Genomic DNA, 117,500 nt, shown 5'->3' on the forward strand with positions numbered 1-117,500 from the left:
TACAGGTAGGAGGATCTGACGCTGTATTTTATTCTATCGACCTTTTGCTACCGATAATATAATACAGGTAGGAGGATCTGACGCTGTATTTTATTCTATCGACCTTTTTGCTACCGATAATATAATACAGGTAGGAGGATCTGACGCTGTATTTTAATCCTATCGACCTTTTGCTACCGATAATATAATACAGGTAGGAGGATCTGACGCTGTATTTTATTCTATCGACCTTTTTGCTACCGATAATATAATACAGGTAGGAGGATCTGACACTGTATTTTATTCTATCGACCTTTTGCTACCGATAATATAATACAGGTAGGAGGATCTGACACTGTATTTTATTCTATCGACCTTTTGCTACCGATAATATAATACAGGTAGGAGGATCTGACACTGTATTTTATTCTATCGACCTTTTTGCTACCGATAATATAATACAGGTAGGAGGATCTGACACTGTATTTTAGCCTATCGACCTTTTTGCTACCGATAATATAATACAGGTAGGAGGATCTGACGCTGTATTTTATTCTATCGACCTTTTTGCTACCGATAATATAATACAGGTAGGAGGATCTGACACTGTATTTTAGCCTATCGATATGTGCTACCGATAATATCACAGAATATTCGCGGTATTATTTTTCGACACGGTAGCACATTTCGATAGATACGATCTATAAATATACGCTACGGTAGGACGTCTCGACGAAGTAGGACAAATCGATAGAACACCGGCGGGGGTCTTGCGGGAGACCCTTCCCCCCATCGTTTCAGTCTTATTGTGCAGTTATTTGATTATATTTAGTTCTATCTTCTCTACACCCTTTCCTGTCTTGATCATTTAATCAGATTAATCGTAATCAGCCTGGACGTCTGACATTTTAAACCATTTTAAAAATCGAGTGACCGAAGGCACGCGCACCGCTGAAGCGCCCACATTAATTATCTGCATCATCCTACACGCGTGTCTCATGCATATGCATGAATACGCCGCTCACCAGCGAGGGCGACGGTTTGTATCTGCTTCCTTCATCAGCGGCAGGTCAGTATATGATGCGCTAATCTGAGCACGCAATACTGACCGTGAGTCTGGAACACAGAACCTTCTCGACTTGATTTGGGGTTAAAGTCATTTGATTAATATCCATTCAAAACGGCTATTCAGCACAACCTATTCGTTTTCACGAGATATTTCTGAGGAGATTAGAAGATAATCAGCTTGCATAAGGCAAGGAGAAGATGAAGGAAAATATATGAGATGTTACATTTAGTTGTTCAGTCTTTCGTCTTAAATATGTTTTTTTCCTGACACTAAAAAAATAATAACTTGGCCGGTTTGGCTGGAACTCAAATACATAAGAGCGGCCTTCTGCAGAGTATTACACACCAATGAAAGCAAATCTGGACGGAAAGCAAAATATTCATCCTATAAATAAAGCAAACTTGTTTAAAAAGACAGTAAAGTACCACATGTACATGTCTCACTGTACCACTTTATAAGGTCGTCAGTATTTAGAAAGAGCAGAAAAATGAAACGGCTCGAGTTAAATGTGCTTTTAGCGCTGCTTCATTGTGTTGAACTTGAATGGGTGTATTTCTATGACATATCTGATGAGATGCACAGATAAGTCAACATTCAAACCACTTACATTTACAGTCAACTTGGCTTCTGAAACTGAAGGTGTGGAGAAACACCCCTGCAGCTTTCCTCCTCAAAAGAATGGAAGCTGTAACAAAGGCAGAGAAGACACACTAAAGGGCCTTTCTCTTAAATATATGCCGTATTGCTTTGGGCTGTTTTCTGACACTGAACATTTTAAAGGTGCACTTAGTGGCCGTTCGGCCTAAAATCGGCCTCACTTTATAGGGTCCTGCGTGTTTAGAAAGATCAGAAGAATGAAAAGCCAGAAGTAAATGTACATCCCGAGTTTGAATGTATTTAATGACCCCATTCACTTCATCCTATCAGTTTTAAACGTCCTGTGTCTTCAGGTACTGCCTATCAGATCACTTCAACAATGAAAGACCACCCCAAACACCAAGGATCACATCCGAGTCTGAAAAAGAAAGTTTACTTTTGACGTACATCAGCCTGTATATAACGCTATTTCTCCTTTATTTAGTTCAAAACGTGCTCACCGTCTCAAACTCTCTGCCAGTCTCACCCAGGAGCCACTGCAGTGAAATGAGGGAAATAAGTCATTATTGAAAAGGCATAAATATTGAGACACAGAAATAAACCTGTTATTTTTCTCCATATTCACAGACAATGTCAGATCAAGAGATATAAGGCGAGGAAACAAAACACATCACAGAACATCTTTCAGTTTCAGGATGTCTCATAAGGGTAATTTTCACTTAGATAGTGTTCACTTGTGAGGGTTCTGGGCATGAAGCATATCATAGGCCTCCTATGAAATGGGCTGACAGAAGAAATTGCATTATTAACTGATAAGGTCATTTCATGACTTTACTTTAAAGGGCCCATGTCTTACCATTTCTCTTGTATTTTTCCCCCCTCAGCTCCAGCTTGGTACGTAAGACCACTGACCTGTGGCCTGTGTGGACAGAACGGTGTTGACAGTGTTCATGTGCCACATGCAACTTTTATTTAAAAAGACATTGAGAAAAATTGGGTTTACCGTGATATGGGCTCTTTACAATAACACTTTCACTTTTTGAGTGCTTGTAAAACTTTGTGATTTGAAGATGAAGATTTGTGTTCAGCGTTTTGGGTTATGGTTTGTTTTCTGGACCCCTTTTACAAAGATGTTTAACTTCAGTGTCCCATAATGGTTCATTAAAGGGGGAATCAACATGCTGTAAATACATTCGGTAACACTTCACTGTTGTCCCACACATCAGTGTGAATGAGCAGTGTAGATGAACTAAGTCCTGTTGTTTATTACAGAGTCTGCAGGCTCAGGTGTGCGTCAGGTACTAATCACCTGTGTGTCTAAGATCTGGAGGACCCTCGTTAACCTCTTCAGCTGCACTCCTGGAGGTCTGTGTCACAGTCTAACATTAAAACACGTTACATTACACAAGTTCCTTAAAAAGAAAACAAAGCAACTCAGCTACGTGTGTTGCTTGATGCAGGTCGGTGTTTATATCTGTGGTCATTTCAAATCAGTCAAACAGCAGTTCTTATGTAACCTCCCTCAGGTATTCTTGTATTGTGAATCAAGCATGGTTTAATGTTTTGAAGTAAACTTGCTTTGTGTACCTTTCTAAACCAGTTACTCTGGTTAGCTGGAGTAATCGCTGAACTGAGCAAGCGTGGCATGGTTTGCAAAGTACCGAGATGCAGTGTAAAGCACTGAAATATGAAGCTTAAGAAATATGAAGATTGACAGTAAATCTTAAAGTAAATGTAGTTATCAAACATGCATTATTTCAGCGCATAAATATCAAGACATTACACAACACAAATAACAGCAGCAGTTCTTCTCTTTTATAGGCTGTGTTGGACTCTCAGTGGAGGAGACCGAGCCAGTGGAGCCCCAAAGCTCAGTGCAGCCCTTTATCTGTTCATGCAGCAGATACTCCAAGACTGCAACTGTGTAAAATATGTGTTTTATTAAAATATATCTTCTGTAAATAGCCTGTTTTTTTAGTTATCTCTTAAAACAAGTTCACTGTGCCACTGTTTAATTTCTTAGCTAACACAAAGTCTATAATATCAAACTATTCTATACTATAGTCTGCATGCCAGAAAAAAAAGATATATATATAAATCATGGCTTAATAATAATAATAATAATAATAATCTTACGCAACAACAAAACAAAAGCAATAATAATGCACCTTTGCGTATATTGCACTTTAGTTCTTTACACATCAATACGAGTAAAACACTGGCGAGATAAAACACAGCGGTCTAAAGGACACACAGATAAAAACTCTCTAGGCATATGCAAGCCAAACAAACATGTTTTAATCTGGTTTTAAACACAACTCTACAGTCTGTAGGCTACCAACCAAACTGCAAGTGATTGTGTGTTGAACCTGCCTCAGCTGAGGCAGACCACTCAGACGGGCTGTAACGCCCCAAAAGATCATCAAAAAGGAAATCAACTACCTACTTTAATCTACAGACACATCCCGGGCATGTCCTGCCTGCACTATGCCTCACCGCCACTTCTCACCTTCACAATGTCCTGCACAACCAATATAAACAAACAGACAGGGTCCAAAAGTCACAGGGTCCCAGCTGTAAGAACCTCTTTTGCATGTTTGTTTATTTAGTAGAAGGTTCTCATTTGAAGCACATTTGCAGCAGTGTAGATGCCTTCAGCTCCTGCTGCTGCCTACAGTCATATACAGGCTACTGTTTACCCAGCAATTTTACCATAATCTACAGCACTCACACTGTACTGTACTGTGTTTCTAGCTGATTACTGCATTTGTGCTGTTTTCTCTGGCAGCATTTCTAATGTACAGCTCACATGTGCTTTAGTGTGAACCTACAACTGTCTGCAGACTCTCAATTTTCCAGCTTTGAGATTTTAAATTACGCGGTGCAAAACGTGAAAGTATATACAAACAGGGCAACTCCAGGGAGCTTTTAATGCCTAAACATTCACGTATGGTCAAGAGAACCATCATGACACAACAGCACAGCACTGTTTCTCAATCACATCATCATCTGAGCATCACATTACAGCGGCTGCACTTCTCTTATTAAGACCACAAAGACCCGTTTTGCCAAACTGCACCGCTGAAGGAAACAGCAGATCATATTAGTCGTTTTCAGCGCAGCGTTTTCTAAAATATTCACCTCCTTCTGCCTGAAGTGGGTCTTATGCTCAAAGCGTTGGACAGGGGTGCTTGCTTCGTTGCAATGACCGCGGCAGCCACACTGACCAGTCGCGAAGAAGATGAGACACCGCTGTCTACAGATTAGACTGAGAGTCGGACACCATGACCTGTTTGGTTTAACTGTGATGATCTACCCTAAAGATATTCACGTGCTCGAGCGAACGCTCTGAAGAAAAATGAAATCAATAAATGAAATAAAATGAAATGAAATGAAATGAAAAGGCGCTGGAACGAAAAATCAAGAGAGCGCATCTAACCCTCTCCTTAAACCTCCTCCTTAGGCACTGATATAATGCCAAAGAGAGAGAGAGAGAATGATTCTTATCATTATTATTTTTGCGCTTTTTAAGTTCATAATAAGATCTAATAAGTTCATCTGCTCACTGGTGTAACAGGCCTCGTCATACTACCAGACCGCGAATATGACGATAAAGATTAGATGTGGATTAAAAACGAACTAAAAAGACTCATCAGTCGCTTTTTCAGCTCTAAACTCTTTTACACACTCGTAGCTCTTGAACACGTCACATGTGAAACCCGTGTAACTTTTCTGTGGGAACTGTTTAGCGCGCATGATGCACCAGATAAAAGGGCCAGTGAGGATTTCATGGGCTGGTTCCTGTAACGGCACTGTATTGTGTCAGTTTTACTCATTATATATATATATATATAAATATGTGTGTGCGCGTGCATGTACAGTACTGCGTGAAGGTTTTAGGCATCTAAGCTCATTTTTAAACAATTGACCTCAGCAGTGAGTTCATCACAATATACATTAGAATAAAGTTATATATTCATAATTCAAATAAACATAAAAACAATAAAAAGTAACAAGAATTTCTTGGGTCCATATTTCTCCTTGACACCTTCCCAGCCGCCACAGAGAGTCGTTAATATCATCAATGACATCATGAGCTCAATTAACTGAAGCACTGATTGGTCAAACCAGGAGCTGCTTTTTAACTACATATAATACTGTAATACTGGGCTTCCTCGAGGAGCGGCCTGGAAATGGTGAAACACACTAACATCCAGAAAATCACTATTTATTATTTATATGATTTTATATAATAATAGAATAATAATAATAATAATAATAATAATAATAATAATAATAAGTATATATATATTATACTTACAGTTAATATTCTATTAATATATTGGGTGCCTAAGACTTTCGTAAAGCACTGTATACATACATTATATATATATATATATATATATATATATATATATATATATATATATATATATATATATATATATATATATTTTTTTTTTTTTTTTTTTTTTTTTTTTTTATATAAGTTTATATACCTGTATAACTACACACGCACACACACACGCACGCATATGTGGCTGCTATCGGAACAAAACTCTCCTCCAAAATCAACTTTACAGAAGAAAAAAACACTTTTAGTAAGAGAACTAGACTTTTTCAAATTTGTGCGGTTTATTTTGCTCCTTTCATCATGAGATGTAAACTCAGTGTAAAGAGAAACGGGCGTTTTCAAATTACGTCAAAAACTGAAAAATGACGAAATGATGAAAAACGAGCTTTTGTTCCGACAGCAGTGACACACACACACACACACACACACACACACAGCTGAACTGATCGTCAGAGCAGAAGGGAAAGTGAAAACGTGAATCATTTTTGTAAACATTGATCAGCGAATGAGAGAAAACGGCGCGTAGCGTCACGAGTGAAAACTGTTCCGCGTGTGAAAGACGCGTGGGAGGAAAAATGCCCGAAACGTGTGAAAACGCCGTGTGACGTGTACTAAACCCACGAGCCGGACTCATTTAAAAAGTGATGTTTTCTTGTAAGAATCTTGTAGCTATGAGAGAGAAACTGAAGCGAGGACTAAAGCCCACCCAGGACTTAATGGGCCTCATTAATCATTCTGGGTCCGCGCGCTCGTCACCCCTCCTCTCAAACAGCGCTCGTGGACTTTCATAACGAGAGGTGTGAGCGACAGACAGACAGACAGACAGACACACACACACACACACACACACAGTGACGGACTACAGCAGAAGCGTGTTAATAGTGGATTCACCATAAACATGAAAACAACCAACATCAACAGACCACCGGAGTCGGCTAACAGCAGACAGGGGAAGGCACCAGTCACATAAAGTAATATTTACGAAAGTATTTATTAATAAGCACATTTTTAAATTTCCTCTCCTTCCACAGTTTAATCACATTTCTTTCAGCAAGACTGAAAACAAACCAAGACAAACAAGTTAAGAAACTAAATAATTTAAGAGATCAGAATATTGCACTAAAATGTAATAATACAAAATTATTAAAAGAATAAAAAGATCCTTTTACTAATAAGCTAAACTCAGCAGGTGGCAGACCTCATATCTTACAGGCCTCCTCCAGTGTTTACCGCTCTCAGAAGTAAAAGTTCGTAGGAATTTAAAGTTCTGATGTCCCAGGAAAAGAAGCTACAGCTGAAGGGAAATTCCACCGATTCTTCAAAAGGTTCAGTGGCTGAGATGTAAACAGAGCCATTCAGAGAAATTCTGAATAATCGATGGGATTCCTCTCTAAACCTGTCTGTCCAGCTTTTAATGCAACTGTACCCTCTACCAGACAGCAGGAGACTGAACCCATGACCTACCCTGACCAGGGTAGGAAGGATCCATGGTTATTTTCTTGGCTCAGCTGAGGCCCATGGAGCAGGAGAAGTCTTCCAGAGAGGGCAGCCAATGATTTTTGAGCAGTGTTAATGACTTTCTGTAGAGCTCTTCTACCAGCTACTGAGCAGCCAACACACCACACTGTGGTGCAGTACGCCACTACGCTCTCTATTGTGAAGCTGTCGAAGGCCACCAGCAGCTCCTCCCCAGTTCCAGCGAAGTACTCTGAGAAAGTACAGTCACTGTTGGGCCTTTTTAACCACCACCGCAGCGTTACCAAACCAAGATTCTGTACCTCATATCTGTACACTGACTCAACTACTACAGTTTGTGGAGTCCAACCACAATAGCACCTTCTAGGAATTTACTATTGGTGGTGGTGGAGTGGATGGGAGTGCAGTCATAGGTGTACAGAGAATACAGAAGTGGGACTCAGCCCACAGCCCTGTGGAGAGCCAGTGCTGAGCATGTGAGTAGAGGAGTGGGGGCTGATTCTGTCTGTGGGTGATTTGCAAGTAAACCACATTTACCTGGGCACAAATGAGAGGGGCAAGCCTAAGACAGACAGCTTGTCGACTAGTATATTGGTGACAACTGTATTAAAGGCAGAGCTGTAGTCAACAAAAAGCATCTTTACATGGTTGCACTTGTTTTCCAGCTGGCTCAGTGCAGTATGGAGTGCTGTAGGGATGGTATCCTCTGTAGATCTGTTTGCTCTATACAAAACATTTCATGACTACTGATGTCAATGTGACTGGGCTGTAGACAGTTACACTGTTGATGGGTGGTTCTTTTCGGACAGTGATAGTAGCCGACTTCAGATAAGATGTTTGTGTGTAAGATGGTCTTCAATTTTTCTCTTTTAGGCCACTTTTGCAACTAATGCCTCTCAAGTCTGTTCTTGCCATGCTACACAGAGCCCCCCATCCTGAAGACAGTGACTGTACTTCGTTAGTCATCCAGGGCTTTTGATCAGGAGGATACACCCGGATGTGTATATTGACTGTTATGTAATCAGTGCAGTTTTTTATCTGAAACAGTTATAAACTGATGAGAGATGGTCTGACAGATGTGGAAGGGGGTACTGCTCTACACACATGCTTTAAGTCAGAATAAACATGATCAAGAACAAGAGATGCAGCACCTACTGTTGTATTGAAGTATAACAGAGTGGAATTAGAAATGAGCCAGTGAGGAAATGTATTTAATTTCACTTATGGTAGTAAACATACTTTCAGTGAAGAAAAACAAGAAACTTAGAAAATAATCTCAGTTTTAGTAGATGAACAAAGTATTTTATATCTGACATAAAAGGTTCTAAGAATTATACTCACTTAAAAAAAAAGGCATTTCATGGTGTCAGAGGAAAAAAAATACAACATGACTGGAGGGAAAAAGACTAAACTGATAATATAAAGTAGGAAAGAAATTCAAAGAATTGATTTCATGATCATGTTATAAAAAAAGGCAAAAGTTACAAAAAAGTGTTAGATTGCATTTCATAATATGTGTGTATTTAACCATCTAGGCACACCTACCTTGTCACTACACTCATTGTCCATTGGATCAGCTCCACTTACCATGTAGTTGCACTTTGTAGGTTCATAATTACAGACTGTAGTCGATCCGTTTCTCTGCATACTTTGTTAGCCTTTCTTTACTTCACTGATCAATGTTCAGGATGACCACAGGTACCACTGCTGAGTAGGTATTATTTGGGTGGTGGATCATTCTCAGCTCTGCAGTGACACAGTAATATGTGAGTTTTCTGCACAGAATGGATCAGACACAGAAGTGCTGCAGGAGTTTAAACACCTCAGTGTCACTGCTGGACTGAGAACCAAAAATATCCAGCCTAAAGTGTCCTGTGGGCAGCATCCTATAACCACTGATGAAGGCCTAGAGGATGAACAATACAAATTGTGCAGCAACAGATGAGCTGCCATCTCTGACTTTAGATCTACAAATTGAACCAACAAGACGTGTCTAACAGATTGAACTGTGAGTGGACGATGTTTTAAAGCTCCAGCAACGATGCTGTGTCTGATCCACTTATACTCACCAACATACCACTGTCATGTCAATTTCTTTGCTGTGCTGAGAATGATCCATCCAAACCACACCTGCTCAGTGGTGGTCCTGACCATTGCTGAACATGGTAAAGGGGGCCAACAAATTATGGAGACAAACAGATGGACTACAGTCTGTGACAGTACAACTATAAAGTGCACCTATATGGTAAATGGACCTGATAAAATGCACAAAAAGTGCAGATACAAGGTAGCCGGACCTAATAATAAATGACTAGGAGCAGATCAAAAATTACAAATGACCTCACTAAGGTTACCAGCACACACCCAACACAGACACTGAAATGCTGGCTGTTTGAGAATGTTTAAGAAAAAAATGTGTTATACAGGCTTATAAGATGATCTCAATGTCATAAGCAATCTTCTGTATCCTGGGCCCTGTCCTATGACCTAAATCACTGAAATCCTTCTCTTTGCTAGTATGAATCTGAGAGACCTGTGAATGGAATGACAGTGGGCTCTCTTTTCCTTCCCCATCAACAAAAGGGGAACAATCTTCATCTGAATGAAGGTGCTCATGCTTTCTCTTCTTTTGGATGGCATTTGGCTCCTTTTTAATTATAGTTTTCAGGCTTAGATTTGGTAAGGTCTCTACTGCAGGTTCTGCCTTAGGCACTGATTCAGGTTCCTGAAGCTCCCGAGGATCAATCAGATTTTCCATGTTGTGCTGCTTCAGAACTCTGATAATGCCGCCAATGTTCCCCAGCTGGTGCTCCTGGCAGAAGAGCACCCCACACACTGAACAGCGGTACATCTCCTCCTTGTCGTGGATGAGCTGGTGGCGTTTCAGATTGTGATGGGTGGTGAAGGCACGCTCACAGCGGTTACAGGGGAAAGGCCTCTCTCCTGTGTGGACACGCTGATGCTCCGCGTGGTGGCTACGGCTCAGGAAGCGCTTGCCACAGATGGCGCAAGGGAATGGCCGGTCACAATCATGGAACTGCACGTGTTTGGCCAGCTGGGCCAGAGAGAAGCATCTTTCACCACAGATAGTGCATCCAAACTCACTATGCCCAGATAACAAGTCTGGAGACAGCATAAGGGGCTGCACAGCAGATTTCTTTGGAAGCTGGCCAGCATCTGGTTTGTCAGCCGTGGCTTTACGTGCGCTTACCTCATCCTTGCCTTCAGCAACACTTTCTACCTCCACTGACTCAGCTTCTGACATCATCTCAGATACAGAAGCTGGAAAGAGGGAAAAAGAAAAATGACTCAGTGTTCAATAAATTCAGAGGCATTTCATTTATGCAGTACATTTTACTTAATTTCTGGAATTCATTATGACAATCAGCTAAGAATTTCATGTTTTGAGCTATCCAAACCACCAGTGTTGGCTTTCCTTTGACTATGCACAGCTTACAAGGCTTGTGAAAACTGAGCCATTTAAAAAAGAAAGTAACCTTAATCTAAAAACAGCAAGAAAACCAGTTCACAACTTCTCTCAGACCTCCCTCTTATGGTCAGTAAGATGCAAAGTGTTGCATAGGTGTTCCTATGTTGTCTGAGAACATTAAGCCTAAACATTAATGCAGTATGAGAAACACACACACACAAAAAAAAGTTCAAATCTTCAAAACGGTGCACTGAAATTAGAAACTGTATCCCTGATATGGCCCTTGGTTTCTTTCAAGCGTCTCTAGCACCAACATTCATCCTAAAGATTGCTAAAATTAACATATTTTTCCATCATTGAGCTGTGTGTATAAAACGTATTCTGTGGAAATCACTGAAGTCACACATATATTAGTTTAATCAACCACTTGGTGGCTATAATATGACATCATTTTGAAGTATATTACCTACTCACACAGAGCTAACCAGGATAAACCACACGGCTATTTGCTATTTACTTTGGGTTAACAACTTGTCACATTTGACCAACTCTCGTTTCAGTAACCATATTTCATTTGATATCGACAGAAGTATTTGGACACACCTCTCAATCATTGAATTCAAGTGTTTCATTCAGGCTTATTGCCACAGGTGTATAAAACCAAGCACCTAGCTATGCAGTCTGCCTTTACAAATATGTGTGAAAGAATGGGTCGTTCTAAAGAGCTCACTGAATTTGAGCATGGTACTGTGGTAAGACGCCACTGTTGCAACAAGTCAGCTCGCAGAATGATCACGATCAACTGTGAGTGGTATTAATGAAAAGTGGAAGCATTTAGAAACACGGCAACTCGGCCACAAAGTGGAAGACCACCTAAAGTTACAGGGTGGGGTCGCCAAGGGCAGGAACAAACTGCATAGAAGTCCCCAATGCTCTGCTGACTCAATAACTTCAGAGTACAAACCTCCACTGGCTTTAACATCAGCACAAAAACTGGGAGCTGGGAAACTTCATGGTCTGGGTTTCCATATCTGAGCAGCTGCATGCAGGCCTTTCACCACCAAGCACAATATCGAATGGAGTAGTGTAAAGCACCACCACTGGACTCTGGAGCAGTGGAAACATATTGCTTGGAGTGACTAATCAGGCTTCTAAATACGGCAGACTGATACATAAGTCTGTGTTTAACGCATGGCAGGAGAATGTTACCTGCCTGACTGAATTATGGCAGCTGGAAAGCCCATGTAGCTCAAACAACATAGAATTGAACTGTGCCTTGCATCAATTTTACCTGACTTTCTAGCAACTTTCACACTTAGCCCCATCTATAGGGTTAACTGTAATGTTTGCACTCTCTCTACTTTCAGCTGAACTGATTTGTATGAATAATTTTTTTTAATAAAAAAAAAAATATATATTTTCACAATAACTGAGTAAAACCCAAAATGTGTTAGGCTGTGTCCCACTCTCCCCTACACAGGACACCATCCATACAACAGACCTTGAGTTGGATTTCTGTCTTTTACATTTTGTTACTTATTTGGATCACTGATATACTACAAAACAAAAACAACACAGCACTGATGCAGGACACCATGTATACATTACCAGAATGTGCAGTAGCTCCCATTCATGTTTGAGCATTAAGAGCAAATTTCCTTCCCTATGAAGTCTAAGTGCTGTGATCACTGAGCCCCGTTTGAGTCTCACCCTCGCCCACTATGATGGATGCCACTCCTGCATTACACAGGTGACACACAGCAGAGGTGGAGGAGGCGACAGGGAGGAGGAGCGGATTATTCAGTCAGAACACACACGCCCTCGGCAGGTCAGCCGCAGGGAGCTAATCGACTAACCATGCAAGGTTTCAGCCGTTTGAGCATCATGAACACGGTGTGCGAGGAAATGCTCTGTCTGGCTATAAACTGCTGTGTAGCCTTTAGCATGCTAGGTTAACGAGCCAACAGTCATTTAGCATATGAAGAAGTTTGTAACTTAAAGCTCAGCAAACTGAATGTTATGGTTTTGAAACATTAAGCATTTTGCAGCAGTTTATTGCTATGGCTTATAAACAGCTTTATCCACCATTATTTTCGTAGCTGAAAAGGGCAACGCCTCATCCAGCACTCTTCACTTGAGCTAGCTAGTTAATAAAGTAAGGGAACAGCCCCCCCAGATGGCGGGGGGATTCCCCCCAGAGGAAAGGGACTGCAGGCTTGTTAAAACAGGTACTGAAACGGGGGTTTGGTTCTTGTTTTGCTACTGGCGGTCTATTTGAGAACTTTCACTGGACTGAGCCAAACCAATGAAACTAGATCTCTTCAGATGCAACGGATTTTACCACGTAAATACCGAAGGAAATCACAAAGCACCTGAAAAAAGTGTCGCGTTATATTCCCGATTAATCCACGCCAAGAAATAAAAATAAAACATAATAATACATAAATTTTAAAAAGTCAAACTGAGAAACTCCGCGAAAGAAAAGACTACAAAACCTACCAACCAGAGCAGCCAGACAGGGCTGAGCCAGCTTCTCATTCGAACTTTCCCGGTCTACCTTAAAGGGTGCCGCACGTAACGTAACTCCTGCACTATTTAAGGTGGAACGAGGGGCCAGAATGCAACTAACTACTGCACCATTTAAGGTGGAACGAAGGGTCAGCGTGTTACTGCTGAACTATTTAAGATGGAACGAATGGCCAGGGTGTAACTACTGCACCATTTAAGGTGGAACGGGAAAATTCGAACAAGAAGCTGACTTCGGTTTGGTATGAATCTGACGGAACTCAAAGAACGTCCAGGACACAAAACATGCAAATTAAAACACTGTTTTGCAGTATTTTGTGTCATTGTGGTGTTACTTTAACACAAAAGCCGCCACATGGTCCGTGTCCATTTTCGACGAGCATTAAATTCTTCCTGTCCCTTGAAAAACGGCCACCTCAGACATTTCACGTTAAACTCACTCACGCCAACGGCCCAGACCTACAACGCATACTGGCTCTTAAATCGCCGGCTTCTTATCTCAAACTTTCCGACCCACTTTAAATAGAAATGTCGAGTAAAAAAGCCAACTTGAGCTTCGTATCAGTGTTAGCTAGCTAACCTAGCAGCCCTATTACCGCAGCCTGTGCGGTTGCTATGGCAGCGTGTAGCTACAAAAAAGCCCAAATCCAGTTCGTCTTTAACTCACCGTCCCAGCGCAGAGGTCCGAGGCGGAGGCGGCGGCGGCAGCGGCGGCTTTTCTCTCCACTCTCTCACAGTTTCATCTACAAAACCACCCCAAACCTCACAGACAGCAGACACGCGCGTTACTCGCGGACTCGATCTGCTTTTAGGGTTTGTTTTTACGTTTTATGCCTGACCTGCTGTCGGTGGCTGGGCCGCTCTGCTCGCCGGACGGAGAGAAACTGAAGAGGCGACCAGGAAAAAACAAACTTCCCCGCGAATGAATGAACTCCTCACACTCGCGACGCGGAAACGGCGCCTGAGGCCACAGCCCAAACAATGTGGGCAGCAATCTGCCGTCTTTATTGTCTAAATAAAAGATTGTACTTTTTGGGGGGAACTCAAGTCGAGCGGCCCACACGACCTCACTCCAGCCCCCGGCTTCTGCCTTCCACAGTGCCTCACCGGAAGTGAGCTGCTTGGGCAGGATAGGACCACAGAGAGCAGCTCTCTGCTCACTTCCACTCACCGGGAGACCCTAAACACCCCCGCTGGGCCTGCATGCTCTCAAAACATTGCACCAACGGGCCCAGCAGAGCCCCACGTATTTGTTCTAGTAATGCAACCCAGTTTCGTTTGGGATGCAGATTCTCTGAAAACTAGCCGAGACATTGGCTCCACATTACTGACCAGACTAAGTACATACAATGGATATGCAGCGGGGCAGCGTCAGCGCACAGGACAACACACCGCTGTCTCGGCTAATTTGCTCTTTTGCTTGATAAAAAAGTCCTTAAAGTTAACAATAAAGACGGCAGCATTCAGTTGTATCTTTAAACTTTCTGAAAGCCTTACCGGCGAAGAGTCACTAGTTATTAGTCTCACTTGTTTCACTCAGTACATTTTCTCGCTGTGAAGTTGTAAACAAACAAAACAGTTGTTAGCAGTAGATCCCATCACTGGTTAGCTGTGTTGACTTCTGCTGGCAATCGTTTGTTTCTTGAAGAAAACCACCTGGCTAGCATTAATACAACACGGCAAAATGCAACAACGGCAAAGTAGCCCAGATTGCTCAAAATATAAGAGGTAAACGGTTCCTTCTGAACCACTTTATTCATGTTTCAGACTAAAACTGTCTGCAAACGTTCATAACACGTAAGCCTGAACTTAATAACATTGCAAAATAAGGTCACCACAAACCCTCAGGGTGTGCCAAGTTAGTGAGTTCCCTGACTATAGCTCTCTGAACAGGCCGCTCCATGGAAGATCACTCCATTCTGCTCTAGCTCTCTGAGCAGGCCTCTCCACGGAAGATCACTCCATTCTGCTCTAGCTCTCTGAACAGGCCGCTCCACGGAAGATCACTCCATTCTGCTCTAGCTCTCTGAACAGGCTGCTCCATGGAAGATCACTCCATTCTGCTCTAGCTCTCTGAACAGGCCTCTCCACAGAAGATCACTCCATTCTGCTCTAGGTCTCTGAACAGGCCTCTTCCTGGAAGATCGCTCCATTCTGCTCTAGCTCTCTGAACAGGCCGCTCCACGGAAGATCACTCCATTCTGCTCTAACTCTGAACAGGCCGCTCCACGGAAGATCACTCCATCTGCTCTAGCTCTCTGAACAGGCCGCTCCACGGAAGATCACTCCATTCTGCTCTAACTCTGAACAGGCCGCTCCACGGAAGATCACTCCATCTGCTCTAGCTCTCTGAGCAGGCCTCTCCACGGAAGATCACTCCATTCTGCTCTAGCTCTCTGAACAAGCCTCTTCCTGGAAGATCGCTCCATTCTGCTCTAGCTCTCTGAACAGGCCGCTCCACGGAAGATCACTCCATTCTGCTCTAACTCTGAACAGGCCGCTCCACGGAAGATCACTCCATCTGCTCTAGCTCTCTGAGCAGGCCTCTCCACGGAAGATCACTCCATTCTGCTCTAGCTCTCTGAACAAGCCTCTTCCCGGAAGATCGCTCCATTCTGCTCTAGCTCTCTGAACAGGCCTCTCCACGGAAGATCGCTCCATTCTGCTCTAGCTCTCTGAACAGGCCTCTCCACAGAAGATCACTCCATTCTGCTCTAGCTCTCTGAACAGGCCTCTCCACAGAAGATCACTCCATTCTGCTCTAGCTCTCTGAACAGGCCTCTCCACAGAAGATCGCTGCATTCTGCTCTAGTTCTCTGAACAGGCCTCTCCACGGAAGATCGCTCCATTCTGCTCTATGTCTCTGAGCAGGCCTCTCCACAAAAGATCGCTCCATTCTGCTCTATGTCTCTGAGCAGGCCTCTCCACAAAAGATCGCTCCATTCTGCTCTATGTCTCTGAGCAGGCCGCTCCACGGAAGATCACTCCATTCTGCTCTATGTCTCTGAGCAGGCCTCTCCACAAAAGATCACGCCATTCTGCTCTAGCTCTCTGAACAGGCCTCTCCACAGAAGATCATTCCATTCTGCTCTAGCTCTCTGAACAAGCCTCTTCCCGGAAGACCGCTCCATTCTGCTCTAGTTCTCTGAACAGGCCTCTTCTTGGAAGACCGCTCCATTCTGCTCTAGCTATATAAATTGTAAATAGAAGAGCTGCACATGTGCAGGCAAAGAGCCGCATGTGGCTCGCGAGCTGTGGGTTGGCCACCCCTGAAGTAGAGTGAGAGGGGCGCTGTAGGCAATGAAAACAGAGTGCAAAAGAAGAAAATACAGTGAGCAAATGGCAAAAAGTCACCCACACAAGAAGTAAAGCTTTTTGGATGAACTGTGTTTAAGGCACAAGTACAGTCAAATTTATGTACATTCAAACTCTAAAAATTACCAGACTAATCACATCTTCACATCCGTTACTCTCACTTAAATACATACCTGCTGCGTCTTTACTGTGTCAGCACATATGGCACAGAAAGCAGCAGCAGTAGCAAACTGCTCTGTGTTTGTTCATCTGTGTCACCTAGTAACAGGGGAATGCGTGAATTTGCGCAAGTTCAGTGAGTACGAGTCACTTCAGAACCAACTTTAAAGCTCAGTAGTGTGTGATCCCAAATATTTCAGTTGCCCCCAAAAAATTGTAGAACCAGTCAGATAGTGAGATGCCCAGTTTTAGGACTTCAGAAGTTGTGTAGTGAACCATCCAAGGCTTAAACCTCTTTCACTTGCAAGGAAATCAATCATTTACTTTGTAAAAAGCTGACACCATGTGCTTAAATTTAAATCTAGTGCATAAATTTAAATCTGCTGGAGAGCAGGTTAGGCCTAAGTTGAGCACAAGACTCTTTACATGCTGTCATGATTTGTTGTCACCAATCAGGAGAAGAAGCAGATTGAGAGAGCTACAGTTGGACAAGCAAAGGACCCATTTTGGTAACAAAGCACATAAAAAAATAAAACTACAGTGGCACTGACAGCTCAATGCACTGCAACTTGAGAAAACATGTAAACAGACAAAAAACAAACAAATTAAGAAAACATCAAAGCATCTGCAAATTCAGATCTTGTAATGTGTTGTGTTGTCTGAATCTGCTAGGTGCTGCGCATGTGCTGTCAAATTCATGAAGACGTTTTCTTAATTTGCTTGTGTTTTGCCGGAAGCAGTCTGGCTGCCACGTCTGACTCCTGACTGAGGAGGGGACATCGTTCTCAAGCAGATCAATGCACAAAATCCCATACAGCTCACTAATGATGGTGCTAAAGACTGGTTGGTTACTGTGGCTGTGCTACAATTAAACTGTGTTGCAAGTTCTATGTGGCTGCAATTAAGTTCAAGTTTAATTAAGGTCAGGAACAACTAATCAACTAGTGGCATAATTTGGACAATCCAATCAGAATGATACTGTAACTCAAACCTTTGATCATATCAGTCCAGTTCTATCATCACTTCACTGGCTGCCTATTAAATTCTGTATTAATTATACATTTATTTTTATTGACGTATAAAGCCCTACATGGGCTCGCTCCTGAGTACCTGCAAGACCTTATTTCCTATTATGAGCCACCACAATTACTCAGATCCCAGAATGCTGGCTTATTAATAGTTTCTAGAATTCAGAAGGCTGCAGCTGGGGGAAGAGCTTTTTCTTATAAAGCCCCCAAACTCTGGAATCATCTTCCAGAAAATGCTCGGGACTTCAAATCTTGAAATCTAGGCTGAAAACTCACTTGTTCAGTTTAGCTTTTGGTAGTTAATGTTCCCCCTTAGATAAAGGCGGCAGATCCAGGGGTCCATGGACACAGGGAATTATAGTAAACTGAGACGCTGGTGCTGTTGTCCTGCTGCTCAAACACGGTCACTCAGGTTTGTGGACGGTGGAGCGGAGGGATGTCAAACTGTTTCAGAGTGCTCTCGTGTCTGTGTGTCCTTCTGGTTCTCTCCTTTTAGTTAAGCTGTCATAGTCAGATCTGCCGGAGTCGTTAGCCACACTCTGGTAATGTTCACATTCCCTGTTTTACATACACCCAAGCAGAACAAAACTAATTCCATCTCCCTGCCTTTTTCCGAGTAAACAACCGCCCATCTGTCCGGCTGGACACTGATGGATGACTGTCGAGCCCTCCTGCTACCTGCCTCAGATCAGTTTCCCACGTCCCAGCTACCGCCACCTGCCTTGGACTAGCTGCCCACCCTACACTGAAGTTTTCATAGACTCCTAGCTATTACTACTACTACTACTACTATTACTAATATTAGCAGTATAATAACTTTGTAAATAGTTTGACCAGAGGAGGATGGGTCCCCCCTTGTGAGCCTTGGTTCCTCCCAAGGTTTCTTCCTCAGCTCTGAGGGAGTATTTCCTTGCCAATGTCGCCCCTGGCTTGCCCAGTGGGGGGTTTTACATTTCATGTTCAAACTTTGTCTTTACTGGAATTCTGTGAAGCTGCGTTGTGACAACATCGTTTGTAAAAAACGCTACAAATAAATTTGATTTGATTTGATAAAAAGAAGTGCTTCCAAAAAAAGTATAGTAGCACCACTGGGTAGTCCAGACAAAATCTGGATATGATTGGAGGAAATCTGAATGAAGGAAAAGTTTCTTTCTGTTTCTCCAATAGTTTTTTTTCCCTAATGTCTCATTCTCTTCTTTCAGCCTGTTGTTCTCTACCATAAGCACCACAAGACTTTTTGAAGTCGTAGGAGCCTGTGCAGTTGCAATGTCAGCATTGTGTAATCTATCTGTTCCTTCATACTCACCACTGACCTGGAAAGACTTCCCCTCGTTCCATGCGAATCGCGTTGGCCCAGCAGCTTTGCCATTGGGGAAATGCCAACTGCAAACCCTCGAGTTGTAGTTTGGGGTGAAGTTTTCACGACTGTACAAAAAAAAAAAAAAAAAAAAAATCATCACAAGTTCAGTTATTTATTAGTCACGTGCCCAACAATTACAGTGAAGTAGTCACTGGCAAACTCTTAAATCTTAGGCTACCTTCAACAACACTGAAGCGACATGTATAAAAAAAAACAAACAAAAAAAAACAGAACAAAACGGTATTACATGGCAGGAGGTGTACGGTAAGTTGTGCATGAATGTATTTGCTTTTTTAGCAGAGAAACTATTTGTATTTATGCTGCTAAGCATGCAGAGGCATAAATCATTACTGATTAACTGACTGTTCATACTCTTCAGCTCGACTGCACCACAAACGTCCTTTTATTTCATGATCATTTAGGCTGAATCACAAATAGCTCCCTACTCCCTATGAAGTGCACTATGTAGGTCTTACACAGGCACCCAAACAGTATCTGTCTATATGTCTAGGGCAACAAAGAGCCATTAGAGATTCAGTCACATGTGCACAATTCCCTAGAGTGCACAATTTCTGTGCAGAAATCCAAATTTCATCTCTCACAATGCACTATGTAGGGAGTAAGGAGCCATTTGGCACTCAGCCATACCCAGCAAACATTGTCAAAAAGTGTTATGTTGCCTGAGCACAACTGTCACAACACTGTCACAACCCAATTACTAAGTAACACTGTCATGTGTTATTATCACTACCTGTTCACAAAAGTATGGAACTTATGGAGATTCTAGCCGGTTCTGCAAACGTACTAAGAACGCTGTCAGATAACGTTGCCATAACTTTCTGAGGAATTACAGTTTAATGCTGCGATAGCGTTGTGCACCAAAACAGTAGAACCACACAATCCTATCCGGCCCGCGGAAGCATTTTAATTTGCTATTAGTATTAGCCCATTTCACAGTGTGCTGCACTACAGTCCTCAGCATGCACTGCAACGTAATATGCTCCCACTCTCCTATCCCAACCACAGCCTATGTGGTTACACCTCAATTCCACACAATTCTATGCAATTCCACACCAGTCATATTACCAAAAATGTAGTACCTTAGCTCAACAGCTCAGACATCAGGGCCTAAGTCTTACTGAACTCACAGCAAAGAAGGATATCAGGTGTCTAGTTCAAGCAAATAGGTAGGTTTAAAAGAATCGAGCTCCTGTGGACGTTTAACTTTTTAATATTTCAAGAGTCCATGTAATATTTCATGTTCTACTACAAGCGCCTGCATCTGACTGTTGAAGTTTTTCCATATTTTGAATAAACAGCGGCCAGTTCGTGTCACAACATTCATTAAAAGTGATTTTTTTCTGTCCCACAGATTCTGTGAGATTTTTTTACAGGGCTCTTTTACTGGTTGGGTTCGAGACCCCTGCAGTAGCCTTTCCCAACGCAGGCCTGTTTCCTGGGAGAGAGTTTAAGGGTTTGGGGAAACTGCCTCGCCTGCCCTCCCGCAGCTTCGTCACAACGCTGTCTACGTTCTTACAAGGTTGCTACAACGTTGTCGCAACCTTGTTGTTTATTAACGTTTTATAACGTGTTAATACTATCTGTCTGCACTTCCATGGAATCCCATACGCAGCATACATTGCCACTACGTTGTCACAATGTTGTCAGGTAACGTCGCTACAACGTTCTACGGAATTACGTCAACGTTACCCGTTTGGCTGGGCTCCATTAACTGGGCAGCAAAGCAAAAGCGCCCACAGGCGAAACACGAAGCTGTGCGCTCAAGAAAAGCCCACGTCCTTTATCGAGGGGCCCCTTTGCCTCCTGCCGGTCGCCGCTGAAGTTAGAGAGGCGCGCTACCCGTCTTCGCCTGTCTTCACCCGTCTTCACCCGTCCGAGGACGTTACCTCACCTTATCAACTGCAGCCATCTCGCCCGCTCCGTCTCGTCGCTGGGAAAGCGGTGGAACGAGAGCCGAAGACTTTTCTTGGACTCGAACCTGTTATAACAGTGAGGGACACAGCACTGCGGCATGGCGCACAGACGGCAGGCTCGGTTCGCGCGGCGGAGCATTGGACCCGGACGTGACGCAACGGATGGCCGCCACGTCACGTCTTAACGTTCGTTCTTCGAAAAGACGGTTCTTCAGGGGTTCTTTAGTGAAGAAAATGGTTCTACATCAAACCACGAACCCACAAAGAACGCTTTTCATGCTTAAACTTTTTGTAAATGGTTCTGCATAGCACCAAACAGGGTTCTTCTGTTGTCACAAACTTGACATCATAACAAAAGCAGAACCCTTTTTGGTGCTGTATAGAACCATATATAACATTTTTCATCAATATGAACCATTTCACCATGCAAAGAACCATTTAACATGCAGAGGGTTCTGTGAGGGTTCATGGTTCTATACAGAGCCATGTTCTTCACTAAACGACTCTTGAAGAGCCGTCTGATTAAGAGTGTAGTCTGTATAAATACACGGAAACATGGTACTGTTATCATACCAAAGCAGAGCGTGATCTGACCGCTGTCCTTCCACATGACTTCGAGATGCTGTGATCCCCAGTTTTGTCCATCTGCAGAACTGGGTTCCATATAACACCTAAAAGGGTTCATAGCGCCAATCAGGTGCTGTTCTTATTACAAGATTTATATTGTCACAGTAGAAGAATATTTTCCAGTGCTATATGGGACATTTCAAAAAGGTTCTTTATATAGAACCATCTATAGTACATTCTCCTTCAGTCTGAGGAACGTTTTCACGATGGAACGAACCCTCGAATCGTGCAAAGGGTTTTTTTTGAGTGTTCATGGTTCTGTATAGAGCCACTTTCCTTAATAAAGTGCCCTTGAAAATCTATGATTTCTAAGGGAGCACTTCATGCTTTGAGAGAGTTATTGATCTTCTACTAAGAGCTGCAGTCGTGGGCTGGAGGTTAGGGAACCAGCCTCGAGACCGGAAGGTCGCCGGTTCGATCCCCAGAGCCGACAGCACATGACTGAAGTGTCCTTGAGCAAGACACCTAACCCCCAACTGCTCCCCGGGCGCTGCGGATTGGGCTGCCCACCGCTCCGGGCAAGTGTGCTCACTGCCCCCTAGTGTGTGTGTGCTCACTAGAGTGTATGTGGTGTTTCACTTCACAGATGGGTTAAATGTGGAGGTGAAATTTCCCAGGTTGTGGGACTAATAAGGGTCACTTAATCTAATCTAATTAATCTAAAGAAGACCGTTTACTGTCAATAAAAATGCCCATATGGTCTGAAAGAGGCGTCTCCAAACGGTCAAATATCAACCAGAGGCCTATGTAAGATGTTTACAGCCATCCTTACTACTCAAAGTAAATGCTCTGACTACACAGTTTAAAAAGAAGTTTTTAAGTAGAACATCAACGTTTCCATGTGGCGACATTGGAACCGCAGTCTGTAGCCTTAGAACCCTGGCATGTTCATGTCTTTTATACAGTTGGTGGTTTTATTATATACATTTTTATCTAAATTTAAAAAAGCATATATGCATGTGTATATTTAATATTTATATTTATTGTGTTTGTTTATTATACAAATCAAGAAGTAGTGCCCTGCCAGCTATTTTTACTGGAAAATTGATTCAGAAACATGTCAACAGAATCCATATCCATATCCACAAAACAGGATAGCTTTGAAACTGAAATACCAACCCCCAGATTTACTCGCGGAAAGGAAGGAGCGGTGTAACCTACAGTACACACCATCACCAAACCAGCAGGGAGAAACAGAGCGCGAAAACTAGGAAGCAGCGCATTAGCTGCAGCTAATCTTTTCCTTCCACTCTCACTCGTCCCTTTTCACACCGCCGTGATGTTTGAAGGCTCTATGAAAAATTAATGCATCCACCAACCAGCAAGAGACCCCCGCCCTCTCACTCACACGGCTCTCAATTCTAGAAAGGAGGACCATGAGACGAGTTCTGATCGCCAATAGAGCCGTTTAAGTACATTAGATTAAATCATAGACACAAATAAGCCGCTTGATGAGGATGATGATGAGCATCAAGATGATGATGAGGACGATGATGATGATAAAGATGATGGGGATGAGGATGATGATGATGAGGATAAAGATGATGACAGGGATGAGGATGAGGAAGATGATGATGATAGGGATGAGGATGATGATGAGGATGCTGACAGGGATGAGGAGGATGATGATTACTTTGATACACTCATATATGACTGCCACACGTTAAGAAAACAAGCTGCTATTAATCAAATTGAACCATTTTGAAAATGTCTTTGAAAGAACATATTACAATGACAAATTATGAAATTTACTATTACTACTAATTACTATTACAAATATGAAAATCTTCAACGCTGAACTCATTTGAACCGGCTCCATATTAATCCCCTTGGTTTGTTTCACTAACACCCTGCTTAACTGGAAACGCTATCTATGAAAAAATCTATGTTTGCCTTTCATCACAAAACACCTTTAAGGGCTATGATTAAATCTCTTTAAGCAACAAAACCGAATACACAGCTAGAGAAAGTGAAGTGGCCCTTTTAGGCGTGGTCCCTGACTGAAATGAGCAGAAAGGAACAACCAGGGGAAAAATCCAGTGGTGGACAGTAACTAAGTAAATGTAATTAGTTACTGTACTTAAGTAGTTTTTTCATGTATCTGTACTTTACTTAAATATTTCCATTCTGGGTGATTTTTTCCTTTCACTCCACAACATTTCAGAGTCTAATATCTGACTTTTTCCTCCACTACATTCTGAGAAATCTGTTGTTCCTTTTGGTTTCTGTGTGGATAAAAACGTAACATGTCAAAACAAAAGAAGCTCAAAGTCAGAGCACCAATCAGGGCACAGCGGTCACTTTGCTCTGAGCTTGTTTTGACCTGTTGGTCATACCGACCCAGTGCAGCACACAGTTCATGATGAACTAACCTAGTTAGTTAATAGACCACAATATAGAAATATGTCACATTTAGAGTCTGCGGTTTTCCTCCGCCGCTGTTCGAGCCAGTAAAGGCCGCCGTCTTCAGCCTTCAGGAGTTAAAAGGGAACTCCACGTTCTTTCAAAATGTCTGCGTAGTTCAGCAGTTGAGATGTAAACGGAGTCACTCGGGGTGCTTTAGCGTGAAATGGTTCACTGTAGAGAAACTTACCAACACAAATACAGCCACTTTATTTACTACACAAACCACCAGTGAAACCACACGCAGAGGTGTGATGTATAACTAATAGATGAACAGATGAAAAGTAACTGATTACAATCCGTTTTAGGTCAAATCCTTATCACGAATCTATCCTGAAACAGTGTGTCAGGCGTCAGGCTGAGTACTGATAAGCATTTAATGTGGGCTACTGAGAGGCATCAAACTCTTCAGAGGCCTGTTTTCACCACTGTGAGCATCTCTGACTCTAAAGCACTCCGAATACGACTCTGTTTATATCTTAACCATTTACTTATGTAGTTACATTTTTACAAAGTCGGTGGACTTTAGCTTAACTAACGTCAGCTAGCCGAGGTAGCTAACGCTACATAGCTAGCTAATGTTAGCAGAGTGGTGGTTCCTGTGCTGAAAACAGAGGAAAAACATTCAATATTTCTTCTCTGGATCTTCTCCTGCCTGAGTCAGGGCTGCACGCAACATATGAAGAGTTCATAAAAAAACAGATATTTGAATGGATTTCCATAAACAATGTTTTTATTGTGAATTCCAGGTAATACCGATCAAACTGCTATTGGGTTGTTTTTCATCCATCCATCCATCCATTTTCTAAGCCGCATCTCCGTCAGGGTCACGGGGGGGAGTCTTCGGGGAGTCTTCGGGCAGTCTTCGGGCAGAAGGCAGGATACACCCTGGACAGGCCGCCAGTCCATCGCAGGGCAGACACACAGACAGTCACTCACACCTAGGGACAATTTAGCACGTCCAATTGGCCTGACTGCATGGACTGTGGGAGGAAACCGGAGAACCTGGAGGAAACCCACGCAGACACAGGGAGAACATGCAAACTCCACACAGAGAGGACCCCGGTCACCCGGCCGGGGAATCGAACCCAGGCCCTCCTTGCTGTGAGGCGACAGCGCTACCCACCACGCCACCGTGCCGCCCTTGGGTTGTTTTGATTAAGTAAAAATAACTCAATAAAAGACAGCAAAAGCAGAAAATGCCAATGGTCGTTCATTGTTTCAGAGATAAACAGATGATGGCGTAGTGTGTTACGGTAATGTTTGAGACTGTGGTCCCAGCTCTCTTCAGGTCGTTGACCAGGTCCTCCCATGTAGTTCTGGGCTGATTCCTGGCCTTTCTCAGAATCATCCTTACCCCACGAGGTGAGATCTTGCATGGAGCCCCAGACCGAGGAAGATTGACAGTCATCTTCTGTTTCTTCCGTTTTCTAATAATAGCGCCAACGGTTGTTGCCTTCTCACCAAACTGCTTGCCTACTGTCCTGTAGCCCATCCCAGCCTTGTGTAGGTCTACAATTTTGTCCCTGTTGTCCTTAGACAGCTCTTTGGTCATGGTGGAGAGGTTGGAGTGAGATTGATTGTGTGGACAGGTGTCTTTTATACAGGTAACGAGTTCAAACAGGTGCAATTAATACAGGTAATGAGTGCAGAAGAGGAGGGCTTCTTAAAGAAAAGCTAACAGGTCTGTGAGAGCCAGAATTCTTGCTGGTTTGTAGGTGATCAAATACTTATTTCATGCAATAAAATTATTTGCAAATGAATTATTTAAAAATCATACATTGTGATTTTCTGGATTTTTTTTTTGTTTCTGTCTCTCACAGGTCAAATGTACCCACAGTAAAAGTTACAGACCTCTCCATTCTTTGTAGGTGGGAAAACTTGCAAAATCGGCAGCGTATCAAATACCTATTTTCCCCACTGTACATACTGCACTGTAAAACAGGAGCAATGGGCCAAATAACATCTGTCTGAGGGCCAGACTTTGGACACCCCTGTTCTAAATAATATGATATTGGAGCTTCTTGTGGTGCATTTAGGCCAAAAGACCTGTGATGCAGTCATTACAGCACATCTCTGTATTCAAGATATGAACAAACTTGTTTTGTTATAAATAAAATGTGTTTCTAACGCATCTGTTTTTGGAGTGTAACACATACACACACGAAAGCTTCTTCAGCTTGGTCTACTGAAGTGGAATTAACTGCATGATGTAAAGTCATTAATGTTTTTTTTTGCTAGCTCTCCGAGCTTGTATTTGATTTACCATTCTTCTGAAATTTCCAAATAATAGTTTTGATTGATTGATAGACCTTAAGATTGATAAACCTGAAATGCTACTGACCCCCTTTTAAAATAGCACTGACGTTCTGGCAGAGCCGTATTAAGTTAGGAGTTAGGAGTGCGAGTGAATGAGCAACTCAGACAGCTCAGGAACTGTGGACTTTCCACAGCCGCAGCCCAGAACACATGAGGTGCCAGCACATTTTCTCTGTGGGAAGTGAATCATTTCTCATCATTCTAAGTTGATAACTACCGCTGAGAAAGGCATTTTCTCTTCTTTTAAAAACCAGAAACTGTTTTTTGAGCGTAGGCTCCAGCACCCCCTCACAACCCTGAGGGAGAAGCTTAGAAAATGTGTGTGTATGTGGGTGTGTGTGTGTGTGTGTGTGTGTGTGTGTGTGTGTGTGTGTGTGTTCCTCAACATGTAATGGAAGTTAGTGTAAAAGGATAATGCAAGAAATATTTTTGGAGCATTTCTATATCATTCATCATGAAATTTCAACACAATGCAAAGAGAAAGTGATAACAGATTATGTTGGAGTAAAAGGTTGTGTAAAAAAAAAAGAAAGAAAAATGGCAAAAATTGAGATGCAAGGTGTTTGCGAGTCATCGACTTACACTTTAAATAAGAATTTACTTTTTAATCTGATACATTCTACCTCATAAATGGGCAAAGTAGCTTAAACCTATACCTGTACCTAAGTCTACAGGCTCTATTGTACCCTTTTGGTCTAAAACTCCCAAAGTCAGAGTAAAACTAAACACAAAGCATTATAGACAAAACAGAACAGAATGAAATAAATCACAACAAAGGAATCAGTAACTAAATGCCAGTGACAAAAATATAACAGAGTTACTAACTCTAGTAGTGGTGGGTCATTCTCAGCACTGCAGTAACACTGATGTGGTGGTGGCCTGTTAGTGTGTGTTACACTGCTATGAGTGGATCAGACACAGCAATGCTGCTGGAGTTTTTAAACACCGTATCCACTCACTGTCCACTCTATTAGACACTCCTACCTTGTTGATCCACCACTGACCACATCAGTGTCATTGCAGTGCTGAGAACGACCCACCATCCAGATAATACCTGCTCTGTGGTGGTCCCTATGACTAAGACTATGAACAAAGATGTGTGCATTTACAATGTCCAAAAAGGGAATTTGTTTAAATTTGACATACAGCAGCCAGTGAAGTAAGAATAGTCAGTTTGAGCTCATGATCATCGAGCTAGAAAACAGAATGTCAAAAAGCAGTTGCAAGAACGTAAACAGTCCAGTGTTACAGAAAGGACCCATTTAAGCATTTAAAGTGTATTTGCTTTCCTGCAGGTGCTCGTTGAAACCCGAGGTCAGTTGGGTTTAGTATGATAAAACATCATAGCTATATTACAATATTCCCTTTGGCACAGTATGAAGAACATTTCAGAGCAGTGTATAAGGAGTAGAACATTCCTGAACACTGCAACGGGGGCAGGTCATTCTCCTCTATTCTCCCAGCAAACAAACAAACCAAGACAATGTATGGGTTTGCTGGCGTTTGTTCTCAACTGGACTGATGTGTTAACGCTTGATCAACAGTGAAGAGAGAAGGGTCATTCCTACGGGATAAGTAGGAATCTCTCTGTAGATCTCTCTGACCTTAACCATCACTTTTCATTTAAGTCCATTCTGGGTTACAACCAACAATCCACACATCCCAAACATCACATCATTAGCAGTTTGTTTTCAGAGACTTATAAGATGATCTCATAGTGATGGCATAAGGGATCTTCTGTATCCTGGGCCCTGTCCTAGGAATTAAATCACTGAAATCCTTCTCTTTGCTTGTACGAATCTGAGTGACCTTTGAATGGAATGACAGCCGGCTATCTTTTCCTTCCCTTCCAGGAAAAGGGGAACGGTCTTCAACCAAATGAAAATGTTTTGTCTTTTTATTTCTGTGCTTTGGCTCCTTTTTGCTTTTCAGGCTGAGATTTGGTAAGGTCTCTACTGCAGGTTCTGCCTCAGGCACTGATTCAGGTTCCTGAAGCTCCCGAGGATCAATCAGATCTTCCATGTTGTGCTGCTTCAGAACTCTGATAATGCCGCCAATGTTCCCCAGCTGGTGCTCCTGGCAGAAGAGCACCCCACACACTGAACAGCGGTACATCTCCTCCTTGTCGTGGATGAGCTGGTGGCGTTTCAGATTGTGATGGGTGGTGAAGGCACGCTCACAGCGGTTACAGGGGAACGGCCTCTCTCCTGTGTGGACACGCTGATGCTCCGCGTTGATTATATATTTAAAATACAACAATACAATTTTTTACAATTTTATGACAACTGGCTAGGAAAAAAATGATACAGACAAAAAGATTTTATGCTGTGAACTGCCTGAAGCAAGACGGGCGTTCCTTCAGACTATGCACAGCTAATGAGGATTCAACAATGGTGGAATTTTAAAACATTTAATGTGAAAAGCAACAGAGCTTAATACTAAAACCACAATAGATTTCTCCGATTTTACCAGCCATAAAGTCTGTTTCATGCCAACTTAACAAAACAGTAATCCAAAGACAAAGCGGTTACTTATACATTTAGCAAATTTAATCTATAAGATACACCTTGTTAAAGAATTTATTTTACAGACTGCAAGGTCTAAATACTAATTCATGCAGTTTTTATTAAAACGAATTGCAATGTCTGTATGTAACCAGTTCTGCAGTAAAATATTCCCCAACCTCAACTTGCATCACACTCTGCACTCTATACTTTGCTCTACTCAGTATCTAGGGGTAAACCCAAAACATTACTCCAATACCACACCAATTTAAAGCATGAAAAACCCTGTTACTGTTGTATATAAGATGTAACCAAATGAAGAATTGCCAGTTGAACTTCATTGGCTGCCATTGCAAGCTGTATTAAGCTCATGTGTACTGATAGTATCAAGGGACTGAAACATTAGCTTGGTTTGTGTCCAGCCTTTTGTGGTCTATTTAATTGAATAAATGCACATCTTTTGCTAGATTGTCTTCATTTTTAGCACTGTGTGGGCAATGCTTTCTTCCCCCACTGCATTTTGAGTGGTTTTGTTTTGTTTTGTTTTAGGCACCTGCTGCAACAATATTCTTTTTTTCAAATCATCATTTTATAATTAATATTTTCAGTGGAGAGAAAAAGTGTTTAATGTAAAATGATTGCTTTGTCTTTATGGAGTTTTGTTCTATTGGAAATGAAACAGTGTTCCTACAGTAAAACCGCTGGGTTGTTTTTTCTACCCCAATGTTGGGTTATTTCCACAGTGGCAGAAAACTTTTAGGTAGCTTGTGGGGAGTCCCGCCACTGGGTTAGTGACTGTGTTACAATAACAACCCAGCCAAAGAGTTACTTTTCAAATAATGACAGCGCTGGTAAGAACAGAGTGGAGTAACTCTTCACTCAGTGAAGTAGCCCTACTGAGGAGTAGAGGTCGTAAAGGTGGATGACATCAAATATCTTGGGTCAACCATCCAGAGACAGTGTAGAAAAGAGGTGAGGAAGAGGGTGCAGGCAGGATGGAGTGGGTGGAGACGGGTGTCAGGGCTGATGTGTGACAGAAGGATAGCAGCAAGAGTGAAAGGGAAGGTTTACAAGACAGCAGTGCTTCCTGCTATGATGTATGGTTTGGAGACTGTGGCTCTGTCTAAAAGACAGGAGGCTGAGCTGGAGGTGGCGGAGATGAAGATGCTGAGATTTTCGTTGGGAGTGACAAGGCTGGACAAGATTAGAAATGAGCAGATCAGAGGGACAGTGAAGGTGGAGCAGTTTGGAGATAAAGCCAGAGAGGCCAGGTTGAGATGGTTTGGACATGTGTTGAGGAGGAATAGTGGATATATTGGGCAAAGAATGTTGGAGATGGAGCTGCCGGGTAGAAGGAGAAGAGGTAGACCTCAGAGAAGGTTTATGGATGTAGTGAAGGTGGACATGGAGATGGTTGGTGTAAAAGTAGAGGAGGCAGTGGATAGGGCAAGATGGAGGCAGATGATCCGCTGTGGCGACCCCTAAAGGGAGCAGCCGAAAGAAGAAGAAGAATTAAGAATCTTACCTGTATTAAGAAGCAGAAAATAAATATTAAAATAAATAGAAAAAAAAAGAAAATGGAAAAAGAAGCAAACAAAAATATTAGTGATACAACAAAACAGTTAAAATGGACATAGTGATAGTTCAAAGTAACGTTAGCTAGGAATGTGGTTAGGTACATAGTGGATGACTGCCAGTGAGGTGTCAGTGAGGCAGCAGAATGTCCACTTAGCACTACCCCATTATGAAACATGACACACAGGGAGGGTAGACACTTCTAATTAGGGATGCACTGATATTAGTTTTTTCAGACCCAGTATGGGCATATATTTTTCAGTACTCACTGATACAGAGTTATAGTTATTGGTGTATATGAATGTCCCTAAAAATGAATTAATTAAATTCTAGCTGATTTTAAATTAAGTGAATTAGCTAGCTATGCTGCATTAGTTACCTTGGATCAAGTAGCGCTGTAGTGGAGAGGAGCGGGCAGAAAAACGCTTCAGTACAGCTGTAAATAAAGTACAAGTCATAGTTCTGCTCCTCACATCTCTCTTTATACAACAGTCTCTGTAGCACAGCGACAGCAGAATCCATATCCGAGGAGCTCGCATTTAGAGTTTGACGTTTTGTTGGGAGTCTTTTGTTTGGGTTGAGCTGTAGCTGAATGTCCTCTAAAGCCAAACACACACGGTGTGATTTCAGAAATCGTCTTCTTTGGTGACTCACACTGAACTTGATTAGACTATCATGTACAGAAATAGCCAAAAGCAGCCTCCACAGAGCTCTTTCTCTATGGACAACTTCAAATAAAGCTGTTTCATTCAAAATAACATGCTGCACACCGAGTACTGAGCAAACATGCTGGGAGCAGCTCGGCTAACGCTGCGCACTGAAGCTAAAAGCAGGCAGTAGGACAACACAGGACAACATCTCTAAATAACATTTTACAAAAAGAATTACGATCCTAACATTTATGCCTCGTTATCATATTCAGTCATTCTCCTGTCAAGTGCATCGCTGGGTTCCAGACCAGCAAGTTCATAGAGCTCACTTTGCACCAAAGTTCCAGAAAAAAAATGGGCGATATATCCACTTTTAAGGGGACTTCATTCACAAATGTACACAAATACTTTTTCAGATAAATCTGGATACAATATAGAATCTAGGTATAAAACTTGTGATTGTTGGTTTTCAGTTGTAGCGCCTCTTCTGTTGATTTTATTATGAAATCTAAGCCTCGCCTGAATTTTTTATCGGTTGAATTTATTAAGTCTCTTACGTGCCTTAGAAATAATAATAAAGAAAAAAAAGCGATGTTTACTATTAGGTATTTTTCTTTATCTTGGTGATTTTCTGATTTGCTGTGTTAGTCGGTTAACACATCCTCTACAGAGAACAAACTGAAAACTGTCATTATTAGTGCGTAATTAGTTAAGAGTTTAACGTATTGGTAAAAAGTATAAATAGTGCTGCCCAGTACTGCAGTGGCTTTGTCGATCTGTTTAGGAGGAGGTGAATTAACCAGAGAAGTCTGAGGCAGCAGCTGCTGCTTCTTCCCTCCACTCTTTCTCTCTCTCTCTCTCACACACACACACACATACACCCACACTCCCTCTCTATCACACTCCCTCTCTCTCTCTCACTCCCCCTCTCTATCACACACACACAATCCCTCCCTCTCTCTCTCTCTCTCTCTCTCTCTCTCTCTCTCTCTCTCTCTATATATATATATATATATATATATATATATATATGCTATATATAGAGACATAGAGATGCGCTTTATTTGTGAAGCCTGTCTGTTTTGTTTTTGAGGTTTTTACAGCCTCAGCTGTTGTTAGTGGTCGTTTATTCTACTCGCTCAATAGACGAAGAGAAACAGAAGAGGTGAATAGAACAAACACACAAACAAAAAAACTTTATCACGAGAGAATGAACTCACACTCGAGACGCTCACAACGCGGCAGGAAACAGCAGAGAGAGAGAGAAAATAACAGCGTCTGTAACTACAGAAAAAAAAACTTGCAACAAGGCTATGTGCTTGAATTTACTGATTAAAACAATATTTTTTAAGAAAACAAACAAAAACACTCACACAACTCACTCCAGAGACTAAGACCTTCCAGTTCAGTGGTCACCCTCAGTCCTGAGACTGGACAGTTTGGTTGTGAGAGGTGTTCATGTTCTCTGCTGTCCACTAAACATGAAGTTTCTGAACCTGCACGTCTGCATGAATGGCTCCTACAATATTACATCATTTTCAGATTAGTTACATAATAATAATAATACACACAGCTTTTTAACACAAAGCATATACACTGATTTGCATTATTATATCTAAAAAGAACAAATTGAGTGAACAAAAGTCAGTGAAGTATAAGATTTACATGTTACAAAGGTGTATATGTAGGCATGATATTATTCATATTATACCACCATATATTGCATACCTTTTATACAGCAGCCCAGTGTCGAAGACGGAAATAACCCATTCCCATGCCCATACCACTGTCCCAGTCCTGTTTCAAAATCCCCATACCCCTACCAATGAACCTGCCCTGTCTCCCCATCCCCATACAACTACCACTAAACCTGCCCTGTCTCAAAATCCCCATACCCCTACCACTAAACTTGCCCTGTTTCAAAATCCCCATACCCCTACCAATGAACCTGCCCTGTCTCCCCATCCCCATACAACTACCACTAAACCTGCCCTGTCTCAAAATCCCCATACCCCTACCAATGAAATCCTTTTTAGCGTTATTTTTCCACACAATTCATTCAAATAAACGTTCACAACCTTTTGTGTGATTTTGTTTTTTTATTTTTATTAATGTAGATACACACATGACATCATACTTGCAGTTTTAGGTTAGCGAGTGTCCATTTCACAGCTTTCAAGGGATAAGCATGCTAACGTCAACTAATTTTGAAGCCTGTATGCAGGACATTGTGTGCAAAATCCCCATACCCCTACCAATGACCCGGCTCTGTCTAAAAATTCCTATACCCCTTCCACTAAACCTGCCCTGTCTCAAAATCCCCTTACCCCTACCAATGACCTGGCCCTGTCTCAAAATCCCCATACCCCTACCAATGACCTGGCCCTGTCTCAAAATCCCCATACCCCTACCAATGACCTGGCCCTGTCTCAAAATCCCCATACCCCTACCAATGACCTGGCCCTTTCTCAAAACCTACATTTACATTTATTCTACATTTATTGTAGATTCACTGAGTGACTAGCACTGGCACTGGTAAGCTGTAGTGACTGCTGGCTGGAATTAGGCAACATTTTTTTGGTTGATATCAGAGTTCTGCAGGAATGCAGTAACGTCTGCTCTACTTTTGCCATTAATATAATCAGAATAGCTATTTTACTATTAGCTACTATTACTATTTAACTGTCATTTGTCTTTTGTAAGAGTGAGGCAAAGAAAAATAATGAAGACAAACTGAAATTCATAAAGGCTTCAAATTCATTTTAAAATGTAATATTTTTGTGATGTACTTTGACATTTAATATAATTTATGAAACAAATACACAGACTAAAGTATGACTTAACATAAGTTATACATTCTATAAAACCTATAGATGATACACTGATGCAAGATTGACCAGGGGGCCTTCCTACCCCAAGTAGTGTGGCTTCTTTCCCTTTACCAGCGTTTTATTGACTGCTGTTGCAGTTTATTTGCCTTAACCAATTGTAGGTTTATGCATCTGCATCCTGTACATGCTAAACTCAGACACACATACAGTTTGCAGTAAATGGACATTCTTTAAGGGGCATTTTCCCACTTTTTTCCTTGCAGGCAAGGCCAACCTGATGCCTGCTTTAGTGACAGTAACACCTTTTGGTGGCCTTTTCTCCATATTGTACACAGCTTTCATACAATGAAGTCCACACGTTCAGCATCACTATATACAGCTGTTTATTTTCTCAAAAACATTTCAATTACTACATACAATGCACAAAATAAATGTGTAATGGAGCGACTTTCAGGAAGATAGTAGAGACATTAGGACAGAACAGACAAGGACAAAAATGAGGGAAATATGGCAATTCTACATGATTCGAGCATGAATATCTTTACAATGTTACGCCTAAGCCAGGCAGGCTAAGCCAACTTGGAATTTGAAGTGAGTTCTACATGTGAGTGTTTCGTTTCTCTCTATGTGAAGTATCAAATACAATAAGTGCTTCTCTTGAGATTCTAGACATATAAGAAATGAGATTGCATGTGCACGTATGTGAGTTAGGTATATTTTTGGAAAGCCATGAATGGTCCACTAAAATCCACATCACCCACATCACTGGTCCAGGTGCGACTGAGTATTCAGGTTTCCCCTCAAGCTAGTTTAGAAATCCTAGAAGCTGCTCTGATTGGTTTGCTGATGATCAGTATAGAAACTCCAGAGTGGAGTTAGGCCTGACTGAAAAAATCCAGAGCCTTCTCAAACTGTGTTTTAGAATCTTCCAAAACTCTCAGTCTCGAAAATCTTTCTAACTCTGTACATGGAGTCCAGATCATTTCAGTGAGGCAGTAGGCACAAATCTACTGTTTGTTAAACTGTACATATGCTGATGCGGAAAGTTCTGGGGGGGAAACCTGAAAAATCAAGAGTCCACCTGGAGCTCCAGTAAAACAGTCTCAGACAGAACTTAACTGGGTCAGGCTCAGCACAATGAGGTACTGAATCGAAAATCTGCTCCTGCCAAAGCATGGTGGCTAACTACTGCTGTCCATCTCTTTAACTTCGTGTATGTGACCACGTTACGAAAATGCTACAAGAGTGTTACAAAAATATATGGTTTGCTTCCGTCTTTGTATGTTTTTCTTTAGCCTGAGTCACAAATTCATGATTAGATCTACACACATAAAGTCTTCACATTGCATATTTATTTGACCTTCACTGGATGAATGCATGTCTTAATTCTCTTAATGCCAACATGAACATGACAGTGACAAAAGCCTCAACATTTCTAGATATTACTGACTATTCCACTGAAAAAGAATAATAAAACACCATGCTCAGCTTTTACCTGAGAGAATGCACATGCAACTGTACAATATACAGTATACGTATATGTAAATAGATATATAGATATATAGAAATGTGTTATGTACCAGATAGGCTTAATGCGCACTGCTTCCGAGTAAAAGGTTAATGTAACAGACTGAAAGTAAGGCAGCTGACTCCAGGACGTTCTCTCCACCTGTCTGTCTGAGACGAGTGCGTGGATCTACAGCTTTCCCCTCGTGAGCTTTCCCCGAGTTTGGCTTTGGACCATTACAGTTCCTTTCAGTCTGTATATTGTCTGGACTCCAAAACCAGAACAAACTAATCTAGACTCATCCAAGACTGAATAACTCTCAGCCATTCGGACTTGGTCAGCTCTAGAATTCTCAACTTGCATTATAGAACTTTCTAGAGCATTCTAGAGCTTTCCACCACTGGCTGTGAATTCTGCCTCCAGCATCGTTGGGGTTATTCTCACGAACACCAGATCCCCTGGGATCCTACTTGAAAAAAATAAAACAGCTAAAACTTAAATATTCTTTTTCAGATATACAAACAACGACACCTGGTGGATTAATTAAATTAAATATTAATACATGAATCAAATACATTCATTTCCAATAGTTATAGCAACATTTTCCAATTTAACCCGTTAACACTCCAGACTTATTACATAATAAGACTTTTTATTCATTAACTACAGGGACTTTAATGCAAACTAATGGAGCTTTTCTTACTTTTTAGAAGTGTGTAATAAAACTGGTAAAGTGTTAAATGACCTAATTCTCATTATTGTAACACATTAATATTTAAGTTGGTTTTTTTTCTTTGTCATAGTCTGTATACTGCTGTTGGACTAAGCATTTTAAGCTACTTACTGATATATTTAATCTCAATACCGCACCACATAGTCAGCTATTATAGTTTTGCTTTTTCACTTATGCCACATAACATATTGCAGTTTTGGTTCATTTTCTTAGTGGAAAAAACGCAAGACAAATCAGAGCGCCTGCAGACAGCTTCATTGGTTTTACTGGAATGAAGAGGAAATGATGCATCATATTTTTATACGAGCGAACCAGTTCTGTGAGACTCTTCAAACTTCTGGTCTGTCCTGACAGCTGACCAGACGAAAGCTCATTGGCAGTATAAGACATCTTGGCCCCGCCTCACACAATCTCCGACTGTCTGTCACACGCAGGAGCATGTGTATCAACTGTGGCGATCCTTTTTTAATGGATTACAGCTTGTCATTTCTGCGCTCTGGTACCTGCTGTCCAGTAATGCTCTGCATTAATGCAGTGTTGGCATTCTTTCGTGAAGTATCTTTCTGGCCTAAGAGTTTAAAAGGAAAGGATTAAAGTAAAGACATAAAACAGTCAAAAGTAGTAAAGCAACATAGACAATTTTTTTTCTAATAAAAAATAAAAAGAACTGTTGGGCACACTGCGGTAATGGGTATTCGGGTTAAAAGTGGCAAAAACTTTACAACTGAAAATCCTTTTCTGTACTTTACAGAGCTCCAATTGATCTACAAATACTGTTTTTATGCATGATAACTATGACACTATATTTACGGACATGGTTTGAGGTTGTTTCATGAGAATGACCCATTGACACTAGATTGGTTCAGTCTCGGATGTGGAATGAAGGCTAATAAATGCATATTTGGCAGAACCACTTAGACTTGGGCTGCACTTCTGCATTAAAACTAAACAGCTTAACCCTGACACTCTCCCAAAATAAGGCTTTGGGTTTTAGGCACACAGAGGTACTGTAACTGAGCTAGCATGTGGATGAATGAATGAATCTTGCAAAACACTGACTCTTTTCCCAGTCAGGTGCAGATTCAATCTGACGAAATATAATAATAATAATAATAATAATAATAATACAATTCCTATGACAGATGAGACCCATAAAAACGAACAGATTCCAGGCAAGACTGCTGGTGGATGGTATATGATTGTGTGTGTGTGTGTGTTTGTGTGTGTGAGCATGTGTAAACCAGTTTGTGAGGAGGTAGCAGAGGAGGATTGAAGCAGCAAGGAAGCCTCCAGACAGGAAGCCAGCAATGCCTAGACAACTGAATGAACCTGGATAGACAACTTAGCTCATTTGTCATCCACCAACAAGACGAGAAAATGAATAATGAAATACAATCAGACTGAGTTTGGTTGACTTGAGGTGCGAGTCCACAATAGGTTTGAAACATCCTTTTTTGGGGCCTTTTTGTTCTTTTGCCTGACTGCATAATTGAAGGTAGAGGGCAATGTCTGTCTTATATAACAGAGAAAGCAATGATCAGAGAGAAAGAGAGAACAGAGAGAAGGACAGAAGAGCAGCAGCTGTCTGTGCAGCAGGAGATTCAAAGCAAGCTCTCAGACCCTTCACCAAAAAGCTACAATGCAACACCAAAGACACTTTACACGAATGTAGCCTACTGCTCACGAACCAAGTGAAGCATGTCAGACGCACCTCCACAACAGAAAGACACAGTCTGCAAAATGTACCTCGATTAGCACAGTATGGAATTATCCAACTTGGTTATCAATGCTTTGCTAGTTGGCAACAGAGCAAGCTAATACTGGCAGAAAATAGCTTTTAGTCTAGTGGGACATCTCACCAGGCTAAAGGGCTACCAAAATGCAACCAACACTGTTTGCACAGTCACACTGCACATAGCATGTAAAGATATGGGGTTTAGCCGCCTGGCAAGAGACAGAGCACCCTCTAAACTACAGGCTTATTATGCAGATGTCTTGAGGTAAATAGTCCAGCATTTGAGTTGGAGGAATAAATAAGAGAAAGAATTAGTTTATCTGTGTGTTTGTGTGTGTTTTCCTTTTAAATAAAAAAAAAAAAAACCTGATGAAACACAATTGCGTACTGAATACATGTGCGGATGGGAGAGGTAGTTCATTTTGGTTAACAACGGCACCTGTCGGTGTGTGTCTCCTTACACAATCAGCTTACAGAGTCATACGAGGTCCTGCTCTGCTTATCTGCTCCTACAAAATAACCACCCATGAGCTTGAAGCCCAGGCCAACATATTTCGACCAAACCTAGCCAGCTGGGCCTGCCTGAATGACAATTCTAGAACTTGAACCCAACCAAGTCTAGATTTCTTTGCTAACAAGGTTTGGAGCACATGCCCCCACTCAACCTAAGAATGTGGCCAGGGCGGGGCTAGTCTGTAGCTTTGTTCTTTGCTAGGTGTATTCAAAGAAGATTAGGGATTTAAATGATTAACCGTTAACAGACAAATAATAAACTGTTCGTCCAGTGCTATTTCCGATGCTATTCCTTTTCCAATCAACAACAGTTTCTATCTGAATAGTTTATCACTCAAGTGGAGGAACAGTTTTGAGTTGTGCGCACGAGGGCGCAATAGGCAGCTGGTTTTGCGAGATAGGCCTACCAAAAGATGAAGCTCATACCTAAAAAAAAAAACCCAAAAACTAAAAAAAACAGTGGTGTTCGGGACCACTTTTCAAGGGGACGACAGCAACTACAATGTACAATATGTAAAGCAAACAGCCATGAGACAGACCATTTTAAATATGTTCTCACAGAGAAAGTGTGATGTATGGCGGTGTGAGGAAATCACACGGATGTGTAAAAGTACAGACAAGGACGTGGTGGACAGCGGCGGCTTTCGAGAGCTACTGAGGTATGCTGAGCCAAAGCTAACTTTGGTCGTGGCATTTATGGTCATTCTAACCAGATAAGTATGACTTTAGAAAGTTAGAACACAGAACTTTCAGTAGCCCAATTCTACCTTTTAGTATTTGCAAACAGTTAAGAACATAGGGCTGTTCCACCAATCAGTACTGCGGTTCCAGGGTCCAATGAAGGAACCCTTTTGAACATCTCAATGCACTGATAAAGACTTTAGCTAATACGCGCACTCATAAATGCACGTGTCAAGCATTTTACAGTAGCTTTGAACTACTGCTTCAGCCATTCAGTCTTCAGTCATTAGATTTTAGATCTGCCGCAATCAGTTTTAAGGTTACGTCCTTGCTTTTAGGTGTGCCGGTTAACGGTTAATCACAGACTAACCGACAGTTGGTTATCGGTTAAAAGATGCCAAAAATCGCATCTCCAAAAAGATTATGATGTTATCCTGATAAGCCCAGCAAAATGTACAGTTGTGCTGAAATCCCAAAGCCAAACCTTCGTGAATTTTAGCTGCTCTTTTCCTAGCCCCACCTTGCTCATATTATAACCAACCTTGATATCGCACAGATGTAGAAGCAATTCATTCAGAACAAACAATAACCCTTTTTCGCTAGCTAACAATTCAGAAATGAATAGCATACAAAATGTCTTCCTCGGCATCACAAAGAATTTTCCCCATCTCGAAATACTGATGCACTGATAAAAAGGGACCTCTGTGCTAGAAGCCCTACTCTGTTTTCAATTCCTGGTACCTCACCACTGACCTGGCTGCAGCCAAAATGCAATGAAACCAAATTCAGGGAACCTTTCTGTGCCAAATACATTTGGGTCCTTCTTTAGTGAGCTTGGCTGAACTCTTCCTTCTGAAACCATGGTGGAGATAGTCCTGATAAATGTGTAGGAGTGTATGTGTGTGTGTGTGTGTGTGTGTGTTTGTCCATACTTGAAACTGTTTTTGTTTCCCTTGTTGATTTTCTAGAGTTATCCAGTTGCACTGAGTTGGCTGTTCCAAGTTGAAGTTCTTATAAGGCTACGGAGGCAATGACGCTGACCTGGGTCTGAAGAGGGGAAATAGGTTTTGTAGAGACAACTGCCATCTCTGTGTATCCTTTCACAGCTGTGGATGACAAAGCTTATGCTCCTTAGCTATTAGAAATAATCCAAAAGAAGCTAAACATAGCTAGTATAATATACACAGTAACTGTAGATTAATCCAAGGTCCACTAGGTGGAGCATGACATCCCATGTCAGGTAAGCCAGCAAGAGAGCAAGCAACTTGACTGTCAGTGTCCATCTCTCCACAATCAAGCCCCCTTCACAACCGCGTGGGTCACCTGTGGACATTCGTGCAGACGTGTATGTCTGTTCCTCCAACTTCTTGTATGGTCGCAGAACATTCTAGCTCTTTCTAGCTTTTCTAACCTTTGAAGCTTTTTTCTTGTTGTTTTTTCACACAAAGAGATTTCAAACAGGAGCTCAAAAAAACATTGCAGCTCTGTCCTCTAGCAGCCAGACGCCATCTGTCCGTCCTCCGACTTCCGTTCTTCCACAGCCATTTAAAGCTTTGTAGAGTCTCGCACTTGAGGCTACAGTATTACAAAGTATTGGCATAACAGGAGGCGTAATGATGTAACTATAGATATATGAGGGATCTCTTCCGTTGATTGGATTGTTTGAGGCAGCGTTATGGTCAGAACAGAAACAACATGTGTTCAGTGATGTTTCTGCTTCTTCCCCAGTCATAAAGTTCTAGCAAGGCTTTGCACAGCAGCAAGAGTCTGGTTTGAGATGTCTCATTGATTTGCAAAAAGAAGCGAGGAGAAAAAGTTTCAGATGCACCGATGCAGGACATCTGGAACACAATATCCAAATCATACAAAACTATATCATAATAAAGATAATAATAAAGTAATATTAAATGATCAATTCGCACCTAATATCATGGATAGATAAAAGTTGTCAAAGCTTATTGTCACCTCAGAGAAAAGAGACCAAACCATCAGGGGAAAAAAAAAAAAAAAAATCATATTTGCATATTTCTCCCAAGCTTCTTTTGAACTGATTAGTTATCTTAGTACTTGCCTACGTTGTTGTTTTTCATTAGACTTAATATGTACAGAAATAATAAAAGTGGTATTTACAATGTACGACCACAAGAGAGCAGCACAAAACTGGAATTAATTTATGTAACTGCCTGCTCCACATCTCATAAATTACTGTGAATTCGTCGGTTTGCTGCACCAATAATACATTATTCCTTTGTTATATCCTAATACTGACAGTCTATGGTGGGCAGCACAAAATGTACCATGTGAGATTGGAACAGGATATTGTGCAAAAGTTAGAAACTGCCCCTCATTTATTTACTCTCCAGCCAAAATGGCCATTAAGCACAAGGTTTTCATTTTTAGGAGATATTTCTGAGGATATTAGATATAAGATAATCCATTTGGAGAAAGTCAAAAGGAAAAATAAGTGAAAAAAAAAACAGGTGTTTCCAAAACTAAGATTAAAAATATATATATATGAAAATGTATTAAAACATATATATAAAAATCACAAAAGAATGGACTGACCACCCAACAAATGTGTTCTGGATTAATTGGATTGAGATGAGCAGAAAATACAATCAACTTCTATGACTTTGGAGATGGGGAAACATATCCCTGCAAATTTCTTTGAAAAACTAAGAGCAAGTCTTCTGAAAAGAATGGAGGTTGTAATAAAGGCAAAGAGTGGACACGTTAAATACTAAAAATAACGTAATATAATTAGTCGTTAATGATTCTTTTTCCCTCTGAAATGCTGACAAATGTAGTTGTCCTTAATTGCCATTTTGACTGGAAATGACTGGTGGTCTCTGACTTTTGCACAGGACAGTATACTGGCAAAAAGGAGTGATTCTGCCTCATTCAGAAGCAAAACCTCTGATATCCACATCTTATCAGTTTTAGCTATCAGTAGCAAGATATATACTGATTTATGAAACATGGCAGCTATATGATCTTTTGGCACTTTTGCACCTATCAATACAGATTGATATTCTAGAATTAGATGTAAAAACTGGGCCTTTTCCAACCGTAATAGATCCTACACTTGTCATTAGAAGTAATTAAAATGAGCCTGTTAGACCAGGCTTAGTGTTAGCGTATTCAATTTCAGGTCTTGGGATTCAGTCACATTCTTGTTGGCTCACTCTCTTGTGGTCATTAAATAGCCTATCTATACAGACATCAAAAATAGAAAGCCCCCTTGCACTTCATTCAGTGTGTGTGTGTGTGTGTGCACGTCTGTTAGTGTCCTTTCGTATTACACACAAACACATCTCTACACATCTCACCATACGCGCACACACACACATGCATACACGCACACACACGCACGCACATGCACACACACGCACACACACACACACGCACGCACACACACACACACACACACACACACACACACTCACACGCACACACACCACGCACACACACACACGCACACACACACACAAGCACAAACTAAAAGGGGCTTGCTAATCCTATTTTACAACAGAGGATAACCCAGCCATATGCTTAAGTTTTAGTAGAAACCATCTCTCTTAAAATATAGATATTAGCTATATTTATAGTTCTATTCTTATATTTATAAGTACATTCTTTTTTAATATTCCCTTTAGCTTAGAAAAGGGAATTCTAAAAGCATGCCCACGACCCTTCTCTGGACTTACATACATAATCGCCCTCCCTCCCCTCACGCACGCTAACACGCCAACACACACACTCACCCACAAACATACCCACCCACCCCTACAGCCCCCAGTAATCATTCTCCATCTCCTGATACACCGGTGCCCTGTACAGGGCCTCTGCTCCTGGATGTGTGTGTGGCGTCCCGGGTGATGCTGATGCTGTGGCAAGGGGCTGGGCGCGGGACTGCGAGGGTTTGCTCCGGGCGCTAGGAGACCTCGCTCCCGAAAACCTCGAGCACGAGTGGTGTGAGCTGCATGCTGTGCTCGGGCTGGAAGGAGAGCAAGCGGTACTGCTTGGAGTGCTCCTCGTTTAGGCTGCGCAGGTCTGCCAGCTTCTGGATCATCTTAGCATAGAGCAGCCGACCGCCGGGGTGATTGATGCGGATGTAGGCCTGAAGAGCCTCGCAGAGGCGGTCCTGCAGGGACTCGATTCGGGCATGGTCCTGAACACCCTGCCGGTCTGAGAGAGCGAGAGCGAGAGAGACCCCAGGTAAGAAAGATGTAAGAGAGAAGGAGAAGGAAAGAGAGACACAAAGACAAAAAGAAAGAACAAAAGAGAAAGAATGAGAGCAGTGAGAAGGAAGTAATAAAGGCGAAAAAGAGAAATGGTGAGAGAGAGCGCAACCAGGTGAGAAAAAGAGAGAAAGAAAAGGAGAATTGAGAGAGAGAGAGAGAGAGAGAGAGAGAGAGAGAGAGAAGAGAGAGAGAGAGAGAGAGAGAGAGCGAGAGAGAGAGCAAGTGAGGCATCAAAGGTTTTTGTGCAAATGCATTAAAATCACCCCGATGAGCTGGTGTGGAATTATTCATTTCCTCGGAAACACACATCAACACACCTGGAGACATGAGACAGATGGCCATGAGCAGCACATGTTCCTCTTCATGCAGGTTGAGCTTTTTCAGTCCTACTTGAAACTTCACCAGTGGCTCCAGCAGGTCTAGAGTATGACCAGCTGTTGGGAGATAAAACCACCCTTCATTTACTTACTTTTTAAAAACTAAAGTTTTCAAAACTGAACTTCACCCCAGGAGCCGTATAACAGAAACGTCCTATCTCTCTATCGATGTAACGGGTCAAAATAAGATGTGTCCTCAGATCAATGAGCAGATGCATTTTTAAATTTCTAGTATGCGGTATTTGCTGTGTGTACAGTATCTCACCCTTGGTCACATCATTGATGCAGTATTTGAAGTCAGGCCCTCCACAACTCCAGCTCATATCCTCCAAACTGAAGGACTGATTAGAGCGCAGCATAATGATCTCTATAGCGCTGGACTTCAGTAGAGCTATCTGATCCTCTGCAGTCAGCTCCCTGAGAGAAAGACAGACAGAAAACAACACACCATTAAGCTGGGAAGCTTAATGCATCATCACTTGTTTATTAAGAAAATCTTTCCAAAACGGTCACTGCGAATGAAAGACAATTGTGTAATTAAGAACCAAGACAGAACAAGTGAAATGAATACAAGCTGTGCAATCTGATGAAAGATGTTTTCTGTTCTTCATGTCCCACTGGGCCACTTACACAGTACTGGGAACGAATTAATTATGTGGCAGACACTCTTCCAGCAGCTTCTAAAAACTCCACTCACCTGCCGACCATAAACTGACACCCATGAGTCACACTGCTCAGTGATGAACACACCTACACACTGAGCGCACTCAATACAGACAAAAAACTAGATTTTGCAATTATATTGTTACATAGTGCAACTGTGATTTCAGCCTGTTATACATAAAATGCATGGGTGAATCAATAATGTAGTTATTGGTTAAAGAATGGCCTGTGTTTTTGGCCAAAATGAATTGTCTTGACCTATATGAATACTGTGATTGGTCAGGATGCTCAACACATTCATTACTTAGAGGCTCACTTGCACACTGCGGTCTTCTGTGATATCAGGTAGCCCTTCAGTTTAAGCTATAAGTGTCACAACGGTAGAAAACAAGAAGGAACCCAATGCTACAATAATATTCAAATATATAAATATATATATATATATATAAAATATATGCCGTATGTGTTACTACGTATGCTGCAGTTTTACAGTGACAAGTGTAAAGTTTAGGCGAGCAATGGTGTCAGACATCTCAGCCTAGGAGAAGGTCTAAAGCGATGTTCTCTCATGAAGTTGGTCTCACCCATTACAAATCAAAACAAGACTGATTCTACTGCGCGTTCTTAATCATTTTGGTAGTTAATCTAATGTTTAAAGCCTTCTGTACACCTCCTGAAAACCTAACAAACGGGAAAAAAATAACAATGAAATAGTAGTAACGTTACTTCCAGTAGTAACATTAGTTCCTTACTTCTCGGTGCCACCCAGCCATTGTATGGATCTGGATAATAACTGTAAATAATGGATTTCCTCAAGGAGAGCTTTGGAAATGGCTAATGGAGCAATGCCTTGAATGGGGTCCAATTTGGGTGATGAGTTGTGTCATGATGATTTAACATTTACAGATAAAGTGAAGGTAAAAGACATTTCAACCATAAAGGGTTCTTCATAACAATCTAAGTGCAGGTTTCAGATTAAACTTCAAGTCTAAAACACTTAGAAACACTTTTTTCCTGTCCAAACGCATTGTAACTACACTTTACCTTAAAATATCATTGAAGTATTTCAAAATCGCTTTTTATATCATTTTATGTTGCATTTTTTGCACTTGTATGAATTCATTTTATCTCATGTTCTTCAAACATCCTTTTGTCATGAGTCATCCATGTTGTGGAAAAGTACATTTTAGCATCCCACAATTCATTTAACCCTATTACCTGAACACATTCACCCCTATGAAATATCTGTAACATCTGAAAGCCAGGAGAGGAATTTGATTGGTCTGATTTTTCTGTTCTTTAGTTATTTTCAATGATATTGTGATGCTGACTGACAAGGCCACTTTGGAATGATTATAAACGTAGGAGCGAGTGCATCTTAAGCGCAAGTGTGCGCCTGTGTCCTCTGAACATTAATAAATGTCTCAGAAATCCATGTGCTTTCACATCATCTTAAACGAGCGGATGTTGATAAGAGAACTGGTGTGTGTGTATGTGAGTGGACGGGGGGTGTTTTACGTCAATCTTGTTTTTCCTCTCCACAGGGACAGGATGTACAGAACCTTCTATGGTTACCCAGACAACTGGATACTTTAGCAACGCAACCCACCCACATAACCTTTTCTGAATTATTTTGTATTTAGTTTCTGCTCTATTTGAATATCCATATTTGTCTGTAGGTGGCACTAATGCGGTGAAATTAGACAAACATGTTGTCCTCTTCTTTCCTATTAATGATCAAAAGACATCTGGTTCCAACACAAGCCGGCTCACACTGGTCACAACACCACCAACCAATCCTGAGGCGGCCCAGGGGTCAGTCTATTTCTCATTCTCTCTCACAAACATGCACCACTCTTATGAGCTAAAGCCCTTGAACTTGCGCTCGTTACTCAGATCTGAATTTCAAGACTTTTTATTTAGTAACTGCTAGGGATTATTCAGTAATTACATTACTAAATTATATTATTCTGTATCCACTATGAATTATTTGGTAACTACTATACACTTTTCACTATCTACTATGAATTATTCAGTATCTACAATGATTTTTTGGTAACTGCAATAAACTCCACCATACTATAAATTACTGAGTATCTACTATAAATTATTAAGTGCTACTATGAACTATTCAGCAGCTATTAGGAATTATTAATGTTGATGATGACATAGAGTGACTACTATTAATTATTCAATATCTACTATGAATTATTCAGTAACGTCTACGGGCTACAGGCCACGGCACACCAGATATGTCAGCTCCAGAGACAGTGACACCAGTCAGCATCTTACTACTATATTAAACCACTGAACACAAATCCATGGTAAGCAATGCAGCTCACAATTTACACTGAGAAATGCAGCCAATCTAATGTCTTCATGACATGCACTCACAAGCTAAGTGTTTCCAACTAATGTTGCCCATACTAGCCCAGTTGCTCTTACATGGAACACAGCGAGTTTGTTAGCTGATGCTAAAAGTTGATAAATACAGTAAATGACATTATTCCATATGTATGTATGTATAAATACAGCATAAAATGAGCTTTGACCTTGTCGTCTATTGGTGCATTCTAGCAACACTTGCTGTGTGCTTTAGCTGCGCTTTTTACTGCCTGCTACCTGCCACTCTGCTGGCATGCTGCATCTCTTATCCAGTGTACAGCAGTTCCTTTTGAAATCTGAAGCCATTTACCTGAATGAAATATAATGACCCTAATTCTCCACTTATTCTCCTACTCAAATGAGCTATAATGATGCTTGTTTGTTTTCTATCAAAAGCAGAGAACAGATTCAATATTTGCCTGAAATACTCCTTTCAGATGTGTTGTTTATGGAAATTAGACATGAGCAGGCACTGACAAAAAAGAGATAAGGAGTGCAGACATATTAGTGCAGTTTTCCAATTTTCACCTTTAAAAAGATCCCCACTGGTTAGTTTAAAAAAAAAAAAAGATCTTGCTGGCTATGTGACTCTACACAATCACACCTCTTTTTTGACACAAGTGCAAGTAGATCAAATAGAGAAATAGGCAGACAAAAACAGGTTGACCCCACACCTGAAGCCAGGGATCATCTTAGCAAAGCCGATGACTTTCTGAATGCTGTAGCTGACCAGGTCAGCCAGGTGGGGCAGCATTGAGAGCCGGGAGGGGTCCTCCTCGTTGGAGTCTGGACTGCCTGTACCTTCCTGATACATCGACAACAGGCTGCTGAAGTTCAGTTTAGTGTCCACAGACTCTACACAATGGGAGAGAGAGAGAGAGAGAGAGAGAGATAGAGAGAGAGAAATGCATGATAGTATGGGCAGCCCTTCAATTCATATGTAACTACCCTAATACAGTTGCACACAACAATCTTTATAAATCAATGCTCAATCAATTATTGGCACCCCTAGTAATTCTTAAGAGAATGAAATGTAACTGAAGCATATTTCCATTAATATTTTATGTTTTGTAGTTCACCTGAGCGATTAGGAACACTTAAATGGTCAGCCATGACTTCCTGATTCACTGCAGAATATATACGAGATAAAACATAGACCAGATTCCCTCGGTCATCCATCACTATGAGAAACACCAGAGAAAACAGCAACATCAGTGCAACATCAGTGACAAAAGGCTGGTGAGCTGCACAAATCAGGAAATTGCTACAAGAAAACAGCTAAACGGTTCAAAGTGCCCATTTTTCACTATCATGCCAACAATTAAGAAGTGGGAAGAGGACTATTGTCCATACTGACCCCATCTACAGTAAAATAGGGTTCAAGTAGACAAAAATATCACCAAGCATCACAGATGGAGAACTGCAGACACTAGATAGGTCCTGGGGTCCCAAACCACAAACACTACCTATATAACAACAAGTTGTTTGGGGGAGGGGGGGGGGGGGGGTGTCAGAAGAAAATCTCTGCTGTCAAGGACCTCTGCTTTCACTGCGACCATGTTCTATGGTGAGACGATGGTCAGAAAAATTTTGGTCAGACCAAAACATAGATTTTTGGCAGCAACCACCAGAGGTGAGTTTAACATGGACACAAAGATAGCCATAAGTACCCAATCTCCAATGGTAAGTATCGTGATGGATCTGTGATGTTGTGGGGATGTTTTTCTTCCAAAGGCACTGGACAGGAAATAAAATCAAAACCTGAATGCCTCAGCCAGGGAGTTTAAACTGGGCCATAGTATGGATCTTCCAGCAAGAAAACGACCCAAAGCACGTCTGAAAGTCATCACAAAAAATTGTTCACTGACCCGAGAATTAAGAATTGTCATGGCCAACCCAGCCCAATGTCCTAAACCCTATAGAAAGCCTGTGGGATTAACTGAAAAGGAGAGTCCACATGCATGGACCTAGAATATGAAGGATCTGGAGAAGTCCTGTATGGAGGAATGGTCTCAGATCCGTTGCCATTGTATTCTCCAGTCTCATTAAGCATTATAAAAGAAGATTCAGAACTGTTATCTTTGCAAAAGGAGATGGCACCAATTATTAAATGAAGGGGTGCCAATAATTGTGGCACACACAGATTTGAGAGCAATATTTATTTCCTGATAAGATTCATTTTTTTCTCCAATCATTGTACATCCAAAAAAGGTTGAATTTTTGTTAATATTTTCAATGAAAGATCAAAAAGATAAATCAAATCAAGAATGTTTTTTTCCAGTCTGTGTTGCTCATGTTTACCAGGGGTGCCAATATTTGTGGAGGTCACTGTAAAAGTAATGTATATTAAAATAGTGACTCAGACCCCAGGGCAGAAAAACATCAAGTTTTTGCCTAAAAGGGAGGTTCTTCCTGCCCTGTGCATGTATGTACCTATGTGTACGCATATATGAACGTGTTCATGTACAAGAACAGATTTTTCATGTCAGTCTTCGTTTTCTTAACATACAGCATAAGGATACATAACACTGCTTTAGGTCAAAGCAGTTCACACACTGTCAACTGCTTGCAGACAGTTCTTGAAATTCAACTTCATGTCTGTATGTGGGTGTGCCTGAGTGAGTGTGAGTTACCTGGTGAGAGACAAAAAGTTACCTGGTGAGTGGTTAAAGGAGTCTGAAGATGCATCTGAGAGGGAGTGAAGGGAGGCAGCACGGCTTGCACTGCGTGTCACCGGACCCTCTCTCACTGGGGGCTGTGAGCGTGCACACACGCGCACACACACACACACACACACACACACACACACACACACACACACACACACACACACACACACACACACACACACACACACACACACACACGCGAGCATTAGTGCTTCACAGTATTAACAGAACACAAAAGTAGCACTTTCAGAGAGTTAGTAAGGAATCAATTAACTTCTGCACAACTGGCTGAATCAAAGTCCAACTCTAGGGACGTCCCAATCCATTTCTTTTGCCATCCAATCTGATTTGAGCTCTTTTACACTGAGTTTAAGTCAATTTAATCAAATTAAGAGTACTTTTATACTGAGCATCTAAGAAACTACGAAAAACAGTATTACAGAAACATCCCAACTAGACAAAACGTCCTAAATACTGCCCTTTAGGACAACCTCAGTGGTGTCCTAAATTCTGTTTTAACGTGTTCTGTCATCTTTAGGCAGCTGCGACAGTCAGCATAGCAAGTTGCTACATTTATTTATACTGCAAAACGCTGGTTTCACAAGTGATTTTTTTCCCCTTGAGATTCAAAAATCCCAGCTGTTTCCTCTTTTTACTTGGGTGTTCATGTTCAGGAAAACTGATCAAACAAAATATGACACTGAAGACAGTGAATACAGGGAGTGTGTTGTGTGCGTATGCTACTGCGTCTGCACATATCATTAATATATTATAGTAACTTGGTGTTTCTAACATGTAACGGCCGATACCCATCTGAATACTTTCATAGTAAGTACTGGCTGATTCTGATACAGTCTTGTTTTGCAGAAACACATTCTTTAAATTTTTGTCTTTTCTTGCCATTGAGGAAAAAAAACAAAAAAACAAAACGAAACAAAAAAACAAACAAACAAAAAAAAACCTGAAGTCTGGGCCTGAACTTATATCTTTTAAACGCTAAATTTACAAAGTGTCTAACATTGGCTTATGCTATAAACCGATTATTCAATCTTTTGATTTGGTGACAAGCTACTTCTGAATGATGCAACAAAATCATTTCAATGTGCACTGTGGTGTAAAATTCTTGACTGTTATCATTTATATTCTCTGTGGGCTTTTAATATGAAATAACCATTTAATAGTGCAGTACAGGAGAACTGGACTGAGCTTAATACGGCCAATTTCTGATTCATTAAAATATGGCTGGACTGGCTCTGAGCCTAGATTGAGACATTCTTAGCCAAAGCTGTTCCTACACACTCACTCTGCAGTTTAACAAATGCAATCCTTCCTCGACATCTATTTAAAAATAAAATTCTAAATTTTAAAACTGCGAATTAAGAGTTTTCAAGCAAATCCCCAGCGGAATAAACATGTTTTTTTTAAATGCACACTGACTCTGAATCTGGAGAAGTCCGAGTAGGAGTCGTCATAGGTTTTGTGGTGCGCCTCCACCAGCGTGCTGATGATCTGAGTTTGCTCTTCTGTGAGGCGCGGCTTCTGCGCCTCCCGTGCGGCCTCCTCCTCCTTGCGCTTCTGAATAAGCTCCTTCTTCCTTTGTACCTCCTCGTCAGTCAAAATAACTACAGAAAAAAAAAGAGATTTTACATGTGGACATATAAACAGACAAAGCAGAGCTGAGGCAGAGATGAACAGACACTGACAGAGACAGAGAGGAAGGAAACATTTATTATGCACTGCTGTGCAGCTTGCAGTGCATCAGTAATGCCACATACGTGCATCATTTGGCTCTTGTACAACCCAAGGCTTCCGTATCCTGTCTTATTTGTCATTGGATACTGTACATAGAGCAGATTTCATTCAAGCTCTTAAACCTTACTGAAAGGTGACTGAGTCGCCTTTGTTTAGTACTCTTGGGTCACACTTTGGATGGTCCCCTGAAGAAAATCTACAGATATTTAAATTATAATTTAATATTAATAATTACATGAACTTAATTATCAACAATACTGAAGTTAACTTTAGAAGTAGGTGTAGTCACACTTTTTGCGTTTAATGGCTATTTAGATGAATGTTAAACTTCTCTTTTTTTTTATTCGGCATGATACTATTTCCCCTCTGCATTGTACTATGGACCAAAAGAAATGGTATAAAATTACTAGAGGAAGAGGTTGCTGTATTAAGTGATGGTATGTAAAACTGCATTAACATTTAAAAACATGCTACATGAAGTTAAATGTTAACAATGTTTTTTTTCCTTCTATAAACGGTCCATTTTGTAGATAAGAGGGATACAATCGTTACGATAGCAACAGCACGTGGTGCCAATATGCATTTGAGCCAAACTGTTCAAAACGTGCAGCTGTAGGCTTAATCCGAGCATCATATGTGTATTTAGAGACTATTGTTTCAGCTCAAATTAAAGTTTTTTGGCAAGCCAAGTCTTTCAAATGTAATCAGTAACAGCTCATAGTATCTGATCCTAGATAAGATTCTGGATGAATGAAGATGAGAGAAGTGCTGAGTATGTGAGATATCTGATCTGGGAGCAGCCTTACTGCTGGTAGACGGCATGTTTTTGTGTGCGTATGTGTGTGCGTGTGGGCAGCAGACGTCTCCCAGCGTGGGAAGAGTGGAGCAGCCTGCCAACTGTGCCACAGAGACAGTGAGATGACCCTGTGCCATAAGGAGAGCGAGGGAGAGAGTGTGTGTGTCCTCAGTAGTGGTCTGGTGCTGAATGAGCCAGAACTAATGCCACACAACACACTCATTCACTGCTCTCTCTGATCTGTAATGATTTGATAAGATATTGGCCCTTATCTTACGCTGTTCATTCACACTACTATTCACATTTAGCGCTATTATTCAAACGTAATTACACCATTGCACATTTAAAGGGTAATTCCAACTGAAAACTAGCATTAAATGTTATTTGTCATGTTATGTAATAACATGTAGTGCAGTTTTCATCCATCACTAGGCCTCTGGGGTCGTGTCATTTTGTAGTCAGCACCTCACCCATATTAATGTCAGGAATTCAAGGTCTAAGCAGGTTACTCTATGAGAAAAATGAATGGCGCTACAAAAACTGTCTGTATTGGCCTTGCGGTAAACAAAGTTTGTCCTGTGTCCATTTCCCCCAAATCTACTCAAATTCAACAATATTATAAGCCAACACTGACTACTCAAACTGCAGGCTAAAACTGCCATAGCACATTAATACATCTGGAAAAGCTTGAGTGGGGTATTCTGGTGAAGCTGCCATTACGCAGCAATGTTAGGTTGCATGTAGCAATATTCCCATTTAGGGGGATAAAACCTCATAATTCAGAGGATCCAGGGACGTTCTGAGGAAAAAGGTACAAGGTTTGGTACACTTGTTTACCACAGGCCATGATAGCATTATTATTATTTTTTTCTTTCAGAAAACACAAACAGCATTTCATTAGCAATAGTTAGATTTTGAATTTTGGACAGAGCACCTCTTTAATTAAACAATGATATTAAGTGATGATTCACATTTACATTTGATTTATAGTCTGTACAAAAAAAATCTGTGGTATCGACTGAAATCTTTGTTTTTGCACTTTCAACAGTGTTTCATACACGTGTGTACCCAGTGACAAGTGGGAGGAAACTATATATCACACCATGCTATGGTTATCGTGAGCAGTTAAATCCTGTCGTTTGCCTTTAAATAAACCACAACAGACAAGACTTTGGTTTAAACTCGAAAAAAAAATCTCTGTAAACATGGTTTAGTTTGTAGCTGTAGTTAAAGTGTGAAACACCCTCTTCTACTTGGGGGACTCCAGTGCTGTCTGGCTCACGATAGCAGCACTGATGCTAGCTTCAATGGCAACACACTGTTGGGTTCAGCATTTCCTCTGTGAAACTGCTCTTCTCTCGTTTGGTAATGTGCTTCTTCACACATTCATTGTGATCTTACACAACTCCTCTTTGGTCTGCGGTTTGAGAAATGACTGACAAGTATCTCTTTCCACTCTGTACTGCATGTAAATCACATAACAGTGTTTCTTGGAACAGCTCTAGAGGTGTGAAAATACATCAATCTGAATGTGCAAATTTACCTCCATTGATCTTGGACTGTCAGAATCATTTCTAATTGTTTATAAAAGTACTTAAGGATGCCATCATTTTTATTTATTTATTTATTTTATTTTATTTTATTTTATTCATCATCTCCTTTTCATACAGATACATAAAGAAAAGCTTGGCGCACTCTTTTCATTGTCTATATTCAGCCTTTGTTTAAAAGTGTGAACATTTCCTTCAGTGCTTTTAAAAATAATTCTGAATAATACCAAAATAATCGAAAGGTGGTAAAATCTGTTTAGCAAGCTCTTCTTAAGCTCCGTTTAGTTGAAGTGAATACTGACTGTAAAAGCAGATTTTTCCCCCCACGTATAATCTGATATGGGTCTGATCATTGCTTTGTAGTCTAAACACACGGAATCCGATCTTTTCCTTTCCACTCTGGTTCATGTTTGTATGCTGGTCGGCAAACGATTATGACTGAGTAACTAAACATCGGTTAGCAAAAAAAACGGGCATGGAAAACAAATGTGATTTGAGCATGACGGCCTGCTTTGTAAACGAAAGTTTTGGTTGTTTTCTAAACATTAAAAACCAAATCACTGCGGTGGCCATAAACATGTCAGAGACGTAAACTCAGAGTAATTGAGGTTGGCACACTTAAGCTGTTGTCTATTTATGTCTTGATCGGTAAACAGACACTTCCCGCAACCACTCACAGATATGTATCTTGTTACTGTGAGAGAACTGAAGATACTAGACAGGCTGGTTTGGGTTAACTCGGGTGAGCTTTGTTTTCGGAAAAGCTGCGGAGAATCTCGGACTGTGACGGCCTGAGCTGAACCACTGCTGAACAGGTGCTAACAGCATCTGTTAATGAAAAAGCAAAAGAAAACCTACACGGAACCACAGGTAAACAGAAAAACTATGCCTGACCACAGGTAAATAAGCATGCGGTGCTCGTGAAGTGCTCATGTAGGTACAGCACAATTATACCTTGCTCTTATGGGGGAACTGTGAAAACAGTGGTCAGAGGAGGGTTCCTGTCACTTTCCAAAGATCTTAGGGCAGCTACAGTTCAAAAAATAAACAATACAGAGAAAGCGGCGCTCCTAATAGCTGTGCAAAACCTGGCAGACCATCAAAACTGTCACGATCAGATAAACAGTACCTTAAGCTTCCATCTTTGAGAAAGGGGAGAAAATCAAACTCACACTTGTTTCAGATCTGATCCACAACCATCCTTCCACTATGTAAATTCAGGACTATGAGTAGCTGTTAAGAAGCCCTCACTGAGAAAAGGAAATGAATAAAAAAAAAAAAAAGTAAAAAATCTGCAAATCAAACAAGCAGATGGTGTCCTCAGAAGAATGGACTGACCACCCCAGAGCCCAGACCTCAACATGTAGAAAATATTACTAATAATACATAATAAAGGGCTCTTTGATACAGTTTTAGAGGCGTTAAAATGCATCTATTTGAAAGTGGAAACATACATCCACTGATTTTGGAACAGCACAATTGATTAAAATATTTTACAATAATATTCAATAAGATAAATATATTTTTGTTCAAAATCTCATTTTCATACAAATAAATAAATGAAAGAATAAACAGCATACCGTTTTTAACTGTTCACATTTTATTACTGTTTATAAACCATACTGTAAATTAATCATTCCTTCACTCAAACCTGCATATTTCATGTACTTTTAAAAATAATTATATCAAAATATGATTATGGTAAAATGTTATGATGTACTGAATCACTTCCTAAAGAATGGTAATTAAATTGTTGTGAGGTCAGAGATTTACACCCCCAATATCTTCAAATTACACGCCGTTCAGCTTCTTAAGCTCTATCCGATGTTCACAATAGCAGGAGCACGAATGCCAAAAAGTGTAGCTCAGGAAATTAATCAGTTAAGGCTAATTAAATCACAACATCCAAAAGCAGCCACACCCTAGAACCCAGAGCATGACGAAAGGCACTCTGGAGAAGTCTTCTCACTTCAGCAGAGGAATCGGATACAACAGAACATTCCGTTTCCTTTGAGATTCCACACTTTCGGGGTTTCAGAACCCCCATTAAGAACCACTGCCTTAATTACAAAGACATTCTTCTTCGTCACCTCTGGTCACACAAACATTTCCTGCACCTTAACAGCTCTCAGCTTTTAGCTCTGACCTCCTGTCCCTGAATGACTGCGGCGGCGAGACAAAGAGGCCCTTTGCTGCTGCAGTCGGATCAGTTTTGTCTTAAAAAGAGCTCGGAGCAGGAGGGGTTGTTTTAGGCTTGTGACTGCTTTAGCAAGCCATGCTGCTACCCTCCTGCCAGTGAATGAAAATCTGGGTCGGTCTATTGTGTAACTAAACTGGAGAAAAAAGCCACTGTTGGACATTTTAATGCCAGGCTCCACCTGCTCATTATTACAGTTGCCAGTGGCTATGTTTCCATAAATTTCCGCATATTTTCAAGTGATAAAATGAAACTGTGCTGCTAATAAATACATAACTACATTGTTGTTATTTTTTCCCCTTACACTGAATGAAAAACAAAAATCTCTCCCACACTCTGGACTGATATCATCTCTCTCTGTGTCAATATCTCCTCTCTCTGTCGACAGCGATATCGCTCTAAAACACATTATTATAGAGTACTTTCAATGATAAGAGTGGGCTTTGCAAATACAAGACATTTTGATGCTATATTACAAATACCACCTTTATTAGAAAAATTAAAATGTGTTTTCCATATATGTCAGCTATTAAATGATGAATTCAATTATTTTTTAAAAAACTTCTTATATGCAAAATTATTTAAAAGGTATATACAACACCTGAAAGTATAAACACCATCTGAAAGTATTTCAACATAAAAAAATAGATGAATTAAATATATAGATAACATAAAATATAGATAATACATCAATGTTTTTTTAAGAACACTTCAAAAATGAGGCATTCTAGATGTGACAGTTATTAAAAGTTAATTCTCAGTGTTATACAGCTTTCTCAGTTAGAATCATCTACACATATAGAAAAAAAACATAGCAAACGTAATTTTAATTTTTTTTTTTATAGCATTAAAAAAAAAAATCTATTCCAGCAGCCTAGATTTTAAAAGAAGCATGCTTATTGGCTCACTGATGCCAGATTACTTAAGTAAAGAAATGTGGTAGTGAAAGACTTTTTCTGATACTCTCTGGTATTTTTAGTAAATTGGTCATTTTCATGAATATACTGAATTTAAACACTTATTCCTGCAAAAGACAGTAAATGTAATTGGAACTGCATTGTTTTTCTTCTCAATAACTTTACCACTAGTTTTTTTTGCAAGATTTCAAATTATCAACAACTGAACCACTCAAGTAAAAAGACCCAAACATTGTGTTGATATTCAACATAACTATCTCTTTACTGACAGCACTGACAAACATTTCCAAATGAATGTAAAAACATTTTTTGCTTAAAATCCCTCAGACAAATACCTGTCTTTTGTCCACTCCAGCCCCGCCCTGTGACCCATCTTGTCATATTTTATGTACACACACACACACACACACACACACACACACTCAACGGCCACTATATTAGGTAGTAAAAGGTTGGACCCCCTTTTGCCTTCAGAACTGCCTTAATTCTTCGTGGCAGACTTTCAACAAGGTGTTGGAAACGTTCCTCAGAGATTTTGGTTGGTTATTTGAGTTCCTGTTGCCTTTCTATCATCTCAAAACAGTCTTCCCATTCTCCTCTGACCTCTCACATCAACAAGGCATTTTCAACCACAAGAAATAATCCAGCCGTTCACTGGATATTTCCTTTTTTTCGGACCGTTCTCTGTAAACCCTAGAGATGGTTGTGTGTGAAAATCCCAGTAGATCAGCAGTTTCTGAAATACTCAGACCAGCCCGTCTGGCACCAACAACCACGCCACGTTCAAAGTCCCTTAAATCCTCTTTCTTCCCCCGTTCTGATGCTCGGTCTGCACTTCAGCCAGTTGTCTTGACCACCTCTACATGCCTAAATGCACTGAGTTGCGGCCATGTGATTGGCTGATTAGCTATTTGTGCTAGAAAAAAATTATATATATATATGCCCTGTGTTTTCAGTCCAGCTTTGCAAAGTCTAGAGAATCTAGAGAAATATAGAGAATCCTCTGGTTTTCTAGCTCCTCGGATTGTATTTTCTAGGCTATCTTGGTTCTGACCTCAGCCTGCATGTTTTTGAACTTTGTTTTGTATCTGCCTACGTTGACTTTCCCTGCCTGCTCTCTGACCCCTGCTATGGATTATGTTTGTGCTTTGAGGAAATGTTCTAAAAACTCACTCTTACACCAAACTGCCTCTAGCACCACACCTTTGTTCCTTTAACCTTCTACCTTTGCAACGGGTCAATCCACTGAATAATTAATGAATACGCATCTGAACCAGAAGCCTGAAAACTTATTGTCTTTTACCAATTCTAAGACTCAAACTGCTATTCTGCACATAAAAAGTGAAGTTTAAAAACCAGCTTTTTGGGTTAGAAACACATTGAGCACTACATTTTGCTGAAGGTTTACTGAGGAAAAAGAATTTCTGTCTTTTATATGATACAAGATAAGGAACTGTGCTTAATATGACCAAGGTCATGAACTAACAAGATACAAAAAAGGTCCAGTTTGATTTCAGGTTGACTTGAATGACAGCCTGGTTTATCTTAGTGAAAACCATAATTATGATAACTCTAAAACAGTGACTTACACTCCTTCATCATCCCTATGTCAACGCAGCGCTTGAGACGGCAGGCCTGGCAGTGTCTGCGGTTGTCTTTGGTGATGGTACAGCTGCCATTAAAGGGGCAGGTGAAACTGGCCTTGCGCTTCATACTGCGCCTGTGTAGAGAAGAGAGACAACTCAGTACAGAAGAGAAGGAAAACAGTATATAATCATAGTGTAAAGTAGTGATGTTATGTTATTTTTCTGTACAAAGAATTGTACTCAAAGCATGATTTTGAGATGTTAATCAGTGCAATCCAGTTCAAGAACAGGGTCAATTCTACAGACCAAAGTAGTTCTGCAAGAACTACTCCAAGACCATGACAATGAAACAATAACCGTGCTGGGATTTGTGCGATATACCATCGTACAATAGTGCCCTCGGCCTATTTCCGAAAAAACGTAGTATCGTCTCTTTGCTGCACTGTGTCCCCACACCGCTTTCCCACTTTGTCGCCTGCTGATCCTCTTAATCAGTATCAGCTAACTCAACTCAGGATGGCAAGTAATGTGGTAACACCACAGAGAGGCCTGCTTAAACAGGGGGAAAAAACATGCTTAAGAAAGGCTTTTGCTCAGAAACTTGGAAGCTAACTGTCTTCCTGTGGTAGGAATTGGTTATGGCTTGGTAGGTTTTGCTATAGCTTTAATAAAACATATTTTCACAGCCTATAAAGCACTTCTTGATAAAATACCTCATGGACAGCACACAGCAAACTTTATGCTTGTATCACGTGATGGATGGCGGAAGGGACGTGTGATCAAAGCTTTTTTTATCACAAGCTGGATGCCACTGTAAGCACAAAGTACTCTCACGGCCTTTCTCCCTCGTGTTGATAACGGAGTCCTCTCAATTCTAAACAAACAATTGTGATTCCCATTTAATTAAGAATTATGCAACCCTCTTATGAGCAATTTTGCCATGATGATAACTCTTACATTTATTTATTCATATAGAAATGTACACAACTGTCAATTTTATTAAACAGTGCCTTATATGGAATGCATACATCATTGTAGAGTTGTGACAATTACTGAAATTCAATTAGCTGATAAAAAAAAAAAAAAAAACAAGAAAAAAACTAACATATTTCATTAAAATGAAAGATCATATGTCTTAACTGAAAATATTCCGGTAAGTTTCACTCCTGCCACAGCTGTTATACAAAAGTCTTTTTCCAGGCGATCTGTCTGAATTGAGCTCAGACAAGCAGATCAAATATGCACCAAATATATGCCACACTTGAAACCTTTTTCTCTGTAAACTCTCTCTGCTCTGGACCAGTCGAGGCCAAGAGCCGCGGTGACAAGGAACGGGTGGGTGAAGCTTGGCAAAGGAGGAAGATTATTTAAAATGGACTGAAATGCTCACATGGCTTAGCCACTCAGCTACACCCATCCTAAAACACACACACACACACACACACACACACACACACACAGGGCCACCCCAAAACACACGCGTGCGTACACTTGCTCTCACACACACACTCATAGCCGCAACCACCTCAAGCCCACCCTCCTGTCCTTTTAATAGTCATAAACACAAACATTTATTTCATGTGCAGTCACGTAGAATGGGCTCTGAAAGAGCTTAGGAAAACAGACACTGCCTCCCTGGCATACTGTGCCCATTCACACCCAGAGCTTAACTACACAGCGCACTCACTCACTCAATACACACACACACGCATGTACATACACTCACAGTGAAAGACAGACATACTTAGTGTTTAATTCACATACTTTGAGTGGCAAACTGCGATTATTAGGTCTAGGCTTTCAGTTCGGGCGCTAAATGTCAAAAATACCTGTGATAATGGGATCACTATGGGATTCCAGAAGTACATTACCACCAAGCTAATGGTGGGTTACAGGCATCTGAAGCTTGTAAAAAAGACATTCCAGGTTTTATTTGATGTTTGTAACATACCATTTTAGTTTTACAAATTTAACAGTAACTCATTCAGTAAAGAGCTCAGGCAAGTGATCGGAGATCTCTGTCCATGTATCTTGTGTCATTATTGATTCATATATAAATATCTTCACCCCTACAAAGTGAAATCATCTTAATAATCAACTCACTAAACAATACAGACACACCCACTTTTAACAAGAGGATGGGGTCCCTTTCTGAGCCTGGCTCGCGAGTTTTTTTTCCAGGAAATGTGATTTGGGGAGTCTTTCTCGCCATTGTTGCTCATTTGGCTTGCTTATACAGGGGCTTGGGATGTCAGATTTCTTCTGTTGTTTCTGCAGTGTGTGACCGCATGATGGCCCTTGAAGGTTGTTGTTATGTACACCATTGTTTTAGTATTTTCTATTTTTCCAGGAAAAAGCTATTTAGAGTGTTCCTGCCGAGGGCTGCTGTTGAGGTGAAAAAACCCTGTTGTGTCCAGGAGCAGAAGGAGCCTTGGTGGAGCCATCTATGGTCATGAAAACAGGACAAGATGCAAATATGACTTTGCCTATATTAATTAATGTTGTCCAATGATCTTTTATAAAGTCATTAGAACTCATTCTTTTTAAATGGTTCTGATTTTAATATAATAAGAAACCATACATTAGATAACATTTGATTTACACCATTTTTTTCAAATAAGTACAGAGAGAAATGTCTGCAGCTATAGGTCTGCTTCACTTGTAGTTTCACTTTCAGAACCTGTTTGTCTATTAAAACTCGCTTTATCTGTTTCATTTTATTTTATTTTCATTTTTTTGGGTGTGCCTTTAATGAAAATGTAATAGTTTTTAAAATTTTAAATCCTGGCTTGTGGTCCTTTATTGCGCTTTGGGTTTACATTCTTACAGACATAAGTTGTTTTCTAGATTTTTACATTTTTTACTTTAGCTATTTGCTTCCAAGTTCACTCAAGTTGTGGAAATTAACCAACAGTACTGCTACCAACTGTCACTGACATATCTAGAACTTCCAAAATACCTAAAGTAAACTTTTTCCCCTCACAAAATTGGCCTTCCGCATTAATGTGTAATGGGCTGCTTCCACTGTCAGTTCCTAATTATATCACTGGTGATTTTGACAAATTAGGCCTTCATTTCAGCTTCTGAAGTCCTAACCAATGGGAGAGGTAGCTTGGCTATATCTACCTAGATACTAAACCTAAGTGTATAATCTTCCATCAGGCATATCAAGAATTTGACCCTCTTTGTTTCCAACTAAAACCTGACATTTTTTTACATCCAAGAAATCATTTGGCCTTCTCAGAAGCCTCACCAAGCCCTGAGGGTTCCTGACAGCATATTTTACACTTTCCTCTCAACATCCATTACCACAAGTAAGTCTTTAGGGACTAAATAGAACAAAATGATACATGAGCAAATGTTTTGTTCGAGGGAAAACAGGCACAAAGCTTATGTCAGTAATAACCACAGTGCACAAAAACCAGTTTTAAAAAAAAACACCTCTGAGATTCAACACAGCTTCAAAGCTATTAGTGGTAATTGCTTAAAAATTAATATTCAGTTGCTTTAAGTTCCGTGCCTCATGGTGATTGTCTAGCAGATATATAGTGTCTAGATTAATTAAAACCCTCAGTGATTGCAGTCTGGAAATGTAATTCATTTTCAAGGAGGATAAAGAAATTGACACTTGGTTGACAATTTGTTGTTCAACACATCACCAAAATACGGATTAATGCGCAATTAAACTGGAATAAGGCTGTTTACTCAATGGACCATCTCATCACCCATGAGAGGAAAAAAAAAACTTATTTTAACTGTTCTCCACTGCAAATAACCTCATTTCAGCATTGATGTCTCCACAAAATTGTATTGTATTTTTCAAAAATGTATTTTTCAAGGACTTATCATCCAATTGCAAATAAAACCCTAAAAAAACCCTAACTATTCCATTACGCTGCCGAACTGGTGCAAGTATGACTCACTTTTTCACCACATCTAAATGTGTGTGTGGCCAGTGCTGAATCACAGCAGATCTGACTGGTCTCTGGGTTTATTTTTCATGCCATTCAACCCAAAAAATGTTCGGCCTGATGGCGATTCCAAGCTAGCACACTGAGTAATGTTATACTTGGAATTCAATTTAAAAAACAAATGCAAGGTGAAGGTAAAATTGCAAAAAAAAAAAAAAAAAATCATGAGCAGACTGCGTACACTGTGACTATGTTGAGGAGCAGTCAATAGCCCCCCTTCCAGCGTTACTGACCACATTTGGGTCAATTATCAGTGCCGCCCTGCAACCCACGTGGGATGAAAGCCTGATCACACAGCAGACAAGAGCTGAAATCACACCGTAATGAAAGCAGCATGGTGTCTGTGAAACAGCCTGACATACTTCTCATTCCTTCCCTCCTTTCTCCCTTCTTTTCTCCCCATCCCATCTTCCTGTGCGTAAACACAACTCCAGATGCTAGTCCAAAAGAGGCACTCCGAAAGGGACGATATTGGCAATCAAGAGCCGCTAGCTACTTAGGCAGAGCCAAAATGAATTGAATAAAATATAAGTGGTGCTGTAATGTAAGCGTTAATCAATAATGCTCTGTTTTTGCTTTCATACTGAGGCTACCGTGCAAAAGTCAGAAATCACCCTTCATGCACATCACTTCAGGTCAAAAGAGCCATTATATACACACACAAGTTCTTCATTTTTAGGTGTCAGAAAAACATATATCTTTAACAAAACTTACACAGAAGCTTCAACAACTAAATATAATACATTTTTAGCATTTAGTTTGTCCGCACTTTGCCTTTATTACAACCCCAATTCCAATGAAGTTGGGACGTTGTGTAAAACATAAATAAAAACAGAATACGATGATTTGCAAATCCTTTTCAACCTATATTCAACTGAATACACTACAAAGACAAGATATTTAATGTTCAAACGAATAAACTTTGAAATTTGAAAACTTGAATTTGATGCCTGTAACACGTTTCAAAGAAGTTGGGACAGGGGCGTGTTTACCACTGTGTTACATCACCTTTCCTTTTAACAACACTCAATAAGCGTTTGGGAACTGAGGACACTAATTGTTGAAGCTTTGTAGGTGGAATTCTTTCCCATTCTTGCTTGATGTACAACTTCAGCTGCTCAACAGTCCGGGGTCTCCGTTGTCATATTCATAATGTTTCATAATGCGCCACACATTTTCAATGGGAGACGGGTCTGGACTGCAGGCAGGCCAGTCTAGTACCCACACTCTTTTACTACGAAGCCACGCTGTTGTAACACGTGCAGAATGTGGCTTGGCATTGTCTTGCTGAAATAAGCAGGACGTCCCTGAAAAAGACGTTGCTTGGATGGCAGCAGATGTTGCTCCAAAACCTGTATGTACCTTTCAGCATTAATGGTGCCTTCACAGATGTGCAGGTTACCCCTGCCATGGGCACTAACACACTCCCACACCATCAGAGAAGCTGGCTTTTGAACTTTGCGCTGGTAACAATCTGGACAGTCCTTTTCCTCTTTGGCCCGGAGGACACGACGTCCATGATTTCCAAAAACAATCTGAAATGTGGACTCGTCAGACCACAGGACACTTTTCCACTTTGCGTCAGTCCATCTCAGATGAGCTCAGGCCCAGAGAAGCCGGCGGCGTTTCTGGGTGTTGTTGATATGTGGCTTTCGCTTTGCATGGCAGAGTTTTAACTTGCACTTGTAGATGGAGCAACAAACTGCGTTCACTGACAGTGGTTTTCTGAAGTGTTCCTGAGCCCATGTGGGAATATCCGTTACGGAATGATGTCGGCTTTTAATGTAGTGCCGCCTGAGGGATCGAAGGTCACGAGCATTCAATGTTGGTTGTCTGCCTTGCCGCTTACTTGCAGAGATTTCTCCAGATTCTCTGAATCTTTTGATGATATTATGGACTTTAGATGATGAAATCCCTAAATTCCTTGCAATTGCATGTTGAGAAATGTTCTTCTTAAACTGTTGGACTATTTGCTCACGCAGTTGTTCACGCAGTGGTGAACCTCGCCCCGTCCTTGCTTGTGAATGACTGAGCCTTTCAGGGATGCTCCCTTTATACCCAATCATGACACTCACCTGTTTCAAATTAACCGGTTCACCTGTGGAATGTTCCAAACAGGTGTTTTTTGAGCATTCCTCAACTTTCCCAGTTTTCCTTTTGTTCCCAGTTTTCAACTTTTCCTTTTGTTGCCCCTGTCCCAACTTCTTTGGAATGTACTGCAGGCATCAAATTCAAAATGAGTGAATATTTGCAAAAAACAATAAAGTTTATCCGTTTGAACATTAAATATCTTGTATTTGTAGTGTATTCAATTGACTATAGGTTGAAAAGGATTTGCAAATCATCGTATTCTGTTTTCATTTACGTTTTAACACAACGTCCCAATTTCATTGGAATTGGGGTTGTACATCTCCCTTTCTTTTCAGAAGACTTGCTTTCAGTTTCAAATAAATCTGCAGCTCAGTCCTAGACGTTGGTTGCATTTCTGCTATTCATGATAAGGTCTGGATTATGGGGAGCCCATTTTCCTGAAAGCATCAAAACCTTCTTTGTTATAGATTTTTATCTAATTATTGTTTCATAACAGCAACACATCCTTTCAGACCAATATGGTTCTCTCAATGGAAGGATGGAGTAAAACACCTGTGATTTTTTCAGATCTGCAGCAAGAATGAAGCTTGTTTTTTCTCTTAAATCTCAAAGATGAAGATTTAAAAGGTTTTGAGAAATCCTAATCTGAAGGTGACAGTTTTGGTGGTCTTGCAGAGAAGTCCCAATCTATCTATGTCTTTTAATAATTTTATGAACTTCAGTTTTGGAAACTAATCTTAAAAACTCCTTGCACATTGAAAATGCTTGTCTCAAATAGTTTTAAAAAGACAAAAAGCTTACAAAAAACTACAAAAACTCATCTTTCAACAATTTTTTAATCAACAAGTGAAATCACATACCCCATTTTGCATCTCCTAAAAACTCTGAATGTTAAAAATTAACTCAAAACACACTAAACATTACAGTTTTTTTCCTGTCCTGTAGTTTGGGAGGTTGTCTAAGGACAACGATGATATTCATAAGTGCATGGCTTGCTGTCCAGTGTGCATTATGTAAGTGCTGGCACACTCTCAGTACTGCTACAAAACAAGAGACACTCCTAACAAGCTGCAGAGATTGCTTCTCCTGTTGAGCATTCAATCTGGTGCAAATTTCAGAAACTCTGCCTTTTTAAAAATATGCACTGAATTGTTTGGATTTGAGAGCCTAAATGTGGTGCAGACCACATGACTGAGTAACCACTAGCCTGTAAGAGTATATGATCAAGCATGGAGAGGGGGACCCTGTCATGGAAGGCACATGACACAGCTGGATTTCAACCTGGAATGTAAGGCTGTCACAAGTAATCAATTAAACTTAAGCATCAAATAAACTTGCATTTCACTGCCCTTTAAAGATTTGGAATCACTGTTCAAAGGTGTGAAATCGCGGTTTTCAACAATATAAAGCCGATCTGCATGAAGACAAGTGTATAGAGTGATTTCAATATGCGAGCCTTGTGCAACTTCATAGGTTAAGTAGAACACTAGGAAGCCTGTGAAGAAAAATTAGGAAAATTTTTAGATGTGTACAGAACAATGAACAGAGCTGTAGAAGATTCCACTATAGCTGAAAATGCTGTAGAACACTGAACATTTAGTTACAACAAAATTAACATCCAGAATTCATCAAGTTTCAGAATAGGAGATCAAATCTCAAGGAAGATAATGACAAATATTGATGCATATAGATACTTACAGTTTACTGTGTAATAAATTAAAAATCATTTGGTTTGTAATATTTAAATCCACCATGTAAAATTTGTAACTGCATAAAAAATAACAAAAATAGTTAATATAGCAACTGATTACAAGCTTATGAGTGCTAGTGTGTATTTTTTCAAGCAAAAATCTTTTTAAAGGCCCAGTTTATCTTTCTCCAGTAAAGCATTTTGGAATATTTGAAAGACTTTGCAGAGTTAGTTATTGTTTAGTTATGTTTTTGTTGTTTGTCATTACTTTTAAAAACTCTGACTACTTGATTAAATAAAGACAAAAGAACACAGATTTCCCAATTGAAAATATTTCTGATAGTGACCGCTCTACTGCAGTGCAAACGGAGGTATACTTTTACAGAACGAACCACTCAGGAGCTGCTCAATTTATGAAGCAGAGCCCAAAACTTTAACATTGTCCATATTATGATAACATAATACCACAGTATTGTAAGTGTGGTAAACAATAATTGAGTTTTATTTGTTTTACCTGAAGAAGCCCTTGCAGCCCTCGCAGGTCATGGCATTGAAGTGAAATCCGGTGGCCTTGTCCCCACAGACGCCACAGATCCGGGGAGCATTCCGGTCAAACTCATCTGGACCCTGTGCAGATGTGCTCACTGCCATGGCTTCCATTACTGTGAGGGAGGGGAGAAAAAAAAGAAAAAGAAAAAGAAAAGAGAGAGAGAGAGAGAGAGAGAGAGAGAGAGAGAGAGAGAGAGAGAGAGAGAGAGAGATGAGCACAACGTAACTTTAATTCAACTGATTTGTTGATAAAGCTAAATTCAGTGCGGTCAGACATGAACAGGAAACAAATGCAGAAGCTTGCAAAAGTGAGCACTTGCCACTCTACAAACAAATGATACAAATCTACCAAGGTACCACAAAGACAGAAAAAACCTAAAGAGTGCTAAAGAGCAGGCTTGTTATTCTCCTGACAAAAATCAGATATCGCTCGACATGAGATGCTGCTAACCTTTTCATTCTTTGGTTGATTTGTTTAGACTGAATTGATGAAACATGGCTAATAATCAATCAATTTGCAGGCAGAAACCTCCATGAAAATGCATTGACTTTCTGCCATTCCAATAAAGATCCCACAGAGACACACGGATACATGATCACATTATTTGGAGAACAATGGACATGGCTCCAAACGGTTTCTGTGCAAATGCACCCTTAAGATCGAAAAGGCACTTGGGAAAAGGGGTCACGTACAGTCGGAAGACCCACGAGGAAGTGGAAATGGGAGGAGGATTAACACAAAAAACAAATGAAGGAGAGGAAGGATGAGAGTTACTGTATTACTGTTCAAAGGTTCAGCTGATGATGAGGGGGTGTAAAGGGGCATAGAGTGGGGGGCCCACTCTGTATTGTATTTTAATTTATTCAACTTAACTCGACTATATTATCTTCCGCTCCATTCATTTCGTTCCATTCTGTCATTTTGTATTTCAGTTTATACAACAGTTAGTTCCAGCCAGGCAAGCTGATTGGTTGAGAGGGGTTTTAACGGTGCTGTTATTTCGTCAGAACATCAACACTCTATTACTCCGCTGAGACGCCGTTGCTAAGCAACAACTTTGATAGTAGACGGTCAAGCTATTTGAAAGTTTTTGCTTCTTATTTTGCGCACAGACAGAAAATTGATACTTTGAAGATCACACTTGACTGACAGCCGATTTGGTCAGACTCTGAAGATGAGACGACAGTAAATTCCCAAACTATCAGTTGGTCTGTGAGGAGCTGGAGAACGAACTGCCGGCTGAGCAGCGAGTGGGTGGAGCTCGTTACTCTGACGTAGCAACAAGCTGCTTGTTAAGCATCTATAATTTGGCGGAAGGAACCACGAACATTAAAACATATTAAATGACACGTTCACGGCCCAGTTTATTCATTTCTTACTTTATTTAACTGTTGATGACACACTCCCTCTCGTGCTCTGTTGCTTAATTATTTCATTTTATTTTGTCATATTCCATTCTACTCCACTCTGTTCCACATTCAATTTCTTTCCACTCTTCTATTCCATTCATTCCATTCCATCATGTTGTATTCCACTGTCTTCTATTCTATTCCGTCATATTCTATTCCACACCACTCTGTTCGATTTCATTCTATTCTAATCTCATGTACTCAACTCTGTTACATCCTATTCTACTCTAGTCCATTCCATTTTTCTTCTCCCTGCTCTAATTCATTATATTGTACTCCAGTTTATTTAATTCCATTCCAATCTGTTCACCTCCATTCCGCTTAACAACATTCCTTCCATTCTGTCATTTTGAATTCCATTTCGTCATATTCTGTTCCACTTCACTCTATTCCATTCCATTCTGTATTATTCCATTCCAAACTAACCTACTTGATTCTGTCCTATTCTACTCTACTCCGTTCCATTTTACTTCGCCCTACTCCATTATACTCTACTCCATTTTATTTAATTTCATTCCAATCTCTTTTAATCATTCCACTCAACACCATTCCATTATATTCTGCTCTCTTCCATTTTTCTCAACTCCATTCCAGTTTCTTTTGTTATATTCCGTTCTATTCCACTCCATTACATTTTATTCCATTACACTCCGATCAAATTCTGTTCTAACCCATTTTTTTATTATTATTATTATTCAATTCCATTCTGTTCTGCTCTGTTTCTTTGCTCACTACTTCATTCCACGTCATCTGTTCTATTCTATTGTTGGCTGACTAGTCCCATCCTAATTATCATAAACCACAGCTGTAAAAGCACCATGAGCGCATTTATAAAACAACTTCCACACAGAAATTTGCACTTTTAATATGCAATACCATGGATACCGTGTGTGTGTGTTTTGTCCATGCACAATTACCATTTTTGCGTATGCATGCTGCCTATCACTTGTGCGCGTCCAGGCCATCAGAAAAACAGCCACCATCCGTAGGAATAATTAATACAGGCGGTCTGCTCCAGCTCTGCTCAGGGCCCACTCTCTGGCACAGCGGTGAATAATGTAACGGCAGCTAATAGGTCAGTCACATGTGCTTTGGATGTACACGAGAGAAATGCGATGGCGCAAAAGAGATACTGAAACAGAGCAGGAGTGAGTAATAGAGAAATCTGGAAAGTAGCGGTAAGCAGCCGCTATGGGCCTGGTATCCATGAATAGTGACGCTGAGAGCAATAGCTACAGCTGCAGTAATGGAAGGTGCTGTGCCGGGGAGGCGTGAGCTTCCTGGAAGCAATCAGGTTGTTTTCCACACAAGGGGTCAGCGCAGCTCACAGAGCTAAGCTTGCGTTAGCTGCTGGAACACACTCATGTATGCATACGCTTACACAGAGAGAGACGGACAGAGAGACAGACAGAGAGACAGAGAGAGAGACAGAGAGAGAGACAGAAAGAGAGACAGAAAGAGAGACAGAAAGAGAGACACACACACACACACACACACACACACACACACACACACACACACACACACACACACTTCATGTGCCTACACACTCATCTGGTTAAGACCAGACTGAGCCTCTGTTTACTGAAACATCATTTCAGAAAGCTTCAATTTTTTTTTTCAATCAGACTTACAGGAAGAGTTTTCTTTCCTTTTTAACTTGTGGTGTAAATTCAATCCAAATAAAAAGCCTCAGGATTCCTGTCTATTTTAATGCAACTTCAGAAAGTACCAGCACAAGCAAAATGTAAAATAAAATAAAAAGAAATGGCCAGGAAATACAAGCTATTAATCCTTCATGCATAAAGAAGGGTAGTCACAGGAAAATAAGTGAAAAATACTGTAAAATAAGTGACCACACAACTGTCCCCATCAGACAGTCCTTAAAGCTTTCATCTTTGTGAGACAGGAGAAAATAAAGCTACACTCTTAATTCAGATCTGACAAAAAGTTTGTTCATCCATTAGCAACACCGTATTAACCATGTGGGGAACCATGGAAACAATGTAGCAAACCCCTAGAAACCATCTGGCATACCATAGCAGCCACCTAGCAACCACTTGGGACACCGTAACAACCACCTAACAACCAACTGGGACACCATAACAAATAGTTATCAACACTTCAGCAACTACCTAAAATGTCAGGGTATTCGTTTGGCAACTGCTTAAGCTGCTCAATCACTTTGTATTTTCTTCAGGAAACACAGTTTTCAGACCTTTTTTTTTCTATACATTCAGGAAATTCCCAAGATTTTATTTTCTCTGCTACACAGTATGTGAGCTTTTATGACTCCCCTGCTTGCTTCATCAGCATCAGTAAATTACATTAATAAAAGGAATGTATTTCAAACGCATTGAAGACAGACAGCTCATTAGTCAGTATTTACAACAGGCAACATACAAATCTGGACATCGCTAATAAATGTTCTCTAGTAGTTTTATAGATGATTTTGATAGCTTAAGTAATTGCCTATACCGGCATGCAGTTAAAGAGTCTTTCTTGTTCTCCTTTTTTCAAAATGATGTTACATTTATCACATTATGAGAGTGTTGCATAGCTGGTGGCATGTGGTATGTCACGTTTTAGTGCATGGCAGGGGACACCACAGCTTCCTGAACTACTACATTTAGAATAGGAGAGGACAATAAATCACAATACATGACATTTTCATGGCACATGATGCACAACATAATACTGTTTTTATGATGTTTGATAAGGTAAAACCTACAAAATGAAACAGCTCTGCTATCTTTAAAAAAATGCTACATTTTAAGTCATTTCAAATTCAATATTTCACATAAATGTTCACTACGTCCACATAACCAGATCATTTCTGCACTCTATTATGCAGGGCTGAACTCACAAACTCCAAACAATAGGAAGAAACGTTAAATAACTACATCACATGGGAGCTCAGTCTGAATCTCTTTATAATGAACGATAAATTTTCTCAGTGTTTTAGAAATACTTATAATTTCCCTGGTATTCTCAGAAAGGTCATATTGGCCACCAAGTTACCAATTATCTGCCACTAATTGTCATGGTCAGTCTGTTTTTGGGTCCTCCTTAGTTCTCCATGTAACTAGAGTGCCCTCCACAAATACTGGCACTCCCGGTAATCACGAGCAAAATGAGCTGTAAAATATTTTTAATTATCCTTTTCATCTTTCATTCAAAATATTAGGCAAGTGCACCTATGACGTCAGAATGTCTCCCGAACCACGAACAGCACCTATATAACCACACATTGTTTGTGTGTGTGTGTGTGTGGGGGGGGGTGTTTTATGGTCATATGAGACCAAAAAATGAGCTTTTGTCAACAGAAGAGTACCTCATCCCCAAAAGGCCCTGGACAGTCTATTTGGATACATGGTATCACAGACTCCATCAAGTACCAGCAGATATTAAATGAATACCTGACTGCCTCAGCTAGGAAGCTTAAACTAGACCACATTTTGAATCGTCCAGCAGGACAATGACCCAAAGCACACCTCAAAATCATCACAAAAAATGGTTCACTTGCCACAGAATTAAGGTTTTGCTATGGCCACCCCCAGTTACAAATGCTAAACGAGTCGATAACAACAGTGCTAAACTGTTTAGTTTCTCAACCGTGTCGGCTTTTAGCACGAACAGCAAATATTAGCTGGCTCGGTAGGTCAGTGATGGATCACACCGCATTACTGCCATCAGTCCTCAATGTCAGATCATATGACAGTATTCAAACACCAGCTAGCAGACGACCGGGTTTCTCTATTCTATTGTAGTAGTTTGAGGGGTGAGCTGCAATACATCTGACGCTTGCTTTGTAAAAGTATTAACTGCACTGTAAATCTCTCACACCACAGGTATGTTTCAACTGAAATCAGTGCTTTTGTGTCGTGTTTGATCTACAGTATCATTTCACCATGCTGTCCGAGTGACGGAGCACTGCTTCAAGTTAGCAAACTGCTAAAACCAGCTAGCCTGGAATGATCGCTCTCTCTCCCACTCTCCAATGCCTCACAGCTTCCTCAGTTTACTTTCGTTTAAATCAGGGCTGTAATTGACACGAACCCACTTCTTTCTTTGGGGCAGTCGTGGGCTGGAGGTTAGGGATCTGGCCCTGTGACCGGAAGGTTGCTGGTTCAATCCCCAGTGCCGACAGTCCATGACTGAGGTGTCCTTGAGCAAGACACCTAACCCCCAACTGCTCCCCGGGCGCCGTGGATAGGGCTGCCCACCGCTCCGGGCAAGTGTGCTCACTGCCCCCTAGTGTGTGTGTTCACTAGTGTGTATGTGGTGCTTCACTTCACGGATGGGTTAAATGCGGAGGTGGAATTTCCCCGGTTGTGGGATCAAAAAAAAAGTATCACTTTCTTTCAATTTCGTTGCTTGTAAATGCACTGATACTTAAATATGACTAAGCGCTGTAACACAGCGTTGGAGTTGTGAGGAGCAGATGTGATTTAACGCTGCTTAAGCTCGTTAGGATGTACAGAAAGAGGCAAGTTTGCTGTAGGACAGTACAGTAACACTACTGATCTAGTCACTCACACTTGGTCGCTCCACTCAAACAGGGAATATATAACTCCACGTTTCAGACGTTGCAAAATTTTTCGACCCATTTTTTACTCATCATCCCCTCCCTCTCTATTCATATAGAGGGGGGTCCCTCACCTGGTGACAGACTAGTAGTGTCGATTTCCTTGCAGCAGAAAGGAGAAGACTCTCGAATGCCACCAGGGCTTTCGCTAGAACATGGAAGTGTTAGAATGGCGTATTATATCGAACGTATATTGAACCTTTTTTATCGCTCTATCGAGGAAAAGTTATATCATGATAATTATTGTTATCGTTTTATGACCCAGCCCTAAGGAGAAGACTGAGAGCTATTATTTTTGCAAAGGGAGGCTCAACAAAGTATTAAATAAAGAGGAGCCAATGACTGCGGCACACACAGATTTGTGAAAAAATGTATTATATTTATTATAAAGACCTAGTTTTTAATTTATTCACCATACACCTTCAAATAAAAGGTACATTTTTGTTAATACTTTGAATGAAATATCAAAAGCATTAGCAATAAAGAATGTTTTTTACAGCCTGTTTTGCTCATGTTTACTATGGGTACCAATATTTGTGAAGGGTACTGTAAATGTAAAGGACCAAGTGGAGTCACATTAACTGAATAACTAGAGATCACATGAGAAACAGACAGGAGACCCACTCAGCAAGCTTATAACCACAACTCCCACACCCTCAAACTCATCAGGACACCAAAAGATCAGCATCTTCCTTAAGAAGCATAGATTAAGCAGATTAGGTACTTGCTGCCACTTTATCTGCTGCTGCACAACTTAAAAGCCCTTCTACCCCATCCCTCAATGGATAGGGACCACCATAGGACCACAATTGATGAAATTATATATAGAGGGTGAATCACTCTCCGCAAAGCAATGACACCAACATAGTAGTGACATGTTAGGCACTATTGTGTGTAGACCTATATTAGGCTCCAGCATTGTTGGAGTTTTTAAACAATTTAGAGGCTTATGTGACCGGATTCATTTGAAAGCATTCTGCTGTTCTTTCCACTTCACAGCATGCCACGTTTACCTACATAACCCACAGCGATAGGACAGATATTATGTCTACAGTGAAATATTTTGAATGCTAAGCAGATGACGCACCAGACGCTTCTGTAGCAAAAAATTACTGAACAAAGCAAAAAGGCCTTCAGGAAAGTGCCATATTGTGTGAGGACTCCTACACTGTGCCTCTAAGCACCTTTTATCATAGTAACTCGATAATAAGGGTGGAAAAAAGAAAGGAAGCGCACAAAAGCAAACCTTGAGTCGCATTCACAAAGTACCACCGGACCAAAAGTGCTGATCTGAGATCAGATTTCCTTCTGTGTACTGGGGGGGGGTCTGGGCTGACAGGTAGGTTGTACACCATGTGCTCCTAGCATTAGCATAATCATTATTCAGGCTGGTTTAGTGTTTCCAAAGATGTTGTATAATTTAATTTGTAAGGATGGGATCTGACTGGCTTGATCATATACAATAAAGCGTCTATGTAACTATGTCATACCAAACTACCAAAGACATCACATCTGCGTTACTTGACAAGCTCTCAATAATAATCAATAACAGTAAGAAAATGTCACACAGGAATGTCTTAATAGTGAGTACTGACCATCCATTCTACAATTAAACTGTAAAAACTATGCAAACTATAGATTCTGACTGGATTAAACATCAATCATTCTTACTTTGAGGCTATAAAAACGAAGAAGACTATAGATTCAGACCGAATTAAAATCGCCCAAATCGTTCTTAATGTGAGGCTGTAAAAACTAAGCAGACCACAGATTCTGACTGGATTAAAATCATTCAACCACTCTAAAATTATTATGGCGAGGCCTTAAAACTATACAGATTGTAAAGTCATATTAGATTAAATTCACATCACCATTACTACAGCCAGACGGTAAAAACTACAGAACCTGCAGATTCATACTAGAATAAAAATCACTACAAAACTTTTGCTGTCAGACTGTACAAACTTTGCACAGTGTAGATTCATGCTGGATTAAAATCACTCCACAATTTGTACTGTCAGGCTGTAAATAAAACCAACAGACTGCAGATCAATACCAGATTAAAATCACAGATCTCATCAGTTACCATTTACATTACACTTCTTCCCCAGGTAAAACTAACTCAACTAAAATTCATTAAAGATGATTCAAAAGTAACAATGCATTCTGGGCCACTGGATGCTTTGAAACTGCACAATCAAAGTGTCGACATATAAATAATAATAGCAAATATAAGGATAAACATGGCTGTTTTGATTCTTCTAGTGCTCTTTTCCATGTGACTTCCCTGAGTTCAGTCACATGAAACCCAAGTCTCAAAACATCTGTTGAAAAGTTCATATTAGGACCATATCCAAGGCCAAGATGTCAGCCTCCATTCTTTTCCTTCATAACTGTCTCCAGTTACATTTTAATGTTACTATGCTACATGTTATTATGTGGTAAAACTGGGGGAAATGATCATGAGACAGAAGTCTTTGTGAAGTACTCTATGCTTCTGCTTCCCAGGCTAAAGAAAGCATGTTTTTAAAGACCGTTCATTTCATCATTATACAAATGCAGTAATGATAAAGACCATCAATTCAATCACAGAAATGGATTCTTTCCTCCCTCCCACACTCGAGCCATTTCAACACACGGTCATGCTTCTCAGATGAAGATTACAAGATTGAAGAGCACAAACAAAAACTGAAAATTTAAGGATCTAAATAGAACCAAGAGACAAAAACAAACCCCACATTTCTGTTCCTGAAACCAGCACAGTCCCCTCAGCCAGCGTTTAATGAATGGCCAAAACACAAAGTACAAGCCAATCAGATGTTTCTCATAATATCTTTACATATTAACACAGTGATTGCTATATTGGCATTATGAATATTCTCTGCTCTATTCAAAGCTGAGAGTGTAATACATGTTTATATGTTTATTTAAAGCATGTGGAAAACTTGTGTTCTAAAAATTTGGTTTTGTATTACAGCTCCTTCTGCGCATCACTAATTCAGGAAAAATGATAAGAGTCTGCAACTTGATGTGATAAGAGTCTCCAACACTGCTTTGTGTTCTAGAGCAGTCAAAAACGAAGTGAATGACGTTGGTCTGATGTATGTAATACGGGGCATGTTAGTGAACATTGTTCCTTTTTCACAGTTAATTTGACAGCCTCACACATGCACCTTCATATGACTACTGCCTGAGCTGCTGCTTTTGTGATCACAAATAAGGAAAGTCTATACCTTCTGGTGCTCTGACCAGCACAGTGAACCACATGTACACGTGCACACACACACACACACACACACACACACACACACACACACACACACACACACATACCATCATTTATTTAGTCAATATTACTGCAGCTTCTTGTAAACAAAGCTTTTGGAAAAACACTGACAAAAATTGTAGGGCTGGACTGAACAAGATTTTATAGGCTTTGAGTGCTTGTTGATATTTCCGAATGAGTACTCGGACACTCCTCCTCAAAATCTCCCGTGAAAACAATAATAATAAACAAAGATGTGTGTGAACTGAAACTTATGTTCATCAAAATGAAGAGCAATCCTATTTTTTCCACCTGTGTGTGTGTGTGAGGTACAAACTGTAGCTAAATGACAAATCACTCCCTCTCACTTCTGATAGTGCTCTAAACTTCACAGACAACAGTCATTTATCTAAATCTGATAATATCGTTGGTGCAGTAGTTGCAGAGCAGCTCTTGTGCTGTAATGGTGTGTGGAGGAGTCTCTTCTCTGATTCAGCGGTTTAATTGCAAAAAATTTACACCCCCACCTAAAGCAGCTGCGTGACAGAGCAGTACTCAGATAAAGATCACCAAACTTACATTGAGATAATCTAGCAAAATTATTCATGTGATACCAACTTCTGAATTTTGCACAGAGCACTTTTCTTATTGTTTGATTAATCAAAGTACTTATAAACATGCATTTTGAGACTCATTGTGCTTTGAGGTGTAGTGTCACATGGAGTGAAATTATAATATTAGGAATACCTTTTATACCTAAAGGTTGTTGCTTTTCATGTAGCACACTGAGACTGATTAAACCGCATTCAAGTCTACTTAGATGCTTAAACTAAAAGAGAAACCTTTTAAAAGTATTTTAAAAATAATACCTCTTTCCAAAAACATAATAATTCACAATAATTCACATACAAAAAAGCTGTGAAAAAACATTTGGGAAAACTTGGAATATTTAGGAGGAAATGGCAATGAGTTCAGATGAACTGTCAAAAATTGCTCTGGGCACAACATTAGCTACGCTATGGTTTCATCAAGCTATTTCAAATGTAATAAAATTGCATCTTTCCGCCACTATAAATGTAAGCCAGTCAGCAGACTCAGAGGTAACATACTGCCTCTGAGACACTGCAAAGCACAAATAACAGTAGGCCTAATGCTAGAAAAACCTGGGAAGGGGGGGACAGGACAACCAGAGTGTCTGTGAAAAGGGGAGGGGGGAAAGTTTCCAAATGTAAGACTTGGCCTAGATCTGCACTGAGCGACTATGAACTTTGGACCTTGTTTTCGGTGCTGGCTGGAAATGAATAGGCCGCCGTGTAGCTGGCAGCCTGACAAAAAAGTAGAGAGATAGAGAGAGAGAGAGAGAGAGAGAGAGAGAGAGAGAGAGAGAGAGAGAGAGAGAGAGAGAGAGAGAGAGAGAGAGAGAGAAAAGGAGAGGTGGAAAGAAAAAAAAAAGAAAAAAAAAAGAGCTGCTTTGCGGTTTAATGTGGTATGGGGGGCCTCTCTATCCCTCCGGAGAGGCCTGAGCAGGGAGGGAGGGTGGCAGAACAGCAGAACACACAAACACACACATGCTGAGCTTGTCTCTACACTTCGGTGGGGAATCGTGTTTGCTGTATGTTTCTAGTGCTTTCCGGAGTTGTAGCGCGGCAGACACTTCTGATGAGCCTATTCATTTTGTAAGCATGCAGATGACATACGGTCTTGTGGCTCAGCAGGGAAAAGTGGTTTGAGCGACAAAAGCGATCGGCAGTCGTGCAGCTCTGTCAGATCAACTTCCAGCACGATACTAATGAGCAGAGTGGCTGATCAAAACAGATGCCTCAGTAAGCCTGAGCTCGCTGTAAAATAGACGTCAATGTCTGTCAGAAATCGCCTGAAGCTTCGGAAGGAAAAAGAGCATTACAGCCTCTGTTACATAGTCGTGTCGAGGGAGGAGAACATCAGAGAGGATCGATTTATTAAATGAAACTTGATCTACTGCTGACTTCCTACCTGCTATTTAAGTGGGAATAGTAACAGTAATAGTAATAATAGACTGTAATAAGTATGCATATTACAAAGACACCAAAATACTTAAATCAGACAAAAATAAAGAGACGTATGCACGTTCACACACAGTCGCATGCAAACCCTTGGTCATAGGACACATTTTGTTGAATGAATAGAACTTATTAGTCATTTAGAAAACAATACAGAAATACACAGAAATTATGCACGGGAAAAATGAAATGTGGCATTCGTAGGAAATCATCAAAATGTGCAACTTGGCCAGGGATGTCAAACTGTTTTGCATGCAGCTGTACATATAAAAACTGAGTAAAAATACAATGCAGGTGTCCATTAAGCTCTCTGTGTTAGTTTAACAGGATAATTTAATATATGGTTGATGTCTTGCAAAAATCTTGCATCTTCATTCTTGTCTTTTTTTTTTTTTTTTTTACTTTTTATGAATAACTTGAAAACACCAGCTGCCCTTTACACTGTGTTAATATACCATAATGGACCAAGAGAAATTGCACATTACCTTTTATTACCAGTTAATTACGGTTCCGACTTCTTGTGTAAAGTTACCGTTTCAGAGTTACGACGGTTTGTTTCTGACAGTGACACCATGCATTACTGTATGTGTTACTATCACAAAATGTCACTTAAATCTATTGAGCCATTATAGTTTAATCAATTAGTTTTTTGTGTCAAATAAATTCTTTTTAGGAACTACACAAAAATATAAATAGAACACAATTATAACCACATACAATTATAACCACATCATAACAATACACTCTTTTGGATATCATCATTTTGTTATATTGTAATAATTGTCTCAGGTATCATGAGTGGAAACTCGGTACCGTGGCACCTGACTGAGAAGACATACCATAAAACATACAACACACAGGCTTAGGAGTAAACCAACCTGATCAGTCCCAGCTGAAATTCAGCAAGAAGCTCCTTTTATGATCCTCAATGATGGATCGCAACTTTACCCTGAACCTTGGCCACCTTTTATCTGTCCACTATGACACTCACAAGGCTTAAAAATCAACTAAGAGCTGATGGTATAGGCACATACGTTAGAACTTGGTGAAGGCTGAGAAGCTTTCCCGTGGGAATGATTGACTAGGCACTGATTTCCCAGATGAGTCCGTGAGAGTTCATGAGAACAGAAATCTGCGCCTAATAGAAAGTTCTTAAAGGGGATACATATTTTTTCAGGCCTACAACCCAGTTAATTTAGTGGTGAATCCCTTTATAAATATCGCTGTGTCTGAGAGGAAACTTCTGACATCCAGAAGTAGTCTATGTCTCTCTAATGGCTACTTCAATTCACATTAAGCTAGCTGATCGAATACAAGGACGATTTTTAGACAGTGACAAAAGACATAAATGGGAAAACGAAGACTAACAAGCAATTATAGCTTCAGGGAGAAACATACAATGGCGTAAGACCTACATTAGGTGGAAAGTGAGCACTCGAAGACTTTCAAAATATGTCAAATGTAATTTACTGTAAGTACAAATAATTCTAACAGATGTAAGGCCTACAAAATTTTGTGTAATTGCACATCTTCCCTCTTACTCTATCATCTTATGATGATATTCACTAAGACTAGATTCAACAGAAGCAGAAGAACATAGCCAGAACGTCTACAAAGTTGTCCTTCAACATTCACTTCAGTAGGTGATAACAGAGCCTCCTCGTAACGGGCCTGTCGTGTGTTCACTCTCTACCACGTAGTCACTGCATGGTTCCAGACATTAAATTACAGTAACCATACCCAGCTCTTTGCAGCATGCCAGAGCACTTGCTCAAGGAACGGTCATGACCTTCCAAATAGCCAGAGACAGCAGATGAGCTACTCGATCTTACATGTGTCTTTCCGGTCCAGCTATGTGACAGAGTGGCCACACCATTATCATAACTCAACATTAGTGAATGAGTTGTGAGAAGCTGAAAATGTGAGCGTGTGTGTATATCTTTGCTGTCAGAACAAAACCTCATATCTCCATTTTTGTCATTTTTCAGTTTTTGACATAATTTGAAAGTATCCATGGATCTATATATATTTTATGTCAATTTCATGATGAATGGACCAACAGAAATGACCCTAAATCACTTTAAAAAATGTCTGGTTCCATTGACTTACATTAAAAGTAATGCATGTTTTTTCCTTCTCCTGTAAAGTTACTATTTTGGAGATACGAGGTTTTCTTCTGACAACATCGATATATTATAACTTTTACTTAACGGTCATCTTCACTGGAAATTTAATAAATGAATAAATAATGGTTTCTGTTTTCGTACATAATGCTGTAAGCATAAAGGAACATATTCAAAATAAATATTACTGGGAATTAATAACAGTCTAAACTAAGGCATTTTAGATAGTATGTTGACTTGAACCGTTACTATGAGAGAACACATTAAACGCACAGCTGCATTAACACTTTTAATGTACATTTTGAAATTTATTTGAACAGAACTGATGTTTTATGAAACATTCATGAAAACATGTAATGCATTTTATGCAACTCTTGAATGAAAACTAAGATGAGGGGCTAAAGAGAGGGGTCTGGTTTACAGCACTGATGTCCAGTACCGTGTAAAATCCATACAGACTCTACAGCCAAGTACAACAATGGCAATGTTAATTTGGAGCCAGCTCAACTGGAAAAAACAGGAAACACGAAAAGAAGCAATCCAAAAAGAAAAAAAAAAAAAAAAAAAAAAAAAAAAACACAACACACAAAAAAGAAAAACAGTGAAACACTAAAGCACTGACAAAAAGCCTTGCACTCAAACAGCCACTTGGACATAGCACTTAATAATAAAATAAAATAATAATAAAAAAAAAAACCCTGATGATTTCACAAAAATGCATTTTTTTTCCAAACAGGTCATCCTAACACTCACATTTATTTCCTGAGGAAAAACCAACATCAACATTACATTTTACGGTGATCGTTATGCTTACTGAGTTGCAGTTTTTCAGCTGAGGAAGTTCATACAGTAACACTTCAGAGTGAACTTGGCTGATCTGCCTGCTGGGCCAGAACTCATAAAGAAGCTCAGATTAAGTGTGTGGATCTAGGATCAGATTCCTGCCTTGTTTATTTTGGTATTTATTTAACCTCTATCATTTTACCAGGAAACCCCGCTGAGGCCAACGGTCCACTTTCACAAGGGAGATGAGGCTCTTTAGTCACAAGCACTGCATCCAGACTGGTGCTTTTTACACCAGGATGCTTTGAATGCCAGCCCAGACCGCGGCTTGGTTCTGTGTATCGTCTTAAATCCACATCCAGGAATCAATGCTAACCACCGCAGAGTTAATCCTCATGATTATAGGTGTTAGATAGTATTTCATTCACACAATGATCCTTTCAAAAGACGTACTTAGCAGAGAGATGGCTAAATGGAAGCAATGCAGCACCAGCATTGATCCAGAGGAGGTCAGCCTAAACAAGGAAAGGTCGTTTCATCCTTTTTGGACTGGTAAGCACTGCACAGACACGGATGTGTCCAAACACACACATAACTGGTCAGTTCCCAAGCATCTTGTTGATGTACCAATCACTGACATTCTGGTGTCACCAGCCTTGTCTAGTTCTCTCATTTTTTTTCTTTCTGTAACTTCTCTCTCTGCTGACCTCTTTTTACTCCTCAATCTCTTGCTCATAACACCAGCACATTGGTTGCGTTGTCTTCACATGTGCTACGCAGGCATGTATGATGATGATGATGATGATGTATCTGTGTATGAGCTTGCCAAGCATTTGTCCACTAGAACTGAATACATCATCCTTTAAATTCCAGAGGACAGATTCAGTTACTCTGAGTTATGGCTGCCCTGCCCCATCAAACACCAGTTCTCACCCAACAATATTGCTAGTGTTATTTCCCAGTGACCCATTGGCTTTTTACAATCATCCATAAAACGGGTGCATGACACACAATTTGCATCAGAATACTTTGTTTTTTTGAGAACTAGTCAGAAAGAACAAAGTGCACAGCAGAAAAATAGCAGTAGCGACACATATTGTAAAGACTATGATACAAGTACAATGATTTACACATACACATATACACACACACACACACACACACACTTGTATATAGCCAGGAGGAAACTCTCGATATCTAAAAAGAACACTGGAGCAAGACTAAAGTTTGCTAATAATGTGCCAACAATGTGCTATGGACAGTTGTTTAGCCACAGTACCAGAAGCCATGTTTGGAGAAAACCAAAGACAGCATTTGATCAGAAGAGCCAAATGCAAAATGGAAAAGCATGGAGGTGAACATGTTATAATTTGGGGCTGCTTTGGGCCAACTTGCAATCACAGAGCTGACTATAAATTCTCTTTCACATCAGAGAGTGCTTGGAGAGAATGTAAGTCAATCTGGAAAAAAAAAGCTGAAGAAGTGTATTTTCCAATAGGATAATGTTCACAAACAAGCAAGTAAATCCACCAAGGATGGGCTCTTAATGAAGAAATGGAGGGTCATGGACTGGCCGAGCCAAAGCCCAGATCTGAATCTGAATGGCATTGCTGTGGAACTGACTGCAAATGCAAGAAATCCCTCAAACATTTCTTAGTTGAAATGATTCTGCATGGAGGAATTGGCAAAAATGTAGATAGTTATAGGAAATGTCTACATAAACATTATTTCTGCCAAAGGGAGGCAGAAGCCAGGGGTGTACTTGCTTTTCATACCAAGTATCTATACATACTGTTTAGAGACATTCAGTGTTTATAGAAATACCTGATGCAATGTTTTGAACTCCAGTTTTGGAAACTCCCGTTTTCCTCCTAATTTTCCTTGGGTTATCTACTATCTTCTGAAAAATAATGGTTAGTTCATGATCATTTGAATGAAAAGGAAATAAAATAAGGGTAAATCTCTAAATTTTGCACAGTACTGTTTACTCAAATATAAAGCAAAAAGTTCACTGTTCTAGAAGGTGTTCATGATACCATGAAATTCTCAAGAAAGTTTGTCGTAATGTAGCAATAACAATCATACTGTCCACCCTTAATCATCTATACCTCCGTTAAGCTTTATTACAACAGAGAAAACAAAAACCCATCAGCCATCACACAAAAAAAACCTGAGAAAGCATGGAGATTCTTTTCCTTGAGCTCAGCCTGGTACCAGTGCTTTATGTCAACTACAGGCTGAGCCCTAAATTATTCAAATCCTATAGCCAAGTCTTTTCTACCCGCTTTACACGCCAGCGGTGCAGCTGCACGCATAGAGTTTAAAGCTAAACTCTGTGGGGGACGGAACACCAAAAGGCTTAAAAGCATGTAGAAAAACAGTGAAAGTCTGTTAATTAATTCAGACTTAACATATAGGCCTACTCCAAGTTCACCCACACCACAGGGCAAATAATGCACATACACGAAAGCACTGTTGCATGTAGCATCGTTATATAAAGCCTGCTTATCATATGGTTAAATAAAATGGATCAAAACACTTCATTTTAACTCGACACGGCATCAGAGAACACAAGGAATATCAGCTCCAATTCATCAACAGGATGATGAGCTTGCAGATTCACTTTATGGCTGTCTGTACTAAACGTTATCAGAGTTAGAGAAAGTCTAGAATCAGCTACTGCTACTTATGTCCTAAATAATTTCACTGCAAGGAAGGAGACCCTCAGATCTGATCACTTTTTATGGCCCCTCTCACCGAGAACTGGCTATAAGCTGGAAAAGTCCACATGACATTGGAATGTTCTAGTTAACACACCGAGCACATGCCAGAGGGAGACCTCACATAGCTTTTGTGTATGTTACAAAAATGGAGTTCACACCACCTGATCCAAAAAAAAAAAAAAAAAAAAAAAAAAAAAAAAAACCAGCCTGGGAAATCAGCACTACTGCAAACTGCACTCGCCTCGTTATAAAAATCCTACTCTAAAACAGCAAATTCACCTTCACTGGAGCGAGAGATTCGAAGTATCATCCTGTTGTACGCTGTTCTATCCTTTCAGTATTGGATGTCAGTGAACTGTGCTGGCAGTTGGAGGTGGATGGAGCGTCGGCAACCTATTTAAATGTAATTTCCAGTTAAAATGGCTATTAAATACATCTTTTTTCTGGAGATATTCCTGAGAACATTAGATAAAAAAATATAATTCTACTGCATTTCCAAAACTGGAGAATTATTAAAAGAGAAAACCTGGGACTCCTAACAATTGTGTAAGACCTGGTACAGAGCCTGAAAATGTCACCATCAGACAAACAGTATTTAATAGGTTTCATCTTTGAGAGGGCAGAAAATCAAGCTCCACTCTGGCTTCAGATCTGAGAAGACACAGATCTGAGAAGTGTTTGTCCATGCTTCCACTGTGAGAAGACAACTCAGCACTATGGGTCTGAAAGGATGTCAAGAACCTGTTACTAAGAAAAGGAAATAGACAAAAATAAAGAAAATTGGCAAATCAAAACAAAGAAGCTGCTGGTATTCCTAACACATTTGGGATTAATTGGATCATGAGAAGCAAAACATGCATTTTTTTCAGGCTCCTGAAAAAAAAGAATGAAAGCTGTAATAAAGGCACAGAGCAAACACAAAATTCTTAGTTGTTGAGGTGTTGGTGTAGTTTTCTGTTGAGATATGCATTTTCTGCTTTTTCTTGACGCTGAAAATGCCGCACCCAGTGGCTGTTTTGAACGGAAACTAAATAAAAGAAGGGTGGTCTCTTACTGCAAAGTCAATGCAGATGAATGTCTCCATCACACCACTCTGCTCTTGGCCCATCATGGCTGTATTTCTGGTTTTAAAAACATTAAAGCATTAATAGCTTGTGTCATGCACATTGCGTGTGCCTTCACCCATGATACAGCACATTAAGGCAAATGTAAGAGCTCTTTCAATTAATCAGCAACTCACTGGCATGAGAAAGACATTAACCCGCTGCCAACATCAACAAATTAGCCTGCTGATACAAATGCAGCTTCATGTGGGAGACAGTGTTGCTGCACATTATGGATGTTGAAGGGGTGCTGAGTAGCTACTAAACCCGCCACTTCGCTCAGAATCAGCCCTACAAAAACAAAGATAAGCTGACTTGAAAGGCCTTGAGGAAAACAGCCAAGGGCAGTGTGCGACCCAAAGGCCACTAGACCAGTTTAGAGGCCAGCGCTCACACAGTCCTCAGCCTGTCCTGTGTTGACAGAAATATGCAAAACAGATAGAGTATCATCTAATGAGAGAATATATGTGTCAACTGAAAACGTAAGCATTAAGTGGCAACACAGACTGCTCTGGAGGCAACAATGACTTTGGAGTTGTATTTTGGCTAATAAGATCAGACCAAAGGCAAAACACACGCAGAGATTCATGAGTGCAGCCACAGTTTGCAGACAAGTTTCTATTAGTGTGCTTTTTTGTTATACACACACACACACACACACACACGATACATAGTGTTTTTGTTAAACCCATCTTCTGTTGTTATGGCAACTGTCAATTCAGCCCACACTAATTGATATTTTTTCCAGTGAACAGCAGAACTTAAGAGTCCTGCCTCTGCGTGTGTGAGACACCATGGAAGATACTGCTTAAGAACAGAGAAAATTACAAAAGGTTAACGGTCAGCACCGTAAGACGAGAAAAGAGAACATAATGCACACACTTCTGAGGGCTGTGAAGCTCCTGTCAGCTCATAACAAGAAACATTTCTAGGAAATAATGAGCTAAAGATAAGGGAATCTGCACTGATCTGAGTTATTTCAACATACCCAGAATGTCAACAGCTCTCATCTAATTCTTTACCGTACATATGCACCACAGAAAAACATACGTTCCTAGTTGAGTTCTCTGTACGTCTTGAGCTGTGTAATAACCCAAAGACATTTATGATACTTGACTACATCAAATACAGTAATAATAAACATAAAGAGAACATTTCTGTACGTTGAACTGTCCTCTGTACTGTTTTTGCCACTTTGAAATAACTAGTTTTCATATAGCAGTAAAATGGTGTACTGAAAATTCGGATCTCATTAAGCTGTAGCACACTCAACCTGCACTATCCATCATTATATTCTTCTCTGCATAGAAAACTGTAAAAGAAGTTTGCTTCCAGTCAAGTCCCTTATTGAATTTATCTATTTTTATATAAACTGTCTTAAGACTCTTCACACCTCGTAACACGGAACTCCCAAGCCATACATTTCACTCTGGACTCACTCCAAACACACAACTTTCCTTGCATTACTTGATGCAATACAGGCACTCAAGGTATTCAACATACTGAATTCTAAAGTCCACATATAAGAAAAACCGTAGAATGTATTAGAACATGAAAAATTGCAGAACGTTCTGCCACACCGCTAATAAAATGGGAATAACTGCCCAATGACCAATTTCACAGCAAGGGCTCAGTCCACAGCCTAGCAATTCCATGAAAAGGAGCATAATGTAATAGACAAAATTCAGCTGCAGGACTGCAGCATAAATAAACAGAACTGCTGCCTGAAAAGTATCAGAAGTGCATATGAACAGAGCAACGGCATTAAACTTAATAGAGCAAATGCTCGGGAACATAGAGTACTGCCCAGGCAAGAGCTACAGGCCACAAGACTGCAGGATCTGTGAACTGAAGATGTCCTCTCCTAGACTTCAAAGCTGGACAGCCATAATTTACTGCTGAAGCCTTCCGCCTTCAACATAACCAACTGACCACAAGTATTCCATTAACTTAATTTTAAATACAGGGCTTATATAGGTACTCGTTTTTCCAGCTCTCTAAAAAAGAAGTTATCAGTCTAACACCAAGTCTCTAAAACAGAGAAACAACATATCATTTGGAAAAAACACACGTAAACAGAAAGTCTGTTTGTTTATTCTGACAGGGTTTTCTACATAGCTGTTTAAGGAATCAGGAAGCAGTAGTTTCTTATTATCTTATTCCTTTGCATTTGATGCATTTTGCTACATTTACAATTGAAACACATACACACACAGTATATATAGTATATATAGTATATCTAATTAGTTGCAGAATATTAAAAAAAAAAACAAACAAAAAAAAAAAAAATCAAAGAAAAGTTAGGCAAAATGACAAAATGATTCTGTACTATTTCTAAGCCACTATTTACATTTTAGCAAATCTATGACACTGTTCAGGTCAGATTTTAAATTTCATCTCTCCTACTAAAACATCAGATGACTCTCGGGAGGATTTGACCTACTCACCAGAGACTTTTGTCACATTTAGTGATCAGAGTCATGCCAGCTCGAGTGCAAATTCTCATCAAAGCAAAAGCGGACAAAAAGACATTTAGGTAAATCTTTAAAAGTTTCTACTTTTCATTCTGCTTTATGCTGATAACATCATTACTAATGAAAACCCTCATATTAAATTAGAAAATAGTGTAAAACAGAAGCATTTTCTCTGATGGTTTTACTCACACACACACACACACACACACACACACACACACACACACACACACACACACACACACACACACACGCCAGTTAGTCAGTCCTATTCAAAAATATCTCAAACAATCTTCTGGTATGGGCTCTCCAGCTCAATAGTTTGGCTGAATATTAAAAAGTACCTAATGTGTTATGTAAGAAAATATGCAATATGGCCTGCAAGACAGACATTTGCATAGCTTTTTAAATAAGGAATTAATAACATAAAAAGGACAATAAATTGTGCAAACTAGGGGCTACCACTGCAGTCTTTGCTAAATCATGGCAACATATTGGTCGTAAATGTTGCTACAAGACCTTGTGAAAACCGACCTCAAATGTCTGATTAGTGTGAAAGCCCTGTTTGTGACTGCTACTACATCTGTTGCAGAGTGTTATCCTTATCTTGGCCTGCTCATTTGGTCTCTTTCCTGGTCATTCTAGAAGCGTTACTGCCAGCTCTGGAATGTTGGCCTTTTGCAGAACTTTTGCTTGAGTTTCTTTTCTACAAACTTCTGGAAACAGACAGAGTTGAACAAGAGAAACAAAAGCATTAACTTGATCAAAAACAGATGCCCACTTGTTACTTAAATTGCTCGCCCCTGCCTAGAAATCAAAGACAAACAGTGTGTATTCACAGACACATTCAATTATACCAAGTGATTTACTGATACACCTTTACACAGCTTCCAATCTAAGAGTCCACCACTGCCTTGCAGCAGTAATAGTAATTACTATGCATTGACAGTAGTGACAAAGAGGTGGTTTTTGCTGTCTAGACAGGGCTACACAAGATAGTATATCTTCGGTCTGAATGAGAGAAGAGAGAGAAAGAGAGAGGGAGAGGAGAGAGAGGAGAGCGAAAGGAGAGAGAGAGAGAACCAGCCTGACTGGTTACGTCGTCACAAAGAGAGGATTTTAAGCCCGATTCGAACAGTAGAGGCATTAAAAAATGTAAGGCTTGCCGGTTGTTTTAAATCAGCTAAATCAACAGGGTTTAATTCAATCTGCCACTACAAATCCATATCAAAACCACTTTGCAAACAAAACATTTACTTAACTATTACACAACAGAGTAGCGCTGGCAAAAGCCTTCGTGTCATGCCGAGAGAAAAATGATCATACAATGATGTTATTATAACAGTGATGGATGAGTTAATGATGCTGTTTGGGTACCGGCACTGGACTGCACAGGGACGTCTATGGCACAAAATGAAAAGCAACTTCTGGTGATAGGGCTGCACAATTAATCCTATTTTTTGTGTCATCGCAATAGGAGTTTTGGATGAACACTAAGACCAATGACAAAACATATTAGGCTAGCAGCACCAGAGTAAGCTGACTGGCGGGAATGCAGTGTTTAAATTTTATGGCTGTGGTAAGTGCTCCTGAGCTGAGCTACCCTTGATCTCCCGCACGCAGAGCGAGTGACTTAACCACTCTGCTAAGAAACCAACTACAAAAGTACACAAACAAAAGCTTACACTCAATATTCTCGCGCACACTAGGAGCTATAAAAGAAGAAAAAAATCAACTTCCAATCAACTGAGTGGAAGTTTAGACTGAAAGAATTAGCACAGCCGTTGTTCTTTTTTTCCAGGTACTAAGGTACTTTAGTGAGCAGTTTGATCCAAATGTATCCCAAACCCTGCATCTACATTTGTTTATTCGTTTGCTTGTTTGCTTATTTACTGCTTAAAAAACACAAAATGGAAATTTAAGTGTATGAATACTGATATGAGTAAGCTCAACATTTAATTAATTGACTGATTTTACTTTTTTTATTTTATTATAGGCCAATGATTCATTAAGGCCATGTGTTCAATTATTTTTCGACTTCTGACCTTAGGATGTTGTTGTCATGTTTAGACAACACTCTGCTATGAAGCCATCTACACAAACGGAAGCTTACACTAATAACATTCTCTGGCTCACTAGGAGCTATAAAAGAAAAAAAAAACTGACTGAAAGTTTTAGACTGGAAGAATCAGACAGCCACTGTTCATTTCTTTAATAAGGTTTCATCTAAATGTAGCCTAAACCCTGCAAGCATCTAAGTTTGATTATTTATTTACCGCTTTGCAAAGACAAAATGGAAATTTAAGAGTATGAACACCGAAGTGATTAAGCTTGCCTATTTATTTATTTAATTACAGGCCAAAGACTCATTAAGGCCAAATGTTCAATTACTCTCCACTTATGACCTTAGGAAGTTGTGGTCATGTTTAAACAGTGCCCTGTGTGAGGTAGTGTGGGGAATTTACTCATTCTTGCCTCGAATCTCTGGCTCAAGAAGTTATGTCACCACCGTAACACGTTCCATATGAGGTACTTATTACAGCAGAATAATACCAGCTAATGACTGTTATCTAACATCACGCTCATCAAGTGCTGAAGTTCTAAGGCCATCATTACTAATGAGAAACAGCTTACTGAAACAAATGAAAACAAAAGTGAAAAACAGTTTCACAACAAATGATGCACAGCTTGCTCCTGCAGTTGCTTAGCAGACATAAAATCACTCGATATTTCATTACAGCTGTTACAGAATAAGCTCAAGTGAAGAAAACTAGCCTGTTTGGTGCAAAGAGTTTACCTCTTATACTCATGCCAAAAAGCCATTTCTTCCTTTTAATCTGCTTGTCACCTTAAATAGCAATATTTCCTAATACTATTGTCGCATTTGTTTAGACAAGTGACAATCAAAATGCTAAGAACTCAGATTTTTAGTTTGTCACCAACTACTATTTCCAGTAAACATGCCAACAGTGATCTACAATCAAAGTTGACTTGTTTTTTGGTCATGCACATAGTCTCACACACACACACACACACACACACACACACACACACACACACACACACACACACACACATTATTCTATGAGTAGATTTTAATGATTTAGAACAAAGACAAAGTCTCTCAAATTGTCATCAACCACACAAAAGATAAAGCAGGATTAAAAGACTAAATGACAGGACAGAGTGTTGCCCACTGAATCCACACACTTGTGTGTGCACAGAGTGCTTAGTTGATTTACGACACATCAAAATACGTCTTGAAGACTGCTCCCAAAGTGTGATCAATGTCAACAAGAGCTAAGAGTGTATGGGTGAATGTAGCAGCTATGACAAACTTAGCCTGGCCCAGCTAACCCAGAGAAGCAGCTGTCTGTGGGAGGTGAGGGTGCTTGTGTGCTTGTGTGTGTATATATATGTGTGCGTGTGAGAAAGTGTTTGTGTTGTGGTTTGGCTGCCCAGCTGTTAGTTCCGAATGCCATTACCTCACTAGTGTTTGTTTTATTTCCCCCCTGCCTCTCTCTTTCAGTCTCTCTCCCTCTCTCCCTCTCTTTCTCTCTCTCTCTCTCTCTCTCTCTCTCTCTCTCTCTCTCTCACACACACAAACAAAATGTCAGGGTCATATATAAGTCACGTATTATGGAAACGTACTCATATGTAACATTAATATCGCTTGTGTATGTAAGGAGCAATATGTAATAATAATAATAACACATATTTCAATATTATTTTAGTAGTTTTTACTGACAATTATATATATGGGAGATGCATCAATGTGTTTTTTTTTTCTGACTGAGAACAAGTATATTTTTTAGTACTTGCCGATACAGATTCCAATACCATAATCATAACCTATTTAGAATTAAGTAGCTGTTCGTGTAAATGAGTGCAACGTACCTTAACAGTTAAATCATTAACTGTTAACGTGGATTGAGTATGTTGCAGGGGAGACGAATGGGTATCGTTCCATGTCAGACAAGCACTTGTGTACAGCTGTAAGTAATGTACATTTCATAGTTTTGATCCCAGCTCCTCATGTGTCTATTCAAACGGCAGTCCCGCTAGCACAGTGAAAGCACAAGTCACACCAGAGGCTTATACATCAGAAGAGCTCACGTTTCTAGTTGTTAAGAGACTTCAGTTCCTCAAGTGTTGACTTTTTTTCACCTCCCTTTTGTTAGCCTATGTGTCTCCACCCATACTGGGGAAGTGGACTGGAAATTAAACATATGCAGGGGTGGTCTTTGATGTTTGTATGTAACAATAAAATTTCTCATATGTATTATACATGCATAAATATTTACATATAAAAATAATACAGTCACCACATCCACACCTTAACCTCAGCTGCCTTTAAAACTCTTTTAGTTTTAAAAACGACAGAGTCAAGAGCTGTTTGTTGGCCCTCCCACTCTTCCCTTCCTTCCTCTCTCCTGCGTACTCTCTCTCTCTCTCTGGAGACAGTGTGTGCAGTCTCAGACAACAGAGGGAAAGCACGCTGCTGCCCAGATCGCTAATGAAGAACTCTTACACACGCCGCCAAGACGCCACGCTGCCAACACACACACACACAGAAAGAGAAAGAGAGAAAGAGAGAGAGAGAGAGGAGAGAGAGGAGAGAGAGAGAGAGAGAGAGAGAGAGAGAGAGAGAGAGGAGAGAGAGAGACTGAAAATGGCATCTACCCCTCCCCCACATACCTGCTGGCAGTGTCATTCAAAACAACCTGTTCTACTACAAAAATGGCATTTAATTACACACAATATGGCAAAGGAAACCACATAAATTAAGTGTCGTAATTTATACAGATCTAACAGCCTTTGCTCAAAGGAAATACCTTTGGCTGACAGTATCATGAACATAAAACGGTATCGCTCTGTAATGTTACAGTGACAACTGATCTCCTCCTGTGTGTGGATGGCAGCAGCACACATAGGATGAGCTATAGGATACTGATCAAAAACACTGAATAATGTAGTGTAGTGGCCCTTTACCTTGATTTAATGAGGTGATATGTGAGCCAAGTCAATTCAATCCAGATAAGCCAGTGGACAGTGAGGGCAGCAGGGCCTTCAAAGGACACCGGTGCCAATGCAAATATTAACCTTTGATTAGACTGTTTGGAAGTTGAACAAGTCTAGAAAAGACAGAGATAAAAGTATTTGTGTACTGTGGCATGTAGAGACCAGAAGAGCACTTTCTGTCCATTTTATCACCAGAATGATCTACTGGAAGATTTCAGATGAACACTTGATGATCCCACATTTCTTCTAGAATTCAAGGTTTTTCCAGCCTTTACTTGTCTTAGAAGGCTACACTAGAAACTGGAACACTGGTGTGAAGATTTGACAGCATTCAGCCACAAAAGCAGTAGTGAGGTCGAGTATTGATGTCTGGATCACAAATGGCACACCAGCCTGTACTGAAGGTACTGAATAGAGTGATATCACTCCAGAGGACCCAGTTTCCCTTGCCAACAGCCCAATGGGTGGCTGGCCCAGTGTGTCCCATTCTACTGGCAATGCTTTCTATGGATATTACAAAAGCTGTGTGCACACAACTGAACCTCCCTATAAGCAATGGATGCAACATAAAGTAATCACAATATTATGTTTTTCATAGGTTTGCAAAGTTAGAACAGACAAAATGCACCAAAAAAGACCATGAACAGCCAGCAAATTTATTTAATTTCTACTTCAAATAGGAACAGGGGGAGAGGTAGAAATAAAGTAATAAATTAATAAGATAATAAAGAAATAAATCCAGAAGACAGGATAATGGCATATAATGAGGTGCCATCTGATCAGCCACTTGTGACTTCATTCAGTTTATGCAGATATTATACACCGGTTGTCGCTTTTTACAGTTTTCTGCAATTGGTCTAAATTAAGGTATGTAAATGATTCATCGATTAACCAGCACATAAACAACTGTTTGACCAAAGAGATCAGTTCTTTTCTTTTTTTTATTATTTCCCATGGCAGTGTGAGGAAATCAGTCACTGGTGTGCAAAATTATAGACTCGTTACCTTCTGCTCTCTCTCTGCAAGGTGGTGACAGCTTCTAAGAGCTACTTAGTTACACTGTCCCAAAGCTAAACCCAGTCATGGTGTTTATGTTCATTTTTACTTGAACTAATAATGAATGGTAAATAGAACTTTAGAATACAGAACTACCATGAAATATTCCAGTCACTTCATCACATTTTAGTGTTTGGTCATATCATCATACACACAGTACAGCTGTCAGCCTCTCAGCTTAAACAAAATCAGGTTCTAACTAAGGTTCTCTTTAATATTGTTTTGGTTCTTTTATTTGATATACATGCTCATGACTGGCCCCACCTTTCAGCACTATGTTCTGTGGTCCAGTACAAGAATACTTTTTGAAACATCAGAAAATGAATACAGAATTTTTTAAAGGCACTGGAAATGGCTCAGACAAACGAATTACAAAACTAGAATAGCCATGTTATAATTAATATTTCGACTGGTTACATCCATAATTTTTTTAGACTTGGTTACTGATTGATTACCAAATAATACGTTACTGGTAAAAAAATAATAATAATAATTTGCCAAAATATGTATCCCCCATCTAAATCTTTTTAATGATACATGTTCAGTGCATCCCATGATATTCTCAGAAATGAGCAAGATGATGTAATTTATCAACTATGACACTGTAATCCCCCATTGTGGTTTAGAAAAAAAAAGCAGAGGAGAAAAAAAAATCTAAGATATCATAATGAAAAAAAATGAAAGCAAAGTGATAAAGAAGTTTTTCTTTAAGAGGGTGGGAGAGATGGGCCCTGGCATTCACTTCTTTGCATGGCTGCCTCTGAAAGAAGCCAAATGTGGCTGGTGCCAGGGACCTGGAAAGCTACAGGAACTGAGATGTTTTTCAGCAGCTGAGTAAAGGTCACCTTTTCTTTCCCCCACTTCTCTCTCTCTCTCTCTCTCTCGAAGAAACCAAACTGGTCCTAAAGGTCAGATCACAGAGGTTAATCCAATAACACCCAGCGTCTTCATTGCTGATGTAGGACCTGCTCTCCACACCTGAAGCACATCAACAGCTGTCAGACAGCGGCCACTGCAACTGCTCTCAGATCAGCCGCAAAGCTATAAGTAATATGAAAAAGCTCTCTTTCTTTTCATGCGGTCAGGTTTAAAGGCGATGACTCTGACAGCTTAACTGTGGCTTTTCTGCAGCCCACAAAATCTGAGGAAGAGAAGTCTCAAACCAAGGTTAACAACTTCACATCTTGCTTACCACAATGGTTTCAGTTGGTCTTTGTTGTTATAAGTAGCCCCTTTAAGCAAGGCCCCCCTTTAAACAACCATATCAGTGCAAAAAGGAAACTGTAATACCACCTGGACTGATCTTTCTCAGTACAGAATATACATACTCTTTGGTGTATTGCGCAGCAGTGAAGATAAGGATTTAGGCAGAATGGGTTATGCTCGGACATGCACCGCCACAGTACTGGAAAATCTTACAGAGCCCATATAGGTCTGCTTAATATCCACAGCACTCAGGATCTCCGCTAAGCCTGATCAGACGATTCAGTTGTTTAATTTACAGCAGTACAATGGTTGGACATTTACAAAGTATTTGTTCCATTAAAACAAATTTGGTGGTCATACATAATGCAAGTCAAGGCAGGTAATCTAGTGTTAGTTCATGGTTATGGTTTGGATAAAACCAAAGTTTAGGGCTTTACATCAAACAGATCTAGTGACTGCTCACTAGGGCTGCAAAATATACTGTGTGCTAATTGTTATTGCTTTATTGGCCATTGTAATACTGAAATCACAAATGTCTGCTATATACAAACAAGCATCTGACTAACTGCTAAATGTTTTACCGTGCACTGTGATCACAGATCGGTTTAACAGTGTTTTGATAAATCAAGGCAGTTACATGATGCAAAAAATTCTTATTTTGGTCATAACGTAATTTGATTTTATGCATGTTACATTAAAAGCTGCCCAGTAATATCTGAATATACTGCAAGGCATAGCGATTGTGATATGTTATCAAATGTATGATATGCAATGTAATCAAAATGTAGCATTTTATCCATATTGGCAACCATAATGTTAACTAAAGGAAGTCAACACTGATTGCTCCATTCTTTTTCTTCCCTGGTTGGCAATGAAAGAATTCAGCATCTCAATATTTTCATTACTTGGTATGTGATGCTACTGAAACATTTTCACACCTGTCTCTAATACTTAAGTCCTCGTCCAAGAGCATTTCTGGGGTTGTTTGGCGGTGGGGCTCATATCACACAGGAGCGTTTCTTCCAGACTGTGAAGTCTATACGTCACGTTTTTGGCAAAAAAATAAAACTAAAATAAAATAAGGACAGCAGTGGACGCCCAGATCATACCTTTATTATTCCTCTGTTTCTTTGGTTGGCTACAAAACTCAAACATTTATTGGTTGTGTGGCTTTTGTCCTTGTGCAGGAAGCTGCAAATGAGGAGCTGCTCACACTTGGGAAGATTTTTTAGCACGCAGGACAGCATGAGACATGCATTTTTCATAACAATCTCAGTACAATAGCTCACACCACTTTCCTCACCATTACAAAACTTGAAACAGGAGTAACGTGACAAAATGAACCAATCATGTTACTTGGTGTGCAGTGCCGGGAGCAGATAGCTTTCACACACGCTGCGAATCAAACCAGGGTGCACTCAAAGTGAAACAGAGACCACTGTTTTCTGAAGAACCAGGGATCAGCTTTCTGGACCTCTTCCAGGCTCAACAACAGCTTTCATATTCAGCCAAACATTGAACTCTCAGGGCAAACGCACCTGGGTCCCAACTAAAGCTCAAGCTCTAAGAATGCCCTAATGAAGTTAATGAACTCATGGAAGGAATGTCATACAAACCTCATGTGGCTTATTTATTTGGATACGACTATAGCAGTGAAGAAATGACAGCTTTTCAGCAAGAGAACACAGAGAAGGAGAGGTTAGAAGAGCTGCGAGTGTCCATGTTCTCTTGTCTGCATCCACTGGCAGTGGCATTGCACCAAGCTGAGCGACGGGACAGCCTCCACAGACGGCTGGGCGCTGGCATGCGGCCAAAAACTGCAGGGAACTCAGAACATCACCGAGCACAGGAGAGAAAGAAATCATCGACAACGAGAGAGAATAAACAAATAATTGAGGGAAGGGAATTCTCATTACTATTACCACAGACAGAGAGAAAGACATACAGAGAAAGAGAAAGCTAGAGAGAGGGAGAATGACAGAGGCATTGAGGAATGCACGTCAGGGAGGGAACAAGAAAGCAAAAGTACTGAATGAGATAGAACTGGGGGACAGGAAGGAAGAAGGGATTGGAAAGCAGAGGAGAAAAAAGGAAGGAAGAGTCTGCTAGAGGGGAAAAACGATGCCAGAGTGAGAGAGAGGGACAGACAGACAGATGGAAAGAAAGAGACAGGGGGAGACAGAGGAAGGAAGGATGGGAGGGGAAAGGCAAAAAGAAAGGGGCCAGAAAAAGGGAACACAGAGAGAGAAAGTAAAAAAGAAAAAAAATCAAAGGACTGAGAGAAGAGAAGAGGTTAAAACAGGTTGAACATGCTCCATCCTGTCTCCTGGGGGGGGACCTCTGCTCCCCCTCCTCTGAACCTACAGTGAATTCCATCACAGTCAGCAGCTCCTCAGCACAAAAAGGGGATGATGGTAGTGGCGGCGGTGGTGTGTATGTTTGTGTGTGTGTGTGTGTGTGTGTGTGTGTGTGTGTGTGTGTGTGTGCGCGCATATTGGGGGGCGGTGTGGTATGAGACGGTGAATGCCTGAGGCTTGGACATGGCAAGGGGAGGGAGTAGGTTTTGGGGGCTTGCTGCCTGCTGACCAATCAGAGACCATCATCTCAGTTTACAAACTTCTCACCCATACCTAATACTGCAGAGAAAGAGAGAGAGACAGAGAAACAGATAGATGCCTATACATACCTACACAATGTGTGTGTGTGTGTGTGTGTGTGTGTGTGTGTGTGTGTGTGTGTGTGTGTGTATGTGTGTGTGTGTGTGTGTGTATAGAGAGGAAGAGGGGGAGCTCCCTTCCTCTTGTCCTGAGGATGAACTCGGTCTATAAGCTGGAGAGTACTACAGAACACCTGCACAATCGAGGACACACACTGCAGGAGAAAATCCCCTGTTTGGAGCCCTTTTGGGGGCCAGGCTCCCTTAGCCCTAAACCACTACATCAGACGCTGCACCCAAACCAGCTTCAGAGCAGCGCAAAACAACTGAGTGAATGATGGCTGCTGATAAGAACCATAACAGGTTCTCTTAACTTACATTTCAAACAGAACAAAAAAAAAACTATTTTTTAATCCAACTAAGAAGCGCTTACCTCTCAGGTTACATTCAACACTATCATGTTAACTTTCACTTAGTTAGGCTTGGATTACAGCCTGCTTTTAGTGGACCTGCATGCAAAAAATGATGTGTATGACATTTTGGAAACAATACAAATGCTAAATTATGTTTAATAAAATGTAAAATATGCATCATATGAGGAAAGGAAGATGTTAAAATGAAGGTCACAACCCTTAAATTGACTGTTTACTGGAAACGCTTTCAGGCAGACCACACACACACACACACACACACACACACACACACACACACACACACACACACACACACACACACACTGCTCTAATGCCCACTATTGTACCGTAGCTGCATCAGACACTCTGTACTTCAAACGGCATTCACCACCGGCGAGGTTGGTAAGGCTTCGTTCAAACAAACACATGTGGACAAACTGAGTAGCAGCACCGTTTGACTCTCAACGTTTGATTCATCGCACAAAAATGTTGTGGTTACCTATAAGCACCAACTTCAACTCCCTAACTGTTTTCACATTTAGGGCTAACTCTCATCTTTGGTCCAACATAAATTATAAATTCATCTAAAACTGATGACCAAGTAGCAATTAGAATTAAGGAGTCACCCACGCTTTGTGAATCATCTAATTGTACAATTTCTTTTTATATAAAAACATTACTTAACATGATGTCCTTAAAATGCTCCAAGTAATAGAGGGGCACTTATATGTTTGTACAAATAACCACTTAACAAAGGGCTGATTCAGACTGTTAAAGGAAAATAATATATTTTCGAATGAAAGTAAAATGGATAAAATTAAATTAAGGTTTCACTCTGCAACCTCTCTGGTTTGGTAAAACCAGTGAAGAGACTTTACAACAAGAAAAACAAAGTTAGTAAATTGTATTGAATTATGAGCCTGAAATTCTAAATAAATTGCAGCTTGTGCAAATTGCAGCTGCCTGCCTACCTGCATTTACCTCTATGTAACAGTATATTACACTAAAGATTTGCCGGAACTTTTGTCTCACCGGGTTACTTACAACATACAACGTACCATTTCCTAATTACAAAGTCCTTTATGACACTGCACTGGGTCGCATTTTTAAATGCTTCCTCCTTACTCTCCATCTCTCTCCCTTCCATCACGGTGCACTGCGAGTCTTACCCAGTACTATGCTTCACCCTGATGTCTTTAAATCTCTACCTGAAACACATCTTTTTAATGATGCATACTGTTGCTAGAAAGCTGATTTATCTTTCTGTAATTGTTCTGATTGTGAATTTGTCTATATTTATAAGGATCTCTAAAAAGTGCTTCAAACTCTTGGAGAAGGTTTCACATAAATAAAATTTCTTATTCATTATTACATTTATTACTTCTTATTTATTACTAGTTCAGGGAAATTGTTAGAGCTTTCTTTCTTTAATTTCCAGTCAAAAAGTCATTAAACAGTTTAAATTTTTCAAAAGACATTTCTGGGGAGTAAGATAATTTACCTGCATGAGGAAGGAAAAAACACAGGAAAGAAGCCGTTTCCAATGTGGGAGCTCAACAAATTATTTAAACATTCAGAGAAAATGAGACGCCTAACAACCAAGCAAGACCCAGTATATAACCAAAACTGTTAGTGTCCGATAAACAGCGCTTAGTGATGCCAAGTAGCTCTTACTGAGAAAAGATAATAAATTAAAAAAAATCTACCCAGAGTCCAGACCCCAACACAACCTAGCGTTTCTTAAGAAGCAGAAAATGCAACCAACTTATAAGACTGAACTTTGGAGGTATGGAAAAATATCCATGCAAATATCCTTGTAAACCTGAAAGCAAGTCTTCTGAAAAGTGTGGAAGATATAATAAATTGTGGGCACACAAAATACAGATATAAATGGATACTTTATTTAGTTGTTGAGGTTTCTGTTAAATATGTGGCACTGAAAAATGAAGACCTTGTACTTTGTAATAATGAAAGTTGGTCTCTGACTTTTGCATAGTACTGTTTTCAAGTCAAATTCTCAGGATTCTAACACAAAAAAATATAAGAATAATAAGAAGAATTATTATTTATTTGTATAGTGCTTTTCATTTTTAGTTACACAATCACAAAGTGCTTAACACAGGAAGACAAGTAAAATAATAAATGATAAAATACCATTAGCTTGTATTATTCTACCAAGTTGCTAAGTGCCCCAACCTGTAATAACATTAATGACTAAACGGAAATGTCTGTACAGTCTGCGGCGTGAACAGCATAAAATTCCAATCCTACCGCTATGCATTTTTTCCCCTTCTAACTTTTTTACGCTACAAAAGGGTCCTATCAAGGTCTGTGGATGTCTTTTGACAGACCTCCAGGGCTACGTTTAAATCTATCATGCATTTCACAGAAAGAGTGCTGCTTTACTAGAATCTCTATATTGCAGCTACTGGCACCACAACAGAAACCTGCTAACTGCTTGAAGCCACAGTTCTCCATTACTGTTTTTACTGCTAGTATGATGAGGCATTAATTGTCCATGCTGGGAATGAGTGGACGCACTGTTGACTGAACATAGAACGGCTTTTATAATGTTAAGCCTGGGGAAAACAGCAGGTTTCTCTTTCACAGCAGAGCTCTTTAAGTAATTCAGTTAAATCTATTGTTTGTCCCTGTTTATCTCTAAGCTGTTATGGTTCTAAAATACCAGCCTGTGCTGTTACAATTAAAACACTGTTTATCTGGCGAGTAGCTGAAATCAACTCAGAACAATAAGACAGATTAAATTCAATGGAAAATGCGATCTAATTACATCGATCTTCAGAAGGCATTTGTTCTGCTGCCATCAGCAACTTCCGACCGCCCCATGTACGATCCTAAGGTGTGACCTCATTCATAAAACTCGACCTTAGCGCTTTTTCCTTTTTAGCGTCATTCCACCAAAACCTCCACTTACCATCCCACAGAAAAGCTGCTGCATGTGGAAATGATTAGGCCCTTTTCAAACAGTCACCTACTACGGTGCATGTCTGGAAGCCCATGATCATAGAAGTCTTTTAGGGAATTAAAAAAAAACAAAAGCTTCTAAGTGCTTTCGGCACCCCCGCGCGCAGAATGGGAGAATACCGAGAACAGTGCTTGATGCAATCACGTGGTAATTAGTAACGGGAAGATGCAAAAGATTCGGACCAAACATTTTTTATCTCGCCAAAAATCAAGTCATGTGGCCATCTCCAGGGAATACGGGTGGTCCACATGCACCATTCAGACCTAAAAAAAAAAATTGTGCCAGAACACCTGGTGATTTATGGCGGGAGTGAACGTTCACAGGCCAAATACAATCAAATGTCTGTCTAAACGGCAGCTTGTAAACACAACAGCAGGTAGTGCTACGTCTCAAGAAAATAGAGGCATGCTGTCTGAGGGTAGTGACGACTCCTATGCCAAGCTGATAAACTATTACCCTGGTCAAACCCCATCAAAAGCTATTAACTTTAGAAGCCTGAAATTAATCAGAAGTTTATAATGGAAATCTTTATCAGTGATCAAGTTACACAGCAAAACCGTAAGTGTTAAATTAGCACCTACGGCCTACTCCAGAAACCTGCGTAACTGCACGTGCAACCCTGAGGCTGTCTTTAACAGAGTGGATGTTAAATAAACACAGCGTACTGGGCCAACCGGCCAGAAAAAACATGAACACCCATCAATATGTTATTTACATTTAGCACAAGAGCAACCTAACTGCAACTCCATCATTAACAAAATACATGTTACTAACACATTACTAACACATTAGAAAATCAGTAATAATATCATAAAAGTCAGTCATGCAAGCAAGCATCACAAAATTTATACAGATAAAATTTAAACCGTCATTGTGAAAATAATTCCTGGACAAATTCCTCTGATATATTAATGTAAAAATATTCTATTCAACTATTTCTGTACCTCAATTCATCACAAAATGTTCCACACAATAAAGGCAGCTGCCAAAGAAATATCTACACACACACACTATCATCATAAAAAGTGGTTTTAAATGATCATACTAATGTAATCACTTAAAATAAGTCATGAGGTTTTGACACAGCAGTGACAATATACTGTTAATGTGCTAGATGATGGGTAGCCAAAAGACCCCTTTCTCAGATCCTGTATAAATAATAGCTAGGCCTTCCTTGCTCAGGTTTTGTGGGTTTACAGACACTTTCTAACATGTGGTGGTCATTTGCTGGAGTGAATGCGGTTCAAGTCCATTCAAAAAGATCTGGTTAGCAGAGACTGTTTCCTGTTTACACTTCCAGGAAAAGCTCTGATGAGTATCGGGGGAAATAAAGCAGATTTGACTGGCCGTGTAAACGGAGCTTAAGAGTACTCCAGCACTGACAGTGCTGCCACATACCCTGCTGCTCTGTTAGCGCCAGACCTGGCATGAACAGATACACAGCCACACAAGCCCACGCTGAGTGCTGTTTACTTGCGCGCAAATCAAAAAACTGTCTAATGGCTCTATTGGCTCAGAACAGGGATCCGAGAGAAGAGCACTTCTGACGTGACTGGCAGGTTAGACATGCGGCGGTAGCCACACGTTACTACAAACCAGAAAACAGCGGCGTATGGAAGTGCACGTGTACGCTTGAGCATGCCCTGCTCCTGGAAGCATGTCAGAAGCGTGTATTCATGACTCGAGCTAAAACAATTTAATCGCTCTATGAGAACACTCGCCCACACTCTGCACTGCTTTTACATCACAGGGTTCATAGGTTACAGTGCACTGCTGAACAAACAATCAATGCGCCAAACAGGACAAAGTTTCTTTGGGCCTCTTCCACAAAACATGCAAACAGGTGCAGTCATTTCTCTAGTCAAGCTTTAGTTTGTGATTTAAGAAGCAAAATAAATCTTTTCATTGTGGCCTGTTGATCTTCACAAAAATGTTTCTGCACTTGGCTGAGGGAAAAATGTGAAGTTACACAGATAGTGATCTGGAATGGATTTATGGCTAGACAGGCACCGATTATGAGTTTGTAAGTAATTCTGATTTCTTTACAATCAAATCGTCCGATGATTTTTTTGCCTTTTTTTATTTTATTTTATTTTTAAACTAAGCTCACATTGTGTGGGCTAAGTGAGCACATTTTCAGAACAAGCTAAAGTTGCAATATAAATAACACTATTTGCTATTTAATAGACCACACTGGCATTTTATATTGTATAGTTACTTATTTAAATAACATAAAATCAGGAAAAGTGCTACAGTAAAAAAAACTGGCAACTAGCTTTTCAGCACAGTGAGTCATGTATTATTGCGCTATGACACTGTAAATGCAGCATGAGTGCTCTTAACCTGGCTGACAATATTTACATCGTAAAACTGCCACATCCGGCCAAGATCAAAATAATTTTAAAAATCTGCTGAATCCAATCTGGGTTGATTCTGGTTATTCCTTAAATTCATGAAGTTTAATCGATTTCATATCATTTAAAAAAGCTTTTTTGCCAGCTATGCTCATTCTTTCACCCCTTTTCTCATTTTTTCAATGAAGTTATGGACATCACACGTATTTCCAGTGCTGACAACAGGCCTTCTTTTTTGCTTGGCCACTATTCTTCTTCTTATTGAATTCTTATTCTTATTTACATCAGCAAAATAACAAAATGAATAACAAGAAGATTGGATAATAATATCCACCTGTTAGTGTGCTCTCATAACAAGAAGAGTGGCAAAACACATACACGGACAGATCAGAGCAAACCACTACAGAAGAAAGAAGGACACCGAGTGCTGTAGATATGAAGCCCCATAACTGCTCTGATGTAACTGATTAGCCAATGTTGTGCATATGCATATAAGGATATGTAGATTACTTATATATCCTTACTGAACAGTAAGATCAATTCTGTTATCTAGGCTACATTAATGTTTGCATGAGGTTCTTGAGGTTCTGCTGAGCAGACGTATAGCTTGCAAGGTAGGTCACCAACGTCTCTTGTGTAACTAAGTCTAGAGCCACTGGAGCTCAGCCACTGTTTATTCCCCCAACCCAGCAAACTTAAATGGGACTTCAGGAATAAGTGGCTTCATTACAAAGTCCAACTGCTTAGCTGTCACCTGGATCAATTTTTAGCTAACCATCAGCAGGCATGAAAAGCAAGCAACTTTAAGGTTGGAGTTTCTGGAACATGTTAAAGATTTGTCTTATTTCCATGTGTGTTGCTAGAGATTCCTGACTTGGCCGGAATTAAACTGCATAGGAATTGCAAAGAGATCCAATACGAGAGAAGGCCCATGAGAAAACAGTGGTGCAGGTGCAACAGGTAGACTTGCTAATTGGCTTAACAATTAGGATTGTAATGTTAATAAAAAAAATCATTCAAATCTTTCAACAGCTTACAAAACGTGGAATTTTAAGGTCTGGTTTTTTGGGGTGGCATCCTCCTTCCCCAGAAATGAATGAATGAGAGATTCAAAGGGTGCTTCACGTCTAAAAAGTCATTCCTATGACAATATAAATTCACAGGAGTGAATCAAAACATCATTACAGCAGGAATATTAGTAATATCAGAAATATTATCAATGCACGGTAGCAAACAATAATATTTAAAGGATGAGCGCCTTGCAGTGGTGTTTCAAACTGCTATACAGCGGATAGAAGATCAGTGACTAACCAGCTACCCAGCATGACACTGTATTTGAATCCCAACAACTTTTATAATGCAATTACCTCTCCATAAAAGCCTGACAGTAAGTGCACATGTGCGGCGTGATTACGGCACGTTTTATCGTAAACAGTCAGGCTGGTCTTAAACGTAGTTAAAGCACTTAAATGTAACCTTTCAGTCAAACCTGGACGCAAGGCTTTCGCTAGATGCACATGACAGAAGCTGCACGATTTCAATATTGTATTGCCAGAACGTCAGAGAAAGATGGAGCAGCTAAAAAAGGACAACAGAACCTGCGTTGGCACTGCTTTCACTCTTTAAAGCCTACCTGATGGGACATCACCGGGTGCTGGACTGGTTTAGAGGAGCTGCCGCTGCTGGTGTTAAAGTTGCCGCGCCAGGTTTCCAAATTTATCCAGCGGCGACCTCTGGAAAGTTTCCGAAATCTGTTTTTAGACCCAAACGGGGGAAAAAAACTTCGTTAACCAAACGACATAGCTAGCTCTTCAAAAACGCCAACGGTTACCAGCTGCCCGAGTTTAACGGCACGAAGTCGGGATTAACCAGACGAACCCCAAACAAGCTAACCTAACGCTAGCTCGCCTTAGCGCAGCTCGGAGCGGCAGCTAGCTACAGTCTCCCAACACGGGAGAGCGTCAAAAGCAACGGCAGCGCTTCACGGGGCTAATTCACACCTCCGACATATTCGAGCCTAAAGTAGGCGAGCTAAGCTAGCTAACGCTAACGAACTTTCTCTTCCCAGTCTCACCGCTGAAAGCGGAGCCGCTGGCTGGGCACATTGTTTATGTGTCAGCATGTCAGAGTGTTAGCTGCAGCGTTTAGCTCCAAACTGAACTCGCTCAAGTTCGCCTTCGCAGTAACGCTCGACATTATTTTCCTTTGTGGAAAAATAAGAATAAGGCAGGATTATTTTACCAGGGCGTGTCCGTGTTCCTTCACGAAGCCTCCAAAACAAACGGGCCTCAGTCAAAACTCACGTTAGTCCACATGAACGGAGCATATATGTTTTTCTGTGTTTTTTCTCCTCTCTATACTAGTCAGCCTCCAAACAGAGGTGGACATGGACTCTGCTTCGTCCCGCCCAACGGCTTCAGCAAAGCTGCATATCCACAGACGTATCACCGCAGGCGACCAATAACGGGGGCATTCTCGTCGCTGATTGGACAGAAGGATGACAGCTCGCCTCTGATTGGCGGAATGGAACGCCTCAGACTACACAGCGGCCAACTCCCCCTGCCATACAGGGGTGTGTCCTGACGTCAGCGCTTGACCAGCGAAGAGGGTAAACAATCCCGTCCTTATGAAGTTGATGATATTTTTGCATTTATTAAAAAAAAGGCGAGTTAAATCTGCCAGAAGGAACGTTTGCTGTCCAAGAGGCTGAAACGAGCTATTTTTGGATGATAAAATGATAAATAATAAATAAGAAAGGATAAGCATAAGAAAAAATGCATTGTTTTTTGCAATTTCCCTCCATTCATTTCAGGAGGGTGAGCAATGCCTTAGCGCAAAATGCAGTGCTTTTAATTCCAAAGCATATTCACCATGGAAGAGCCAACCTAAGGCTCATTTTGCATTACAGTGCAGTACAAGCCTCCAGGACCGTTTCAGTCCTGGGTGGGCATATCAGGAGGACAAGAGGTGAGTTCATAACTTGGCTTTGATGTATTTTTTCTTTTTTGGTGCAGTAGCACTCCCCATCTTCTCCACACTGTTGTAACTCATTGTGTCACATTCTCTCATCTCTCCTCGCAGGGCTGAACTGGGTTGAACAATGTGACTCCACAGTGGAATAACATCCTGTGTCCAGGGTAGGTTTCTAGGACCTTTCCTAGAGTCACGGAATCTCACATAGCTGGAAAAATGTGCAGTGTTTACACAATGTATATAGTGCATAAACACCACATCTTTGTGGGCAAGAGACAGAAGGAGCATGTACACATGTGTCTACAATACTGATGGTCAGAGGGGCTTAACGTAATTACACTGTGTATGGGTGAATGGCTGGAAAAGCTTGTGTAATTTTCTCCCATCCCTGCCTTAAAGCATGAGTATGTGTGTCTGCACGCATGTGTTTTTCCTCTCGTGCACGTGCTGAAATCTAGGCCATCTTCTTGGCTTTGTGTCTAAAATGGGGGCGGCGGGGATGCAGAGTAGTTCCTGGTCCAGAGGGAAAACCACAGTCCACTCAAACAGGAGAGATGCTTGCTCTTATATAGCACACGCCCACACACCCAGGAACCTCCCCAGCACTCATCCTCAGACACACAGTCTCCTCTCATGCTCATTCACACCCACACACACATTATCTGATCCAGGATCAGCTCTTTATTCAGACAGTGAGCAAAAAATTCCCGTCTGATCCCAACCATGTGCCTTTCCACGTCTGCTTCAAAAGAAATAGTTTGGCTAAAAGAAAAAAAAAATCTTCCTTAGCCTCGATTTGATTGATCTACCAAGACATGTTTGGTGTCTGAAATTCACATCTTTGTTTTTGTAATGGAGTTAATGGAGCTAATGTGGCTAACAAGTAATGGGAGCAAGTTAACAATCCGTTAGCACTGTGCAAACTGCAGGCCTAAATCATTACACACGTGCCCCAGTTGTAAACTCAAATAGATTTGCAAATGTGGCTTCTGACACTGTATTTATTCAAATGGACAAGAGTCAAAATTCAGTCTTCAAGTTTTTAGCTTACTTTTGTCCATTTTGTAGATGACAATAAATCCTAGAGTGCCAGTGACCACACGTGCAAGTTATTTCAGATTACTTAATGACTCTGTTTGAGGCAAGTGATGTTTTTAGACACAGAGTTTGGACAAGCGATGAGCTCCATGCTTCTTAGCTTGTTGGCCTTGTAGCTCCAAGGAGCCGACTTTGGAGGTTAAACATGTCTTGGCTGATTGACTATACTGTGTGGTGAATGGAAAACTGTGTTAATTTGATTTGTTTTTTGTCCAACTATCTTTTTAGTTGTGAGAGTGGCCCCAATCTCTGGCTGTCTCTCTGTCTTCAGACTCGGGATCCTCCCGCTCCCTTTCCAGCTGGAAAAACAAACACCGTCTGTGGGAGTGAAGGGACCCAGCGCTGTAAAAAAAAAAAACTGCAGCGCCACTTTCGCCGGCTTTCAAAGCGAATAAAAAAAGGAAAAGGGCCTGTGTAAATGTCATTAGTTATCTTTATCACCAAATGTGTTTGGCGACTTGAAAGCATCGTCAGAGGATTGGCACAGGCAGCTTCTCCACAGCTAAACTGGATAACGACACTGTGAGTGAATAAAAGAAATAAGCAGGCAGTAACACAGCAAGTGGTTTTGCATTTTATTGGGGAGGAAACCTCTGAGTACAAGATTTGTGAAAACACACACTCCTACTCCCTCCCACCTGCTGCTTCTTGACCTTGACCTCTGACAGAAACAATAAGGGGAGTGGGAGGATTTGCCCCTGGTAACTGGTCTTAACTTACAGTACAGTAGTTTAATTATATATATATTTTTCTTGCTATATGTGGGCATCTAAGGCCAGGTAGACCAACGTTTTTCATTGAAGAACTCATTAAATAAAATATGCTCACCATTCACCCTATTGGAATTATTAGATATGCCCACAATGTACTTCCACTCATTGGCCAACACAATCCACCTACCTTATAGATCCACTATACTATTACAGACTATAGCCCACCTTCACAAGTTATCAGCCACCCTCTACCCAAGTCGTCATTGGTCAGGTTATGACCACATGACTACTGTTGACCATATGTTATTTGAGTGGAGGATGATTCTCATCACAGTGACATGGACATGGTAGTGTGTGTGTGTGTTGCTGGTATGAGTATATCAGGCACGGTGTTGCTGGGTTTTTTTACATGCATCACTGCTAGGTCGAGAGTGGTCTACTCCTCAAAACTATCCAGCCAGGACCAGCTCTGTGGTCAGAAACTGACCACTGATGAAGGACTAGAGGATGGCAAACACAAACTGTGCCTCAACAGATCGGCTACAGTCTCTAACTGTAAACCAGCAAAGTGGAGCTACAAGGTTTCCAGTATTTCCCGTTGCAGGCTTGCAACAAATAAACAAACAAACAAATATATATATATATATATACATATATATATATATATATATATATATATATATATATATACCAAGTGAATTAGCAAATATTTAAAGTATTTAGTAATTAACATTGTAATTTACCTTTTAATTATCATGTGTGTTTGTGGAAAAATACATGTATATTAAAGTGGCGGTGAGTGTATATTAGTCACCAGTTTATCCAGGCTGCCCCCCCAAATGGGCTCTTTCGCATCAACTGTTTCAAGGTTGGACAAGCTTTACTGAGTGTTTTCAAAAATGCCATTTGACCTAATTAAAATGGTAGCATGCTGTATTTAGCCACTATAAAATGTAAGACACAAGGTTATTGAATTGGACTATTTTATTGCAGGATAAAGTTGGATACAATGCAGTCATATGCATATTGGACCTTTGCAAAATGTATAATATTTTATATTTTATGATATTTTATTTTTCCCGACATGGTAAACTGAAACAGTGCACAAAAATCTGTTTTAGTTTTGTTTAGTTTGTTCCCTGTAGAAGATTTATTAACTTATTTTCACATTGAAAATCAACTAAAGATACATGCTTGAAAAGAATGCAGTCTCTATGTAGCATTCTGTAAAGTTTGTTCAACCTAGCAACCCTGGCTGTGAATGAATGTGTTTGTGGGTGGAGCGTGGACCGGACAAGTACGTGTGCTGAAAGATATGTGAAGGAATGAAAGGACAATTGGTCTACACTGGAATGTGGGGTGTATAAAAATGTCCGTGGCCATGGGGCAACAGTAGGCCAGGCCGCACTACAGGGCATTCCAAATTCTTCCTGGGGGCTGTAAAGTATCTGCCATTAACATGCTTATGACTGCATTCAGCCGCATATTGGAATTACTGTGCACTTGGAGTGGCTCTCGGACTTGGCAGCGTGCCAGTCCCATTACCCCATTTATTCCTATATGGGAAACGCTTGAAAGACATTTCCAGACTATTTCGCTTCACAGGATGTGAGCACGAGCCGTGTCTTTGCAGGAACAGGAAGAACACATTCTACATTATGAACCAAAAAAAAAACAGCCTTTGATTATCTCAGCGATAAAGTAACAATGTGGTTATGTTTTTATCTTAATTATCTGTACTTACCGTGTAATTTATAGGCTGCATGACAGGCCACATGTATGATCATATGCTTCTTTACATGAAAGAGAGCTGGAGTGCCCACACCTGTTTACATGTCTGAGTATATGTGGTTGCACATTTATAAGTAGAATGTGTGATTTAGAGGCCGTGCACATTTAGACTCCCTCTGCTGGCCCATAAGCCATGAAGCTAAGTCTCGCCTGTGGATTAATTTTGCCTTAATCCCTTACGACAACATCAAGACCGCTCAGGTTCTTTAGCTTAGTGAAAAAATGTAGGTGTTAAAGAAATAGTTCAGCACAGTTTAATCCTAATGAAGTCGATCAGCCATGTTTGGCATCCAACGTTTGCTTTACATACTGTTATCTGTAAAATTTGACAAAAGTTTAGACAAAATTCAGGCTTCAAACTACTGTTTTTAGCTGTGCAATATCTATTTTTTGTCTATTTTTATAGATAGCAGTATGTCACACAGTGTCAGAAACAACACACACAAGTGTATTGGAGATTACTCAACGAGAAAAGTTCTTGATGACTCAGATATGCACATTTTCAATGCTAAATGGCAGGGCATAACTTTCTATTACTTGCTGATAGACACACAGTGTGACATTTGCCTTTTTATTACTGATTGATACATTATCCAGGAAAACACTGACAAAAAATACATTGAATTTAAATCTATTTAAAGGAGACTTATGCTGAAAAAACAAACTTTCTGCACTTTTTACTGTAGTATGCAAACATTATTCAACTTGAAACATTCACTCCTCAGTCCATACAGTTCATACATGTAAACTAAGCTGTAAAAACAGCCTGTTTTGAATTTATTATTTTGGGATGTCATGAAAATCAACACATTTGTATAAATACACCTATTTAGCCTGCATTCAGGAAATCCAGTACATTTGCATATGTCCACCTATTCAGCCTACAGCAGTTTAGCTCCACTTATTCAAGCTGAAATGAGGAAGAAGTGTTTCAGTCTTTTGGATTGATGTACAGTATTTGACAGCCATTCAGAACAGAGCTCATTCTCAAATATCAGCCTTAACGGCCTTAAAGAGTAGTTGGAGAAATAGTCATGTTAAAATGAATTATTGACTGTTTTAGCCACATATAAGCACACATCATAAGAAAAAATAAAAATACAGGAAAAATGAAGGATATAGGCCTGTAATATTTCTATAACACTACAATATTTTCATGTCCATACAATATTGCTGCAGTAATCTCTTACTTTGTGTAGTAGCTATAGCAAAAGTTTAGCGATTACCCGAATTCACTATGAGAAACTGTACTGGAACTGTACACCAACATAGTGGACCTATGAGCTAGATGGAGCTCGTAAATTGTACAGTGAGTCAAAATACGAGGTAGGTGTTACAGTGAGATTACTTCATACATTAGAAATACCAAACCCTGCCAGGATTCCAAAAGATACCCTTCTGTATTCATTGCTGCTTCTTCCTTTCACATTACGCTTTTTTGTTCAGTCATGTCTGAAGAGTAATCTCTCTCTCAGCATGTCTGCATGTTGTCTGGCTGGCTCGTGTTCCTTGTGCACTCATGGATACACAGAAAGTGCCCACGCAGAACTGCCGCAAAGGACTTTGGGATACACTTGTGACATCACCCACGGCGTGTCACCTTGAAAGAGTGAATTGAGTTCAAAGCGTTTTATTCTCTGTATGAATGGGCTGAATTTATCAGAGGTTCTTTGCCAGATCATGTTCTTCTTCATCGAAGCTCGTAAATGCAAGGATGAATGCATTTCTATGTTTGTGTTAGCTAGTAACAACTTGAAAATGCTCCAAACAGTAGGATTTCACATCACTCAGAAACTAAGAAAGCTCAGCCGTGTTTGGACTTCAAGGGGAATTCCTCCAAATTTCGACATAATTCAGTTGTAATGCGATGTAATGAGATTAAGATATAAAGAAGGTCATTCAGAGTGGTTTGGTGTGAAATGGTTCATTGCAGAGAATCTTCCCGACTTCTTTACAGGGGTTATAGGAACCAGGGGTCACAACACAAATGTAGCCATTTTATTTACTATCCACAATGAGCAGTGAATTTTTATGTGCCTTCTGGGTTTTTATGCATGGATAATGATTTTTAAAAACGGTAAAAATAACTTTGCTTTGGACACAACCAAAGCCTCACAACACTCTGAACGTACTTTTCCATCATGATTTTTTTTTTAATACAAAAATCTTCTAATGTTTTGTGCAATGTCTCATGCAGTGTATTTGTAATAATTTCATGTAATAGCTTTCTGCAAGGTTGCTTTTAGAGGCATAAAATGTTTCAGCCGTCTGGTTCCTATCACCACCACTGTGAACCATTCTGATTCTGTAGGTTTCTCAAGAACTGAGCATTTCACACCAAACCTCTCTGAATGACACTGTTTACATCTTAATCTATTTAATTGTGCAAACATTTTTTAAAGGGTGGAATTCCCCTTTGAATGATCCACCACCCAAATACCTGCTCTGTGAGGGTCCCTGGGGGTCCTGAGCATTGAAGAACAGGGTGAAAGGGAGCTAACAAAGTATGCAGAGGAACAGATGGGCTACAGTCTGTAATTGTAGAACTGCAGAGTGCACCTGTATCGTAAGTAGAGCTGATAAAATGGGGAATGAGTGTAGATACAAGGAGGTGGTTTTAATGAAGTGGCTGATCAGTATATATCTTCTTGAAAGCAAGCACAATTACCCTGCGATAAATTACCTGATAGCTGTGACATTCAGTGTTAACAACCTGTTAAGTCATTGTTTAAGCTATGGAACATTGCTGCACTCAACCAAATTGAGTATTTTGATCTCTGAAGTAATGTTATCAAAATATCTATACTATATCTAAATAACTAAGTAAGGTAGTCTCCTTAATAAACAGCCTACTTCATTGCTAGAAAGTCATGGCCTGTCCTTGGTACTCAACTAATGCACATCTAACCCTATGAACATGCAGTTATCATCAACAATAGCAAAAGCCCATCATTTAATACTAATTATTTCACAATCATAGGTCATTAAAACAACCAGAGAAATTTTGGTGAAAGTACAGACTCTAAATTTTCGCTCCATGCCAGAGTTGTGTTTGTATGTTGTGTTATCATTTGAATCTGAAGAAAAGTTGTTGTTATGTATTCTTGTTTTATGGAATGATAAACCATCCCTTACTGTAATGCTCTTCTTACTGGACTTCCTAAGCGAACTACACATCCCTTACAACTCGTGCAAAATGCAGCAGCATGCATCCTAACAAAAACAAAAGAGAGATCAGATTACTCCTGGTTTAAAGGAACTGCACTGGCTGCCTGTATCAATTAGGATAGATTTTAAGGTTCTGCTACTAGTCTTTAAAGCTCAAAACAACCCTAAAACACCTGCTTACATCACAGAGTGTCTGTCTGGTTATGTTCTGGCATGAAATCTAAGATCTGCAGATAGTGGCCGTCTACAAATACCCTCTGTAAAATGCAGCAAACATGGAGAGGCCTCTTTCAGTTATTATGCATCTACATGACAGTCAAGCTCAGTGCTCACTTTTAAGAAGCACCTAAAAACATATCTCTTTAAACTAGTATTTAACTAAAACTGAATGTCTTGTGGTGTTTATCTTGTAATTGAATCTTTTTCTGCACACTCACACCTAAGGGCAATATAGCATATCTTTAGACTGTGGGAGGAAACCGCAGAACCCGGAGGAAACCCACACAGACACGGGGAGAACATGCAAACTCCACACAGAGAGGACCCTGGTCGTCCGGCCAGGGAATCAAACCCAGGCCCTCCTTGCAGTGAGGCGACAGCGCTACCCACCGTGCCACCCTGAGGGAGAAGCGGCTTAGAAAGTGATTTTCTTCTGATTCTAATTCAATTCTAATGATCTCTTCTATAACTGTTTTATCACCTGTCTGTAAAGCCCTTTGAGCAGCCACCATCATGAAAAGTGCTATATAAATAAAATGATTATTATTGTTATAATTATTATTAAAAATGTGTATTATTATTATATTATTATTACATTGATGCCTTATTCAGACTCCAGCCTGTATATAGAAAATAAACTGATTGAAATACATTAGTCTACCTAACTGACATTAACTGTACACTTCATAGCTACATGTAAATAGCAGTTCTATAGCATTGTCTAGATGTCTGTGGGTTAACGCTAAAGATGTTATATCATCACCTTACATTACTAATCTCCCACTGGAATGCATGTGATATATTTCTCCTCTCAGCCTGTCTACTCCCTTCTCCACGCTGAAGCAGGTCAGCGGCAACAGTGGGCAGTAGCGTTGTGAATCTCTTGAGCCATAAAAATTCAGTTGTCCTTCAAGAAACAGTTCAGTGCATGAAATCTGAACTTTCATCAGATGGAATTAGATTCATGATTTTGGCATTACACTGAAACGTGGTCTTGATTTGATTCAATTTGACTTGAATATTTTGGTACTGATCAGTTCGTATGGATTAGAATTACATTTAAAAACACACTGACATTTCTTAAATTCTTTAGAAAATACCATGAAATTGCTAATTTCACCACAACTCAGTTTGATTTGATTCAATTATTTTGTTATGATTCTGAAATGTATTTAAAAACATGTGTAATGCACAAATGCAGTTTAGAAAGTAGTGGAATATAGACACTGACAACAATACATCGGCACATTTGTTCTGAAGAAATTTCAGTAAAAACAAACCAGATCAATAGGTCACTTTTTCAGTTTCAAAAAACAAGCACATAAATTTGATCCCGATCATTTGCTAACGTTACAAAATCAGTGTGGGTGACTTTCAGATTGACGCATCAATGCATTTTTACATTTGTTGTCGGCAGCTTTCATCCTGATGTGTTTATTTCTTAGTGAAGGCCCTGCATGACGTTCAGCGTGGGGGGTGTTTAACCTTTGGAAGGCTTCAAGCTCCATTGCACCGTCCCTTCCAATCAGAGCCCACTGCAGTACGACGGCGGAAGATTAGCCTTTGTCACAGCCTTCACTTTCTCCATCAACATCCTCCATGTTGTCCACATAAGGTCATGTGCTGCCCTCTTGCTGACCTGAGACTGTGCCCTTTTCACAGATTGCATTTGCATCACAACACATGCAGCCACAGTCTTTAGAGTCCCACACTGTTATCAGTCGAACAGCGTCCAGTTCTATGTTTCAGCCCTCTGTCTACATCTGTGACGTGCAGTCAATCATTTTCCCTGGATTTATAAAACAACAGAAAGCTTGACCACAACTCCCTTGGAATAGAAGCCAATAGGCAAGTGCTGAAGCAACTGCCTATAGGATTCTATTATAGGTTTGCTGGGTAGCCACAGGTTTATGTTCTTTTGTTGAGAACAGGGGAATATGCTAAAATTATTGTCTGTGGTGATCAACCGTGTGCCGCAGACGCGGCAGATAGAGATTACGTGGAAAAACACTGGAGTATTCCTTTAATAGAATTATGGATCAGTATCTAGTGTCTCGAGGCACTTTTAACTCTAAGTGGTAATTATTATTTAATGAATAAATGATCACAGAATAATGGCTTGAAAGGAAGAGCAGGAATGGGGGGAGGGTGAGAGCAGAGAAGGAGGTGAGAATGAGAAAACCCTGCCTTGTTTTTGAGCATTAGCTGCCTCCGTTCATCCGCTCATCGCCATCTTTTCATCTGTTCGCTTGTACATTTGTAGACTTGTCAAAATTGAAATCCACCAGCCTTGTTCGAGCCCCGAAATGAAGCTTTTGTGCCCAGTAGGAAGTGGAATAGGTAATGTAAAGAAATAGGTCAAAGGTCATCGGAGCCTGAAGAGATACCAACAGCCATCAGTAATTAGATTAGAGGCACGTCAGCATTTCTTCATGACAAACGGGTGTGAGGGGTGGGGGGGGATAAAAGAAAAACAGGCACTGGTGAGTGGACAAAAGAGGGGCGGAGTCCCGGGACAGTCTGCGATGGCACAGAGAAGAACAGAAACAAAACAACAGCTCGAGGAAAACTGAGAAGAAAGGGAAGAGGAGGAGGAGGAGGGAAGGGGGGATGGAGTGAAGGACATGAAGGGTAGAGAACAAAGAAGGAGGGTGGAGAAAGAAGGAGGGAGGGGGTGGTCTGCAGCCTCATCACTCCTCAGCTTCAGATCAGTGTTGAGTGTTGCACAACGTCACAGGCAAAATGGCCACAGCGTGCACTCTCTCTCTATCTCGCTCACTCCCCCCTCGCACGGGCCTCATGATGAAGATAAGAAAGCCAGCACATGGTGAGAACCACTTCTCACATACACCCACACACACGGGATAGTTTTAATATCAGGACATTAGGTCATACACATGCCCCATATGTATTAAATCATATGTAACAAGATTTTATTCTAAGTCATTTTGGACCATTTCTACTGGTTCGTTCATCCTGAAAAGTAATATGAGCAATTATTTGTAATCATAATATGTCTCATTTGTATTATACACAGTCATATGCAAATGTCTTCTATACTTTATAAGTGAACATAAGTTACCACATCTTCTACAGGGAACAAACGTAAATATGGCATTTTCCTGCAAACGTTAGTTCATAATCTCTATTTATTGAGTTTAACATACTGGAAATATATGTGCCATAACTATTGCACAGGCCACATTTAATGTTTTTATATGGCAAAATAAGCAAATTGTGCATTTAAATGTACAGAAGTGTGTTCTCTTACATATCATTTGACGGGGGTGCCCAAACTCATCTGTCCCCTACACATTCTAAATACGTATAATTGTAAATGTAATTATAAGCCCCATATGTATTATACATATGTAAGTGTGAATGTGCAATACGAATTTAAGAAGATTAATGTCTATGTAGTAATTTAATACATAATGTGTAATATTATGTATTATACATTATATATAGGTATGTGTAATATTATAAGAAGTCTAACCATAACCCTAATCCTAGCCCTAACTTCTATTTTTACTGCCTTAATTTTTCATGGCAGACTTTCAACAAGGTGATGGAAACATTCCTCAGAGATTTTGGTTGGTTATTTGAGTTCCTGTTGCCTTTCTATCATCTGGAACCCGTCTGCCCATTCTCCTCTGACCTCTCACATCAACAAGGCATTTTCGTTCATACAACTGCCGCTCACTGGATATTTCCTCTTTTTCGGACCGTTCTCTGTAAACCCTAGAGATGGTTGTGCGTGAAAATTCCAGTAGATCAGCAGTTTCTGAAATACTCAGACCAGCCTGTCTGGAACCAACAACCACGCCACATTCAAAGTCCCTTAAATCCCCTTTCTTCCCCGTTCTGATGCTCGGTCTGCATTTCAGCAAGTTGTCTTGACCGCCTCTACACGCCTAAATGTATTGAGTTGCTGCCATGTGATTGGCTGATTAGCTATTTGTGTAAACAAGCAATTGAACAGGTGTACCTAATAAAGTGGCCGATGAGTGTACCTTGTGTCTACACTCACTCTCAGTTTCATCAGCTACTCTTACCATATAGGCCTACAATTACAGACTGTAGTCCATCTGTTTATCTGCATACTTTGTTAGCCCCCTTTTTCCTGTTCTTTTGTGGTCAGGACCACTACAATACCACCACAGAGCATGTGCAATCTGGGTGGTGGATCATTCTCAGCACTGCAGGGACACTGACGTGGTGGTGGTGTGTTAGTTTGTGTTGCGCTGGTCTGAGTGGATCAGACATAGCAATGCTGTTTGAGTTTTTAAACACCTCAGTGGCGCTGCTGGACTGAGAATAGTCTACCAACCAAAAATATCCAGCCAACAGCATCCTGTGGGCAGCGTCCTGTGACCGCTGATGAAGGACTAGAGGATGACCAACACAAACTGTGCAGCAATAGATGAGCTGTCATCTCTGACTTTACTTCTACAAGGTGGAGCAACAAGGTAGGTGTGTCTAACAGAGTGGACAGTGAGTGGACACAGTGTTTAAAAACTCCAGTAGCACTGCTGTGTCTCATCCACTCGTACCAGTGCAACACACTAATAAAATGCAGAGAAAGAGATGGACTA

The 117,500-nt window shown here is 40.3% G+C and overlaps 2 protein-coding genes and 1 long non-coding RNA gene across 6 annotated transcripts; 1 reads left to right on the forward strand and 2 right to left on the reverse strand.

The window, feature by feature from the left end:
• Positions 1–8,670: 8,670 nt before the first annotated feature.
• On the reverse strand, positions 8,671–21,339 carry LOC108435573 (zinc finger protein 623-like). Of its 2 annotated transcripts, XM_017711509.2 has the most exons (3): positions 21,206–21,339; positions 19,240–19,358; positions 8,671–10,757 (listed from the first exon to the last, which is right to left on the reverse strand). In XM_017711509.2, the coding sequence occupies exons 1-3, from the start codon at positions 21,325–21,327 to the stop codon at positions 9,904–9,906; spliced, it is 1,095 nt and encodes a 364-aa protein (XP_017566998.1). In that variant the 5' UTR covers positions 21,328–21,339; the 3' UTR covers positions 8,671–9,903. The 2 variants fall into 2 exon arrangements, with proteins under 2 accessions (XP_017566998.1, XP_017566999.1); XM_017711510.2 differs by lacking the exon at positions 21,206–21,339 and having other exon boundaries at positions 19,247–19,350.
• Positions 21,340–43,095: 21,756 nt separating this feature from the next.
• Positions 43,096–105,510, reverse strand: vdra (vitamin D receptor a). Of its 2 annotated transcripts, XM_017711450.2 has the most exons (10): positions 105,185–105,509; positions 104,577–104,694; positions 66,708–66,855; positions 58,445–58,575; positions 51,081–51,265; positions 49,630–49,729; positions 47,649–47,829; positions 44,192–44,343; positions 43,867–43,983; positions 43,096–43,493 (listed from the first exon to the last, which is right to left on the reverse strand). In XM_017711450.2, exons 3-10 carry the CDS (start codon positions 66,851–66,853, stop codon positions 43,240–43,242), a joined length of 1,266 nt encoding a protein of 421 aa, XP_017566939.1. In that variant the 5' UTR covers positions 66,854–66,855; positions 104,577–104,694; positions 105,185–105,509; the 3' UTR covers positions 43,096–43,239. The 2 variants fall into 2 exon arrangements, with proteins under 2 accessions (XP_017566939.1, XP_037396969.1); XM_037541072.1 differs by lacking the exon at positions 104,577–104,694 and having other exon boundaries at positions 105,185–105,510.
• A 5-nt stretch (positions 105,511–105,515) lies between these two features.
• On the forward strand, positions 105,516–107,568 carry LOC108435546. 2 transcript variants are annotated; one of them, XR_001858453.1, is made up of 4 exons: positions 105,516–105,551; positions 105,756–105,910; positions 106,025–106,080; positions 107,243–107,568. It is a non-coding gene; the product is annotated as an uncharacterized LOC108435546 (long non-coding RNA). The 2 variants fall into 2 exon arrangements; XR_001858452.1 differs by lacking the exon at positions 105,516–105,551 and having other exon boundaries at positions 105,563–105,910.
• Positions 107,569–117,500: the final 9,932 nt, after the last annotated feature.

The sequence above is a fragment of the Pygocentrus nattereri genome, chromosome 9, assembly GCF_015220715.1.
Source record: "Pygocentrus nattereri isolate fPygNat1 chromosome 9, fPygNat1.pri, whole genome shotgun sequence".
Lineage (NCBI taxonomy): Eukaryota > Metazoa > Chordata > Actinopteri > Characiformes > Serrasalmidae > Pygocentrus > Pygocentrus nattereri.

What these genes read in the sequence shown, in the direction of transcription:
- LOC108435573 (XM_017711509.2), bottom strand. Translation starts at nt 21,327, where the DNA reads ATGCCGCAGTGCTGTGTCCCTCACTGTTATAACAGGTTCGAGTCCAAG. An exon ending in AGATGGCTGCAGTTGATAAG is followed by an intron (nt 19,359 to 21,205) that starts GTGAGGTAACGT and finishes TTTTTTGTACAG; the next exon opens with TCGTGAAAACTTCACCCCAA. An exon ending in GAAGTCTTTCCAGGTCAGTG is followed by an intron (nt 10,758 to 19,239) that starts GTGAGTATGAAG and finishes CCCTCTTTCCAG; the next exon opens with CTTCTGTATCTGAGATGATG.
- vdra (XM_037541072.1), bottom strand. Translation starts at nt 66,853, where the DNA reads ATGGAAGCCATGGCAGTGAGCACATCTGCACAGGGTCCAGATGAGTTT. An exon ending in GGCTGCAAGGGCTTCTTCAG is followed by an intron (nt 58,576 to 66,707) that starts GTAAAACAAATA and finishes TTCTCTACACAG; the next exon opens with GCGCAGTATGAAGCGCAAGG. An exon ending in AAGATGATCCCTGGCTTCAG is followed by an intron (nt 44,344 to 47,648) that starts GTGTGGGGTCAA and finishes TCTTTCTCTCAG; the next exon opens with GGAGCTGACTGCAGAGGATC.